Here is a 132,522-nt window from a genome sequence, read left to right as displayed (position 1 = left end):
ATCGCTCTATTACAATAATATTCAAATGTCTTTGCTTGGTCCTATGAAGATATGCCCGGTTTGGATATGAATATTGTTGGTACACAAGATACCGTTGGAAGAAGGTTGTAAGCCAGTTAAGCAAAGCTAAGGAGGGCCCACCCGATGTCTAGATCATGGTCAAGGCAGAACTCGAGAAGCAATGGGATGCTGGCTTTTTAGAAGTCGTTAGATATCACAAACTTTTTGGTCACACCTTGGGGGACCTACTGCTACAAGGTCATGCCATTTGGTTTAAGAATGCAGGAGCAATATCAAAGAGCAATGGTGACGGCTATTCCACGACATATGCACAAGGAAATTGAGGTGTATGTAGATGATATGATTGTCAAGTCTAAAAAGGGGACAAGATCATGTTGAAGTTTTGAGGAAGTTATTTGAGAGGTTGAGGAAGTATGACTAAGGCTTTAATCCTGCAAAATGTTCATTCAGAGTTAAATCGGGCAAGCTGTTAGGATTTGTGGTAATGATAGAGGAATAGAGGTGGATCCAGATAAATATAAGGGCCATTCAAGCTATGTCATCCCCTAGACGGAGAAAGAAGTAAGAGGATTCTTGGGAGGTTAAACTACATTGCTCGGTTTATAGCTTCAGCTTAACAATAACATGTTGGACCTATATTCCGACTATTAAGGAAAAGAATCCTGGAACTTGGAATGAGGAGTGTGAGGAGGCAATTCAATAAAATCAAACATTATTTGCAAAATCCACCATTACTGGTTTCTCCGGTATCAGGAAAACCTCTAGTACTATATCTACAGTAACTGAATCAACCATGGGGATGTGTATTAGGTCAGCATGATGAAACCGGAAGGAAGGAAAGAGCTATTTATTACTTAAGTAAGAAATTCACAGAATGTGAGTCTAGATACACTAAGTAGAAAAGGCTCTGTTGTGCTCTGGTGTGGGCGGCAAAGAGGTTGCGACATTATATGTTATACTATACGACTTGGTTGATTTTCAAAAGTGGATCCTCTGAGGTATATTTGTAACAAGCCCCTTTCTCTCAAGTCGAATTGCAAGGTGGTAGGTTTTAACTGGCAGAATATGACATAGGTGTATATGACGAGGAAAGCCGTAAAGGGAGTGCAATCGCGGACCATCTGGCCCGATAATGCTGTTGAAGATTACGAACCTTTGGATTTTTGATTTCCCCGATGAAGATATATTGTCAATAGAAAAAGAAGAAGAGAAGACAGATTGGTGACGTGTTTTTTTGAACAGGGCAGTAAATGTATATAGTAACGGGCCGGGTGCAGTAATAATCTCTCCTAATAAGAAACAATATCCAGTTTCGGTTAAACTGCATTTCGAATGCACCAACAATACAGCTGAGGTATAAAGCTTGTATCCTCGGTTTTAGAAGCGGCATTAGAGCTGAGGATAAAGAAGATGCTGTATATGAAGATTTCAATGTTGATTATCTGCCAGGTTAAAGGGAATGGCAGACAAAGAGGAAAATTTGAGGCCATACCAAGAATACCTATCCACGTTAGCAAAGGAATTTGAAGAAATTAGATTCACACCATCTAGGAAGAGAGGGGAACCATTTTGCGGATGCTTTGGCCACGCTAGCTTACTATGAATACAATGATCTTTCAAGTGTAAGGTACAACAGATACACATTGACATTAGAAATGACCAGCTCATTGTTGCTTTATGTTAGTTGAAGGAGAGATATACGACGGACAACCTTGGTATTATGATATCAAGAATCTTGTGCAAAATCATGAATATCCGGTGGGAGCTTCTAAAACGGATAAGAAACCTTGAGAAGGTTGGCTATAGACTTCTATTTAGATGGAGAGATTTTATATAAAAGGTCATTTGATGGAACCCTGCTAAGGTGTTTGAATGAGGCAGATGCTAGAAAGGCATTACGAGAGGTCCATGAGGGGATTGTTGCTCGACCCATGCTAGCGGGGCAATATGATAGCAAGGAAAATTTAAAGGGCTGGTTATTTTTGGATGACAACTGGAGAAAGATTCTGTATCGACTATGTTAGAAGTGTCACAAGTGTCAAGTTTTACAGTGATAAGGTCAATACACCCCAGCTCCTCTGTTTAATCTAATATCTCCATGGCCATTTGCCATGTGGGGAATTGACGTGATCGGTCTGTTAACCCAAAAGCTAGCAATGGTCATAGAGTTCATCCTCATAGCTATTGATTACTTCACTAAAATGGGTGGAGAGCTAATTCATATGCCCATGTAACACAGAAGGTAGTGAAGAAGTTTTGTAGAAAAGGATTTGATTTGCTGATATGGTCCTCTGGAAAAGATAGTGACAGATAATGCACATAATTTCTTTATCTCATCACTCAACTAAAAGATTTATCATCGGTGGAATGAATTTTTTTTAATATAAAACCCAGACTAGGATCGCAGGATGTTTCATGAAATTTTTTACGTGGTTGAAATTGGGACGGAAGCCCACAGTTTTGAAAACCAAGCTAAAAGCATTTGACAAAAGCAATGACAAAGAAGGCATAACAAGTCTTGCATTTTAAAAAAAAAAAAATAGCTACTCGTAAAAGTCAAAGACTTCTTCTTAAAGATATGATAGGTAAAAAAAAAAAGAGGCAACACGAGAAATGAATACAGCATACGACTTCAAAAGCAAGCTCATGGCAAGAGGGAGCTTTCATGAAATAGAAGAAGATGATGGGACCTATGTTTCAAAACCAGGTACAATGCATGCATGAAATCTAATCGTAAATTATTGCATGTATGTTTTTTTTGGATCGTTATAGGAGGAGTTCCTTAGGGTAATCCAACAAGATTGTGGACAAAGGAGAAAAATCATTGAGTTGATGATAGCAAGAATCACGGTTTTTGATTCTGGAAAACGAGAAGAACCTATTAGGAAAATTATCAAAACAAAAAAAAAGAAAAAGAAGAAAGAAGAAGAAGAAGAAGAGGAGGAGAAAATGAAGGGTTTTCAGACCCTGCCATCATTAGAACGACATCGATATCAGCTTTGGTAATAAGGAATTGCCAGATGGGATTGCCAGGTTGACCGATTTTACAAAAATAGATTTTTTTGGTTTTTGATCAAAGGAGGTCGCCAGAAGGGACCTCATTTTGTAGCTTTGGGTTGAAAGAAATCGCCAGATGGGATTCCAAGTTGATTGAGCTATAATTATAGGTTTTTTGGTTTAAAAGAGATCGCCAGAAAGGGATCTCGTATTTCTATATTGAGGAGGTCGCCAGAAGGGACCCTCATATTTTATTTTGGGTTAAAGGGAATCACCAGATGGGATTCCAAGTTGAGTAAGCTACAATTATAGACTTTTGGTTTAAGGAGGTTCGCTAGATGGTGATCTTAGGTTAACCCAACCGTAATATCGATGTTAGATTTGGCTAAGAGAAAATCGCCAGATGGGATTTCAAATTGTCAACTACAAATACAGATTTTTTAGAATGATCGCCAGTAGGGATTCGGATGGTATTCATGTTAATTAAAACCGAAGTTAGATGACTAAGTTTTGATCATAGTTTTTGGGCTGAGGAGGATTGTTGTAAAGATAAAGTTTCAGATCGGATCAAAGCTTCGACAAGATCAGTTTCGGAAGTTCAGTTTTGGGTTTTATCTTTATAAAACTTATTGCGCAATAACCCCTGCTGCGTAAGTATTTATAAATAAAGAGGGGGCATCTGTTGTAACCTAGTTTTGGGTCCCCACACAAAATAAAAAAAATAAAAAAATATAATAATAACAAAAATAATAATAATATAAATAAAATAATCAATAATAATAATAATAAATAATAAATAGCCGGACGAAATTAGAAAAATAATAGGAGGCGAGAGCGCCTTCGGAAATGGTCAGAAGATTTGATTCAGGAGAATAAAAAAAAAATATACAAAGATTAAAAATTTGACAGTATGATGAGAGCCCTGTTGGAAAGAAAAATTCAATTTGAAGAGAGAAAAGTCCAAAATTGGATGTTTAATGGACCTTAATTGGATTTTATTGCGAGTTTAATTGAATTTATAGAGCGTTTGATTGCAAGAAAAATTGATTTTAAGTCAATTTGGGCTTTAATTGGAAGAAATTAAAGTTCTAGGGTCAAAAATTATATTTTTTAAGAGTTGATTTGGTCAAATCAGGGGCTTAATTGCATAAATAATTGAAGTTTAAATGGCAATTGGGACTTATTGAGAATATCTGAAACCAGGGACCAAAATTGGAGAAAGACGCGTAAGTATAGGGGTTGTAATTAATAAAAATTTAGGGCTAAATTGAAGAAATTAGAAGTTTTATTGATCAATTGAGGGTCAAATTGCATAAATCATAGACCAAGGACTGAAGTGGAAAAGGCGGCCAACTATAAGGGTGGAGATTGAAGTTTTCGGGGATGCAATTGAAATACAATAGAAGATAATGGAGAGCTGATTTTGAAAATTGGCGCGTTCTGGGCGCCTGGTTTTATTTAAAATGAAACGGCGTGATTTTTCAAAAAACGACGCCGTTTCATGTTTTTTTTTTTTTTAAAAAAAAGAGGACCGGAACGGTGTTGTTTTGAACGACACTGGTCCTCTTTCTTCTCCCTGGACGTGCATGCAGGGGAGGCTATTTTTTCTTCTTTCTTCATTTAACTCCACACTGCCCACGCCCTGTCCACCTCCCGAAACCCCACGCATGCTCATGATGATGAACCGAGGGAGTCGCGCCTCAATCGCGCCACTCCCAACCAACCCGGTGCTGTGGCAGGCCAGCAAAGTTTCCCGACATACGCTGCCATAAAGGGTGGCAATAGGGACGCCCCCGCTCCCTTGCCCCCTATAAATTATCCCCTCCAACGCTAGCACGCGAAGGGGGAAAAAAAGAGGAGAAAGAAAGAAAAAAGAAGAGAGAAACAGAGAGAGAGAGAGAGAAAGACAAAAAAAAAAAAAAAAAGGAAAAGGGAAAGGAAACCGGGGAAAACACCCGAGAGAGACAGTGAGAAGTAAAGGAAAGGGGACCGTGAGAATTAGGAAAAACAAACATTGACACTGTAAGCATTCGGTTTGAAAGCCATTACCTAAGCGGAATCGAAGGGGAAAGGAAACGCAGCAGAAAAAAAGAGGGGGTAAAAGGGGGAGGAAAATGCAGGGGAAGGGAAAGAACAGGAAGCCGTTTCGCCCAAAGCAGTAACATCACCGTTTGGGAGCGCCGACCGTGAGCCACAAACACCGCCACCGGGCCTCCACCGCAGCACCGGCAGCGAACCGCAGCAAGACCAGCAACGCAACCAACCTCCTCCGCGCCAGGTGACCTTTCTCCCCCCTTTAATTGTTTGTATTTTTTGATGTTGTTTCCTTGCATGCAGAACAACCAACGTTATGCATGTAGGAGGGGAGGGGGGAAATAATTCCCCCCCGGTCAGTTAGGTGCTAGGCCAGCCTTGATGCTGGCCCAGCGTTATGGTTTTTTTTCCTTTCTCTGGGCCAGACAGGTTCTGGCCTAGAAAATTTGTGTTTCGGCCAATAATGGGTTCTGGCCCAGTCCCTGCTGTCTGGGCCGGGTCTAGCCCGGACTAAAAAGGAAGGTTTTGTTGGGCCAAGACCTGGCCCAACTCTTTTTGGGGGTGAACCCGGCCCAGTCCACCTAATATTTTATTATTTATTATATTGTTTTGTATATATATATATATATATATAGTATATATATATATATATATATATATATTCTAAAAAATCCTTGAAAAATATTGTTGATTTCTGCATAGTTTTTTATCAAAATTGCCTAATATTGGTTTGTATTTTTATACTGTAAAGATACAAATACAGTATTAAAATACCCGGTTTTCCGTCAAAAACATCAAAAAATTTTAAAAAAATAAAAAAATGTTTTGCTTTCAAAAAAATTCTGAAAAAAATTTCTTGAAAAGTACTTGTTGATTTTCCTGCATATTTTTATCAATATGAAACTTAATATTGGTTTGTATTTTTATATCGTAAAGATACAAATCCAGTATTAAAATACCCGATTTTCGTCAAGACATCAAGAAAATATTTTTGTTTTAATGCATACGGCCCAGTCTCTCTAAATAAAGAAAAATCATTGGCATCATATTTTCATACAACAAAGGAAATTTAAAAAAAATTATATGTACTAGCATGCATTTTGGCTTTAAACAACCAGTTTGTTAGAACCACGAGAACTAGGCCAATATTTCAAAAATTCTAAAAATCTTTTAGTTTCTTTAGTATTTGGGATTACGAATTTAATACGTAAAACGTATTCCTAATATTAAAAATAAAGTTTTTGTAAAGATGTTAGAACGATTAGGATTTTATCCAATAAGATAAAGACCTCTTTACCGGGGAGGATTTTTCTTGAATCCATGGACAGACCAACAACTAGAAATACGATAACACCGATTAGCTTTTTTATCAGACAATCAAACAATGCAGCTTACCTTAGGTAAGGGCGTATTTGGGGTGCTAATACCTTCCCTTACTCAAACCAGTCCCGTATCCAATCTCTGAGACTAGTTAGGATTCCTAGTGACCAAATACTAGGTGGCGACTCCCATTCCATTTTTCAACTAATAAAAGACAATAATTTATTGTCTCCCCATATTTGCCAAATAGATGTGGAATATTACATTTTAGATTTTAAAGTGGGAACATATATAGAATTTTCGCCGGCGATGCCGCACACGTGCGATAATAGTGATAATATTTACCATAGAGAAAGTATCGAGTTATCGTAACTTGAGATTAGACAATTCATTTGCTAAATTTAAAAAATCTAGTGTCGGCTGAGAAATTAAATGGAATTTGGCTGAATTTGATTGGTGATATTATTTGGAGGATGTTGGACGAGGTCATCCGAATTGTTTATGTCGGTGTGACCATTATTGATGACATGAGTTTTAATAGAATGGTTGGGTTAATCACCACAAATAAGTTGCAATGTTAAAGCTCTACTTGAATTATAAACATCTAAAGTAGAAAACTCTTTCAGTTTATAGTTAACACAAATTTTAGTCAAAAGACCTCAAAATCATCACATGCAACAGGTTCATTTAGGACAATTGATGATGCAATGAACCTAAACTCGGGTTAAGAAATGATGCCATATAGAATCTTGATTGAGTATTGTAAACAATTCTATATTGTTATGATGAACTTGAATCGAATGATGAGAAACATGATTGTTCATGTCGATGATGTAGTTTAAGAAGATGAGCAAGGTGAACTAATAAATCAAAACAATGAGACCCTTTGTTCCTGAATTTGAAGATGCTGGTGGGTCTGCTCATACGATGAGCTTTGATTGGGCTTTGAGTTGTAAGAATTCAAGCTTAATATCGAGTTGGAGGCTGGACCAAACATTTACTAGCTTTTATTGTGAATATGAAGTTTATGTTCATGGGAGCATCTTCACATCGGTCATCTTGATATTTGGAGAAACCAGATGCTCAACATGGTTACAAGAAGATGACTCTCAATTGGAGTTAGATAATAATAATAAAAATGAACACATTATTAAATTTAAGATTTCTATATAAAATTTTTTTGGCCTAACTCAACTATTTAACATATTAGTTGGGTTGGGGAGAGGTCTGGCATTTTACATAAAATCCTGTCCATGTTCAAAGAGTTCTATTTTGTGACATGCAGATGATTTTGACACACTTGATGACCTACATGTTGTTAACCATCAACATATAGAGAAAGATGATTGATCGATGATTCATTTATAATATGTTCAATCTATAACATGTGGAGAGAGATAACATATTTACAAAATGGTATTCACCTATTGAGTTGGATCTCTACATGTCTTGGTGTATGAACATAACAAAATGATTCACAACACCATTATAGGAGCATGCTACAAGAACATCCATGTGACACTCTATGCTAGCCAACACATAATCCAGATAATTATGGGTCTTGTGCATTAAGACATAATAAATTGGTATGGGCCGTGTATTAATTATTTTTTAAACATGGAATAAAATTCTTATTTATATCTTAATAAATGATAATATAATCTTTTCTAATGTATTAGGTGAATTTTTTAATATGCGAGGGTCAAAGCACTACAATCACAAATTGTGATGCTATCAACGATGCTATGCGCGAATGCTTTCAATACCTGCTTCTCATCATGTTGTTTTTCACTTGAAGAGGTTGAAGAGGCTCAGTGTTTGGACAATGCAATGGAAGAGGATGAAATTGTTTATCATGCATAATAAAAACATGCTCGTGGCTTTAATGGTGCAGGCCCATTGACTGGTTAATTTGTTAAATATTTAACTATGTAATTTAATTAATTTGATATTATTTATTGTAATTATAAATTCATCAGCTATGAAAATGAGGTGATAATGCTGGCTTGGGCTATATGTGTTGTTTTTGTGATTCTCTGAAATTGTGTTTTTGCTGGGGCAAAGAAGCTGAAATGATTGAGACTGGCAGTCGTGTAGTATTTTTAATGGGTCATGCATTAATTATATTAGTGACTAGTTGTGACGAATACATACATGTGCGACCTACATGTTATGCATTTAGTAACACGAGGGCAATTTCCGCTACTAATTTTATATTTTCACATTACATTCTTCTTTGCAGCAAAATCACCCCTTCAACAAAACCATGTCATTTCTTTGAGAATTGAGGTCAACTTTTATGGTATCAGTACACCTAGATCTCGCTGAAATTTGCATCCATATCAGTATTTGGACACTATAAAGCGTGTATTAATACTATCTTTTGTGCTTATATATATATATATACTAGCCTTGGTACCCGCGCTATGCCGCGGGTTCTTTTTTTTGTATAAAAATATATATAAAAAACCAAAAATTTCAAAAATCTTGGGTTTGGCTTATAACACCTGATCTAAAAGTAATATTTATAATATTAATAATAAAATTAAACTTGCATGACCGAAGTTTAAGTGAGCCTAATTGCAACACCGGACTCAAGAATTTTGGATGTGGGTCTGGCTATAAGGTCGTGTTATAAAAATGTAATAATTAAATAAACTAATTAAAAAAACAAAGAAAAAAATCAACAGAAAGGAAAAAACTAATGAAGAAAAAGAAAAAAAAATAAATTAATTGGGTTAACCCTTTAAACCAGGTTATCACGTAAAACCTGAGATTTACGTAATGAAAGTTTGATAACTAAATAGAAAAAAAATGACGGGTTTACCTAGAATTAATTGGGTTAACCCATCAAACCAAGTTAATCTGTCAAGCTCAGGATACGTACCATGAAAGTATGGAAGTCTGATAACTAAATAGAAAGAAAATTAACTTTAACAAACTAAACTAAATGAAAAAAATAACTCGTCAAATCAGGTCAACCCATCAAACTCGAGATCCGTATCATGAAAATCTGATAACTAAATAAAAAAAATTTAACATTAACAAACTAAATCAAACAAAAAAATTCATAAAAAAAAATTAAATTCTATTTAGTTATCAAACTTTCATGACGCAAATCCCAGGTTTTACGGGATAACTTGGTTTAAAGGGTTAACCCAATTAATTTAATTTCTTTTTCTTTTTCTTCATTAGTTTTTCTCTTTCAGTTGATTTTTTTTCTTTGTTTTTTTTAATTAATCTATTTAATTATCACACTTTTATGACACGACCTGCCAGACCTACATCCAATATTCCTGGGTCCGGTGTTACAGTGAGGCTCACTTAAACTTGGGTCATGCAAGTTTAATTTTATTATTAATATTATAAATATTACTCTTAGGTCAGGCGTTGCAGCAAAACCCAAGATTCTTGAGTTTGGCAGCAACTCCTGACCTAAAAATAATATTTATAATAACATTAAACTTGCATGACCCAAGTTTAAATGGGGGTGGCTGCAATATCAGATCCAATAGTATTGAATGTAGGTCTGGCTGCAAGGTCGTGTCATATAAGTGTGATAATTAAATAGATTGATTAAAAAGAAAAAAAAACTAACAGGAAAAAAAACTAATGAAGAAAAAGAAAAAAAATTAATTAACTGGATTAACCCGTCAAATCTGAAATTCGCATCATGAAAGTTTGATAACTAAATAAATGAAAAAATTAACGGGTTTATCTAAAGTTAACTGGGTCAACCTATCAAACCAAGTTAACTCGTCAAGCCAGATACATGTTATGAAAATCTGATAATTAAATAGAAAACATTTAATACCAACAAACTAAATCAAACAAAAAAAATTCATCAAAAAAACAAAAAAAATTAAAAACAAAAAAAAATAAGACAATTAAATAATATAATAATAATATATTAATAATGAGTAAAGTGAGGCGTCATTCACTGCTGCTTAGGAATAATATAATATAATAATAATAATAATAATAATACAAATAAATAACACAAAATACAAACACACCCATTCACTATTTTCATTTCTTTTTTCTTTTTTTTTACATCCACATTACGAATACAAATACAAATACAAATTCAAAATAAATAAATAAAAATACACCAGCACACACATCCCCTTTTTTATTATTATTTTCTTTTCTTTTTATTTTTTTTTCTCTTACATTCACATATTACAAATTTAAAATAAATAAACAAAAATTACGTTAAAGCTTTAAAATTTACAAAATGGTCCCTCAAAACTCCCGAATTTGCACGGAAGGACTTCTGGGTATGAATGAACAGTTCCGGCGTGTGGAACCACGCCCCACCGCCACTGGCGGCGCGTGTGTTCACGCGCCGTCGTGAAGAAACCTGGGAACAGCAGATCCCAAAGGGCTTCTTCTTCTCTGTCTTCGCCGGCATGACCTGCAACAATCAAAGACGCACATAACAGTTGATTTTACTATGTTTTTTTCTTTTAGATCAGTTTCGTTTTTTCTTTTTTAGATCTGCAATCAAATCCTTCTATTCCTGGTGGCTAGTCCTTCCTTCTTTAGATGGCGGCTCTGTCGGAGGCGGGAGCGTTGGAAGTCGGAGCCACGAGTGGCGGTGGCTGCCGATCTGTGGACGGCGCTGCTGTGGCTGGTCTGTCGGTACTGTTGAAGCTGGGTCGGCCGAGAGAGGGGAGGACGCTGGAGGTGGCTGAGAAAACAGAGGACGAAGGAGCGGCGCTGCTGTGGTGGACGGCGCTGCTTCGCCGTTGCTGTTGAGGGAGGAGAAGGCTGGTCTCCGTCCGGTTCGCCTTTTGCTCCTGCAACTGAGAAGGTAAAGGGGTTGTTGTGGTCCAAAGGCTAAAGGAAAATGGGGGAAAGAGGAGTGAAATTGAGGGCTGTGTTGATGAATGGTGGCGGCTTCTTCGTGGGCTGAGTTTGGCTGGCGAGAAGAAGGAGAACCGTGAGGAGCTCCAGTGAAGAAGAAGAAGAGAAAAGCTGAAGAGGGCGGTCCGGTGAGGAGAAACAATTAAAACCCCGGGGAGGCGGCTGTGTTTGGTTTTTTTGAAAGACAGGAGGGGGCTGCAGCTCCACAAGAAAATCCTTACGTTTAGGTTTTCTTCTTTTGTTTTTTTGTGATATTTCACTAATGAGTATAGTGAGGCGTTAAATAATAATAATAATTAAAAAAAAAAAAACAAAACTTTCATTCGGTGATGCACAGGAGGCGTGGGGAAGCTACAGTGTTTTCCCCACGCGTTTTAGAGTTCTTTAAGAGAGAGAGAGAGAGAGTAGAAATTCCTAGCTTAAAAAAGGAACTTTAAGCCAAGCTTGATTCCATACTGGCTGTCCAGTAAAGGTGACATGATGGTAATGGTGTGATTATAGCATATAATAATTCTCTTTCCGAAGATGTGATAGTAAATGACAATTAAAGGGGAGTTAGGTAGGGAGGCCAATCCCAAGAGATAGAATTAAGAAAGGAGAAATCTAGAGAAGGTGGGTGAGAGCTCCCCAAGGGTCAAAGTGAAGGTGGATGAGCATTGGTCAAATCACGTATCTCCGCATGAAAAACATAAAATAATATATATATATTCTATGAAATAGAGAAGAATAAGATTTCTTGGTAATGGGGTCCACAACCCGACAATTTCTTCCCATTTGCTTCCCACTTGTCCTAACGCCAGAGTCGGACCAGGTTTCTCTTGGCCCCAATTTCCCTGCTTCATTTTTTTTCCCTTTTTTGGTACAACGCTGCCTGACTTCTTATTTTTGGTGGGTGATTTACACATCTTGGACCTTAGGTCCATCAAATTCAACACCACTTTATAATTACTACACGAAAACCATTCTAAAAAAGGCAAAAGAAAATCACAGATAGAACACCAAGCCCAACGATGATAAGGAGTTTTTTTTTTTTTTGCATCCTGGGTTCAAGTTTTAGTATGTATATCTGTCATTCCCACGGTACTTTATATGTTCATTGAGTTTGTAGGATATTCAGTGAGTCGTGGTACACGCAAGCTGACCCGAACACCCATATAAATAAATAAATAAAAAATCACAAATAGAACATGAGCAGACCTGTTTTTCAGCTTCACATACTCTTGCAAACCTCTCATACGAAAATGACCTCTCTTCTCGTGCTTTCATTTTTACTCATCCTGTTACCTACATTAATATAATTAAGGTTTTACTCATAATGCAAGACTTTGGGGCTTCCTTATAAGAAAAAAAAATACTGTTTTTCTTTAGATATAGATCAAAAGAAACGAGTAAATCTGAGTAAAATTGCTTTGCTATCTTCATAAAAACCATCAACTCTTCTATAATATCCAGCAATGAAACTCTTCTCCAGTGACCTGACATATGATACCTGGACTATTCAGTACGTGAAGCTGAGAACGACTAGACATAGCCAGTTATGGTATTTACATTTTCCTCCCGTATGAAGCCACAAATACATTTATAAGTAAGATCCAAATATGGAAAAGAGGGAGCCCTCTTTAAAGCCACATGCTTCCTCCATGATACATTGCAATCCATGTTGGGCAACATAGTTGAATCGTGATGTTACATTTCTTACCATGTTTATGTCTGTAGTAGATTTCACAGGTTTTTTCCCACATTAGCACAATAGACAAATTTATTTCACAAACTAGAATTGTTAGGAAAATAAATTCTTAATCTAGCACAGAAAATAATAGTCATGCATATAACACATGTGTTGCATATAGGTAGCGCGTGTAGCAAATGCATGTTTTTACGCATGTACTACATATCTATACTTAGACTAGGAATTATTTTCTGAAATGTACTTGTTTGAAAAAATATGTTTGCACTAGAGTGGAAAAAAATCTAGGAAAAACTCTAGATTTCACTCCATATTTGATGGGGTGGCACGTGGCAGCTAGCTGCATCTCCTTATATCAGCAGCCTCGATCGAATAAAAGAATACTTTTATGTTAACTTTCTTTGTTGTCCATCTGACCATCTTTTCAATTTAGGCATCATCTTTGTTAGGTGCTACCCTTCCTATGAGTTGCTATCCTTCCTAGCTATAGCGCTTGATAATGACAACTATATATCGTACGTCTAGCCATATTTATCTTCACATGCAAGGTCATGTGAAAAGAGCCAGCTTTGTTTTAAGGAGACACTGCGATATTGGCTCTTCTTTTATCCATTAACGTTGGATGATATTCTGGACTTTTCAGTAGTGACACGTCCTCAGGGGTTAACAATTGAATGTGCTCGCCCACTTGCCAATCTTTGTAACATTTTCTTTTCAGATTGTATTATAAAAATACTAAAAAAAAAAAACTCTTTCATTGTTTCTTAGCAGATTTAGCTGCACTACAAATCCCCAGGGATTAACACTGGATGTGCAAGCCCACTTGCACACCTTTGCCACATTTTGTTTTCAGATTCTATTTACTTCTGTCAGAAAAGAGTTTAGAAAAAAGTGATCAAACAAACTCCGTTGAAGAAGTTGAAAGAGAAGTTCAACAGCAGATTATTGAGACCCTACAGTTGGGTATATACGTTGAATGCTTGATTTGATACGGCTATCATTGAGCTCGAACATCTAATGATATCCTTCTTCAACGATATCTTGTTCTACTTCGGGTATTTAACGATCATAACTTAATCAGTTCTTGCTCTTTTAGGGACACTGATTCACGAAATATTGCAATTACAAGAGTTGTTTTCCATCAGGGAAAAGGAAGATGACAAGAGAAGGGGTTCAAGTTTTAATTTATCTGGGTGTGAGAGGGTGGTGGGTTGTGCTATTAAAGCAATGAGAAAATTTGCTCAACTTCTGCAGATGGGTCATTGGCTTGTTTGGTCTGGGCTACCATTTGTATATATCTTAGTTTCATGAGCTTCTGCTGCCATCTAAGGCTTTTATGGATACATGGACCGAGCCTATGACCGGAGGTGAGAATGATCGGTAAAGTTGGGTTAGGCTTGATAAAGCTGGTCAAATGGCTAAACTTGGCGTTCTAACCTCCAAAACGCTCAAAGTTGAAAAATGTTATTCCAAGGGCTCCGCTGATTTTCATCCATGTTCACTGGATTGTTGTTTTTGGACCATACCGTGCTACAGTTTGCCCATACCTCATCGTGCACTTCAAACAGTGGTCTCTTATTCTTATATATACACAGGAGAGGGACCGATCCGAGTTCCGACACAGTCTTGTTATCAATATTTGTAGGAGAAAAGTAAAAATGATAACATGGTAAGCATGGTTAAAAATAAATTTTATTCATGTTACATTACTTTTTAAAAGTGAAAGTTACTATAGACCCGTACGTATGTAGATTGATAATACTCCGAACATATATTTATACTAGTATAGGATAATTTAAAAATTTTAAAAAATAAATATATTTTGAATAGTTATATGCATATAAGTATCTAGAAAAATTAAAAGTTACTTTGAATTAAAAATTTAAAATAAAAAATTAAACTTTGATATATAAAAACTAAAGAGATCTATAAAGCGATAGAGATGGGGGTCAAAGCAAATTTTTCAAATGAAATTTAAAGTCATCACCTATTTTACTTGATATTTTCAATTTAATCCTTTTATTTTTAATCCAACCTTTTATTAAAAAAAAATATATGTAATTGGGTTCTAATTTGAATACAAAAAGCTTAATTGTGAAAAAAAGTGTCAAAATTAAAATGAAAATATAAAAAAAATCATTCTTTTAATTTATTCAAAAAATACCAACGTGGTTTTCCCACACTGCATAGTTTCTTTTAATTTAATGTTTAACTTAATTGGGGTTTTCCCACCACGGCATTCATGGTGCCAGTTTACTCGGCTGTTATGTCTTTGTCAGTAAATCAGTGGTAAAAGAAGATTTCGTTACATGCAGTGTACGTTCTAAACTTAAAAGCCCATTTTGCTCAAATTGAGCTCATAACAAGAGATGGAGGGTGTCTGTTGCTTTCCGGAGCCAAAATGGACCCTAAATGGGTTAAAATGAAGTTGTTTTCAAGTACATCTCTCCCACACACGTGTGAACTAGGCGGGATTAAACGAATGCAGATGCTGCGAGTCAATTATTTGAGTTTGTTAGAGAATATATAAATAATTCTTTGAGATCTTGACAAGCAAGATGTGCACTTGAGATCGCTGGCAATGATCTACCATTAATCATGTCGTAAAGAGAAAAGCTCACCTGATGCGACATGTATGGTTGAAGAGACTACTTTTTTGAAAGATATCAACATCTTCTTTTTAATTAGCAGCTTCTATGTGATTGGTTTACTAAATCACCAGTTTGATTGGTCTCTTGATTTTATTTTTTAACCTGGGATAATCACTATGCCACTGATTTACATCATTCTCTATTTTCCTCTATTTTGTTGTTTTAATATTCCTTTATAATTTGTCTTATGGAAGCCACTTCTTTCAACTTTCTTCTAAATAGCTACATTAATTTTTGGTGAAATTGATGCTTAGCCTCCATGCATCAGGTATGGTGTTGTTATTGCATGAGATTTCCAAGTGATGGTTAATTGTGAGCATCTGATTTTGTCATTGCAGCTTGTTATTTATGTCACAAGTCTAGCTGCAGTTGAAGTGCTCCGAGCTCGTGATGGAGGCCAACAGATAATTGACTATGTTGATGTCACATGTGGTCTCAGCTTGGGAGAATATACTGCTTTAAGCCTTCAGGTGAGCATTTAACTCAAGAAAACAACTGTAGTATTTGAAAACTGAAGCAACATCATGTAATTTTCTCGCAATTGAATTGAACTGATATTGTGTTGATCAGCTTGCACAAATTAATGTCTGAGCTCCTTAGCCCCTCGCTCAGGCTCATATTCTCATTTATTCCTTAGTGAGCCAAGCATGGCTATTATGGAGAGATGCAAACCAAAATAGTGTTTCTTTTAAGATCTTGTTGACTACCTCATTTGGTGGGTTAAATGTGCTAAACAACTTGCAAATTGGAATAATCCAGTTACATTCAATTCTGATTAATGACTACCACAGTTGGGTGTTTATTTGCTTATTGTCATGCTCCCATCATATTTAATGTTTTAATTGGTTCATGCTTTTGTGTTTTTAGAATTATAAATTTTAATCCCTGAAGACAAATGATTCCTATCTTTCTTTTGTGTTACTTTTCTTTGTATTCATGTCCTTTTTCTTTAGATTCAATCTTATTATAGCTTTGAAGATGGACTCAAGCTGGTCAAATTAAAGGGTGAACCCATGAGGTGAACATTCATAGTTGGCCATGAGATGGCTTTGCTCTATGCACCTTAAATTGAGTGCTTCATGACATCTTCTAGTAATAATGTTTTCAATGAAACTGCCTCCAGGAAGCTGCCGATACTACTAAAAGTGCCATGGTCAATGTCATAGGACTGGACTCTGACAAAGTTCAACAGTTGTGTGATGCAGCCAATCAAGATGTTGACGAGGATAATAAAGTTCAGATTATGAATTACCTATGTCCTATAAGGTTCCTTTAGATATGTGTCTTTTAATATTGTTGCAATACTTTGTGTATTTATTAATTTAATGTGTACTAACTTCAATGCTGATGCATTTTGGTAGGGTAATTATGTTGTATCTGGAGGTGTTATGGGAGTGGAAGCAGTAGAGGCTAAAGCAAAGTCATTTAAAGCTCGAATGACAGTGATTTATTTCCTTATTTTATTTTTTCATATGGCCATCTTGCTTCTGCCAATGACCATAGCTCCCATTTTTCTCAGGTGCGTTTAGCAGTTGCTGGTGCTTTCCATACAAGTTTCATGGAACCAGCTGTTTCAAGATTGGAATCTGCATTGGCAGCCATTGAAATTAGACAACCAAGAATACCAGTTATATCCAATATTGATGCACAATCACATGCAGATCCTGCCACAATTAAGAAGATCTTGGCACGCCAAGTAAGCTACACGCAATTTGCTTCTCCATGATAAAGCAAGGGAAACCATAATTTGATCCTATAAATTCGAACTTGCAGGTGACTTCTCCTGTTCAATGGGAAACAACAGTGAAGACTCTCCTAGCTAAAGGGCTGAAGAAGAGTTACGAATTAGGACCTGGAAAGGTACAAATTAATCATTGCCTCTTAAATTACAGAACCAGAGCCATATAGCAGTAGTAACTCATTATAATCTATACTCTTAGAGCTTCTTATCTTGCTGAGTTTATTCGAGTCATTTTATCAGGTTATTACTGGCATTGTCAAGAGAATGGATAAGAAAGCATAAATAGAGAATATAGGCACCTGAGGCACTGAGAAGGCAGCCATAAGTGTGCCTCTAGTGGTTCTGATCAACATATGATAAACCACCAAGAAGGTCACTACGTGTTCCTATCAAGAATCCATGTTTGATGACATGAATCATGCAGGAGACATGCCTCGTGCAGGGAAAGGACGTGCCATAAGTAGAGAAGAATATGCCACATATAAGGGATGTGGAGAAAACACCAGTTGCTTGAGGATTTGCTAGCATCATTTCATTGGAAGGCTTAGTCTATGGTTGTTAGCTATTATTTTGTTTATTGTAGCCATTTGAATTCCTTGTTTTAAGTAGTTGAGGTTGTAAGTTTAGGAGAAGTTGCTTCTTCTTTATGTATTTAAACCTTTTCATTATGCAATAAAGAGATTATTCAAAGAGTCAATTATTATGGTTCATCTTCACCCTGAGAGGAACTTTATCTATTTAGCAATTGTAATAGCTTTGACTGGGACCTATCATTGGAATCAGAGCTCTATCTTACAATGGCAACTAACAAAGAAAGAATTGAAAATTTAGAAGTTGGGCTTGGAGGACTTCAAGATAGTATGAATTAGATGGAACTTGGTCTTAATGACAAGTTACATCACATGGAGGAAGTCATCAATAAGCTTTTTATGGCTTTACTCTCAACTAAAGACTACAGGAGTAACACCAATGCATATAGTGGTCTTCTTCGTCATAATAAGGAAGAGTTTACGGAGTTTGCAGAAGGGGGAAGACAAATGTTCTCATCCAAGTTAATAAAGCTTGAATTTCCAAGATACTCTGGTGATGATCCAATTGAATGGTTCAACTAAGTGGAACAATTTTTCAAATACCAAGGCACCATAGCAACACAAAAAGTGTCCTTGGCATCATTTCACCTCGCATGTGAAGCTAATCAATGGTGGCAATGACAACACCGTGCTTACATCAAGGAAGGGAGAGAAGTGACATGGGAGGTTTTTGAGGAAGAACTTTGGGCTCGTTTCAGACCAGTTGATTGTGAAGATTTTGATGAAGCGTTATCAAGAGTTACAAGGTTGGTTCTTTACGAGATTACCAAAAAGAGTTTGAAATGTTGGGAAATCAGGTGCAAGGATAGACGTATAAGGCACTGCTAGGAACATTTATGAGAGGCCTTAAATTAGAAATTGTTGAAGGAATCTGGATGTTTAAACCACAATCCTTAAATGAAGCTTTTAGCCTTGCATGAATGCATGATAACCAGATCACTCACCAACAAAAATTCACACAAACACCATAATTCATTCGCTCGCAACTTGACTTTCCAGCATAAACAAAAGCCACACCAACCTCACGAATGAAAAGACTCACTTGGGACAAAATACAACGGAGGTAAGCTGAAGGCCTTTACTTTAATTGTGATGAAAAATTCACTATAGGCCATAAATGCCGAGGCCCTCAGCTCTTATTGTTAGAAGGGAGCTATAATTCGAATGATGAAGAAGAGGCAAATAAGGAGACCATAATAGAGCCAAAGATATCAAGTCATGCTTTAACAGGATGGACAACGTCCAAAACAATGCGAGTACTAGCTAGGATTGGACCCTGTAAGGTGGCTATCCTTATTAATAGTGGTTCTACCCATAATTTTATTAGCGAGAAGATTGCTAATTTGTTACAATTAGCAGTGGTTCCAACCAGGCCATTCAACGTGAAAGTTGCCAATGGGAATCCATTAAAATGCGAAGGGAGGTTTGAGCTTGTGTCAATCTTGCTTCAAGGTATCCCATTTTCTCTACTCTCTATTCCTTGCCATTGATCAGGTTAGACTTGGTGCAAGGCATACAGTGGCTGGAGAAATTGGGAACTATGATTTACAACTGGAAATAATTAACAATGTAGTACTAGTGAAAAAACCAATCTCACAAGTTACAAGGGATTAACACACATCCCATTCAATCTGCATCTTTGGAGGTGATTTCCAAAGAGTCAAGGCAAGAACATTTTATGTTTGTTATTTTCTTACAGCTCTCAACGGAGGAACCACAACATGATGCACACCTAGATATACAACACTTGATAACAACTTTTGAGGAAATTTTTCAAGAGCCTAAGCAATTACCTTCAGCAAGAGAAATTGATCACCGCATCCCTCTAAAGGAAGGAATTAAACTCGTCAATGTGAGCCCCTACATGTATATCTATTTTAAAAAGATGAAATTGAAAAACAACTTCATGATACGTTAAAATTGGGGCTTATAAGATCCAACACTAGTCCCTTTTCCTCTCATGTTTTATTGGATAAAAAAAAATATTGTACATGGTGTTTTTGTACTAACTATAGAGTCCTTAATGCTGCAACCATCAAAGATCAATTTCCAATACCAATAGTCGATAATATGCTAGATGAATTTCATAGAGCTTCCTACTTTAATAAACCAAACCTTTGAGTTGGCTACCATCAAATACGGGTACATTTTACAAACATTCACAAAACTGATTTTCGTACTCATAATGATCACTATAAATATTTAGTCATGCTTTTTGGTCTTTGTAATGTGCCATCTATTTTTCAGGCCATTATAAAAGTCCATATTTCATTCTTATCTTTGTAAATTTGAGTTAATTTTTTTTATGACATTTTAATTTATAGCTCCAATTAGACCATACATCTTGAACATATTAAATAAGCTTTTGAAATTTTAATGCAACACCAATTTTTCATTAAACTCGACAAATATGTATTTGGCAAACAAGAGTTGGAATACTTAGGTCATATTGTTACTTCTCATGGAGTTAAAGTTGATCAAGGAAAAATTCAAGCCATGCTAAATTGGCCTAGGCCTATTAATATTTATGAAATGCATTGTTTTTTAAGTCTTACAGGTTACTACTGCAAGTTTGTTCATGACTATAGTATCTTGGTTCGACCACTTACAAACCTATTAAAAAAAGGGCAATTCAATTGGTCAGAAACGACTGAATCAGCCTTTCAAGCTCTCAAACAAACCATGACTTCAACTCTTACACTTATTATGCCTAACTTTAATGAGCCTTTTGTTATTGAATCTGATGCTTCAGGAGATGGAATTGGTGTTGTTCTCACTCAACAAGGCCAACCAAGTGCCTTTATGAGTCGTGCTTTGGGGTATCCAAATAGTCGTGGTTTACATATGCACGTGAGATGTCAGCCATTGTTCAAGCCATTAGAACTTGATGCCCTTATTTGTTGGGCTACGGGTTTTATATCCAGACAGATTAATGCAGTCTCAAATATTTATTGGAGTAACGCATTGGAGCGTCTGAACAACAAAAATGGGTGGCAAAACTGCTGGGTTATCATTATGAAATCAATTACAAATCAGGACGAGAGAATTCAACAGCTCATGCAATATCAAGAGTGGTAGACAGCCCTAGTCTTGACGCTTTGTTTATTCCATGAGCTCATATATGGAATGAGATTAAAACAACAGCAGTTGGTAATTTGTACATGGAAAAAATAGCCTAGTCAGCCACTGTGAAACTCGGTGTTCCTTACACATGGCAAAATGGACTGGTGTAGTTTAAAAATCAAGTAGTGGTCCCTCTAGGTTCTCTAATTATCCAACGACTCTTATATGAATTCCATGATTCTCCAATCAATGGACACTCTGGTGTATTATGAACATACAAATGCCTCGCTTAACAATTCTATTGGCCATTTATGTATCGGACAGTGCATGCTCACATCTCTTCTTGTGATACGTGTCAACGAGTTAAGATGGAAACCTTATCACCTGCTAGACTCTTGCAACCATTAACCATTCCCTGTCAAGTTTAGGATAACATCACAATGGACTTCATCGAAGGATTGCCATCCTCTAATGGCAAGAACACAATTCTTGTGGTTGTCGATCGACTTAGCAAATTAGCCCATTTTCTACCCTTGGCTCATCCCTTTACTACTAAAATGGTGGCAAAAAAATTCATCAAGGGCGTCGTCAAGTTGCATAGTATGCCCAAGTCCATCATCAGTGATCGAGATCCACTCTTTATTAGCAATTTCTGGCGTGAGTTTTTCAAGATATATGGTACACAATTGAAAATGAGTTCTGCTTACCACCCACAAACTGATTGACAATCTGAAGTTGTCAATAGATGCGTCGAACAATATCTTCGATGCTTTGTCCACCAACAACCATGGAAATGGAGCACTTTTCTTCCATGGGCTAAATTTTGGTATAATATTGTTTTATCATATGTCCACATGTATAACACCTTTTCAAGCTTTATATGAGCGTCTTCCACCAAGCATTTCACAATATCAGTTAGGCACATCTTTAGTCAATGAAGTTGATCAACACCTTGCTTCTTGGGGTGAACTATTACGCTAGCTCAAGGCGAATTTACATACTGTTAACAATTGCATGAAACAAGGCAGCTGATTTCAAATGGCATGACGTTGAGTTTTAAGTGGGAGATTTGTTTTTCCTTAAGCTATACCCTTATTGGCAACACTCACTATTTCGATGTCCATCTTAGAAATTGGCTAACAGATTTTATGGTCCTTTTCCGATTGAGCAACGGATCGGAAAAGTGGCATATAAATTACAGCTTCCCCCTGAGCTCTCGCATTCACCTAGTCTTTCATGTTTCGTTGCTAAAAAAGAAATATGGTGATTTCCCTGTGGCTGCTACGAACTTACCTATCGTTGATGATTCTGGTACACTTATCATCAAACCTGAAGCAATCTTAAATACCCGTTGGGTATAGAAAGGATCACGTTTTATTGAAGAATGCCTTGTCAAGTGGAAATGGTTGTCTGAGGATGACGCCACTTGGGAAAATACTCAGGATATGCATGAAAAGTTCGGTAACATGAACCTTAAGGACAAGGTTCCAATAATAGAAGAAGGTATTGATAAACCACCAAGAAAGTCACTACGTGTTCCTATCAAGAATCCACATTTTATGACATGAATCATGTAGGAGACATGTCTTATGCAAGGAAAGGACGTGCCATAAGCAGTGGCAAATGTAAGACATACAAGGGATATGGAAAAACCACCAGTTGCTTGAGGATTTGCTGCATCATTCCATTAGAAGGCTTGGTCTATAGTCGTTAGCTATTATTTTATTAAGTGTAGCCATTTGAATTCCTTGTTTTAAGTACCCTTTGAATTCCTTGTTTTAATTAGTTGAGGTCTTAAGTTTAGGAGAAATTGTTTATTCTTTATGTATTTAAACCTTTTTATTATGTAATAAGGAGATTATTCAGAGAGTCAATTATTGTTGGGAGATATATTAAAGTAATATTTTTTTATTTTTTAAAATTTATTTTGATATTAACATATTACATAATAATACTAAAAAAATAATTTAAAATAAAAAAATTAATTTTTATAAAAGCATTTTTCAAATGCAAAAAATTGGAATAAAAAGCACAGAAAGCAAAATCCCAAACATAGTAATTAAGTAACACGTGTCTAATTTTGCCTCAATCTCCTAAGTTGACCAATCTACTGCTCCACTAACCCGACCCGCCCAATCCCAAACCTCATGTCCGGGTATGGAGAACGAAAAGTGGAAAATTTCTAATAAGGCAAAGATGGATTTATGTACAAGTTATAACCATTACGCAGGCATGTCAAATGCCCAATCCTCTCTCTGAACTGATTATGCAAACAATTTGAAACGGGAAAAATAAAAATAAAAAACAATTTGCACCAGCCGGGAATCGAACCCGGGTCTGTACCGTGGCAGGGTACTATTCTACCACTAGACCACTGGTGCCTCTTATTCGAAGTTTCCTATAGAAATAATATGTTCAGAATTGACTTCATGCTATTGGTGGCTTCGAATAAAGTGCTAAGAACCACACACATTTGATTTGAACTCGCTCTGTAAATAAGGGTGTTGCATAGTTACTTGAGAGAGAGAGTTGAAGCGGGAAATGGCGATGGTTACCGTTTTCAGGGCTTCGATTTCTCGGTCTCTCCCAACCTCTTTTCCTAATCTATTATCATCGTCATCGAACAGAAACTCAATTCCTAAGAAACACAGGTTACTGTGTCATGCAGCTTCATCACAAACCAAAATAAATCGGTAAGCTGTTTCTCTCATGTTATCTTTTCCTTTGTTTGCCAACTGAACTCCCTTTCATAAATTATCAAACAAAAAAAAGCTGCAAATGAAAACACAACAGTGTAGTCAGTGAAGAAAGTTAGATAGGTCCTTTAAAGAGAAGTGCTAAATTTTGCCTGGAAAAGTTGGGATTCTGGTTTCTTTCTGCAGTCCATGTAAATTAAATGGAAAATAGCTTATAATTACTGTCATTTTATTTAATGATTTTAGTCGTTTTGTTCATTTCTTTGATATTGGTAAAGAGATTTCCTGTACTTTTGGTTTTTTGCTCCCAAAAATTATTTTTCTTATACAGTGATTATTTAGAAAAAGAAGTTCACGCTGATGACGGATTCAGTACCATATAAAAGTAAGCCTTGATATTTAGTTTTAATTGAACAAGTTTATTGATTTATTTATTTTTTTTCAAAATATTTCTAGGTCAGAGGTATCCTTTTGCATTGGAACTCACTTGATTCCACATCCTAAAAAGGTATGCCGATATTATCCATCTTTTATGCTTTCAAATGATTGGATGTTAGTACCATTTATTTATTTTGAACTTTGAAATCTTGGTCTTTCAAAATAGGTCGAAAGAGGTGGGGAAGATGCATTCTTTGTCAGCGACTACAATGGGGGCGTTATTGCTGTTGCTGACGGTGTCTCTGGGTATGAAACTTTACATAAGTATATATGTTGTTCCCTTTTACCATGCATTTTTGGAAGTGTGAAAACCATTGGCTTCCTTGTCACGTATGTGTGTGACTGATTTTGAGTTGCATCACATTGACAATCATAAAATAAGCCATGACTCAAACACTTGCAAATATTTTGGCTCTGCTCTCGAGAAACTTAAGAGATTTTTTTTTGTTTGGCATGCAAGCCTATAAGCATGTGTGAAGTTTGTATGAAAAGTTTTGTGACACAAGATATTTCTTGACGGTGTTTATGAACTATGACTCTTTTCATGCTGTTTAAATGCTCTTTTCAGTTGGGCTGAACAGAATGTCGATCCTTCGTTATTCCCACGGGAATTGATGGCCAATGCTTCATGTCTCGTGGGGGATGAGGAGGTAGTGCCATAGTAATACCCGTTAAAGACTATATATATATATATATATATATATATATATATATATATATATATATATATAATATATATTTCATTGTTATGTTCTGGTTAATTAGTTTTTCTTCAAACAATCTCTACAAGGACTGTATGCCACTGTAGTCTTTACATGCCAATTGAATGTTTTTGGTTGCTTACTTTGCTTTCAGCTAATACATCTAGTGATCTTTGCTATTTGGCAGGTTAACTATGATCCCCAAATTCTCATAAGGAAAAAGCACATGCTGCCACTTCTGCTGTCGGTTCAGCTACTGTGTAAGTTGATCCACTCCATATTTCCCAAGAGCATCATCCTTAGACCATATGTTTAGGGACCTCATTGTATCGTCTTTAAGCTCTACTTCCCTCTTGGTTGAGTAGAATTGTTGCCATGTTGGAGACGAATGGAACACTAAAGATTGCTAATGTTGGGGATTGTGGACTGAGAGCTATCCGTGGAGGTGCTGTGGCCTACTTTTCATTTGTTCTTGTTGCCGATCTATTTTTTTATGCTTTTTTTCTTTTAAAATTGAGGGAACTTTGATTATTTATTCAACTTTTCAGACCGAATAATTTTTTCCACATCTCCACAAGAACATTATTTTGATTGTCCCTACCAGCTGAGCTCGGAAAATGGTTGGCCAAACATACCTTGATGCGGTGGTATGGTGATTTTTATACCTCACATCTCAATACTAGAACGTGGGATTTTTTTATTTTTAATGTCTACTGGGTACTTTCAGCTGAGTATCTTATGCTGATAGTACAAATGAATTCATGTCAGAAATGGTAATGTTTTCTTAAATTCTCATGATCCATTGAGCTATTCATGTGTAAGATAATTAAATGCTTATCAACCTTAAGGCTCAGTTGATAACCATGCACCCCCCCTTGTTTCATCCTCCTCTGTAAAGATTAGCTAAATGATTGTGCAGACAAAAATTATGTCTCGTGGTCAGGAAAGAATTCATGCACTCTCACCACTTCGCTGTTTTTTATTTTGAATGAAAAATGGTCTGTGTAGTCTAGCAAGCTTCGTATCATCTGAATTGCTTGTATCATCATCTCTTTAAAAAGGTCAGCAGGGTGGAAGTAATGGAAGGAGACACCATTGTGATGGGCTCAGATGGGCTTTTTGACAACGTTTTTGATCATGAGATTGTTTCGACAGTTGCTGGACATAGTGATGTTGCTGCGGCTGGTATGTCTTCAAAGATCAAAAGAACTTGTATTTGGCAATCAACTTCATATTTTTCTAATTGAGATTTGATTTCAATGCTAGCAAAGGCATTAGCTAACCTAGCGAGCATTCATTCTACGAATTCAGAATTTGAATCCCCCTATTCATTGGAAGCCAGATCAAAGGTAACATTATTTGGAATGATAACTGTACTGCTGAATACTAAATCATATTTCCAATAAGTCTGACGGTTTTTTTCCTTGTGAATGCTCCTGATAGGGCTTTGATGTTCCTTTCTGGAAGAAAGTTCTTGGCATGAAGCTTACTGGTAAAACTTACAAAGATGGGTTCTTTTTCCTCAATACCACAAGTGACCAAGTTCTTTGTTTGGCAGGTGGGAAACTTGATGATGTCACTGTGATTGTTGGTCAGGTTGTGAGGTCACAACATATCTCCCTGTTGGCTGAGGATCAGGCAGTTGAAGCTCATACAGAACAAGAAAATAAACTCGAATCATAGTTATAAAACTCTCTGTTTGTTTCTTGATTGTCTTGTAAAGTTCAGGATGCTGTAATGACTGCCAAGCAAGTTGAAACTGTCCACATTTTATTACAATTTTAGAATGACTCAGACATGATAGCAGAATTCCATCAACTCAATAGCTGCAAGCTATCACAAGGACAACTAACTCTTGAATATTCAGATTACAGGTCAAAAATTTTGTTGTAATAAAAGAATCTTGTACGGTCATGAAAACTAAGATTACGAGGGGAAAAATTGCAAGGACAGTAGGATTATTAAAGGAGCAGCTACATGTACAACAGCACATTCTATCTGAATATTCCATTTGACTCGTAATACCGATTAAATAGACAGCTAGCAACAAGGCCTGAGAAATGGTACAAGTGCATGCTTGTGATCCTTCGTGTGATGCATCCCATTACTTGTACATGCTGATGCAACTGCAGAATAATGAATGCCTATTGGTCCTTAGTTATTCAAGTGACATTGTCACTGTTACTGTTACTATTGAGTTTATGGAAGAAAGATTTTGAGGCTTCGTAGGTAGACCAAGAGATTGCTGCAGCTGGTGAATGGAAAAGCATCCTTGGGATCCAACCTCTCATGAGGCCTCTGTAGCCATCCTTTTGAAGTATTGCTCTAATCACATCTCCAATCGAACCACTTTTAAATCTGTCACACCCACAAACACCCTGCAAATCCAATCAGAGTTAGCTGTTATCAAATTATAAAGAGAAATTTAACGCCTGTAATAGATGATACACAAATTTATACATCCTGCAGTCTTTATGTGACAATGAGGGAAAGTGAACTTGAGGTCCCACCCCATCTCCCCTAGCATGCAATGGTGAGTCCATCGTACCACACACCAATAAGTTACATGATGCATCTAGTAGTAACTAGTAGCCTTGGTAGGTTCTCATAAACTATGCTTTTTTATCCAACATTTCATTTCATTTTTTTTTGGGGGGGTTGAATAATATATACAAATTGGAGTAGAACAATGAAATTCTTCGAGAGATCAACACAAAGATCACTGACTAGACATCACAAAACACACACAGAAAGGCATGGTAAGTAAAATTGACAAGTGTCCCAAATTAGTTCAGGAGTAGGTGATTACATATCTTCAGTTCTAATCTTATTGTTCTTCTTAAGCATTTTAGATGGTTTAATTTAATACTTTCTAAATTGATTAGGTAGTTCAATTGATCAGGACTCAATGGATGAACCAACAGCCTTCTGATGGACGAGCTGTATGAAATTCAATGACAAACAAAACACACAGGCTGACGCATGATATCAACTGCAGGAGAACACCGATTTAACATTCAACCAACTCTTGTAAAATTGATTTCATGCGAGACTGATATGAAATAGTCAGATGTCGAAAGTTAAACCAAAACCCATTAAAGTATAAACAATGAATAGATGGCAAATTCCTTCCTTTACAGCCATAATACTTATAAAACACCAAATCTTCAGGTTGTGTGATTGCTACAAGTTTATATTGGGTTCGACCAGAAAATGAATACTGTTGTTATGGTATGTGAGAAATTTAGAATATATTGGTCAGAGTGGGGCAGTACAAAAGATAAAGAGATTGTATAAATATTGGATCTGATGCTGGAAGAGTGTGATTATTAATTCATCATGAAGCATTTAGCAACCCATCCTTGTAAATCTTCAATAAATGAAGCATTTAGTAAGGGAATTCCTAATGACGATTCAGTTTTCCTTGTAAAAACATCTTCGTATTGTGTGTGCCTATACACCAAGATCAGAGATAGTATGATTTCTACCATCTGGAGGTCTACCAAACATTAGCTTAGCTTGGTCACTCAAAAATCAGCCCTTTAGGATCATTAAAACCTCTTCTAAAAATTTGATTTCAATTGCATTACAACTTTTAAAAGCTAGGCATTCTCTCTCTATTAGCCTAAATTATTTTCTTCAAATTGGCAAAGTAGTTCATTGTGAATTAAAAACAGAGTAAGAAGAACAATACCTGACACTGCAATTGAGTTTTTAACAACATCAAGTGGTGTGGTAACCGCAGCGGCCAAAGCTCCAGCAGCAGCACCAGCAGTAGCATGAACAACCCACCTCTCATCATTCACACTATCCGGCGAAATCTCCATCAAACCCTTCTTCGCAGCTTCATAAATCGTAAAAAATAAACCGCAGTAAATGGTGCATTCATCAAAAACAGTAGTCCTATACGAAGCATAAAATGCACCAAAACCCCTCTTCTCTCACCACCCTCTTAACACAATCCCAAACACCCTTATAGACACTATCACTCCCTAATTGCAATCTCTGCTTTACCATGTCCCATCGGTGTGAAAACCGCATCGCTAGCAACCGTTGCACAAAACACCAGAGAAACCGCATGCGCAATTGAACTATTTGGGTTATCTCGCGACAAATGTTTCTTACAGACTTCATAAAATGAAAAATGGACAGCATGGGCGGGACCAGCGCCGAGAGCCATCGCGGCAATGCCACGGTAAAGGGCAGCAGGGCCCTCGGATTTAAGAAGGGAATTGAGGACATGAGTTACGCTTACGGATTTAATCGGGCAAGACCCAATTGCTTGCATATGAGTCTTGACTGTGTCAAACAGGGAACATAGCCATGTGTTCTACAAGACCGGCTATTGAACCGGAAATCATGTATTGCCAAAAATGGAGGCCATCGTAGGAGGTTTGTGGAGGATATTTTTCTTCCGGGTGGAAATCGGGGCGGAAATCGGCGGGGTTTTGGAATTTGGTGGCGGCGGCGTCGGTGGCCATGGTGGTGGAGAATTGTTTCAGGGTTTTACGGAGTGGAATTGGTGGTGTGAAAAAAAGTGAGATTTTGATGGTTACTGTTTAGGGATAGATTTTGGTGTTGAGTGGTAAGGGTTATAGCCATACACACTGACTTTACATGTGTTGAGCTTTCTGTTTGGAGTTTTCAGAGAGAAAGAAAGAAAGAAAAGATTTTGTCCTTTATGGTTTTGCAAGTTTTGGCCGACAATTGAAACAGGTTAGGGGTTTCCAAGATTTTGGGTCCTCTTTTTTTTTTTTTTCTCCCCTCAGTCTTTACAAAAATTGCGTGTCATTGTAAAAAAAAGTCTAGTAGGTGGTGAGATTGAGAGAAATGGAGTTTTAGGTGCCAAGGAGTGAATAGTTAATACAAGCTAGTCCCTGAATGCTTAACTAATTTGTATTTAGGTCCCTAAAAAGAATTCTTGATGTGATTTGATGCACACATTATAAATCACACACAAACAGCCAAGAAAAACTACATTGTGAGATTTATCGTACAAGCAAGCAAAACTTAGAAAATACTAATAATATTAATAATAATAGGTAAATTTTAAAAAGTGTGGGAAATTCAATGTATAAAATACACTATAAATCCCCTCGCAAACATTGTGAATGCAATGTTTTATAGTGTTTATTTATTTATTTTTTTAACTTTAACTTTTTATTGGATCAGTTAAGAAAAACTATATTATGAGATTTATTCTACAAGCAAGCAAACTTAGATAATTATTGTTATTATTATTATAAGTAAATTTAAAAGGTGTGGGAAATTTACTATATAAAAACATATTATGAATTCCTTCTCAAAACATTATGAACACCAATACTCATAGTGTTTTTTATTTATTATTTTAATTTAGTTTTTATTGGATCAGACCAATTTTAGGCTAATTAATTGAGGGGAGAGTGAGTTTGAAATATAGGAGGCCAAAGTAAAATACCTATTTTGCCCTTTAAAAACCAAAAAAATCAATTTTTATTAAGATTAATTTAGTAATTTCACAATGTTCATAATGACATTCCAAAATTTAAAAATGGCAATTACATCATTTTTTTTTTTTTTACAATGCATAGTGAAGACCCTTGTACCTTTAGATTCAATTTTTTAAAAGCTTATGTATAGAACCGAACTTTTCACGTTGGTAATCTAACCATCTTTAGATAGTTTGAGTTCATTGTTATTGTTACTTGCAGAAGAAATGGTCTCCACGTCTCAGGTCAGGCATGGCAGGGCCACTGGTATATTGGGATTTAGGAATCCAAGCTATCTAAATTGACTCGATGGCTATCTGATTTCAAAGACTCGATGGCTTGAGATTCAAGCTCGTAAATTGACGAAAAGCAAGAGGTATTGGGATTTAGGAATCCAAGAAATATGATCTAAGATTCGGTTGAAAATATGCAGTGGTTGCTTTGCAAAAATGAATGACGGGAGATCCAGTAGCCGTAATGGAGAAACTCCAGGGATGTAATCCACTATTTCATTACCCTTTTCTGTACCCAAACAGAAAAGTAGGCAAAGAGAAAGCAAGTTATCAGTATTTTGCATTTCTTCTGCACATACTTTTACATATACAAATCTTTGAACAAAAAATGAAGCCACCGGAATGCTCCTTCGATTCGCAACACAATCACCCAAAACAAGAAAGGATCGGTCAATATAAGAGGAGGCCTCAAGGAATGATCAAACCCATCAAGCAGCTTCTCAAATGGAGCCTCCATCTTTAGTCAAGGTAGCTTCAATGAACCCAATTGGATCAGCGTTGCGGACCAGCTCTGATGGAATGACGTTAGGTATGGAACCCAATTCCTGCATTATCCCTGCAATTTCCTGAAGCTCTCTTGCTTTTCCCCTCAGTTTCTTTCTCTGCATTGCTTTCCAAATTTATAAATTCCTGCAATTTTCTGTCTTGTAACCAAACTTTCTGCTCCCTGTTTTTCCAGCACCTTTTAACCAGTCTTCCAGTCCTCTACAATTAGCTTCTTGCTACATTATAATTTTGATACACAACAATAAGGAGAGTAAGAAAAGGAGCTTCCAACACAAATGCTTTCTAGAAACAGACTTTCCACCCACACTATGACCAATCCTTCTATAGAATGATGGCACAAAAACCCTCAAGAGCTAAAGTTGCAGACGACACACAATTTACCGCAGCACCATAAGCATTTTGACCTCTACCCTTTCCTGAACAATCTTCTCACTGTGATGTTAACAGAGGAGGTGAAGCAACCGAAATGCAAGCATACAATTGCTCAGAAATTACATAAAAAGCAAACGACTGTACAAGAACAGACATTGTGTTCCCGTTGAACAAAACGATCAAAATGCTGCAACACTGGAAACATCGCTGCTGACTTGAGAAAAAAGGACGCCCCTAGAATGCTCCTTTCGATTCCCAACAAAGAGCACAAAAAGAGAGTTATTTCCAAATGTTTTGAAATTTTTATTTGTTATTTTCGGATTACTTTTATAGGTTTGTAATAGTTATTTTAATTCACATTTTATTAGTTAGGTGATATAGCTTATTTTTTAAAATAATTGTGTACACTATTCACATTCAGTTATTGACAAAATAGAATTTCTTTCTACAGTTTAACTGTAATTTCGTTATATTCTGCGAATGCATGGCAATCAAATTGCCAATATTCATAAACATATTTCGGAATCGAATGCATGTAAGTACCTCGTTTGTCTCAAAAGATCAACTGTTTGAAGGAAAAGGAATTGAAATTAGACTTGGATGATCCCTTCTATGAAACTGCATCTTGGACATGTCTCCTGAAGCTCTTTCTCTCTTTTCCCACGTTTTTTTTCCTTTATTGCTCTCAGAATAAAACAAACTTCTGACAAAATCCAGCAATTTCCTCTCTTATCACCATTTTTTTCACTCTAGACTCTGCCTCTCCAGTTCTCCACATTCAAAGTTTTTAAAATTGATTTTATCACATGTTTGAGGGTGCTTATTCATGGTTCTAAGAAAACGACAAATTTCCAGAGGCAGAGGCTATTGACGAAGGTTTTGATTGTTGGTTTCAGATTATACACCTTTTGAGATTGCTTATTCACGTATCTCTCCTAAAATTCTTTCACTCTGCTCCTTGATTCTCTTCCTTCACTGCTATCCAAACCCATAAACTTCTGCACAAGACCCCTAGTTTCCTCTCTTGTCACCAAACTTTCCATCCTAAACTCCTTCTCCAATCTCCAGCCAACCTTCCACTACTAACTTGCTGTTTGGGCGTTTGATCTGCAGCTATTGGGAGGGCAAGGAAAGGCACACCTGCAAAAACACCTTCTTGAATGGATTCCACCCGCTCTTGGGCCACAATCCTCCTAATGATGGGTGGCACAATACTCTCACTGCCAAAAACATGTTCTAATCAAAACAGCGTCTTTTGTTATTTCATGTTATTATATTTTTTTAAGTATTATTAAAATTTATATAATTATACATCAATCACATAGACTATTACATAAATTAAAATTATCTACTCATATTAGTAATCTTCATTTGGACAATGATTAGAAACGAGCATTTACTATGAGCATAAAAAGCATATATTCATGTAGAGCATGAGTATGAAACATATTCCGTACAAGTTCATAGTACAAGCCTATCAGGTCTGCCTAATACTTTTGTTCCACGGTTGCAGATTGACATCGATCAGATGATATATTTGCTGGTATTGTCAAAATAAGTAATTTTTAATAAATTTTCAATTTATGTTTAATTTAATTATAATTAAATGTTATATTTTCAATAATTATAGTTTAAATTATTATGCAGGATTGATACCACTATTTATTATTATACACATGGACAAATGTGACTACATGAATGAGTTCAGCCATTTGTTATCTAGGTTGATTTTTTGTATGTTAGTTTTCTTAACCACATCAAATTTGATCACAACTTAATCTATGTACTAGTTGAGAGATGGAGACCTGCAACATACATGCTCCATATTAATTTTGGTGACATGACATCGACACTACATAACGTGTCGGTTTTGCTTGGTTTGTCTATTGAAGAACATGTAGTCACATCTACTGATATTTGTAATAAGATTGTGTTATGCAAGCAGTTATTTAGATTATCACCCTCTCCTTCTAAATTAAAAGAGTAGAATACATTTTAAGTGGACTGGAGAGATATTTTTGACATCACCAAACGATGGTGATGAGGAGGTCTTGCAAGGGTACAAAATCAATTATGATTTAAATGTTATGAATCACATTAATTATTATAATATGTTTTTAATTTTATTTGTTGGTATGCCAGAGCATATATATTTCATATGTTTGGCAATGTATTAGTCATTGACCTTTTAGGGAGATATGTTCCTTTGCATTATTTGATGCTCCTAGAAAATTTTGATGATATTCCCATGTATAATTGTAGATCTACTATATTGGCATCCTTGTACAAATATTTATGTCTGCATGTTATAAAAAGAGTCATACAGGTATGGGGATATATTCGCTACTTTTACAAGTATGAATAACAAATATATATAAATAACTATTTAGATTTGAATGCTTTACATTTCCATATGGGAAGGGCCCAAATACCAAGATTGCCTGAATATAACAATCCAAACTATAAAAGGTTACATTTCATCTCCCTACTAGGATGTAGGTATTGTGATGTTATTTTTGTAATTATATATATTTATATTGTGTTCTTGAAACTTTGAAAAATACAATTAAACTCACATGTTTTTAACTCGAGGTGGTGCGCTGGATGAGTTTTTGAAAACAATTTAGCATATATGCTATCATTTTATTGGAGCGATAAGCAATATGTTATTCAAATTATTTTTTTTAATTATTTGTTAAATAAAATAATTAACTGCACTGAATTATTATTGTTTGATATTTATTTAACTTATAATCTACAGATCATGTGGATGCTTACTCGAAAGAAAGATTGGTCATTACTCTAATTATCTGCACTAGTAAGATGAATATATGAACAACAGTAGTCTAGCTAATATGTTTTGAGATGGTTGAGTTATATTACTCTGATAAGGTATTGTGACAATTCAGCTACAGACAACACATTCTAGTTGATATCAATACGAAATATAATCCAAAATCTTATAATAGCTAAAAACAGTCCTGTTTTGGCTATTGTCTCCAATTATTTTATTAAATATCCAATTATTTTACAAAATGATCTTTTTGATAATGTTGTGGTTCTGAACCATGATACTAAATCAAATATCACGGTTTAGAAACATAATATTTTAATAATATCATGTTTTAATAACATAAAATTTGATTAAATATCGCGTTTTGTGAATTGTGACAGGTGATATTGCAGTTCATAATTACGACATCCTTAGATTGTGCTACTTTATTAAAGAAAAAATTTCATCTTGTGTTATTTTATATTTTGGGTGTTAATCGCCAGTTTTATTAGAGAGAGAGAGAGAGCGAGAGAGAGAGAGAGAGAGAGCGAGGTTACAACTCTCCTTAGAATTCACCATCGCTGTTCTCATTGTCCATTCATATCACGCCACATCAATTTCCAAGCTTACTCCGTTGCAGATCACACGTTTTTTTCTTTGGTCTAACGCTCTCCGCCCTCTATTTTTCAAATTTCAAGTGGAGCTTTTAAAATTCCCCAAGATATCTCCAATGGAATAAAAAAAAAAAAAAAAGCAATTTAGTTTTTCTCTCGTAATTTTACAGCTTCAATAAAATAATTAAATGAAAAACTAAAATCTTTTTTTTTTTCAATGAAAAGTAATTATTTTGTACATATTAAAAGAGCCAAAAACATTAAATAAATTATTATTTTTTTTTCATCTCTATCATTTTTTTAAAATAAATATATATTAAAAACTACATGCACCGCAAAAACTCTATCGTCATTAATTTCACCTTATCCTATTAAATATTCGTTTGAAGAAGTAGTGTAGTTGAAACTATATTTTACTCTAAATTTACGAAGGAAAGTTCAAGCGGTTTAAATGTTAATTATCATTTAATTTCCTTGATCTAAAATTAAACACAGCCTTATCTTCGTGATAGTACTGCTAATGAAACAAAAACATTCATGAGAGAATACTAATAGTTTTTATTTTTACTTTTCACGAAAGTAGAAGGCACAGCTTCTTCTTCTTTTTCCTCATTTGAACTCATCAGTTAATTGAATGCTACAAACAAGTAGTTAACACTTGATTCCTTACCTTAATCATGTTTCAGAGAACATAACTCCATTGAACTCTGACAACATGACAAGCATTTTTTTCCTGTAGTGAATAAACTCGATCACCGGAAAATGATTACAGCATTCAAAAACTGTTCAGTGCCTGATGCCCAGTGAAATATCCCTAATAAATGCATCAAGGTTGGTCGTAGATGATCCGCCTTCAGCAATACCTTGTTGACAAATATTTCCAAGTTCTCTTGCTCTTCTCCTCATTTCTTTCCCTTCATTGCTTTCCAAATCCATAAACTTCTGCACAAGTTCTGCAATTTCCTCTCTGGTTAAGAATTTTTCTTCTTTCAAACCTCTCTTAACCTTCCAACCAATCCCCCAAACTTCTAAAATTTGCTTACTATTTGCTTCTTGGTCCAAAAATAGAGGGAAAGTAAGCATTGGAACACCAGCAAAAACTGCTTCTAGAGTAGAGTTCCATCCACAATGTGTCCAAAAACCCCCTATGGAAGAATGGCACAGCACTTTCAACTGGTCACACCAAGGCAGCACTAGCCCCATATCATCACTACATATGTCCTTTAACCGAGAAGCTTCTCCGCGTGCCACCCACAAATATCGGACACCACTATCTTGAAGCCCGGCAATAATTTCATCCATTTGGGTGCTTGAAACAGAAAGGAAACTTCCCAAAGAGATGTATAAGACAGAGTCTTTAGGTTGAGAATCTAGCCATTGTAAGTAGTCTGGGGCCATATGACTGTAATTAGTTCCTGACAAATTACCTTCAAGCTCTAAGTAAGGTATGGCAGGTCCAATAGGATAGACAGGAAATTGAAAAGTATCTTTCATAGTGTCCATGACTTGGGGCTCAAGCTCATAGATAGAAGTGAACAGAAGATATTGTGCTTGCGGCACTTTTGAAATGCATTCTAGGGCTAGCTGCAATACTCTTTGATCATTCTTTTGGAAGACCTTTTGGAGTTCTGCTAAATGTGATGAAGAAATTCCAGGATGTAAATCCACTTGTCCTGTATATGCAAGAAAAATACCCAGTTGCTACTATCACTTTCTGTTTTGAAATATCAACTAGCATGGGAATTCAGAAAGCGTCAATCAGGAAGACATGAACCATTTATTTGTGATTTCTACGAATTCTTCAAGTATTTGGCTTAAATGTCCAAGCAGCTAATATCTGATCTCATCCAAGATCATGCATTCTGCCATTTGTTTAAATCTTTTTACATTAGCTTAATCTATTTATCATACAAAGGACAACGCAAAAAGTTCCTTTCTGAATGTTATTGCCGTAATAAAAAAACCTAGCTTCACCATTTTCTGTAAGGAAAATACCAGTTCAAAACCCTAGCCTCACCGTACTCTGTGCTGAAAATTCCACTTCAATCTTCCAAGTTCCTCTTTCACATTGAACAGTAAAAAAACTGAACATATTTTTTATCTTACAATATTTTCTTGTTCTCTTTTTTATCTTGTCAGAGTGCTTAATTGATTTCAAGCTCGGACAGAACCTACTAAGCCTATACCAAACACTAATATATACAATCACGCATGATGCTAATAAGCATTGAAATTAAGTTCAAAGTAAGATAATAAGGATAGCTGCAGTTTACATACCTGACAAATTAGGTGGTGATTTCTGGTTCTGTTTGAAGAGATCAAAATGATACAACATTGAAAGAAATGTTGCCGACATCGTCCAAAAAGCAGCCACTGGAATATTCCTTCTGTTTCCCCACGCTGATAGCCCACCGTACCTCAATATCCCCAATTATAGCAGTCACAGGAATCTCAAACTGATCAAGCAGCTGCTCAAAGGGAGCTTCCATCTTGGTCATAACAGCTTCATAAAATCCAGGAAAATCTACTGCTTTTAGACGCTCTGGTGGGATGACATTAGGTATCGTGACCAAGCGTACAGATTCTGGCCTTGGCTCAGAGCTGATGTAGCCAAGCCACTCTTCTGTGACAACAAAAGTAATCAAAATATCATGTTTTCTTGAAGCTATTAGCTTGCAGAAATTCATCATGGGGTTGATGTGGCCTCTGCCGGGAAAAGGCATCGCCACCACATGGCATACTGCTGTTGATTCCAGGCCAACAGAATTCATGTCTGATGAAAGTAGAAAGATTGTTAAGTTATTGTGCTCCTGATGCACTTTTTAGTTCTCTGGAGAAAAGTTGCAAGGTCAACAAGAACTTACTTCCAAAAATTGCTGAGATAAGATTTGAAGAATTAAAAAGCTATTAGCTATAGAAAATATAGCTACTTGTGTGGAAATCTGGAATCATGAGTTGGAAAATTTTGTTCTTATCCTTCTTTTTCTGGCTGCTAAAGGGTTAAAAAAAATGGTACCCTAATCTTTTTTAAAAGCAATCCTTCCCCCGTCTTCATTCTTCTTTATTTTTTTTTCCTTTCTTTTTAACTTCTTGCTACTTTTTCAAAAAGATGACCACAATCGGGAAAAGTGCTTCTCTCAGATGTTATCGTGTCAGTTTCTTGGGTCTTCGAGGTCTTCACCATATTTGTTTTGGCAGTTTACAGGCCACAATACAGAGAGATTTTGCAAGCATTGATTTTAAATTAACACAAGAATTTGGTCTGAAGTTTCGCTTATACGTGAGAAACCAAGATTGCTGTAATTTTCTCTCCTTTAACCAAATGTTTAGGCCCTTCATATTTCTTCATTTGCCAACGAATTATCCAGTTTTCAACTATCTGCATACTATTGGGATCCTGATTGAAAAATAAAGGAAAAGCAACCATTGGTGTCGCTGAAAAAACAGCCTCAAGAGTCGAATTCCACCCACAATGTGTCCAGAATCCCCCTACAGAAGAATGGCACAAGACCTTCAATTGGTTACACCATGACACTACTATCTCCTTTTCTCCGCAACTCCCTTTTAGCCGAAAGCTTCTCTACAAGCTACCCTCATTGATGCACCTGCTGGGGCTGAACCAGAATATTCTTTGGCTAACAGCTGGACGACACGACTTGTGGCTTCACTTAGACGGGCTCGGCGTGGCTTAAATATGGTGCGCGTGTGGCTCAGTCATCTTCTTTCTTTGGGCGCGTCATATGCATGGGCTACAATGTTGTGCATACTGGATCGAAAGCAAACACAAAATAAAACACAAACAACAGATTTACGTGGTTCCTCAAAACCGGGTACGTCCACGGAGGCAACAGATTGTATATTATTGGAGGAATAATACAAACACTCAACTCAACCCCAATACAATCCCACAAAACCCAGTGTTTCACTCTACACTCGATGTTTCTCTCAAATCTGTATTTTTCACTCACTCTCACTTTCACAGTTGCATTATTTTCTTCTCTGCACTTGACACACTTCCTCTCTTCTTCCCTTCTCTGCACTCTCTCGTCTCTGTCTTTATAGGAGAGCCTTGGCAGCTAGGTGGGAAGTGATGGTGGTCAAAAAAGCAAGGAGAGAGTGGTTGATAGTGGTTGAGTAAAGGAGAGGGTGGTTGAGAAAAATGTTGAACAATTGCAAATGTTGACAATTTTGCTACAAATCTCCACCTTGGCAAGATTTTTCCATCCAATCCTCGTGATTAATCAATGCCGCCTCCATTGCGCCATATGGCGCTGCACCCTGAAGGTGCTCAACACCGAGAGATGTTGACCAAGTCCAAACAATGTTGGAACTTGATCCCTGAGACACATTTTGTGAGCATGTCAGCTGGATATTCTGGGTACCAATCTTCTGTAGCAGAATATCCCCTTCATCCACAATTTTCTCCGAACAAAATGAAATCGAACATCGATGTGCTTTGGTGCGGGAATGATGATTAACCTGATTCTTTGCAAGACAAATAGCACTTTGACTATCACAATGGACATCCACGTGCTCTTGAAACAATTCCCAAATCTTCAATCAACCCATGTAACCAAATAGCTTCCTTGAAAGCTTTCTGTTATTGCCATGTACTCTGCCTCAGTTGTTGACAAGCTACTGTTGATTGTAAAGTTGACCTCCAACTTACAGGCCCTTTAGCAAGTGTAAACACACATAGCCTGTTGTGGAACGAACGCTTGTTCTAAGTCACCAGCATAATCGAATCCACATAACAACTAAATTTTGTTCGAGTCTATCATCCCTCTCAAACTTCAAACCAATATCAGTTGTGCCCATGAATGTACGTAGAATCCACTTAACTGCCTGCCAGTGACCCTTTCCCGGATCATGGCAATATACCTGCTCACCATACTGACAGCATGTGAAATATCTGGTCTCGTCAAACATTGCATACATTAATGCACCAACTGCATTTGCATACGGGAATTTGAGCCATATGTTTTGCGCTCTTTCCTCTGTGCGTGGAGACATTGAAGCACTTAGCTTAAAATGAGGAGCTAAAGGTGTGCTTACCGGCTTGGTCTTACCATCTATCCCCAAATCTCTGTAGAATTTTCTTCAAGTATTGGGTCTGTGTCAAACAGACTGTGCCTTTTCTTCTGTCTCTCTGAATCTCCATGCCAAGAATCTTCTTAGCTTCTCCAAGGTCCTTCATTTCAAACTCAGTTCTCAATTGAGCTTTCAGTCTATCAATCTCCACCTTGCTCTTTGATGCAATCAACATATCATCCACATATAAGAGCAAATAGATGAAAGAACCATCAAGAAGTCTGCGAAAATATACACAGTTGTCAAACTGACTCCGTGTGTATCCATGTTCTGTCATGAACTTATCAAATCGCTTATACCACTGGCGAGGAGATTGTTTCAAGCCATACAATGACTTCTTCAGTTTACAAGCCCAATTCTCTTTCCCAGTGACTTTAAAACCATCTGGCTGAGACATGTAAATTTCCTCTTCCAAATCTCCATGTAGGAAGGCAGTTTTCACATCAAGTTGGGCTAACTCCAGATCAAATTGTGCAACTAAGGCTAGCAAAATACGAATTGATGAATGCTTAACAACTGGAGAGAATACCTCATTATAATCGATCCCCTCCTTCTGAGCATAGCCTTTTGCTACCAATCTTGCTTTGAATCGGATGTTGTCTTTTCCAGGATTACCTTCCTTCTTGGCATATACCACTTGCAACCAATTGTCTTCTTTTCCTTAGGTAGTTGTACCAAATCCCAAGTCTGATTTCTTGTGGAGAGATTTCATCTCTTCATCCATTGCCTCTTTCCATTTTGCACTTTCTTACACTCTGTACTGCTTTTTTTGTAGGTGTAGGGGATTCCATCATCAATCACTGGAAGTGCATAAGCCACCATGTCACAATACCGAGCAGGTTTCTTGATAACTCTTTTTGGTTTACTCATTGCAATGGATTCTTGTTGTGTGGTTGCTGGAGTTGTTGCATCCTCTTCATCTGAACTTTCATCTGAATCTCCTTCAGTAGGGATTGTCTGAACAGTCTTTATAGGGATGATTGAAGTCTCCAACTCCACCTGTTGTGTGCATCACCAGACTGTTTTTCCTTCTCCTGTGATTTCTCCTGCTGTAACATGCTAGACTCATCAAAAGTGACATCTCTACTCAAAATCACTTTCTTTGATTCAGAACACCAGAGTCTGTAACCTTTTACTCCTCCACTAAAGCCAAAAATATAGCTTTCTTGGCTCTAGGATCTAGCTTGGACTCAGTAATATGATAATATGCTGAGCAACCAAATATACGCATAGAGTCATAATCATTTGCAGGAGAGCCTGACCATACCTCCAAGGGGGTTTCTTCCATTTAATGCTGCTGAAGGTAACCGATTTACAATATGCCCGAGCATAGCTTAAATGCCTCACCCCAGAACACTTTGCTTAGTCCGAATGTGATAGCATACATCGGACTTTCTCCACCAGTGTGCGGTTCATGCGTTCTGCTACTCCATTTTGTTGTGGTGTTTTGCGCACAGTAAAATGTCGCTTGATCCCTTCATCCTGGCAAACTTCAAAGAAAGGATCTGAAGTGTAACTCACCACCATTATCTGACCGAAGAGTCTTAACTCTCTTTCCCGTTTGAGTCTCCACCATTTTCTTCCATTTCAGAAAGATACCAAGGACCTCATCCTTGTGTTTCATCATGTACACCCATACTCGTCTTGAGAAATCATCAAATAAAAGTAACAAACCAACGATTACCTCCAATAGATTCATTCTTTGAAGGTCCCCATACATCTGTGTGAACATAATCTAGAATCCCTTTTGTGTTTTGTGTACTGCAGTGCCAAACTTGACCCTTGTCTGTTTTCCAAGAACACAATGCTCACAGAACCCATGCTTCCCAGTCTTGGCGCCTTTTAATAGACCTTGCTTGACTAGTCCTTGCAAAGCCTTTTCACCAGCATGCCCTAAAGCGCATGTGCCAAAGTCTGGAAATTATCTGCTTCAGCATCTTCTAAGCTTTTTGGAAACAGCTGCTATATCCAGTAACAGTAGATCCATCTAGGAAATATATGTTTCCTATCCTCGTGCCTCTTAAGACAACTAATGCACCACGGATTGCTTTTAGGATTCCACCATGCCATGATAATCTTATAACCACTGGATTCAAGGACTCCAAGTGAGAAGAGATTTTTCTTCAAGTCAGGTACATACCGTACCTCTGTTAGTGTCTTGACTACCCCATTATGCATCTTCAGATGGATAGTCCCAATCCTTTGACCTCAGAAACATTATTATTGCCCATAAACACAACTCCTCCATCGAACTCCTCAAGTCTCGAGAATAAGTGCTTGTTAGGGGACATGTGATAAGAACATGCAGAATTAAGAATCCATTCACCATAATGTTTTTTCTGGTGATGAGACCATGAATGCAGAGTCTCGTTCATCTTCTTCTCGTGCAACGTTCACAGTTGGTTCATCTTTTTCCTTATTGCCCTTGATTGGACAATCTTTCTTCCAGTGCCCTTTTTTGTGACAAAAGGCACACTCATCTTTTGCAAGATATCGGCCTGTTTGATGATTCTCCTCTAGATTTTGAGCGAGATCTCCCTCGCCCTCGAAATCTTCTAGGGTTTGTTCTGCCTCTAACTGTCAATGCTTCTGACGTTGACTCCTTGTGAACAATCTGGTCCTTCTTCCGGTACTCATTATTCACCAAAGCATTGGACACAATCAATGAATTTAATCTTTTTCTTTACCATACAGTAAAAAGTGGTGACGAGATGTTCATATGTGTCAGACAGTGAATTTAATAACAGCAGAGCTTTATCTTCATCATCAATTTCCACATCTAAATTCTTCAAATCAGCTATCATTTTATTGAAATCATTCAGATGCTCATTCATGGAAGTACTTTCTTATGCTGAAAACGGAAGATCCTTTTCTTCAAGTAGAGACGATTCTCTATACTCTTCTTCATAAACTTGTCCTTCAGTGCTTACCATAATTCCTTTGCAGAGTTTTGTTCTGAAAAGGCGTACTTCTGATCCTTAACAAGACAAAGTCGGATAGAACTGCAAGCTAACCGATTTATCCTCTCCAGCTTTTCTCATCCAAATCCTTCGGTTTATCTTCTAGAGTGAAAATCCAAATTCATTTGGACAAGCATATCCATAACTTCACATTTCCACATGCCAAAATTACCTTTCCGTCAAACTTCTCCACCTCAAAATTTGGTATTCAGATATCGGGATGTATTGTGGAGGTATACTAGCATTCCCCGCTGATTTTTCTTCTGGAACATCAGCCATTATGACGCCTTTGGATTACAAATGGACTCCCGAAATTGTTAAAACACGCACTTTTATGCTCAAAAGAGCCAAAACAGTAACTTTCGTGTGCTGTTTCACAAAACGGACACCACGGTTGCGTCCGGAACGGTTGAAAATGCTAGGAACAAGCTTGACTCGGCCAAAAACAGGCTACAAAATCACTGAGTTGGCCAAAAAACCAATCTGACCAAGTTGACTCAGGAAAGGAATCTTCTATCTCTGATAAAGAATATTCTGTCAAAGCCAAGGGAATATTCTGTCACTGCCAAGAGAATATTCTGTCTTTGTTAAAGGAATATGCTCATTCTGTCAAGAGAATATTCTGTCACTGCCAAAGGAATATTCTGTCTCTGTTAGCGGAATATTCTCATTCTATCAAGAGAATATTCTGTCACTGTTTGGTGACGTGGCGGATGACGTGGCAGTCTTCTCAGGCAAGAATTCCGGCAGTCTGGTTTTTCCGGCAGATTTCCGGCGAAACTTCGGCGAGCTTTACAGGGCTCGTTTTAACTCCGATTTCGATGATATTTATATTGCCAGATTCGTATCGACGAGAGGAATCTCCGCAGCTGGTCAAAATCAAGATCTGAGAACTTTGAAAATTCTGCAACTTCGAACCGAGAGCTGAAAAACGTGTTTTTTTCAGTGTTCTAGCTTCCCAAACGCTCTGATACCAATTTGTTGTGCATACTGGATCGAAAGCAAACACAAAATAAAACACAAACAACAGATTTACGTGGTTCCCCAAAACCGGGTACGTCCACGGAGGCAACAGATTGTATATTATTGGAGGAATAATACAAACACTCAACTCAACCCCAATACAATCCCACAAAACCCAGTGTTTCACTCTACACTCGATGTTTCTCTCAAATCTGTATTTTTCACTCACTCTCACTTTCACAGTTGCATTATTTTCTTCTCTGCACTTGACACACTTCCTCTCTTCTTCCCTTCTCTGCACTCTCTCGTCTCTGTCTTTATAGGAGAGCCTTGGCAGCTAGGTGGGAAGTGATGGTGGTCAAAAAAGCAAGGAGAGAGTGGTTGATAGTGGTTGAGTAAAGGAGAGGGTGGTTGAGAAAATGTTGACAATTGCAAATGTTGACAATTTGCTACATACAATACCAGACTTTCAGGCGACACGTGTGGGCAATATTTTGCTCCGATCAAGCTGATTTTTGCATTGTTGAGTTTGTATTGATGAACTCTACATTTGTTTTATACTAAGTGTTGGCGGGAGAGGCCACTGGTGGTGGCTTTGAAACACTCAGATGGGATAAAACACATTGTTTTATTTTATAAGCAAAAAGCTTACATCTACTATTAAACTCTCAAACACCTTTTTTTTTTTCTAGTGTTTCTCTCTTATATTTCTCACTTACAGTAGCATAAACTTAGTTACCTATTTATATACAAATTGAAAATATAAAAAATCAGATTTCAAGTGTGAACACAAATGGTTAGTGGTAGTGTGAAGGCAGTTGACGACTACAGTTGGTGGTTGCCTTCCTTGACCTTCTAGATTGAGTTTACTACAATAAATCTCTCCTTTAAACTCAATCGAGAGATTTCATGCCAAGCTAGCATAAACTTCAATATGATAAATGTCTCTATCTTTAATGACTTTGTAAAGATATCTTCAACTTGATTATTTGTTTTGCAAGATATCAGTTCAACTTCTTTGTTCTTCACATGCTATCGGATAAAGTGATGACGTGTATTGATGTGTTTACTTCTTTCATGATACACTGGGTTCTTTGCTAATACTATCGCTGATCAATTATCAACGTAAATCTTTGTAGGATTTTCTTGAGGAAATCCCAAATGCTTCAGCATATTCCTTAATCATATTAAATGGCATACAACTGAGTTAGCAACAACATACTCAGCTTCACAACTTGATAATGTCACTATCGATTGCTTCTTGGATGACCATGTGAAAGATGTATCTCCTATAAAAAAAGAAAATCATGTTATACTTTTCATTTCATCTAGATCTCTACCCTAATCACTATTTGAGTAGCCAACAAGATTGAAGTTTTTACTTGAAGTATAGAACATACCTTCATTTATTGTTCCTTTGATGTAGCGAAGTATTCTCTTAGTTGATAAGTCCTACTCCATAAAGTATATCTAGTCTAGTACATATCAAGTACCTCAAGCTTCATACTAAGCTTTTAAAGTAGGTTGGATCAACATTTCCTACTTTACTCTTCCTCAATTCCACTCCATTTTCAACTAGAGTTGATACATGATTGCAGCTTTCCATCTTGAACTTTTCAAGAATATATTTGGCGTAACTACTTTGGGATACAAAAATCCCTTTCTTCTTTTTGCGTCATTTATAAGCCAAGAAAATGTTACCATTAAACCAATATCTGTTATCTCATATTCTTATACCATGCTTTTCTTGAAGTTTTCAAACATGGTAGGATTGTTGTTGGTAAATATCAAGTCATCAACATGTAGGCATGCAAATAGTGTGCTTCCATCAACTTCTTTTCTCACATACATTGCATGTTCATATGGACATTTTTCAAATTCATTTTCTTGAAAATACCTGTCAATTCTGGTATTCCAAGCACGTAGAGCTTGCTTCAAACCTTAGAGGGCTTTCTTTAACTTGTATACTTTGCCTTTATTATCGACTTTAACATATCCAAATGGTTATTCAATAAAGATCTCTTCTTCTAGAAAGCCATTCAGAAATGTTGACTTCACATCGAGTTGATAGATCTTCTATCTATGTTGTGCAACTAGTGAGATCATTAGTCTGATTGTCTCTAGCCGGGTTACAAGAGCAAATACTTCTCCATAGTCAATGCCTTCTCTCTATTTGTAGTCTTTTGTCACTAATCTTGCTTTATATCTTTAGACTACACCTTTTGTATTCTTCTTTGTTTTATAGACCCATTTGACACCTATTGCTTTCTTGTTTTCTGATAGATTAGTTAGCTTCCATGTATCATTTTTCTCAATTGCATGTATTTCTCCATCCATTGTTTTTATCCATTTTTCTTGTGTGACAGCTTCATTGAAGGCAATCATAGCTACTTCGCAAATGCTTACTATATTCTAGCCATAAAGCACAACATACCGAGTGTATGTCAACTTCTAGAGAAATGTTATATTCTTTTCATGAAGAATTATTATCTAAACAGTCAAGGACTACAATAAGAGATTAATTGCTTTTGTGAAGATGTCCAAAAATAGGATGTTTCCTCTAAATATGCAACATGATGTAGCAAATTGTTTGAGTGTCATCACTTACAATGAAGAGTGTCTTTAGCACCTAAGGCTTGGACATTTGAATTTTATAAGTCATGGAAGATACAACTTGTTTCTTTGAAGATAGTGACCCATTTAGCTTCAATGAAGCTGTCACATAAGAAATATGGATAGAATCAATGGATGAAGAAATACATGCAATTGAGAAGAATGATACATAGAAGCTAACTAATTTATCAGAAAGCAAGAAAGCAATAGGTGTCAAATGAGTCTATAAGACGAAAAAGAATGCAAAAGGTGAAATATAAGGATTTAAAGCAAGATTAGTGACAAAAGGCTACAAATAGAGAGAAGGCATTAACTATGGAGAAGTATTTGCTCATGTAGCCCGACTAGAGACAATCAAACTAATGATCTCACTAGTTGCACAACATAAATGGAAGATCTATCAACTCGATGTGAAGTCAATATTTCTGAATGGCTTTCTAGAAGAAGACATCTATATTGAACAACCACTTAGATACGTTGAAGTCGATAATAAAGGTAAAATATACAAGTTAAAGAGAGCCTTATATGGTTTGAAGTAAGTTCTATGTGCTTAGAATACCAGAATTGATAGGTATTTTCAATAAAATAAATTTGAAAAATATCCATATGAACATGCAATGCATGTGGGAAAAAAAAACAAAGCTGATGGAAGTATACTATTTGGATGCCTATATGTTGATGACTTGATATTCACTGGATACAATCCTATCATGTTTGGAGACATCAATAAAAACATGGTACAAGTGTTCGAGATGACAGATATTGGTTTAATAACACATTTTCTTGGCTTAGAAGTGATGCAAAAAGAAGAAGGGATTTTTGTACCCCAAAGCAGTCACGACATAAATATTCTTGAAACGTTCAAGATGAAAAGCTACAATCCGGTATCAACTCCAGTTGAAAATATAAAGGAATTGAGGAAGAGTAAAGTAAAAAATATTGATCCAACCTACTTTAAAACTTAGTAGGAAGCTTGAGGTACTTGACATGTACTAGACCGAATATACTCTATAGAATAGAACTTATCAGCAGATATATAGAGACACCATATCAATTTCACTTTAATACAGCCAAAAGAATACTCCACTACATCAAAGGAACAATAAATGAAGGTATGCTATATACTTCAAGTAAAAACTTCAATTTTATTGGTTACTCAGATAGTGATTAAGGTAGAGATCTGGATGAAAGGAAAAGCACAACATGATTTTTCTTTTTTAAAGGAGATACATATTTCACACAGTCATCCAAAAAGCAATTGATAGTAACATTATCAAGTTGTAAAGCTGAGTATGTTGCTGCCAACTTAGTTGTATGGCATGTAATATGGTTAAAGAATATGCTGAAGCATTTGGGATTTCCTCAAGAAAGTTCTATAGAGATTTATGTTAATAATCGATCAGTTATTGCATTAGCAAAGAACTCAGTGTATCATGAAAGAAGTAAACACATCGATACACGTCATCACTTTATCCAAGAGCATGTGAAGAACAAAGTAGTTGAACTGATATTTTGCAAAGCAAATAATCAAGTTATAGATATCTTTACAAAGCCTTTAAAGAGAGAGACATTTATCAGATTGAAGGTCATGCTTGGCATGACATCTCTCGATTGAGTTTAAATAGGAGATTTGTTGTGGTAAACTCAATCTAGAAGATCAATGAAGGCAACCACCAACCATAGCTGCCAACCGCCTTCATACTATCACCAATTATTTGTGTTCATAATTAAAATTTGATTTTTTATATTTTTAATTTGTGTATAAATAAACAACTAAATTTATGCTATTGTAAGTGGGAAATATAAGAGAGACACTGAAAAAAAAAAAAGAAAAAAAAAAGGATGTTTTTTGAGAGCTTAACAATATAAATAAACTTATTGTTTATGAAATAAAACAATGTATTTTATCCTATCTATCTAGAGTTTCAAAGCCATCATCAGGGGGCTCTCCTACCAACACCTTTTAGCCGTAAGCTTCTCTACGAGCTACCCACAAATATCAAACACCACTATTTCTCAACTCAGCTGCAATTTCATCCATTTGCTTGCTGGAAATTGAAAGGAAACGTCTTAATAACTCATAGAAAACAGTGTGTGTGTGTGTGTAAGTTGGGAATCTAGCCATTGGAAATAGTATAGGTGATATCAGAACCTGTAGTGACGGGATAGTTGTCCTTAAGTTCGAACAAGGTATGGCAGGACCAACAGAATAGATTGGTAAATCTAATTTTTCTTTTAGTGTGTCGAAGACTTGGGATTCAAGCCCATAGACAGAGTTGATTAGAAGAAACTGTGCTCTTGACACCCATGAAATGCTTTCCAACGCGAGCTGCATATATAACTCTTGTCTCACCTCCACGGAAGATTGTTCGAAGGTCAGCTACATGCTTTGAAGAAATTCCCTGGATGTGGTAAACAATCTATTCTCCATCATCAAAACATAGGCAAGCATATAAAACATATACTAATTGCCATCCGTTATTTCTATTCGTCCAGTCCCAAAGGAATAAAAAATCAAATGACAGAGTCAGAAAGAATATATGGATGCCATTCATTTCAGCCTAATGAGAGAAAAATCAGTACGAGAAGAGGCAACAAGGAAGCAATTTATGCTAAGAAACCAGATTAATAATACCTAAAAATTTGGCTAGTGTCGGCAGGTTTTTTATGCGAGCAAACTGTTGGAGCATTGAAAATACAGTTGCTGATCGGGTAGCTGTTCCAACGGACCTTCCATCTTCTTCATCACAGCCTCGTAGAATCCGCACCTCGGACTAGTTCAGATGGGATAACATCCGTTATCGAGGCTAGGGTACAGCCATCACATGACAGCTGGTTGTTGATCGCTGGTCGACGGCGTCCATGTTGGAGTCCTACTGTGTATCTCGAATGATTTGTACGAAACGTGTCAAATCAAGCAAGACCAGGACTTGCATATGGTGTGCTTTTTAAAGAGATTTAGAAGACGAAAGCATCACGACGCTAGTTGATTATGACAATTCTGTTTTATCTGTATGTTCCCAGCATAGTTGAGGAGATGGGACCCGTGAATGCTGCCAGCCAGCCTTTGCATCCATGCTCTTTCCAGATAAAAATACGCGAATTACTTGCACTAGTCTTTGATAGGGTTACTGTGAGGCTAGAACAAAGCTGTTGCATACTCTTGTCCTTGTCTTTTGGATACATGCACCAAGAAACGAGCATCTCCAGATTCATGCTATGGATTTATGTACAAAGAGAGAAGAGATTTGGATTATGAAAAATGTAACCAGTCACCACTTGGCACTTTCGTAAATACAAGTGGTCACAAATTCAACTTGAATTTGTGAATATATTGTCATCGTCCATCAATGATGTTGCCAAGGACGGGGCTAATTTTGTATTTATCAACAACCACTCTAGAAATCACTGTATATACTGATAAAAAAAAACTGATCAGTAAAATTATGATTTTAAATAAGTTGAAGTAATTTCACTCTTTTTTTCATTGGTCAGTAGTCATTACCTTCAAGTTAAAAAAAAAATAGAATTATTGATCAAATATATTTTTATATATCTTTTTTTTATTTTAAATAATAAAAAGGCTCCCCCCCTCCCAATAAATTCAAGAGAAAATAAGTCATAAGTCTAAGGATTTTTAACATCTTTTCACTTTTTTTTTTTTAATTCCAGGATATTATTTGATCTTTTTACTTTTTAGTTTGATTAATTAATAAAAATATTCAAAAAGATATTGGTGCATGCTCTCCATGCACCAACGAATGAGAGGTACCCGTGCTTTTTGTGTGACTTGTTTAGCATCTCCTGGTGACCAAACATGCTTTTCCACAGTGTCACTAAAAATATTGTCACATTCTCTTTCTCATAATATAGTGAGTGTTGGTGAAGGTAGAGCGGTTTATTACTGGTAAGTTTTTTTTCCCCTTCTTTTCTTTTCTTTTTTTTTTTCTAAAAAATACAACTCAGTTTTTTATGTTTTAATTTCATTCGTTATTCTTTTAGTTTCTAATTTTATGTAAAAAAATATCAGAAAAACATGTATATTCAGTCACAGTGGAGCACAAGTAAAATAAGTAGAAGAGTCTACTCAAAGACTGTTATTATGCAAATTTCGTTAAGAAAGCTACAAATTCACATCCATTTTCAAAAATGCATTTCACATTCATTTCCAAAAATGCATGGTCGTAGGCCTCAAATTAGCTAGAAATTTAATGCATTATTCAAGGATGAAGATTGAAGACTACTTCAATTCATAATCAACCAGCTCACTTGGCCTGGCCTTGTGAAATATCCCTTATGAAAGATTCAATATTAGTGTCAGATGATCCACCCTTCGCAATAGCTCCACGGCAAGTCTCTTGAAGTTCTTTAGCTCTCTTCCGCATTGCTTTCACCTCAATGTTCTCTGCATCCATAAAACTTTTCACAATCTTTGAAATTTCTTCTCGTGTCACCAAGATTTCACTTCCCTCCTCCCTCTTCACTCTCCATCCTATCTGCCAGTCTTCCACAATTAATTTGCTGTCTGTAATTTGATCCCAAAATAAAGGATAAGTAAGCATTGGAACTCCAGCAAAAACAGCTTCAAGAGAGGAATTCCACCCGCAATGTGTCCAAAAACCTCCGACAGCAGAATGGCACAACACCCTTAATTGGTCGCACCATGGCACAACTAGCCCCATATCACCACCACCATCTTTAAAAGGAGTTGTTTCCCCTCGGGACACCCACAAGAATCGAACACCGCTATTATGAACCCCGGCAACAATTTCATCCAATTGGGAACTTGATACTGAAAGGAAACTTCCCATTGAAACATATAGCACGGAGCCTTCAGGTTGGGAATTTAGCCATTCAATGTAGCCAGGCACATTGTGATTATTACTGCCAAGAACTGAGGAGTGGTCTTTGATTTTGAAATAGGGTATGCTAGGGCCAATAGGGTATACAGGAAAAGGAAACTTGGGTTTTAAAGCGCTGATTACTTGGGCTTCAAGATCGTAGAAAGAAGTGAACAGAAGATACTGAGCTTTCGACACCAGTGAAACAGCCTCTCGAGTTCGGGGCAAGAGTTGTCGACCATTTCCATGAAATATATTTGGAAAATCAACTAAACGCGTTGGAGGAATTCCAGGAATGTAGTCCACACGTTCTTCACCTCGTTCTGAAAAACACAAGAAGATTTGCAAATGAAGTGAATTTGCAATGATGAATTTTGTGGATATTATAACCTTAGACTTTCTTTCTGCAGCAATATTATTTCCAAACTGTCAGATCAGAATAAGATGACATGCTCAACAACAAGAACCAGAGACGCAGACCACGTAATTCCGTGTATTGTTTATAACTTTGCTATTTCGTTTTTATGAATTTTGCCATGTACATTAGTGCTTGCAGCCTAGCATCTTGTTTAACATTGCAGTGTAATTATATTTTTTAAAAAAAATAATATTTAAAAAACATTTTTTATCACACTAAATAGCATTCCTGATAAAGCTAGGAATGATGCAAAGCAATATTAATGTATGGAAGCTACCTAATGCATCTCAAATTATGAATATTTTACGAAATGAAGGAGCTATCATATTTGAGGAAGGCTCTGCTGGAAGCGTGTCAAAAGACTTGACAGAGAGCAAAGGCATCTTTGCTGCAATAGACAAAACAAGAGGCTACAGCAGTTAAAACCCTCAGGCCTAACTTATCATTAGTCCTTAATGGCAGCCCATATTCCTGTGCGCAACGTGAAAAGACGACCTTAAATTTGGCCCTTCTGCAGTCTAATGAGTCAATGACTTTTATCTTTTTCGTTCTAACCAAAATGCAGACATCGGCTGGTGGGCAGTGAAAGACAACAAGGTACCATGCGTGTGATTCTATCTCGATATTCCCGAAAGCATCAGCAACGTGTTTGTGAAAAAAATTGATTTTGGTCAAATATCGAGACAACACTGGAGTAAATTGTCTTTTGTCAATTGAGACTGTAATATTAAAAACACTTTAAAAAATTTATTTATATTCAAGCACTAAGAGTGTGTTTGGTATTGTGGTAGCTTTTGTGGTTGTGGTTTAAAAAAAACTGTTTTATAAAAAGTACTTTTAGTTTGAGGTTGGTTTGAAAAAATAGGTGTTTGGTTAAAACTGTGGTTGAAATTGAGGTTGAAGAAAAAGTAGTTTAATGTGTTTGGTTAAAAAAATGCTTTTTAAATTGAGGTTATAAAATAATTTTAAAAATATATATTAATATTGATGATTTTAAATTTAAATATTGTAGAATTAATTACTCCTATTACATCATGAAATAAATAATATTTTATATAAAATATTATTTATTATTCCATTACGTACAAAATTCATCCGATAAGGACTATAAGTTCCATGGTTTTTTTGAGCGTGCAATAAAATCAGGTAAAATATCATCAAAAATAAAAATTAGAATTGTGATCAAATTCCACAAATACTACGTCATCATGCGATATTCTTTTAATTTATGTAGTGTTATTAAATAATATTAAATATTATTTTTTTGAGTAAAACATAATTTTAAAAAAATTAAATTTTTTTTTACCGTCCAATGAATTATGCTTGCGTTAATAGTGAAAAAAATTCAAGTGACAAGTTAATGCTTCTCGCACTACAGGTGAATTAAATTCACTTGGGCACAACAGTGCCAAGGTGAATTTAATTCACCTGTCATTACCTGCAATAGGCACTGTTACAAACAGTGCACAGATAAATAAAGAGAAGCAGCGGGAGAGAAGCAACTCTCAGCTGCTTTTGCAAAACCCTGGTTTGATGGGAAAAAATATGGGACCCACCAAATAAAAAACAGCTTTTTTTACGTTACCAAACGCTTGATTTACGCGGTTAGCTTTAAAAGCAGAAGCTACCGCGTAAACAAACACCCACTAAATAAGCATAGATATTCCTGAAAGCAATGAAGGCAAAGGCATTTAACTTAGCATCAATTTTATCCAAACAAATATTTGCATCAATTTCTTAAGCATTTTTCTATTGTGAGCTTTCATTGAATTTTTTTTATAAATAACATTAAATGTCCTATAAAATAACATCAATTTAAAAAAAAAAAACTGAGATGGTACATTTTAAATGTATAAAATTCTTGATTTAATAAGAATGAAAAGATTTTATTGAGAAATTTTAAGACTTAATAAAAAGAAAAGCAAAAGAGAAAAGGAGTCAAAAGCTTCTCTCTTACATACCCGATAGCTCGACCGGAAAATGGCCATTTTGCTCGAGTAGCTCGACATGACGGGACAGTGAAAAAACATAGGCTGACATGGTCCAAAGAGAAGCAACAGGAATATTCCTCCGATTCCCAACATGCACCACCCAGTCCAGGTAAGTATCAGCTATAATAACATCCACCGGCAGCTCAAGCCGATCAAGGAGCTGCTCAAAAGGAGCTTCCATTTTTGTGGCAACAGCCGCCAAGAATCCCAGGAAGTCTTTGGCACGGCCTACCTCAGACGGTATGCAGTTGGGGATAGTGGCAAAGTGGATGTTGGCTGGCTTCTTCGCATCTGAGTGGATGAGGTCATACCATTCCTCTGTTACAACAAAGGTGAAGAGGATGTCTGGTTTTCTGGAAGACATGAGTTCGCAAAGATTCATCATGGGATTTACGTGGCCTCTTCCGGGATAAGGCATCGCCACCACGTGAAGGGTGGTGGTTGGTTCCGTTCTGAGGGTACCCATCTTTGGGCTGTGGTTGGTGCTTGTAATTGCGGAGGTAATTGATGTTGGATTTTATTTCTTCTTCATATAATGATGGACGGGGAAAGGTGCGGGGCTGCTTTTATAATGATATTTTTAAAATATATTTTATTTAAATTTAATTTTTTATATTTTTAAATAACTTTAATATATTAATATTACAAAAAATTTTAAAAAAATAAAAATATATATTATTTTAATCCATTTTTAAAAATAAATATAATCATACTCTATAAAAACAATCCAGAATTATTGGCGCCGGCCAAAAGTGGTCCCAACCATTTCCTCTGCATTAGGTTTGCTAGATCTGATGCTTGTATTGCTACTAGGCACCCTAAGGCTGGTCGAATGCCGAGTTTTGTCCCCGCATGATGACTGATCTCGAAAACTGTAAAATTTTAGGCCCGTCTCCTTCATAATTCTGTGGAGATCAAAAGGCCATTAATTTGAGAACAAATGGTTCTTTAACCAGAACGATTTTTATTGATTGGTGATCATAGGCCTTAATCAACACCCTTGAATATTTCAAGGATGATTTCTCAAAAAAAAAAAAAAAAAAAAAATTACACCGCTCCAGCTTATTGACACAACCATGAAGGGAAGAACTGATACTAGTTTAGTCAAAACAAAAAAAATATTTGCGTTCTCCTGAAACTCCTTGCAAACCAGATATTATAACTTACAAGCTTCAAGTAGCCTTAGGACACGGAGAAATCTCAGTGATCTGCTTGTTTTTCTAATGGAAAGATCAAGTTTTTATTGTAATCACGAAACGTCAGATACAAGAGCACTGAGTACAAAAGCTGGGGCATCAAGGCAAGAACATGGACAATAGCAGAAATATCATTGATCAGTTATCAGCTTAATTCTTGTGGTGTTGCAGGATGTCATCAATAAAGGCATCGATACTGGTATCAGATGATCCACCTTTCCGAATGGCTCGTCGACAAATCTCACTAATTTCTCTCGCTCTTCTCCTCATTCCTTTCACCTCATCGCTTTCCGAATCCATAAACCTTTTTACGAGCCCTGCAATTTCATCTCTTTTTATCAACTTGTCCACATCCAATCCACTCTTCACTCTCCAACCAATCTTCCAATCATCAACAATTATCTTACTATTCGGGGCTTGATCCCAGTATAAAGGGAAGGTAAGCAATGGAACACCAGCAAAAGCAGCTTCTGAGGTAGAACCCCATCCACAATGTGACCAGAACCCCCCGAGAGAAGGATGACACAATACTCTTAATTGGTCACACCATGGCACTACCAAACCCATGCCACCACAACCCTCTTTGTACAGAGAAGCTTCTGCCCTCGCCACCCACAAGTACCTAACACCACTATCGCGCAAGCCAGCAGCGATCTCATCCAATTGGGCACTCGGAGCTGAATGAGTACTGCCCTGAGAAACATACAAGACAGATCCTCTCGGTTGCATGTCGAGCCACCGGAAATAGTTAGTCGTCTCACCTGGACCTGTAACAATCTCTTCTTGCTCTAGTTTGAAGTAAGGTATGGTAGGACCAATGTGGTAGATAGGTAATGACATGCTTGCTTTTAAAGCATCGATCGCCTGAGATTCAAGCTCGTAGACTGAGCAGAATAGAAGAAACTGTGCCTTGGACACACTTGCAATGGCTTCGAATCCTCGATGCAAGATATCTCGTCCATGCCCATTCACACACGTTGGAAGGTCCACGACACGCGTTGAAGAAATCCCTGGTATATATTCCACTAGTTCCTCTCCTCTTTCTGTGAAATGCCAAGGGCAGGCAAGAATTACTTAATTAGGCATTAATATACAGTGTGGGTGTGCTAATTACTAGCTTGAGTGATAGATAGATTTATTGGTCAGGACCGAAACCCCTCGAAGTGTGTGCGGAATTAACTAATTAATTAAATGAAGATTAAGCAGTAACATTGGTCACGGAAACACGCGAGTAAAATAATTAAACAAAATTTGAATAACGCAAGGTACTAGCTAAATAAATTTTTAAAAATAGTAAAATGAAATGAATGACGGAAACACGCGAGTAAAATAAGGGATTTTGCCTGGTATGGTTTTGAAATATCTGTTCTCCAAGGTGCAAAGTCTAGGCAGATATAAGCGATGACATGTACTCCACGACAGGGAATTTTTATCATTATTTTAATATATTGATATTAAAAATTAAAAAATATTTAATTTATTTAAAAATATATTAAAATAATATTTTTAAAATTTTTAAAATTACTTTTAATATTAACATATCAAACAATATAAAAAGAATATTTGTTATCTTCTTGAGGCTCCTCAGCCGCAGCAATTAGTCCATTCTCATGAATTTCAGGTATTAAACTTGAGAACTAGAAAGAAAAATGCAGTTTTTTTTTCGGTGAAGGGAAGTTGGAGAGGTATCTGGATTATAATAATAATTATTTTATATTTGAAAATATATTAAAATAAAAAAATTTATTTTTAAAAATTTATTTTTGATATTAACACATTAAAAAATTTTAAAAAATCAAAAAATTAATAATTTAAAATAAATAAAAAATAAAATAAAAAAATAATGTTTTTTTAAAATACAAAAATAAACAGTAACGAATACTGGCTTTCCTTCTAAAGCAGTACTGTTTAGATATCTTTTCCGCTAAGTCACATGCGTGTTAGAAATGTAATCAGAGATTATTAAATTGGAGATTCGCAGCTAGATCTTGAATAAAGTAGCGCATGCATGCATTATTACCTACTTTTATGAGAGGACCCCGACTCACGTTTTAGGTCAGTGAAAAGGTGGAGTTCCTGGCATATCAAGTTCAATGTATTGGAGCAATTTTGTACTGGAGCAATTTTAAATGATTAACTTAAAGTATGGAGCGGAGGTGTCTTGCTCAAACACGTAATTGGGGAACTCTATTGGTTTTTTAAAGAAGAGAAAAAGGGAACCCAAGAATACCAAAACCAGAATTTACTTCACATACCTTTCAACTCAACTGGGAAATGTCCATTTTGGACAAGGAGATCGAAATGCTGAAACACGGAATATACCGGCACCGACATGGTCCACAGCGAGGCCACCGGAATATTGTTGCGATTCGCCATCTCAAAAGCCCACATCAAATACGTGTCCGCTACGATGGCGCTCACTGGTGGCTTAAGCTGACCAAGGAGCCTCTCAACCGGCGCTTCCATCTTGGTCAAAACTTCTTGTAAGAAGGCAGGAAATTTCCCGGCTCGAGCTCTCTCAGAAGTGAGCACGTTGGGAATGGTGCCAAAGCTTATGTTGTCAGGTTTCGGCTCCGAGCCTATCAAGCCCAGCCACTCTTCAGTGACCACAAATGTTATAAGAATATCAGGTCTTTTTGAAGCTAGTGACCTGCAAAGGTTCATCATGGGATTTATATGGCCACGACCTGGAAATGATAAGGCCATAACATGGCCAATGGTGGTTGGCTCAAGGTTTCCTGGATGATCCATCTCGAGCAAGCAAGAAATAGATTATATGAAGCCTTGAAGCTAAGCAAGAAAGGGGCTATATACTAAATGGAAAGAAAAAAACTGAAAAATATTTCTTCTTTGCAAGACGATATTGAGGAGAAATTGCCCTTTGTAAAGGTTCTCAGGAGAGAGCTCCTCCTCCCCTGACTAGATAAAAATTGAATGAACTTTTGCAGGTCACTAGCTTTGCAGGTTCTCAGGAAAATCTAAGGCTTATGTTAGCAAGAAAGGGGCTATATACTGTTGATAATAGGTATATAAAGAACTGAATCTTGATGATAATTAGAAAAGTAAAATACAAAAAACTTGCAGAAAAAAACAAAGAGCAGGATGTTTTTTGTAAGTTACTATTATCTCTTAGTTTTTATTTATAAATGAAATTAATCACAATAAAATTAAAAAACATAACTAACATAAACTCTTTTATTTAAAGAATTATATACCTTATTTTAAATAAATTTCAAATCTAAAAAGTAAAATCTGACTAAAGAACATCAAAATAATAATATTATTAATAGATAGATATTAATGAAAGATAACCTACTACAGATACATTAATTTCAATTTTGGTACCATAACTTCAACATAAAATAAATGAAAAGAAAAAAATGAAAAATATCTCTTCTTTCCAAGACGATATTGAGGAGAAATTGCCCTTTGTAAAGCTTCTCAGGAGAGAGCTCCTCCTCCCCTGACTCGATAAAAATTAATTCAATCACAAAGAGGCACTAATGACTAAACTGAAGACGAGGATGTAAAAGAGGCTGACAAGTGATGGGCCAATTTGCGGGCAGTCATGGCCCATGAATGTAATATTTTATGAATAATTAATTATATTACACGAGCACAATAATTTCTTAGCTTAATAGAAAAGGTTTTTAATTTTTATATTGAATCGAAATCAACAGAGCCACATAACCTATTTATGTAATAATTATATTACTTTCTCATAAAAATTCATTTATCTCTTCATTCGCCTAGGAATACTACAACATTTGCTCAATAAATAATTTGACGTAAGGGTCAAAGCTTGGCCGTTAGTATTAACGTTCAAACTTGATGTTAGGCCTTAATTTATTTAACAAGTATTAATTTAGAATACAGTAGATTAAATTGTTAATTTGGGTCATTTTTTTTTCTTCTAAATCCCAATAATTTGGGAATAGAATATGCCATTAAATCACAATTAATCATGAAAGAATAAATTTCTATTCGTAATTTTGTTGATAATAACATTTTATTAGATGCTAAATTTCTTATTGTTTTTCTAGTCTAATATTAAATTTTTTATAAAGAGAAATATTTGTAACTAAATTCTCGCTTTTTAACTCATTTTTTTTCACTTTTTACATATATAATTCTATTTTACAGGGGACGATCTTATAAATTTATGCACATATTTGTTACACATGTCATATGATTTAATGGAATTAAATAGAAGGGTGAAAATCCTTTTTTTTTTTTTTGATTAACGTTGGTGTTCGGGCTAACTTGTATGCACCCTGACTAATTTTACGGATTTTAAAGTTAATAACTATATAAATTTTTAGTGGTCATTATATTAACAACTATAAAACTCAAACATGAGATCAAATATAAAGTAAATTTTTTAATCCTAGATTCTTACTACTCAACAATTAAAGGTAGAATCTGTAAAACTTTTTGTACAGGGTAGAATTCATTAAAAAAAAAAAAAAAAGGGATCGATCCCGATACTGTTGAGTAGCGGTGTTCACAGTTCGGTTCGGTTCGGTTTAGACTCAAAAAACCAATCGAACCGAATTACAGTATTGTTGCAAAAAATGAACCGAACCGGACCGAAAACCAGTTCAAACCGAACCGGTCTGGTTCGGTTAAATTCGGTTTTTTAAGGAAAAAATCGGGAAACCTAATCTCATGGGTTTTTTTGGTTTTTGATTTAAAATTGGCTTACGGTTTAGGAAGATTTAGCATGGCTAAGCTTTAAAATTGGCTTACAGTTTCGGTTAAATTAAGCTTCAAAATTTAAAGCAAGTTCAGCTTTTAAAATAAATGTTAAACTAATTCACATGGCTAAGATCAGACTGAATGTGTGAAGGATATGGTTCTAGTTCTCTTCTGTCCCGTTCCTTCAATCAAAGAAGATCATGACATGCCCAAGGCTAGTGCCAGTGCATAGTCAAAGTCTTCCCTGCGTAAGTGGCACTAAAGTCATCAAATGAAAGATCAAGATTAGCACGCTATGTGAATCACACGAGAATGAACACATTGATAAACAGTAAAAATTACCTTTGACTCTTTCTGTTGTAGGTGAAGAGAGACGCAAAGGGGTTTTGTTCGGGTCTTTTTCCACTGCAAGTCTACTAGATGGATGCGAAGATGTGGGTTATTTACTGGTTGATCAGCTAGAGAAGAGAGTCAAGATTCACTCAAGAGACACATGCAAGGGGTAAGAGGCAGGGAAGATGAAAATTAAAGGGGAAAGGAAGAAGGCTGGTTTGGTGTGGGTGGCGGCTGCAGAAGTGAATTGTAATATCATTTAGGTTTAGGTTTACACTTTATTGTACCATTTAGTATTTATACTAGGTCGTTTTGCCTTTCTGCTTTATTTTTATGGGTAGCCGGTTTGGTTCACCGGTTTTGGTGGTGAAACCGGAACCGAACCAAACCGGAAAGATTTTTTGTTTTAATAATCGGTTTAATCGGTTTTTCATATCGGTTCGGTTTTCTCAGTTAATTTTCCATCTGTTTTCTTGGTTTTTTTGGTTATTTGATTTTTTTGAACACCCCTACTGTTGAGAGCCCTACTGTGGACTCCTTTGTCATCCATGATTTTCATTTAGGGCCCAGGTATAGGTTCAAGCCAACCAGTGACAATGGCTACTGTTACTGCCGTAGCCATTTCTCTTGGCATCGCAGGACCACCTTACATTGAAAGAGACAATTGAAGGAAAAACACCAAAAGACGATTAAAGAATTAATAAGAAAATCTCCTGGCAAATTATCAGGACTTTAGAGAAACCCAACAGCTGATTTCTTCCCCTTTTTAATGGGAAGAATTAGGATAATGAGAAAATTACAGCATCTCTGAATTATTCACAAGTGCATGCTTATTTTTCGGTCTCAACAATCAAGTATTTTCAATGGGCGAATCAGAAACTCAAACTGCTGGGCAAAAAGGGAAAAAAAAAAAAATCACTGGGCGTAACTATATTTCTGTCTTAATCTCGATTAAAATTAAAATTTTTATTTTTTCGCATTATAACATTCTCTGCGAGAGGAAATAGAGGTAAGATTACACTGCAAGGTTGATATTATCATCATCATTCCATGTGCTAATGTTCAAAGGATTAGGACAGCCAGCAAGATGATGCCAGCCCTGTCTTTTTTACGTGGGGCAGTTATATTCGATTCCTGTTGAAGATTTCCCGAGCTGAAACTCCTTCTAGCACTCCAGAAAACAACTCCTGGCATAAACAGGTCCCATAATAGTTGGAAAACCCCGAGCATTAAAACGAGAATTACTAATGAAAACGAACACGGAGAAGGACCACTACAATTTGCGCTGCCCAGCCTGCTGATTCGCTATCAATTTACTGTTTGATTGCTGGATCTGATAAAAGTCCATCACTAAAAGCCAGATGGGGACCAAACCATGGTATGAACAGTAGGTCAATCACGCATGATGGGATTTACAAAAGAAAGTGCCCGGAAAGTCTTTAGAAAGATTACTTCAGAGATATTTTTGAACTACGGGATTTACAGATATTTTCATTTGAGACAAGCAGAGAGCATGAGCAACAAAGGGCCCAAGAATTAAGATGTTTCTTCAGATATCTCAAACCCGTTTCGAGTTTATCTTATCATGCAACTCTCTTCACAAATCGACCCTGCAAACAAAAATAGAATATGTAAAGAAAAATAATGGGTCTCTCTAAAGACGATATGCTTTTCAATTTTATTTTATTTTTTAAAAGAAAAGAAGAGAAGAAGAAGGGTACAAACCTTGAGTCTAGGCCTTTTATCTGCATTGAGCTTGCGAACTTGATATCTTATCTTCTTAGAGAACAATCTGGTCTGGCGCTTCTCTCTGTATCTAAGGACACTTGCTTCCCTTCTTGTCCTATCTTCTTCCATCACTGGCACCTCTCCCATCTGATCAGTATTTAAACTAATTCTTCAGCATTAATTTCACAGCTAAATTAAACACAAGTCAAATTTTAAGAATCCTAATACGTTTATGTAGTACTGGCTTGGGCACAAAAAAGGAAAAAAGAAGAAACTTAAATGCTCACAACAGAAAATAAAAGTTCCACTCAAGAAATGCATCAGTCTACCCTTTCTTTCTCTTCCCTTAAACTAGCAGCCATTCACAAACAACAGTTTCTAAGCTTGAAATCATAGCGATTGAATATGCAGGTGATGAGAGATTTTCCATTTTCAAGATACAATTCAAAAGGAAGAGCGCAAAGAAAAAGGGAAAGGAATAAAAAGTTTGTTGAGTACTGACATAATGGCCATTGCTTGCCGTGGAAAGAGAGTGATCGTCGGCCAGAAGTGGCCCACGATCAGACCATGCCTCCAAGACCTCTTGATAGTTCAAGTTCAAATTCAAAGACACTCCTTTCTCATCTCCATCTCCATCCCCAAACCCAAAACTCTCTTCCTTTTTAACCTTACCAATACTGTAATGGCTTTCTTCAAACTCAAAGAAACTGCTTCTGCTGTCACCAAACTTAAACATTTCTGATCCTTCTTCATCTTCAGCAGTTGGATACTCCTCCAAGTCCATAAAATCCCAACCGAGTTGGCCGTACATGTTATCATTTGACAACATCTCATCATGTCCAATTCCAAAAATCCCTTCCAATTCATCCACAACATCAATCTCTCCATTGCCATAGGATTCTTCTTTGATGTTGGAGAGTTGAGGAACGACGGTATCTGGGACCTCTTGCTCTTCCTTCTTTGGGCTTTTTAAGAAAGAATTGTACTTCATCCTATCTCTCTTTCGTCTGAGTGTCTTTCTCTTTTTACTCGTGTACTACGTCTGCACTGCAGTTTTGAATACTATAAGATATCTGAGAAGAGTAGGCAATGTGGATATTCATGACCATTTCTTTCTTTATAAGAACTTTTTCCGACGTGGAATCTTATCTCCTTTCTATTGGTTGCTTCACTGCGTTCTTTGTTTTGATTGGCCCATAGGCTCCAGCCTGGAGGAGTGCGGGGCCCATTATTACCTTTTCGCTGCCTGTGAGCTGGGACCCGGGGACATGATGAAATGTTTTCTTTACATCAAGAAGAATGTGACTTATTGGTTGATTAATCAACTCAGGATCTCACTATTTCCTTCTCAAGAATCGTTGCAAACTTGCAGGTTGGGTAAATTAATGTACGTTGACGTGACTTGTGTATGAAAATTATAAAAATACTTTATATTAAAAGTTTTGTTTGACAAAATAACTTCAACTAATTTCCTTGAAAAACATGAAATAGATTAAGGGTATGTTTGTTTTTTGAAAAATAGTTTTTAAAAAATTATTTTTTAAATTTTTCAGTGTTTGTTTGTCATTAAAAAAGTTGGTTAGTGGAAAATATTTTCCGGTCAATAAAAAACACTTTTCAGTCAAAGAAAAATTTGACATAGTTTTTATGAAAGTGTTTTCCTTTCATTTTAGGTGAAAAACACTTTTCAAAAGTTGTGAAAAATTTAGAAATATCATATTATTTGCTGATTATATCAAATTTGATCATCAAACTTTTAATTACTATGTATATATTTTTTGTTTTGAATATTTATTTTTCAATTTCATCCGTTACAATTTAATTTTTATATTAATTTTGGTCCTTATTTTTATAATTGTTATTTGCTTTCCCTTATCATTGTTTAATTGAAATTTTTTTATCTATCAAATTTGGTTCTTATTCTTTTAATTGTTACTTATTTTATTTGAAATAATTTATGAAATGTTAATTATTATTATTTTAATTTCTTCATCTTTCAATTTTTTTTATTTTTTAAATTTGATCTCTATTATTTTGATGATTATTTATTTTATTTGAGATAATTTATGAAATTATATTTTTTTTTCAATTTCATTATCATTCAACTTTTTAATTTGTAAGATTTGTTTCTCATTATTTTAATAAATTTAAAAAAAAAATATTAATAAGTTATTTTACAGTTTATTTTCCATTACATAACCAAACATTGGAAAATATATTTCAATTTATTTTCTATTATATTACCAAACATCGAAGAATAATTTATTTAAAAATAAAAAATTATTTTTCAACAAACAAACAGCACCTAATTAATAAATTAGATACATAAACTTGATTTACTATTTGTATATTCAATATTTTTTCTTTTTCATGAAGTAAAGTTTGAGTTTCAGAAATTCTAGATAAAGATTCAAGATTCTAAGACTTCTTAATAAGTTGGAAGAAAAAATGAGTAATTTCTTATTAAAACAAACAATAAGTTCTTAGCTAACTAATATTATTAATCTTGGCCAGCATCTGCAATAATTTGAATTAATTAGTGGTTGTGATTTTGTAACTTGATGGATGATTTTCTATTTGTCTTTTCAATATCTCAACCCACCACGTTCTTCCATTAAAAAAAAAAACAAACAAGAAGAAGAAGAAGAAGAAAAAGAAGACATTTCACTTTCAACAAGTAAACATGGTAAAGTTCAAATTAATGCAATATCAATAACACACGCTAATTGGTCCAGTTTATTTTTTATATTTAAAAAAAAAAATTTAAAAAAATTTAAAAAAATTTAATTTTTATATTTTTTTTACTTTAAATTAATATATATTTTTATGTTTTTAAATATTTTAATGCACTGATTTTAAAAATAATTTTTAAAATATAAAAAAATTATTTTAATATAAAATAAAAAAAAAAGCTTTAAAAAACAACCGCAACCACACTTCCAAACAGATTGTTAAAGCTTGGACATGTAAAACACTTTAGCTATTTTTATTTTTCATCTTCTATTAATTCACTATGAAATGTAATAGTAATAAATCAATTTAATTCTTTTATATATATATATATATATATATATATATATATAATTGAGCTATTTTAAATTTAAATTAGAGCTAAAATACATATTTTTTTTTAAGGTGAAGGTTGGATTTACTAACAATTTCTCTTTTTCTTAACATTTACAAATTATTCGTCTTTTTTTTTTTTTTGGCATATTTTACTAAAGCGACCCAAAACAATTATATATAAAAAAAAAAAACCAAACTTACCCGTCATAATAAGACCAGTCACGGGGATCATGGTCCAGTAATTCGTCTTATTCTTTAAGTTTAACTTGTATTTTTTTTAATTATTTAATGGCATTGATTATAGTTGAAAGCATGTTTGGCCCTGTCTTTCTAGCTTGTATTGATCTGCTTTTAAGCAAATCACTGAAAAAAAAAAACTATTAGGATTTTAAATATTAATTGCCTTGTATTTTAGAATGAAATGTGATTTTTACATAAAAGTAGTTTAAACATATATTAGTCTCTACTTCAAAAAAGCATAAATGATTTATTTTTGAGATGGAAGGCTGTTTACTTTATATAAAAAATAAAAATAAAATCTTAAATATCTTGAAATTAATTAGCTTTAATCATTTTTTATACCTAGTAATTAAATAATATTTAATTACATAGTTAATAGCCTTAAATATTTTAAAATCAATTTACCTCAATTATTTTATTTAAAGTATATTAATATCCATTTTAATTAAGTTAATATTTAATAGTTATATTTGCTAAAAATAGTTAATTATATTATAGTATTTGTATTTTATCAAAATTAATTAATTAATCATTGTAGTATTAGAAATTAAATAGTCTTTTTTTATCATTGTTTACCAGGCTTAATTTAATAGCATTTTATTCCATAAGAAAATGTGTTCTTTTTCTCATCAAACTTTCCATCGTATCTACTTATTTGTTTGCCCTCATTATTCCTTAAAATAAAGAATTAAAATAAAATGAAAAATATTATAAAATGGAAGAAAATTGATTTTATAGATTGATATAAAAACATAAGGATTAAATAATAACTTTTAAAATTATGAGAACTAATTGATTATTTTTGCTAAACTATAGGGACTATGTTACAATGACTCTAAAAACTATGTAGTTTTTTTTTGTTATTATTATTGTATTTTTCATATTATGTTCTCGTGTTCTTCGAATAAATAATTCTTTTTTCAAGCATTTCATTTGTTTTTTAAACAAAATATTTGATTTCTTAAAAACGTTATTTAAGAAATGAAGAATTATGAAATATTTGATTTCATTTGTTTTTCTTAAAAACGTTTTTTTTATTATTGTATTTCTTTTATTATGTTCTTGTGTTCTTCAAATGAAGAATTTGTTTTTCAAGCATTTCAATTTTTTTTAAAAGATATTTGATTTCTTAAAAACGTTATTTAATTTAAGCGATGTCTTTAGTGATAACTTAGATTTAGATTATTTTTAATAGTAGCATATCACAATAATTATTTTTCCTTGGAAAATAATCATAAGCATGTTTGTCCTCATATTTTCTTTTATAGCTTTTACTGCTTTACTTTAAAGCAAAACACACACAAATAAAAAAAAAACTTTTGGTTATGAATTTCAAAGATAGTTGCTTAATTTTTAAGAGTAGAATGTGATTTTTATAAGAGTATTTTAGAGATATATTATATTTTAAGATGAAACACTTCTTATTTCATTTAAAAGACAAAAGTAAAATTAGATATTTTAAAGTTAATCAACTTCAATCATTTTTATTTTATACATGATAATAAGATAATATTTGATTATTTCGTTAATAACCTTAAATATTTTCAAATTAAATAACTTAAATTATTTTATTTTGAGTATATTAGCTTCCAGTTTATATGGATCTTAATTAAATTATTTTTATTTTTTACTTGTGTTTTTTATGGTATTTGTTTTACTTTTCAAATAAATAATTTATTTTTAATCATTGAGTTTTTTTTCAAATAGTTTATTACAGAAAAATAACTAATTAAATTTATATTTCTAATAATAATAATTTAAGTGCCTTCACCAGCAACACACCACAATAATTTATAATTAAATAGTTTGATGTATTCAATTTTATAACACAACATAGCATAATAAACATATGAATAGATACTATCAAGATGAGAGACGAGTTATGGAGTTTGAATCTCTTCTTTTCCAATCCATCGCTAAAATTTCTTTTTTTCTTCTTCTTTTTCTGGGTGGCTGCCGGCTGGAGTGGAAATGCACAAATTAAGCCAAACTGGGCTAGAGGTCAATGAAAGATGGACTTTAACCCGATCACAGTTCTGCAACCAGCCCAAAGTTGGCCTAGATTGAACCAGAAGATTCCAGGCCAGGGCTGGAAGCAGGCTCGCTTAACACATATTAAATTCTAATATTCTTTGTTTTTATATTTTAAAAATACTTTTTTAAAAAAATTTAATATATTTTTATATAAAAAATAATTATAATCACATTTTCAAACATGCTAATATGCCCGTGACACAGATCAAGGTAAGAACAAAGGTGTTATTCTTTTTTAGAGGTAAAAGGAAAGGCAGAGAAAAAGAAATTAAATGTAAAAACAACAACAATGATGGTGAACCTGTCCCCGACATGCCTCCTAAAAGAGCGATCGAAGTCTATTACCAGGCTTTATCATTGAGCTCCAGTTCAATCAGTCACTCTGCTCCAGTATTAGATTTTTAAAATTACAGTAGTAATTGTTTTTTTTAAAAAATTTATTAAAATAATATATTTTTTAAAAAATTATTTTAAATATTATTACAATTAAAATAATTCAACAACATAAAAAATAAAATTTTAAAATTTAATTTTTTTTAGTAACACAATTCCAAACAAAGACTGGGCAAAGAGTCTGAGATTTGAGGTTAATTTTAAATGGAAATTTATGATCACTGATGACTCTAACAGTTAAACAACAATATATCGATGCAGCAGCTTCCGGTCAACTTCTTCATAGATGACAAGCCCTCAACCCATCTTTTGGAAGCTCTTCCATTCTGGGGGCTTTCGTCTCATCGCCAACCCCTGAATCCATCTCATCTCAGCAAACTAACCCTAGAACTACTACCAGCAGACTATGAAACCAAAAAAATGAAAAATAACAGTTAAATCAAGAAGCCAGTGTTCGTTTATTTTCCCCAGAATGCACGCAGACATGATTTAGCAATATTCCAACTAACCCCAATGGCCATAAACAGGATTATATCACTGCAAATAATGGCAAATGATGCGAAAGAACTTGTTCAAACAACGTACCCATGCAAACTGGCCAGAAACGTCAAGTTCCCAAAAGGAAAATCAATGGGCATTTTCCAAAGGGGAACATGTTGAACTGATAGCTTCTAAATCTGACTTTGAAAAATCCTGGAGATAAAAGATTAGGATATGCCGTAGCCTTGATTATTTAATCTGTTTGGAGTTCTAAACCTTCTTAGCTTAGATATATATAAACGTAGGAGAAAAATTACAGCAGGTAGAATAATTAAAAACTGATTCTTTTTCTTTTTCTTTTATCAAAATGTAATATGAAAATGGGTTTTTCAAGATTCTTCTCACAAGAACTGTGTAGTTCGTAATTACTACTCTGTAATCCCTCACGAAATAAAATTGAAAGCACTATCAGAAAATAGCAAAACACCGACAAAATTTTATAAGTATTTAAAGCATAATTCTGTCAAAAGCACAATAATTGATGGAATAACTTATGGAAAAATATCATCAAAAAAATATATCTTTGGTAATTTTTATTTTATCAGGAATATAATCATTGATAGATTTACCGATAGAATTATCACACCAAACAAAAAAATATAACGAAAATAATTCTATCGGTAAATTGATTGGTGATTATAACATATTGCCAACGGAATTAATTCGTCAAAGAATTATAGTAATATGTTTGTTACTGACATAATATATTGATGGTAAATTTTCCAGTGATTATATGCATATTACCAATAGAATTAATCCATGGAAGAATTACATCTATTCTATGTTAATGATGGAATAAACTTATGGTAATTCCATCAGTATTATTTATAATTATTTTAATAAATCAAAACAAACATTACAATTAAAAAAGGAATTAAAATAAAATAAAAAAGAAAATTTAAACAAAATTAAAATAAAATAAAAGGCAAATTTTTATTATTATTTAAAAAAATATTATTAAATATAATTTATTTACCTAGATAATAGAAGCTGGAGGAGGTAAGTAAAAAAGGCAAATCTTCACCGGAATCAGGACGACGACAGGTTGGAGCAAAGGTACTAGTAAGAGTGACCAACAACTACTTGATGACATTCAATATATATCTCGGTTCGGCCATCTCAGCCTTAAGTTTGGTCATCTCGGCTTGAACATATTCTCGTATAATCTCCTAGATGACCAATGATTGTTGGCTCAATCTAGATTTGGGGTCCAAATGGTCGAGACACTATAACTCGCCCATATATCCTTGATTATAGTGTTCGAGATATTGTAAACCTAATTTCTATTGGATCCACTAGTAAATCCAACCTCCAGCTACAAATCTAGATCAAATTTCAGATAGGTTGAAGGATTGTCCATATACCTCTTATGCAATCAGGTATTATATGTTTCATGGAAAATAAGTCATCAAATATAAAGAAAATAACTAAAAAAAAATGTTCAAATTTTACTTACTATAAACTTCTTGATTCGGCTATTTACGAGTTATTGCATCATTTTATGTTTGTCCTCCTTCCACATGTGGTTTTCAAAAAAGAGTTTCATCGGTCTTGAATTGCGCCCAAGCACCGTAACCTATAAAGAAAGCTATTGCTAGTTAAATGTTTTCATATAGTCAAACAATAAAAAAATTATCATATAAAGCAAAATGTTACCACTTGTTTTGCGTGTGAAATGAATGAAATGGATCCGCCGGTGTACATGCTCATAAAACCATGAATCTCCTTGGTCCAATTCTTCAAACCTGATTGTGACTGCCTTATGAAACGCTCCGACATCACATACTGGAGATAAACATCCCAAATACCCTTTATGATGTGTGAATGTTTGAAATACCTCCACATAGTCACGTCTTCCCAACGTAGAAGATATTTATCTTTTGCATATGTATTTGCTTTTTTCAGGCTTCTTCAAACCTGATTGTGACTGCCTTATGAAACGCTCCGACATCACATACTGGAGATAAACATCCCAAATACCCTTTATGATGTGTGAATGTTTGAAATACCTCCACATAGTCACGTCTTCCCAACGTAGAAGATATTTATCTTTTGCATATGTATTTGCTTTTTTCAGGCTTCATACCACAAATCATGCAATCTGATTCATAAAAAAAAAAATCAAATAAGATAAATAAAATAAAATCTTAATATTTTTTTAAGAAAAATATCACAATTTAAATTGAATCTTACGTAATGGCATTGTGATTCTCTCACACTCTCATGGTCACGTCGTTGTCAACCTCCTCCCAATAAAAATTCTCCTTACATCTTAATTTCATAAAATAATTAGTTTATTAAAATTAAAAAACTAACTGAATCAAATATTAAAAAAAATAATTGTTTATGTAAATATTAAACTTGAACTTTCCTAACTAGGCATCAATCATAAGCTTCCATTCAAGAATTTTAAAAACCTGACTCCATTCAAACGAAAACACTCTGATCGATGATTTCATCGCCAATGATACCGTGCGAGTAACCTCAACATTTATAAACCTGAATTTCAATTCATTCATTAAAATTAATTATTCAAACTTTATTCATTGTTGTTTAATTATTATTATTTTTTTAATGTAGCAAAGGAAAACAAACTTACATATTGTAATCATGTTTCCACCTAGCAATATACTTCCCAGTGTAAACATCTCACTTGAAAGGAACACCAGCTTTGTGAGTTGTACTCACACTCAACGAGCCTACATCGAGAAAGGGTGTTTGAGATGTCTCATCATAGTTGGCACTTAATACCATTGCTGCTCATGTTCATTAGAAGCGTTGTCAGAAGAACCAACAGTGCTTTATCCATCTTTGTCTCTAATAATCTTCTCTTCCTCATCTAAACTAATTTGATAAAATAATAATAATAATAATAATATCATTATATCCTATTTAAAAAAAAAATTAGCAGAAGCTCTTCTATATGGAAATCTATCTAAAATTTTAGAACGTACAAATACACATCAGTAACTCATGCCACAAACAAGTTAATTTTATTTAGACAACCCATTAGCTACACCTTCAAGCTGATAGATTATGAAAATATTACATCACATACTCAATTACCACCTTTCTAAACTAACTTTTCATCCAATTTAAATGAACTCATGATTAGTCATAATTTCCATAATTTATTTCTTAAACATACTAATTTCCATACCAAAACAATTCACACAATCTATTTCAACATTTTTTTTATACATCTTGGATAAGTTTCTTAACTTAACTTCTATAATTCATACACAAAAAAAAAAATCATAATTTCAATTCGATCCATTACATAATTGCACATTTAAGGTTTTTCAATGTTTCATGTTTACATTTTCCCTACACATATTTATAACATGAAATCTACATAAGTAACCACAAACCTAATCCTAAAACACAATTTATATTCCACTCCTCTTTCTTCCCATACCATAACACAATACATAACCCCATCATTAACAATTGTACATACTTCTCTTTCTTTCAATACCACAACACATTACATAACCCTTTCATTAACAATTGTACATACCATTACAATATTTTTCCCTATTTTCATAATATTAAAACCATGTCCCCTACATATACCTATAGAATAAACTTACACACTCAGCCCAGACATTTATTCCACCTCATATTTCTTAAACATACATATCAAATTAACATACAATTTCACAAGATTGTTACCCAATTCTTTTATTCCCTTAATTTCCTTTTTGTCTGATCTTAGATAAACTAATTATCCAATGATTTTTTTTTCAATTTTTCTTCTTGGATTATCATTCCTACCATTATCATAATCAAATTTAAACATAACAACATCCTTAAAACACTCATATTACTCAATTTTACAATTTTTTCTCCATATTTTTCTCTTACTAACTTTTTGTAATTCCACATTTCAACACTCATACACAAACTCAAGCATTTAAAACATTAAAATGAACTCAATTTAATCAAATCTCCAATTCTTCTAAAACACCTAAAATGGTTGGCCACTTACAAGTCCAAATTTTATAGTTTTTAATCCGATTTATATTTAAATATGTTATCATTCATATCATTCTCATATCAAGCAACTAACAATTCATCAAAACAATCATTCCCCTAAAAAGTTACATAAACCCTAGAATTGAATTTTTAGGATTTTCTTCCTTCCTTCACCTAAAACTACTAAAACAAAGAAAAATATTATGGGAAAAGTCTTACCAACCAAATTTGCACCCAATTTATTGATTTATTTGCAATCTTTTCCTCTTGATCTTCTTTGTCCTTCTCAAATGGTGTCTCTTTCCCTCTAACAATCTATTCTCTCCTATTCTTTCCATCTTAAATCATATTTTATACAAGTTTTTCCTTTAAAAACCTCACTTCCTACCTTCCTAACTCATCTATATGCATTTATAGTTAAAAAGAAGAAGAAGAAAGAAAGAAGGTAAGAAAGAAAGAATGAGAAAAATGTGTTTTTCTCTCTCTCTCTTTTTGTTTCTAGTTGCATTGTGGGCTTCAAAAAATTTAATAATTTTTATAGTCCATTAGTAATTCCATTTGTAATTAACATTGAAATTTTTTTAGAACTCCCCAAAATTTTCCAACCCCCACCAATTTTTTTTTCCCGATGATATTTTGTTTCGTCTATGATTCTAATGTTTAGTGGCAAAGTTTTGTAATGTTTTTTTCTCTAGAATTATTTAAAGGACTAAGTCCATTGGTAATCTTATTGGTATTTCACATGTCATTGGTATTATCATCAGTATAAAATAATGGCAAAGTCCTGTAATTTTTTTAACTCTCTGGAACTCTCCAATAGACTAAGTCAATTGGTAATTATGTTGGTGTATCACATGCCATTGGTATTTCTGTCAGTGTAAAATAGTTTTTTTCCCTAATATTTTTGTACGTATTCCATATCTATTAAACCTGCAAATAAAGTCAAATCATAATATAATAACACCAATTTTATTTAATAACAAACACTACAATCACAACAATAAATGTTCCAATTGTGTTAACAATAGTTCATTATAAAGCAACAACACATATGAAAAAATTACATTAATGTCAATTTCATTACACGTTGATGTAAACTTATTGGCATTGCTTGAAAAATATGAAGACAACATCAATGTTGTGAAGTCTAGCCTTTGTATTAATTTTAATCAAATCATGATGGAGATCTACTTTAATTCCTTTATTAGTGATATCATACTGATAGCATTTGAATTAAAAAAAAGTATTCTACTCACCATGATATTGTAATTTGATCATCTCTTTTAACTTTCTATAATAATTAACTTCAATCTCATTAAAAATTAATCCCTTAACATAAACTCTACTATTTTAAGTTTTTATACCATAATCATACTTTTCAGTATGAAAGATACATTCATTTATGAAATATCTATTATAATACTTGATATTTTTTTCAAGACCCAAACACATAGTAAATTTAAACTACCACCAGCATTGCTTCTCATTTGATAAACATGGTACAAGATTACAACCATAGCATTTAAAGAGAAGGGTGTAATAAAATTTAAGTATTATGAGAATTAAAAATTGTTAAGTACTGCTTACATGTATTTAAACCACGTGGTAAATTATTTATCATGTAATTGAAAAACTTGAGATTCAGTCAAAATGTTAATTTTTGGATAATAAAAAATTCATTATGTTACCTATGATGAGTTATTCAATTTATTAGTTTATATAAAAGTATAAGATAAATTTATTTTAAAATAACAACATATTAATATTGTTCTTACAAAATAAAATATCTCAATTCTTTACTCCTGAAGAGTAGAGGCTACACACACACACAAAAACTCTTACATTCACACATGGATGTGTCCAGTAGCCTCCATGCACTTGCATCATATATATGGTTTTCCAGGTGTTGCCTACCGAGCTCTCTAATTAATTACAATTGAAACACAACGACCATAATTGTATGCATGTTATTAACATGTTTTCTCTGTCATTGATTGAAGGTACTACGTACGCGGTTCTTATTTGGACTTTGAGTAATTGCACAGGCCAGTGATGTGTCATGAGCTAGACAGAAATGATCAAGGTTAATTTACAGGTTCAATTTTGAAATCATATATGTTGAGAGAAAACAAGCTAGGGGACAGCATACCCCAGAATAAGCAACGTCTTAATGAAGAAAAGAGAATCTATGTAAACCCTACTGTGCTCCTATCTCACATGCAGGCCGGCGCCTAATGTTGACCCCTTATTTCAATATCCCACATGAAGTTTTTTTTTTTGTCTCGCCTACTCCTAGAAGGCAAGAGCTAAATATTTATTCATCTCTCTCTTTCACATGGACACACACACGCAAACTGTTTATACGCAATCATGCATTTGTTTCCATGAGAAATACATTGCTAGCACCAGAAAGCTAGGCCAATATTCAACACGAAATTAATTAGCTAGAGAGAACCTTGAAACGATAGGGTACTTCATTAACAAGAAGCATGATTGAGTGCCTAGGTCCAAAGAGACTCTCTCTTAAGAGGGTCTTGGATTACATTGCTTGAAGAGGCAAAGTTAAAATACTGAGGAATGCTGTTGAAGTTATTACAGCTGGCTAAAAGAAGCGACTTGTCATCTTGATCAAGCTGGGCTGGTAAGTTAGGCTCTTGTTGCATCTGGATGCATAGTATCTCTGTTTGAGCTACTGCAAGTTGCATTTGTAACTGTGATACTTGATTTTGTAAGTAAGATATTGCACCAACACATCCATAGACCGGGTCTCGCACTCTTGCATTCGCTTCATAAACTAGACTGCCCACAGCATCTGCTCTTTGATGAAGTGGAATCTCCTGCAAGATCATAATATTCTCATCACTTAAAGCATCGTCATCACTGTTAAAAATTGCAAATAACAACATTCTTTTCCGTAGTAACATACACAAGACAGAATCGATAGATCATTTAAGTTAATAAGGGATCGAGGGAGGAAAAAAGTACCTGCAACATTTTGCTGACATTACTTGCACCAAAAATCTTGTGAACAATGGCAAACTTATGGGGATCATCAGAAGGGAAGTAAGGGGCAAAGATGCAGTCTTTGGCGCACCGGCGCCTTAGTAGTTTGCAGGATGCACATGGTGAAGAACCCGCCATATTAATTTCTGTCTTAAAATAACTCAAAGAAAATTCCCTCTTGACGCAGATAGGTACAAAGAAAGACTAAAGGAAATACAAACGGAAGCTCAATGTGGAACAAGATGAGCTTCAAAAAATGTGTATTTATAATAAGTTGAGGAAGTGGCACCCCTGGTGTAGATTGGATGGACGCTATAATTAAAAAAACAATAAGAATTATATATTAAATGCATGGAGAGGGCTAGCTAGGATTCCTGAGTTTGGAGGAACCCGTAATCTGTCATGCACATAGTGTTTTACAGTTTTGGGCTTTAACAATTAGTCAATAGTGCTGAATAGAGCATGGAGGTCAATATTCTGTAGTGTAGAGATTGGTATCAAGATCAAATGGAGGAGGTTGACCACCGTCAGGCGCGTGATGGGTTGGCAACGCATTGGTGTAGCAGTAATCCTATCCACGTTCTTGTTTGACTATTCGTATATTTTTTTATGTTCTAATTGTATTACGTATGTACACTGATCATGTGAGTATTTAAAACAAATTAATATATAGTATGATCGATGATTATGTTACTTTACTGTTAGGTTTCAAATGTCTAAACCTCTGTCATATAGAAATGAAAGTCTAAACCTCAGAAAGTGTGAGTCATTAATTAATGTTGAGCTGGTTTAGGGTTTACCAAGCTAACCAGGATCAAGACACCAAGAAAAATGGGATCGACGTGAATGTTTGTTTGCGAAATTAAATTCACATGGAAATTTCACTCTAAATTCTCTCCTCCTCTCCCGGTCCGCCGTCTACTGCTGTTGCCAATCAAAAGGCGTCCCTTTTCCTTTCCTTGAATAAATTAAAGAAGGCGAAGAAAATAGCATAAGAATACATCGCTTACCAACTCCAATGTCTAGTGTTTGTGATCAATCGAAAAAACATATAGCGTACCAACTCTGGATTTTTCTCCTTCCAATAACACCAAAAAATTTCAACAAAAGTGATTATTGTGTTCAGAGATTAATGACAACCCTACAATGATGGAGGTAGAGGCACTTGACATCATAAATAGGACCTTCTAATAAATTTCTGTACAACTTTTTTCTTGAAAATGAAATGTAGTTTGGCTCAGAGGAGGTGTAATTAATTTTTTTAAAAGGTACAACTTTTTAAAAGTATAAATCATGTCTCATAAAAGTAAAAAATACATGTTTTTTTTATGTGGATCCTATATAAAAAAAAGCTACCTACACCTCCAAATCCCTGCAATAGTCGGTCATTTAAACACGAAATATATAGGTCAGTAGCTAATCATAATGACCAATGCAATTTAAATTAACGTATGTTTTGCTCTTTTTTTTTTGGTTTTTTTTTTTATATAGAAATACATTGAAATAATATTTTTTTTACTTTTTAATTTTTTTTTATATTAGCATATAAAAACAATTTTAAAATACAAAAAAAACAATCAATTTTAAAAATATAAAAAAATTCTAAATTATTTTAAAATTATTTTTTTTAACATAAAAATAAACAGGCTAATAGCTATCATTTCTAGCCCTGTTTTCATTCAATCATAGTTAAGAGTGTGTTTCGTATTGCGATAGCTATTGTGGTTGTGGTTTGAAAAAAATTAAAAAAAGTTATTTTATAAAAAATATTTTTATTTGAGATTGGTTTGAAAAAATAGGTGTTTGGTTAAAACTGTGATTCAAATTGATATTGAAGAAAAAGTAATTTAATATTTTTGTTTAAGAATGCTTTTGAAATTGAGGTTATAAAATAATTAAAAAAAACATATATTAATATTGATGGCTTTTAATTTAAATATCATGGATTTAATTATTGCTATTACATCATGACATAAATCATACTTTATATATATATAAAAATTATTGTTCCATTAAACTATCTATAATTTTATTACGTACAAAATTTATCCAAACTATAAAATTAGGTAAAATATTATCAAGAATAAAATTGAGATTACAGTACGAGTAAATTTAAAACACCTTAAACTAATTTTAAAAAAAAAAACAAAAAAAATTATTGTTCATATTCATGTGAACAATATGAGTGAAATTAATTAACTGCACTGATTTTTTATAAAAAAAAAAAACTATTCACGTGAACAGTGGAGGCATGCTCCTAGCTACTTCCTTTTTTCTTGTATTTCAAACGCAACAGATCATGGAACCCATGAATAATAACAAGCATTTTTTAAATAACCAAACAGGTTGCATCTATATTTTCAACAAAACGTAAATATAACTTCTTAAACAAACACTGTCTAAATTTAACTAAGCTCAGAAATGCGGTTAACATTTAGCCCCGAGAGGGGTTGACGTGCATAATCAACCGTAAGAGGTTCACATTTGTCATTAATATTTTGCTGTTTTAATTAATTCTTTACTAACTCTTTATTATTTGACATGGTTTGAATGCCTTACAAACATTGCATTCCACATGAATGTCATTGAACAATGTCTGGTTACGGTCCACGGTAAAAAACATATAACTCATTTTGACTATAGTTGCATTATTCTAGACCATCAAATCATCCAAAGACTGTCTCTTATGATAAACAGACATCAATTGAGCTCCTAATTTACTCCATAAAATAACACGACGATGACAGAGATAACCCACCAAGTAATTAATGCGAACCACTAAATGAGATCCGACATAGAGCTAAGGTCGAGCTTCTAAGGCATTAAAAAACACACAATTCCAGAGACACTGAAACGGAAAACATAAGAGTTGTGGAACCCTAAGACCTATTCTTTTTATCTTCCAGAGACACAATGCTCACCACATGATTCCAATTCCAGTCTAAGCTTCTCTTCCGAGAAAAACAAACTCTCGTTCCCTAGCTAGTTCCTAGTTGTCGTCAAATTTATATGTTTCTATATGTTTCTGTATTTTAAAAATATTTATAAAAAATTTTATATTTTTTTATTAATTTTAAATTAATATATTTTTAGTGTTTTTAAATTATTTTAATGTACTAATATTAAAAATAATTTTAAAACAATAAAAAAAACTATTAATATATATTTAATAAAAAAATATTATTTAAAAAATAACTATAACTAAACTCTCCAGCAACTTATTCATGGCAAACCTATTAACTTTTTTTCCCCTTTATATCGATACATTTCCATGGGGCCACCTGTTGACAATTCTTTTTAACTAAGTATATCGATACATGTTATTTAACTAAGTATATATGTTATTTTAGACTCGCATCTAAACCATGGGGCCACCTGTTGACAATTCTTTTTATTGAACTGCATCGAAAAACGCGTTTCACTTCCAAGTTTCAAACCCCTAGGCTCTAGGAAGAAGAAAAAGGAGGCATACTTTAGAAAGTGAGAACCTTGTATTCTGTTTTACTGAGGTATTTTTAAACACATGAATAAAATAGAGGAAAAACAGACATCTTTCCCCCCTTGGAGAGAAATAAAACATGCGAGCTCCAATGCAAGCATTTAATGTGCCTGGTGCTAGGGAAGATTCGATTCTTGAAATTCGCATATGGTTTATATTCAAATCTAAAGAGGTGAGGATTAGAGGCATTGTTTGACTTAAGCAACATGGACTTGAAATTCAGTGGCTTGAACAGGGTCCTTGTTGGGTTTCCAAGGCCTAGGCGACCAATTCTATTCAAGCGGCAAGGTCTGCATTATAAATTCGGTGTAAAATTAAGAAAAATATAGGCCTGAACAAGAGGTAAGCACGTGAACATGCACACGAACATGGGCCATGTTAATTTGTTACTGCAGAGCTACGTTTTGCCCTCAAAATGAAGTCATTTATGGTTTAATACTTCAAAAATGGAGAGCACGTCATGCAGACCACTATCCTACCAGCCTGTCCTTTACTCAGATCCAGCACAGTAGTATCAGCCTCTATAGAACATGAATAAATAAATAAATACTCCTAACCCATCATATTATTTCATGTGAAAAGACCCAGAATGATCAGATAATCAGAGCATACCTTGATGTTCTTTTGATTGAATGGAATAGCGAAGCGTTCTCTGTCTTCAGTATCGTTACAATTGAGGGGGGACTGATTGTAATTAGCAAGGGGAGACTTCATACGACTTTCCAGCCATGTGAATGAACTCGGTGAGGGCGAATAAAATTGGCAACAAAGTTAAAATTCAATATTCTGCTGCATACTTTGGTGTTTGCGCAATTCACGCGCATGCCGCTTCTTGATTCCATTCCTAAACAGGGTGCTAGCAGCACTCTTTGTTTCTGTACGAAATGAAGAACATGTTCTGCTCTTCTCGACGACTTTCCTTTTCAAATACTCTGCCGCCTGTGCCTGGACTGGAATGAGCAAACAGAATATGCAACCAAAATGAAAAGGAATGTTTGAAAGAGTTCAGCATGAATCTTATTTACGAATCCTTAGTCACTTGGAGAAACGAGAACCACATATAAACATTCAACAAAATAGTTGCACTAAATCCAAAGTAGCTAGTTCTGAGGTCCAACATTAATTAGCCTATATGCCAAAGATGATGAGGTTATCATATACAATTAGCTTCTATTTACAGAATGGAAGATGTACAGTTCTTCAATATTTCCTCACGACTATTTATGGGTTAAAGCAAACATAAGGTAAATAAAGTGATGGCTAACCCTCTTACAATCCAAACAAGGTCAGATTCGGATCTGGCATAAAATTTTATATCATTAAGTTTTACGTTATTGAACATAACTCCAAATCAAACCATTGGATAAAGCTAAAACTATATCAGAAGATTCCATAGGTATTTTTCTATGTTGAGATAAAATTTCAAGTGAATTGGAGTTTGGAAAGGCCTTGTGATATAAATCAGAACAGACTATATAGATTTTGTTATTTACTTCTTTTTTACTTAGAGACTTCCTATTTGACAAAGATCCTTTTTCTACAAAGATATGGCAGCTTATTTTGAAAATTTTCTAGGTCTACAAGAATCTTTAATAGACCACAACTTAATTTCCAAGTGTGACAAGGATTCATTAATATTTCAAAATCTTTTTCTTACAATGATTTCTTATTCATCTTAGCTTCACAAAAAAAAAAGGGCTAGTGATATTTAATAACAGATTGGTTTCTATGATCATTAGGCAACATTGTAGGTTATAAATAAACCTTATATCAAACTTGTATTGTTTTCTTTCCTTTTCTTCTCATAGCAACATAAAGAGTTAACTTGTGGGTTTTATTTTTATTATTTTAGCTGTAGCTCAAGACTTGTTTGAGCTTCATTAATATTTTATTTTTAGCTAGGATCCAAAGCTTGTTTGGATCAGGGCTTAGGCTTACTAGAATAGGTATTGGGTCAGTTTTGTAAGTAGATTAATTTAGCCTACAAAGATAAATCCACTAAAGTTAATTTCTCAGAAGTACTTCAATTCTTGGAAGCCTAAGGCAACCTTTTGATCAATAATAATTCTGAAGTTTTCTCAACTTAACATGTAAGAGTGATTCTTGCATCCTTTGATTCTTAAAAAAACTAAAACTGATTTATTAAAGATTAATTGGCTTCATGGTATCATTCGATTCAGTTTCAATAATGTTAGTACTTTGGGATATGTTTACATTGTGTCACAATTCCAAGAAATGCTGCATGCCACGCTCTACTTATTATCTATCTTAAAGCAATCTCGTAGCTTATGTTAAGTACCCTTCATTCACTGAATGATGAAACTCCACGAAAAACCCTTAAACAAGGACATAACGATATATAAAGAGTTGTTCTGGATACTCCTATAAAAAGCTATGTTAAAGCCAACAAAGACATCTTGAAAGAACTCCTTCAGATGGTTGCAGCCTATCGTCCTAAGTCATGCTTAAACTCTGTGGCGCAGCACAAATTGTCATAAAGTTTCACCAATATATGCATAAAAAACTGGCAAGTGTGGCTTACCGGGAGAAAGATAAAGACAAAAGGCAGATCAACTTGCAATCTCATCATTGGCGTCAAAATAAATTTTATCAATCTATTACATCCACGACCTCTACAAGCTTGATTTTCATTTCACTGCAGCTCATGAATTTCGAACATCTATTTTGACGAACGAAAAGGGCCGATGTGCTTTCTTCCATGTAACAACGATTAAAGTGTCCATCAGAACACTTCATGCTTTGCTTTCTTTTTCTTTTTCTTTTTCTTTTTCTTTTTCTTGTTAATAATGGGTATTTAGACTAATTTATGCACATTTCAACTAATTACTCGAGGACTTAAAATTCACGATTATGTAAGTTTCAAGTTACCCTATATTTGTAGCACGTTACTTGTTACTTCTGAAAAACAAACCCTGAATAGTTAAGCGATATTATTATAGTTTTCATGCTTTGCTTTCTTGTTTACATCATTTCGTGCACAAATTCATATCCCCACTCTGTTGTTTTTAGCAATAAAGTATAGCCATTTGAGATTATATCCATCGTGAAAGCTAAAATATAAGTCGTACAACACAGCACACGATAAATCACCGAAGTTTGCATTAGCTGATCAGATACTGTACATGCATATTAAAGGATTACAAACATACCAGAGCCTGAAGCAGCAGACCTCATGGCACGGTCCTTAAGCCTCTTTATATCTTCAATAACGCGCGCATTTTCGAAGAAGTCGCCTGTTTTGGCATCTGCGACATCCTTCTTTTGAAAGCATGCTAGGGCTTTTTCACTTGCCTGCATGAGCAAAAAACAATGAAAGTGAAGGCTTGGACTAGAGATGATGATGGTGATGAAGAAAAAAAAAACTTAACCTGTGTAGCAATAGAATAGAAGCCCTGATCGAGCGAATGGTGAGCAAAATTTAGCCATTCCAAATGCGAAACATGTAGTGATTGGTCACTGCTAGACTTGACATCACGAAAAAGCAATGCCTCGTATTTCAGCGCCAAACAACTCTGCACGTATAGAAGACACAATAAGAAGGCACAGATTGCTAGTTTAAATTTAATTGATTGAAGTAGAAGATTTTGGGGCTGCCTCGGTGTCGCCTATGAGAGCGAAAGCGCGAACGAAGAATTGGAGAATGAAAAGCTTCTGATAAACTGTTTTATATTTGATTTCGTGGAAAATAGAGAGAGATTCGAATCTCAAGAACTGTTTCAAGTCCGATCGAGTCTCGATCTGCGACTTCACGTCTTTGAAGACCAGAAGTGATTCGAGAATTCGCAGCGATTCGTCGTTGAATCTGCAAGAGAAAGAAAGAGAAAAGAGATTGAGTGAGTGAGTGATTATTCTCATTAGAATATATGTGAGGGCTGAACATTGGAACCTTCTGGCTGTTATTTGAGAGCGGAAGAGGAAGATCTGGTGAGGAGCTCCTGTGTCTCCTGCCATTTTGGGAGGGAAATCGCCGTGGGCGGGAGGGAGGTTATGAGGGTGAGTCTGGGCTTGGGTTTTCCTTTGGTTTAAAAGATTTCTATAGGTTGGATGTTAGACCCGGTCCAATAGTGACCACATCCACATATGTGAATTCCTACTAGGACTGTACGAGCTAGGCCTTGTTTTAATTTTTTGTTTTGTTTTACTTTTTCTTATGTTTTGATAAACTTTTTAACCCTTGCCGTTAAAATGGTCACACGGGTTTCTGCGAGGCTCCCCTGCCCGCGACTTGGCTGGAAACTTTGCTACCGGGGCCAACCAACCTCCCCTTGATGCTCAGCCCTTGAAATCTTTCCAGTCGCACCTCCATCTGACAAATAATTAAAAAAAAAAAAAACGCCTATCGGGCGGAACCAAAAGAAAAGGAACAATGGCAGGACGCAACCATCTCCAGCTCCGAGAAATCCCTTTATCTCGAGCCTCCCTCCTTCCACACCCAACCACCGACCCGCACCGCCTCCATGCCCGCCCTCACCACCTCGTCCTCGAAGACCGTATATCAATCCAACACCGTGAGATCCAATCCCTTCTTTTAGAAAATGAACAACTCGCAGCCACACACTTTGCATTAAAACAAGAACTCTCTTTATCACAACAAGACCTTCATCACTTATCAACACTTGCTGCTGATGTCAAAGCTGAGAGAGACAATCAAGTTCGTGAAGTCTATGAAAGATCGTTGAAATCGGACGCTGAGTTACGGTCTATTGATGCTATGAGTGCTGAGCTTGTTCAGGTGAGGACGAATGTACAGAAACTTACTGCGCAACGCCAGGATATGACTGCACAATTGAAGGGGATGAATAATGAAATTGTTAAAGCTAAAACGGAAACGCAGCAGGTGGGTGTTCTTAAAGCGGAGATTGAGACTGTACAGCAAGAGATTCAAAGAGGAAGGTAAGACAAACAAAAAAAAGGAGCTTTATAATTAAGGGACAATTCGAGGTTAGAATTTAAAAAGTGAAGAAAAATGCGATGTTGATTTTTTTTCTTGGGTGTGATTAGGGCTGCTATTGCATATGAGAAGAAGACACGGGCGATTAATCTTGAGCAAGAAAAGGTATTGGAGAAAAATATGAATCTTGTGAATCGAGAAATTGAGAAACTTCGCAGTGAGTTTGCTAATGCAGAGAAAAGAGCAAGGGCAGCAGCTGCAGCAGCAAACCCAAGTAACTTACTATTGTGCCTGCCAAATGCAACATATTCTTGAAGTTTTGTGAATTTTAGATATTGACCTTTTGACCCGTGTATTTAGGTCCTGGATATGGTGGAAACTATGGCAGTGCTGAACTGGGATGTGGAGGAAGTTCATATCCTGATCCTTATGGCTTGCAGCAGGTGTGTGCTCCCTATCCTTGTGTCTTTTTAATATGTTGAACTTCAGTGTGCCGTTTCTGACAGATGTTGATCCAATAACAATATGTTGGCTGTATCAATAGGTGCCTTAGCACATATGTTTGCAGAATCGTGATTGTTTTAAAACACAGAAAAAATCGTGAATTAATAGCAGAAAGTTGCGTTGGTTAACAAGTTACAAAATTCTCCATAAAGAATGTGAATTTTTTATCGATTAGTTCTAAGTAACCAAAACATCATAGCTCAAGTGGGTAGGGGGTGGGGGACAGAGAGAACCCATGTTCAAACCCTGGTGCTCTTCAGAAATATGACTCATCACTTATAGTTGAAAACCAGTTTTATACAGTGTCACGATGTATTCATGGAAAGGCATCGGTGCTCAGTACCATCGCTGAACCCAAGCAAATGCTGATTGATCCATGTAGAGACTATATATAAAACTTGCTGTTTTTGTAATGCAATTGATATTAGAATGTTACTTCTGAGCTCCGTTTTGAAGACATTTTGAATTTGATATTAATCAAAAATTAATACTGTATGGATTGCCCTTGAACTCATTACAGGGTGAACCTCGAAATTTGAGAGGAACAACCCATCTTCTCTATGCATAAAAAACCATACAAGTCAATTTTATACTGAGCACTCGCCATTGGAAACAGAGCTCTCACTGAACTGCCTGCTTGTATATGAAATGACACATGCTTGGACCTCATACAATTTGTGATCTTTGACCTCTAAGAAAAGATGGGCACACGAATAACTTCTAAATATGCTTTATGTTTCAGGTTCAGGTTGGTAGTGATTCTGGTCCTACCTTTGCATCTGGAGTAATGTCTAATGGTCCCTATGACACTGCACATGGATGAGGTTCTCTCACCATGATCGATCATCCAAAATGTTGAAATCATAATGTAGTTTCACTGTGTGAAGCGTTATAAATTCTGTAGGAAATTTTCTGCTGTCAAGGATACAGGTGTTTTGCCTTCATTTATGAATCTGGTATTCTGTTCACTTCGTGGTAGTTTTTCTCCGAGGAATGCCTCATCATGCAATGAACGATGAGTGAACAGGATCGCTTTACCAGGCCAGAGGAAACTGTGAACGATTTCTCTTTCAATTGCCCCCCCAACAGCATCTTACATGTGCCTGTTGTGAATTTCTGCGTAAACAGGTGAAGAAAAGTAGCTTGTATGATACAAGTACGTAGCTCTTTTATACATCGACGAAGAAAACAAAAGGAACAAAGAAGGTTAGCTTATTCATCTCCTTTGGTTATCTTTGATCCTGCTTCAAAGTCGGGGCTGGTGATGGGCTGTGAACAGTGAAGTGATTCTTAATTTTGAGTTAACAGTGTGCACTTATTTTCACTTGTTATTGGAACAACAATTTATGAAGGCACTGGCCAGGGACTCAATCGGGATATGCGTCCCCGTTCCCGCGGTCTATGCCCCGAATGTGAAGAGAGAGTATGGGTTTTTATAGTGTTTTAAAAGATTGTGTTTTTTTAAAATATATTTTGTTTGAAAATATATTAAAATAATATTTTTATTTTTATTTTTTTAAAATTATTTATAATATCAGAGCATCAAAATAATTTAAAATAAAAAAAAAATAAAAATTTTCAGAAATATAATTTAATTGCACTCCTAAATTTACCCTAACTAAAATACACTTAAAAGGAAATAAAAAGAAAATTTTAAAGCTTAGTGGTTTGCTCCGGTGAATGGCATAAATTTGGCTCTTGATGTGATGTGTTATATTGTCAAGTAAGAAAAATAAATTGGACTAAATAAATTTATTTTTCTAGTATTTATATAAATTTAAATTTATTTTATGGTATATAATAAAACATGGATTAGTAGTTCACGCGAAATAAATTAGATTGGTATATCTTTGGATGAAATATCCAATAATATAATAGTGATCTAAGGTCTTAACAAAAAAAAAAAAAAAAAAACATGTTATTGGAAAGATTTGTATCAAGATTTAGACTAGAGACATGAACTTTTAAGATATATATATATATATATATATATATATATTATATATATATATATATATATATATATATATATATAACACTCCTAACACACAAGAGTATAAATTGTGAATATAAAAAAAAATAAATCATTTTGAAGTACATCATAAATTGATCCTTTATTTATAGAGATATGTAGACAACTTAAGATTCATTCTAAGTTCAATTACAAAAAAAAAAAAAAAAAATCAAAATCAAACCAAGAACTATTTGTGTTCTATTGTACTAATATTGGTCTGCAACAGTATAAATTATAAATGACTAAATAAAAAAAAAAATTATCATATTTTATTTCACATCTTTGATATTAAAATGTTTTCAAGTCTAATTCAAGATACAAAAAAAATAAATGAAAAGAAACATTCATTTAGGTGCTTATAAACATTTTTTTTTCTATAAAAATTTCTTAAAAAAATAGAGAAAACTAAATACTTTATCAAGCAAAATGTAAAGTGAATAAAAGAACAAAATTAATACTAAATCAAAGGTAACTACACAATCTTTGTCAAACTTGTTATTGTCATTCCAAGCAAAGTTTTCTCTAAGTGCTTCCTGGTTTGGTTTATATTTTCTATATTATTGGCGGATGCTTCTAACTTTAAAAGTTCTTCCTCTTTAAACTTAATTTCATCATCTATCTTCCATCACTAATCATAAATCAAGTTAATCAGGATGCCAACACTATTTTATGTTGTTGCAATCTTAAAATTTGCTTCTTTATGAATCTCATTTGATTGGTGGTCTCATGTAATTTAAGTTGTAATGGGTCACTTTTACCTTTAAATAAAGATATATGATCTTTAAAAGTAATGATTTTATCTTCTTCTTCTTTTTTTGCATCATTTATACATTAGCTAATTTCATGATGATATGACAAATAAGAGTCCACATCTTTTAAAAAATCTTCATTATGTCCATCAAAGGTGCAGGATCAACATAAAAGCATTTCAAGTTTTCAATAAATTTGGATGACTTAGAGGTCCAACAACCTCTAACAGATGAGAACCTACTCAATAAAACATGTTTGAATTCTTTCTCTGAAAACTTTGATAGTCCAGCTAACATGATAGATCTTATAATATCATTAGGGGGGAAAAAAGGATAGAGGTTAACCAAACATTGAAGAAACAATAGGCATTGACTTGGGTTCAGAAACATATGTAGACCTTTGAGATAAAATATCATGTGTATAAAGCTCAAAAGTCACCTCTTCTTCACCATCATCTTTGTTATAACCCAATTTTAGGTGAAAGAAAAAATAGGCATTGACTTAGGTTAAACATATGTAGACCATTAAGACACAATATCAGGTGTATGAAGCTTAGAAATCACCTTTTCTTCACTATTATCTTTGTTATAACCCAATTTTGGATCTCCTAAAATTATCATTTTTTTTTATAAAAAATAATAATATAAAAGAAAGAAGGTTGAAAAATAAAAAAATAAATAAATTTAAGAGGACAAGTGGCTTGGTTAGCAAGAACAAGTTGAAGAGAGATCTAAATGCATAAATAGAAGATAGAGGTACCAAACTAAATCTTTGACAATTTTAGAAACTCAATTGCACCTTTGAATTACCTACATATGAAAGACAATGCAAATTCAAGATTTATTTAAGTGAATATTTAATGCATTTGCATTAAAATTAAGTCTCGAGACTTAATTAAAATTTTAATAAGCTGGTTTGATTTAATAATAAGCTTAATTAAATATGTAACTAAGTTTTAAAAAATTAATTTAGGTCAAAATTAAAAGAATAAATTAAGTGCAAGGATTTAATTAGACATTTAATAGGTCAAATTTATTTTATTAAGAAATTAATTGGTGAAAAATCAAGTTTGAAAGCCTAATTTGGTCTAAATTGAGAAGAATAACATTTTAGAAAACCAAATTTGATTTTTACAAGCTTAATCGGATAAAATCAGGGATGAAATTGCAATAAAATCAAAGTTCATAGGTCAATTAAGGGTCAAAATTAAAGAAACTCGGGACCAAGGATCTTTCTTCAAAATGCGAGCAACATTGGAGGTTGTGCCAAACATTTTTAGGGATTAAATTGAAAAAAATCAAAAATTAAAATTTAATTAGGGGCTAAATTAAACAAATTAAAAACTAAGGACTACTTTGAAAAATTTCTTAGATTTGAAGGGTCTCATTTGATGTTTGATAAGGGCTTAATTACATAAAATTAATCAATTTTGCCTCAATTAAAGACATTTGAGCTTAAATCAAAAGATTAGGGACTAAATTAGAGATTGCCTAATCTCAATTACTAAAACCCTAATTCTTAGGATTTAAGAAAAATGACATCGTTTTGGTAAGGGTTCACCCATTTTAGTTGATAATGAACCACTTTCTTGGGCAATAATTGTGGCAACTTTGGCAACCACTGAACGAACAGCAACCATCATTCAATAGATGAGCATCCTCTTTACAGGGCTATATCCCTTCTTTTTTTATGTTTGTGTTCTACTTGCCACGTGTAAGCCCTTAACATATTGTCACGAGGCAACCTTGTCTAGTTCAGCAAGATTTGATAATGTTACATCTAAATTTGGATAAATGGTGGGAAGGCTACAAGCCACTAAATCAAACATGGTTTAATCCTAGTTAAAGACTAGCATCCCCTCTACAAGATTTATGGCTTGGTTGGCTTCAATAACCTCATATTTGCCACGATTAATTCATGAAAGGTGCACTCTCAATTAACCATTTTCGGCCAAGTTCCAGCTATAAAGTCCCCAACTTGTTTTAGAAGTTCCAAGAGTTTGTTAGACATCTAGAAAGAAGAAACAAAAGAAAAGGAGGGAGAGTCCCCTAATATATCAAAGGCAAAATGGGAAGGAATCCCTTATGATCTAGTTTTAGAAAACTACCTTGAAACCCATAAATGGTTTTACAACCAGCTTTCTTTTTAAGCTATAAAAGAGGTGTCTTTTGAAGTTTTAAAGGGAGATCAAAGAGGATAAAAAGCCATGAAAAAAAGAAAAGAAAAGAAAAGAAGGGGGGAAAGAAGAAGATATTGTGAAAAAGGAGATCAAAAGTTGTTTAGAATGGACTACTAGTATCTGTTTAAATCAAGAAAAAGAGGCAAAAACTAGTTACAATCGTCTCTTGAAATTATATTACTCAACTTGATAGAGGGGTAGAACATTGAGAATATCCCTTCCCTCTGCATTTTAAGCTTTGATTTATTCATTCAAGTGTTGTTCATGATTTTTTTGAATTGATTCGACAATGTTTTAAGTTGTTTTTGCATATATGTTCAAGTTGCTTTGAATGCAAGTTATAATATTATTTATTTTTCTTGTTGTTAATTTAGTGTTTTATGATGTTTAATATATGGTTAAAGATATGTTTTTTATGTTTGAATACTTGTTCTTGATGCATGGAAAGCATAACTTATGGTTTGATGATTATATGAAAAAATATGATATTATTTGGCCATTCCAGTGTTTTCATTCAATTTTGAAAGTCCATATTGGTCATTTTAATATCATTTTTTATGTTGAATGAGCTTTTGGGTTGATAAAAATAATACACACACACGTTCATGCTTGTATATTGATATAGCTTTGAATCCTATACATTTTAAGGTTTAAGTATGTGTACATGAATGTATGTGACTTGTCTGAATAGGCCTTAGGGCCTTAGGCTTTTATTCTGGGTTTGGTGCAATTTTCTATATCAACATATTCTAGGTTTTTAAGTTTAACATTTATTGGAAGAATATTGTTTTGAGTCTATGATTTTCGTGTCAATTTGATGAATTGGTAATTCTTCCACTTGTATATAAGCTTGTTGATCATTAATTTAAGGTTTTAAGTTCTCAAGGATCCTCCAAAAAGATTCATTAAAATTTCAAGTCTTCAAGGCATTACCTTTTAAAAGGTTTATTAAATCTTTAAGTTTACAAGGATTCCTTTTAAAAAGGTTTATTGAATCTCCAAGTCTTTAGGGTCCTCTTGAAAATGTTTGCCTCAAGTTCATTGGCCGTGAAGTGTCACAAAATACTTTCAAATCTTTGAATCCTATAAAATACATAAATCTAAAAGTAAAAAATCAAGAGAAAATTAAGAGAGAAAAAGGATTTTAAAAAAAATGAGAAAAAGCTTTAAAGAGAAAGGAGTGAAATAATAATTCTCCCTGAAAAAACAAACTAAACTTTTCTTCTATCAGTCATCGTATCATTTACACTTTGTTTGTGTCCATGTACTAACAGGGAGACAAGAAAGTGAAGCACTAAAACAGTGGGAATTCAAATTAGTCTATCTAATTTGGTACGTGATGCTAGTAAGCATGAATGGCGAATGGATATAGTAAGTAGTTGCTAAATGGCTATCTGGTCTCTCCATACCTGGCTTTCATCAAAGTCCAATACTCCCACAAACTAAGAATCATGGTACCAAATCAAACCCAGCTACTGTCAAACTTTCAGTGCGTGGAGATGCTTATATTTGCAACAAAAAAAGAGAGAAAAGTTCCCTTCCAACCCTTGGCAAAAATAAAAACGGAGAGAGATTAAGTTAGGCCAAAATAAATATGTAAATAAGTTTTAAAAAATTAAGTTAGGCCAAAAATTAAAAGAATTAATTATGTGCAAGGATTTAATTAGACGTTTAATAAGTTAAATTAATTTTATTAAGAAATTAATTGGTGAAAAATTAAGTTTGAAAGCCTAATTTGGACTAAATTAAGAAGAATACAATTTTAGAAAACAAAATTTGATTTTTAAAGCTTAATCGGATGAAGTCAGGGATGAAATTGCAATAAAATCAAAATTTTATGGGTCAATTAAGGGTCAAATTCAAGAAACTCAAGACCAAGGATCTTTCTTTCAAAATGCGAGCAACATTGGAGGTTGTACCAAACATTTTCAAAGACTAAATTAAAAAAAATCAAAAATTAAGATTTAATTAGGGGCTAAATTAAACAAATTAAAAACCAAGGACTACTTTGAAAAAGGTGTTGGATTTGAAAGGTCTCAATTGATGTTCCGATAATGGCCTAATTACATTAAAATTCAAATCAATTTTGTCTCAATTAAAGACATTTGAAGCTTAAATCAAAAGATTATGGACTTAAATTGGAGATTGCTTAATCCCAATTACTAAAACCCTAATTTCTTAGGGTTTAAGAAAAAAATGATGTCATTTTGGTAAGGGGTTCTCCCATTGTAGTTGATTGTGAACCACTTTCTTAGGCAATAATCGTGGCAACTTTTGGCCACCAATTGAACGAACATCAACCATCATTCAATAGATGAGGCATGCCCCCCTCCTTACAGGGCTATATCCCTTTTTTTTTAATGTGTGTGCTCTACTTACCACGTATAAGCCCTTAACATCTTGTCACAAGACAACCTTGTCTAGTTTTGTAAGATTTGATAATGGTACATCTAAATTTGGATCAATGGTGGGAAGGCTACAAGCCACTAAATCAATACATGGTTTTAATCTAGATGAAGACTAGCATCCCTCTTACAAGACGTTTAATGGATTGGTTGGGCTTCAATGACCTCATATTTACCACCGATTAATTCATGAAAGGTTTCACCCTCAATCAGCCATTTTCAGCCAAGTTTCAGCTATAAAGTCCCCAACTTGCTTTAGAAGTTCCAAGAGTTTGTTAGACATCCAGAAAGAAGAAACAAAAGAAAAGGAGGGAGAGTGATCCCCTAATATATCAAAGGCAAAAGTAGAAGGAATCCTTATGATCTAGTTTTAGAAAAACTACCTTAAACCCATAAATGGTTTACAACCACCTTTCTTTTTTAGGCTATAAAAGAGATGTCTTTTGAAGTTTTTAAAGGAGATCAAAAATGAAAAAAAAAGCCATTGAAAAAAAGAGAAGAAAAGAAAAGAGGGTGGAAAGGAGAAGATATTGTTTAAACAAAAAAAAAAGATCAAAAGTTGTTTGGAATGGGCTCCTAGTATTCCTGTTTAAATCAAGAAAAAGAGGCAAAAACTAGTTTACAAATCATCTCTTGAAATTAATATTACTCAACTTGATAGGAGGGTAGAACATTGAGAATATCCCTTCACCTCTGCATTTTTAAGCTTTGATTTATTCATTCAAGTGTTGTTGATGATTTTTTTTTGAATTGATTTGACTATGTTTTAAGTTGTTTTTGCATATATGTTCAAGTTGCTTTTGAATGCAGGTTATGAATATTATTGTTTTTTCTTGTTGTTAATTTGGTGTTTTATAATGTTTAATATATGGTTAAAGATATGTTTTTTATGTTTGAATACTTGTTCTTGATGCATGGAAAGCATTTCTTATGGTTTGATGATTATATGAAAAAAATAACATTGTTTGGTCATTTCAGTGTTTTTCATTCAATTTTTGAAAGTCCATATTGGTCATTTTAATTGTGTTTTTATGTTGAATAAGCTTTTGGAGGTTGGATTATAAGATATAATACATATACACATTCATATTGTATGTTGATATATGCTTTTGAATCCTATACATTTTAAGGTGGATTTAAAGCATGTTATATGAATGTATGTGACTTGTGAATAGGCCTTAGGTCTTAGGCCTTTATTCTGGGTTTGGTGCAATTTTCTATATTAACATATTCTAGGTTTTTGAGTTTAACATTCGGAAAGAATATTGTTTCTGAGGTCTATGATTTCCGTGTCAATTTGATTAATTGGTTAATTCTTCCACTTGTATATAAGCTAGCTTGTTGATCATTAATTTAAGGTTTTAAGTTCTCAAGGATCCCTCCAACAAGATTCACCAAATTTCAAGTCTTCAAGGCATTCCCTTTTTAAAAAGGTTTATTAAATCTTTTAAGTTTACAAGGATTCCTTTTCAAAAGGATTCACCGAATCTCTCCAAACTTTCGATGGTCCCTTGAAAATGTTTTGCCTCAAGTTCATTGGCCGTCGAAGTGTCACAAAACACTTTCAAATCCTTGAATCCTATAAAATACATAAATCTAAAAGTAAAAAATCAAGAGAAAATTAAGAGAGAAAAAGATTTTTAAAAAAATGAGAAAAGGCTTTAAAGAGAAAGGAGTGAAATAATAATTCTTCCTGAAAAAACAAACTAAACTTTTTTTCTATCAGTCATCGTATCATTTACTCACTTTGTTTTTGTCCATCTATTAACAGGGAGACAAGAAAGTGAAGCACTAGAACATTGGGAGTTCAAAGTCTATCTAATTTGGTACGTGATGCTAGCGTGAGCATGAATGGCGACATGGATATAGTAAGTAGTTGCTAAATGGCTATCTGGGTCTCTCCATATAGGTGGCTTTCATCAAAGTCCAGTGTACTCCCACAAACTAAGAATCGTGGTACCAGGATCAAACCCTTTCAGAATTAGCTCGAAACCCAGCTACTGTCAAACTTTCAGTGCGTGGAGATGCTTATATTTGCAACAAAAAAAGAGAGAAAAGTTCCCTTTCAACCCTTGGCAAAAATAAAAACTGAGAGAGATTATACCTGATTATCTTCTTAAAGCTACGGCTGTTGTTGCTACGATCTCTCCAAGTTAATAAAACAAGAGTGTTTTCAGCACTCTTTAGACACATTGATGAGATATATATAAAGGAAGTGTCCTGGGAAATAAACTTCTTTTTGGAAGTAATTATATGAATTGGACACACTTTTAATCTCATCACAACTCCAAATCCAAAAGGATAATTATTGGATGGAATTTTCTGCACTATAGAAGTTCAAGTCTATGCAAATCACGTTCATTATTGCATAATTTAAGCTTCAAACAAGAACCGATCGTCGTGAGTCTTGAAAAGACTCGAGACATATAGACACTGATGGTATAGTCCAGCTAAAGCGAAGAGCAATCTGCTTAATAGACACAGGAGATGAATTCCTTGTTACAGAACTAATGTTCAATGGTTCTTTTAACAATCTTGATCATCAGCAAGTTGGTGTCCAAGCTGTGGGTGAAGTCAATTTAGAGAGTAAATTTGCAACTGCTGGTGAAAGCCTTCGTCGAGATCCACTGTAGACAAGATTGGGCATGAAAAAATAAATCCAGAGTTAAAGATTTTTGTCTGGGTTGGACGTAGAATTAGCTACGGAAGAAATAGAATTAGCTTCTGCTCAGAAACCAAGGATATAACAGAGAGGTTGCGTCCATGCTAAAGTTCAAACTTAAAAGTTATTCCAGCTCTTCTGAAAGCCTTCAGAGAGCTATCGATGCATTTAGCAGTTTGTTGCGTATATAAAATTTAACAGTTCTGGTGTTCTTGTTGATGACACCATTGAACCATGGTAGGTTTCACGTGCTAACATTGAAAGATAAAAAATATGAGAATTTGCTTCCATGTATGGTGAGGCTGCAGGTTGGTCCATACAAAATCCACGTGAACTATTGCTCATTTTCATTAACAAAAATTCAATATAAATTTAATTACTGCACTGAAATTGTAAGAGTAAATTAATCTTGAGGAGCATTTGTAAATTCTAAAATTTCTACAACTCATTACTCAAGTTTTCTATACCCAAATAAAATAAATTTATTGAAGTTTGGATTTAAATTAAATTTGTTGGTTTCGGCTCAAATTAAATTTAAAAAAAAAAATTAGTTTAAAAACATTTTATCATTCTTACTTTAATATCCTTCTAACTAAAGATATTTTAAGTAATTTTTCACATTATTTTTTTCTAAAATATCCTTTAGATAAATAATATTTAAAGTACATTACATCTCAACTGAATATAGATAAATAACAAAACCACCAAATTAAAGAAACAAGAAAACAAGCATTAAGCATACAAGCAAAGAAGACAAAAGACACACAAGAGAAGACAAGAAAAACAAAAACACATACGACAGAAGAAAAGAGAAGAAGAAGAAGAGACAAAAGACCAAGCATATATATTTTGAAGTTTTCTTCACAGTAATTCAAGTCTATCAAGGAAGCAAATTATCAAAGTTTTTTCTTTCATCAAATCAAACAAAGAAAATAAAGGATTCGTGATCCTTTCCTTCATTAAATTAAATCAAGTCGAAATTCTATACAATTAAAGTTTCTAGACTCATGTTAATACTTTCATTTTCATCAAATAAAATTAAATTAAGATCTCACATGGTTAAAGATTTTGAGCTCATATGATTGAAATTTTCAAGTTCATGTAAATACATCTAAGCATTACCTGCTTGTATAATTAAAGCTTTCAAGTTCATGTAAATATATTCTCATCTAAAGTAAGATCTAGATCTAACCATTACCTGCTCGTATGATTAAAGCTTTTAAGTTCATGTAAATATATTTTCATCCAAAGTAAGATCTAGTAAGATCTAGATCTAACCATTAATTAGATAATTGATGCACATAAAAAGATCTCAAGAGCTTCCATATTTTTTAATCAAATTCATTATTTTAATTCTAACACTATTTTTAATGTTTTAATATATGAGATTTTATGTGTACAATTAACTTCAAAATTTAAATGTTATATTGTTTTTTGAAATAAATAAAAAAAACAATATTAGATTATTTGAAAATAATCTAATGGTAATCAATGACAAACTAAAACCACGAAAAAACCCATTTTTTACATGTTTAGAAATATAATTATTTTTAAAAAAAAAAAATTCAATTAAAAATACATGAAAATAATATATTTTTAAAATAAAAATCTAAAAGAAAATTCAAAATTTATCAAATGCAAAATTATAGGTGAAACAAAAAGGGCCTTTTCAAAAACACAATTGGGTGAAACAAACAGGGCCTTGTCCATTGAAAACGTGCAACTACGGTTTCTATTCCTAGAGTACCACTACATCCAACGGTTTACAACCAGTTGATCAAGTATATTTGCAGTGTTATAATTTATTGTCATTTTGAACTTCGCAACCATTCGATTACGACTCGAGAATCCACTTCGCATAACAAAAGCAACAAATAAATTAACTCACCCAAAATCGATACAACATGATTTGGAACCACATTAGTTTACATGAATAACAATTTGTCAATCAAACAGAACTCTAAACCAATCAATCGACTTGCAATGCAATAAAAAATGTCTAATAGCGCCTAAAATTTGGCTTTGTGAAACCCCGAAATGGAAGAAGACTAATGCCAGGAACAGCAAAGATATCCGATTGCCAAAGGTCGCGTGGGAACACTAACGAAGCAGTCAATTTTGTCTCAGATAAACAATGGCAATTGTCTCAGTAACAAGCCACCAGCGGCCCCACACACCAAAAACAGTGAGTTTCTTTGCAGAATTCGAGCGGCTTCCATGTTACTGCAGGTTTAACAATTTGGAAGCCGAGACACTAGAGATGAACAGTTTCAAGATGCAGGACGACACCCTTTGATGGCATGTGGTCAGTCGAACTGATTTGCTCTCTCGAACACTGGCGGACCCAAGAGACCCAGAAATTATTCAATGATCTCTCGTGTTATAGAAACAACATACAAAGTGCATCTAACCAGCATTCCTATACAATTACTACAACCAACTTACAAGAAAAATTCCATAGATTATAGCCCTTTGAGATCTTGAAATCAACATGTTCATGGTTTGCTTGAGGTGAAATTGTGCTCATACTAACCGCTAATATATATCCCTATGAAATACAATATATGGAGAGAGAAAAGACAGATGCGAAACAATAATGCAAGTAATTTCTAAATACACGTGAGCATATTCTTTCAAGCATAAAAAGATTTAGGTGAAAAACTAGGGTAGGTATATCATATAAACCTAGTTTAACTCTGGTAGCAAAAATACATTAATAGAAATGGGATTCTCCTTCATGGCACTACCGCCCCGACCAGATTTTGAACATTGCCTGATTCTATTTTCTCTGTAAAGTATAAACTACCAACAACAAACTAGTGCAGATAAAGGGGGAAAGGCTACAAAACAGAATGTTGTGGAATTGCTATCTACCAACCGGTATGACAAACCAGGCTTGAAATGCTCTTCAATGATCAATCATTCTTTAACTTATTTGCCATGTTAGCTAGGGCGGATGCATGCACCAAATCCAAATTCCCATGCCACATTAAAAAGGTAGTTCTATAATGCACCACGATGTGCATCCTAAAACAAGTATGAAGCGTGATTTTGAAAGAGGTGCGACTCACCTGAAAATATCAACCTACCTTAGCAGCAAGCAATTTGGAGATTATCCACTTGCCTCTATAAAAACATTCACACAATTAAATCAATCCGATGCCTAAAGCAGAAACCCCTCCAGGTACCAACAGATAAACAAGTAAAGGAGAAAAAGGGGCATTGCTCAGTGCAAGTGAACAACCTACCTCTTAGTCTCCAGTTCAAGAACAACCCCAGGAAAAGGAATATAATTAAATCCCTCAGATCATAATTCTTAGTACATAAACAGCTCAGATGACACTCTCAGTAAGGACGTGATCGATTTCCACCATGTTGATGCCTGTCAGGACCAGAATTCCCACCATCTCGGAAATTATCCCTGCGTCGACCTCCACCACCATAGCCACCTCTACCACCACTGTTACACGGTGAATAATTAAAAATTGCAGCCTCTACATAACCACTACTACATGCCACATTACATTTAACAAAATGAGATGTCATAATTAAAAATTCGTTCCAGCATTGGGGAAAGTACTCATGAAAAGCTAAAATAGATACAAATTCAATAAAAGAAAAGCTAATATAAACCACTTCCAAAAAAACAAGCTTTCAAACTCTCAACCTATTTGAAAATAAACTGTCAACAAACATGACAAACTTTGCAGTTCACAGCCATAATAAGAGCTAAAAGATTTATTTGATTAAAAATTTAATCCTATATGTGCCGAATATGAAAAGCATCAAAGAGTCAATACAGAAATACATTATGCATACAAATAAAGCACCAAGTGCAAATGAATACTTAAATATATATATATATATATATATGTGGGTTTTAATGACCTGGGGGCATTGTTGTTGCAATAAAAAATGTGTCAAACGGAAGTCCCCTCAACCAAAAAATACGAAGAAGAAAAGATGGTCACTTTTTTAAGGTTTACAACGTTAGAGTTTCAAAGAGTTATAGCTGAGATCACAGAAATGCAAATCTAAAAGATAACAGAGAAGTAACTACCAAACAAGTTGTTTCTAACTTTGATGGGCCGAAGCTAGTTTCACTACTATTATTTCAGCTTTGTTTTGTTTCATAATCCCATTTAAAAAAGCTCAAAAAAGGGAGCACTGAATATTTAACCAGGAAAAGAAAGGAGAAAACTTCTAAAGAAGAGTAAATAATTGACAGAAACTAGTTGATATGTACAAGCTGACAATAAGGCCTATTAAAATATGTCAACTCAATAGATTCCACCTAGATTGCTATTCTTAATTGTAGTTAACGGTTCAACAAACACAATATAAACTTCGAAGTATCGCAAGGCATTAAACCTTCCTATCCATGTGGTGAGCATGTTGAACAATATCAGTTTTGTTTTATTACTATTTACAGGGAAATGACGAGTTAAAAGAGCTAGATAAACCCTGGGAATGTATAGAAACCCCAATAAGAAATAAAAATGCATGTGCAATTTCAAAGTACCACCACTCGGGTTAGAAATAATAGGGACAGGCCTCAGAACCTCCACAAATCACAGCTGAAAAGAACTTTTGCTAGTCAAAACAGAGGCAGTATAGTTAGTGGAGATACCCATGGTCATGTGCAGGTTGCCTCGGAGCTGACTTTTCTGCCATTGCAACATTGATTTTATAGCCCCTGAAATCATAATCTGGAAAACCAACACAAAAATACAAAGTAAAACAAAAGTTTTCCACAGCATTTACCAGGTAACTTATTTAAGAATAGAGTACTAAATAGAAAAACTGAGAAACAGTTGCATGATCAATACTGTTGTAAAAACCGCCAGCAGAGTGAGCAGCAGATGGGTCTTCATATGCCAAACAGGCATCACCTTTGTTGTTTCCATTCTCATCAGTGTATATCTTTATATTCCAGGGCCATTGATCTTTATAGCCCCGCTTCTGCTTAATCCTTCCAACCTGCAATAACAGAGTTTTCACATTAATTTGAGCACTTTAAGCACAACAAAGGCATAACACATGAGCAATTTAGGGCATCTCCAGATTTTGTCCTTTATGAAATCCTTCAACACTATATCAAGGGAATGAGCTTCAAGGATTTTTCGCATAGGTACAAGAGGTGGAGTTTTATATAATTAAGTTTGGTAAGCACTATGAGCATAGCACATGAGTTCTAGGAGCATAATTCCCCACACCAAAAGAAAAGCTATTACAAAAGCAACACTAAATTGAAATTCTTTCCCAGAAACAATGGCAATCAATAATTTGTTTTCATTCAATTTGGGTAAAAATCAGAATGCACACCCTTTGAAAGATAAAACTCATAAAATTTAACGGTAATTAGATAAAGAAGAAAATAACTAACTCAATCACAGCAGTTAAATGTCATTTACAGCAAAGACAGGCAATTATGTCGTAGATACAAAATCAAAATTTTCTGCCAAACAACATGCATCTTCAGCACAATTCCCCAATCCGAAATTCATAAATATAAATCAAAAGAAAAGGTATGGAATTACTTGTCCAATGCCGCCAAAAAGTTCCCTCAGTTCTTCAATGGTCACATCAGGTGGCAAATTAGATATATATATTCTTGCATTGTCACAAGTATCATCACAATTATCATCGCACTGCTTAATTTTAGCAGGGGCATCAGCAGGAGCAGCCCCATAACCACTACCTCCCTGATTTCGAGAACCACCACCACCACGTCCACCTTCATACCCACCAGGTTGACCACCTCGTCCACCACTCCTCACCTCACCTGTAGCATCACCCCCATAACCACTAGCAGGACCACCATAAGATGGAGGGTATGATGTGGGTCCACCAGTATAGCTTGTAGGTGGAGGAACTGCTTCCATTCCGTAATTAGCATTCCCACCATACGAGTTCGGAGCCGGTGGATAATTACCTCCACCACCACCATATGAAGGGAGAGATGGTGGTGGAGCTTGATTGTATCCACTATCATCTCTTCCTTGATTACCACTGTAAGACCCACCTCTATTCCCACTTCTATTATCATAACCACCTCCTCTGCTTCCGTCGTTATAATTACTACTTCTATTACCATCATAACTATCACCACCCCTTCCTCCTCTGTTACCACCATATCCTCCACCACTTCCTCCTCTATAACCACCATCACCATCACTGCGATCATTTTGGCCAGCAGCAGGAGCAGGAGTACCGCATTTATTACAAGCAACTCTTCTTGCAAAGTTCAAATTCCCACAACTACATCCACACATATACCAGTTTCCATTACAAAATCTCACACATGCTATAACACAGCAATTGAATTTTAAATATAATGATTTTCAATTATTAGTCATAAAAAAAGCACTAAAGCCTAACTAAATCACAGATCAGAGAGATTACCCTGGTTTAGGGCAAGGCCAATCACCTTCCCTGCCGCTTCCACCTCGGCCACCACCTCTTCCGCCGCCTCCTCTGCCTCCCCGATCTCCTCCTTGGTATCCACCTCCTACAGATCAGATCCAATAACAATTAAACACTCAAAATCACAAGAACGGATCTCAAGACCCTGACAATTATCGGTTAAAACTAATAAAAAAAACATTTAATTACTTAATTACCTCGACTTTGCGAATGACCACCATACCCTCCTCCTCCTCCGCCTCTTCCCCCGCCTCCACCACCACCTCGACCACCATATCCACCACGTCCGCCACCATCGCCTCCGTAACCTCCGTATCCACCTCCGCCGCCGTAAGACGGAGGACCAGAATCACCGTCTTGACCATACATACCAGACATGACCTAGTTCCCGTATAGCTCCTTTTTCTTGTATTTTCGTTTCTCTCGGTTCTTGCTTTGTTTCTCACCGAGACGCGGTGTAGACAGAGAGATTAGGGCAATGATATTATCTTTTGTGTTTCTGTGAGTGTAACTTGATTATATAGGGTCTGGCCTTGACTTGACTCTTGAGACGCAGATATTTACCTCGACTACGTGCTAAGGATTTACCTTATTTACACATTAGTACTTAAACAATTAGATTCCTCAATTTAGTGCCTATTATTTAAACTCTCCAACGACTTGCCGATACGAAACGTCAAATTATATTAAAAAATGGGTTCTTTTATTTCATAAAATAAAAAAATAGAAATATTTATAGGAATGGATGGAAGTGATCGGTTTAGGAATACCTAAAACTTTAGAGATTCAATTGAAACGGTTTTAGTTTAGGAGTCCAATTGAGAATTGGTGGATATGCTGAGGACTAATTTAATGTTTTCACTTTTTGTATTCACCGACTGGGAGATGTGCAGGTGGCAAGTGCTGATTCGAATGATTAGTTTGATTTAACTGCTACAGAAAATGTTACCGCTTGGTCGTTGGATGGGCGGATTGGTCTGATTAATCGGATTTGATTGATTAAACCAAAAAAATTTACAAAAACTAAAGCTTGTTATTGGATATTACTTGTTAAGGAAAGGGTACGGAATTACTTGTCTAATGCCACAAAAAAGTTCTCTCAGTTCTTCAATGGTCACATCAGGGGGCAAATTAGATATATATATTCTTTTAAATGTTAATATATTTTTTTAATTCATGTACTCATAAGTTTTGTGTCGTAGCTGCATAATTAATGCATGAAAGGTCAAGGGTTTGAAGTCCAGGAGTGCATATTTTTTTCTCTAACTAAAAAAGTGATTAATATATTATTTTAAACGTTTTAGAATAAAGTGATATCTTATCTCTTTTGATTGAAGAACCTACAAGATTCCGGATTTTAGTCACGCTCGGCGTGATATTATTCTATTAGTATTTTACTGTTTAATTTATTTTTTTGTTGAAGACATATATTATTATGAATTAGAGTAGTATAATGATATAATTATTATCATAAAAAAAAACTTGTTAATCATGCCATTGGGATGAGATTATCTTTTTCATTGCTTGCATTTGATATTGAAAGAATGATTGGAACAAAATTGTCCGTTTGGGTTTTTTTAAGCTACAGTATAAATACTAATTAGTCCTTCAGGGTACAAAATTTTAACATTTGGGTTGGAAGCTTCACTTGTCTTTTCAAGAAAAATAAATAATAAAGATACAATCATACCTTAAAGGGAGGAAACATATATATTTGTGTTGAGGGGCTTCACTATCCTTTTTATTTTATTGAAATAGTTCAAATACAAAATTACCCTTGAATTTTAACAAAAGTAAGGTTGCATGTATGGGTGTTTTCATCGTTTTTATTTAGCTGTCGCGCCCAAACACCTTAGGTCAAGAACAGGCACGGGTGCACGACAAGGTTGCTAGACCCCAAACGTTAGGGCATGGCATAGCTATCAGACACTTGACACTGGAGTCAAGCATGTCTGCCAGACCCAGGGTGCTTAGGCAAGCATGGTTGCTAGACCCCCAACATCTTGGGTCTAGAAAGGCTAACAGACCCAAGCATCTTGGGTCTAACAGGGGCGTCAAACCCATATTAATTAGGTATGGCCAAGGAATTTGGGTCTGATACCAATAGATCCAAGTAGCTTAAGTCTGGATGGTAATGCACACCCAAGAAACTTGGGTCTCGCTCGACCAGACCCTAGGAACTTAGGTGTGGCATGACCAAACCCCATGAGCTAGGGTCTTAGGTGTGGCATGACCAAACCCTATGAGCTAGGGTCTGGCAGGGGTGTTATACCCAAGTTATTTAGGTATGAAAAGGGATGTCATACCTAAGAAACTTGGATTTTATTATTGTTGTTGTTGTTATTAAATTTGAAAAAAAAATTATTATTATTGAAGAAAAATCATATATTTGATTTAAAGGGTAAAAATACCATGGCTGCCAGACATTTAGCACTAGGGTTAGGCATGTTTGTTAGACCCCAGGCACTCGAATTTGACAAGGCAGCCAAACCCTGGGTGCTTGGGTCAGGCATAACTGCCAGACTCCAGCACCTTGAGTTTGGAAAAACTATCAGACCCAAGTATCATGGGTTTGGTAGGGACACCAGACCCATGTTAACTGGGTCTCACAATGGATGTCATGCCCATTAAATTTGGATTTGGTCGTAACTTGAGCCTAACAGGAGCGTCAGATCCCAGGAATTTGGGTGTGGCACAACCAAATCCCAGGAGCTAGGGTTTAGTATATGCGTCAAACTCAAGTTACTTAGGTCTAGAAGGGGATGTCATACTCAATGAAACGTGAGTATTATTATTGTTGTTGTTGTTAATCTTATTATTAGTAGTATTATTCTTATTCATAATATTATTATTATTAAATTTGAAAAAAAATAATTATTACTATCAAAGAAAAATCATATATTTGATTTAAAAAGTAAAAGTAAAATTAAAAATTATTATTATTAGAAATTATTGTTGTTGCTATTGTTAATTTTATTATTGTTAATATTATTAATAAAATTATATATATATATATATATATATATATATATATATATATATATATTACTATTGGAAACAAAATAGTAATAAGGTCACACCTAGGGTTAACACGACCACAGCCCTAGGAACTAGGGGTAGGCAAAGGTTCCAGACTTAAGGAACTTGGGTCTTACAGAGCATGTCATATCCAAGTAACTTGGGTTTGGCAGATGATGCGAGACCCGGGTTTGACAAAGGATGTCATACCTAGAGAATATGGATCTAACACCAACAAACCCAAGTAACTTAGGTTTGCAAGGTAATGTCAGACCCTAGGAGCTTGAGTGTGGCACGATCAAACCTTATGAGCTAGGTTCTGGCAGAGGCATCAGACCCAAGTTGCTTGGATCCGAAAAGAGATGTCATACCTAAGGAACATAGGTTTAGTTATTTTATTTTATTATACAAAAAAAATATAAAAAGTGAGTTACCATTAATCTAATTGTGAAATATAAAATTAAATAAAAATCTCAATCTAAATGATGAACTTTAAGAAAAAAAACAAACGACCCGTTTTAAATATTGACCCGCAACAGGTCAATATAATTTTATATATATATATATATATGGCTAGTTCCATTATTTAGTATTGAATTTTTATTGAATTATATCTTTTAGTATATATATATGATAAATTAATTTTTGTATTTCTTTTATGTAATAAAATAAAAGAAATTAATTCGAGCCAATAGAGTCATACCTCCATGTCACGAGGATTGTAGGCTAACTAAATCTTAATTAAAGAGTTTGGTATAAAGTTTTAAGTTTAAACCGTTATAACGAGTTTAATGAAATTGTCAAAAAAAAATTAATAAAGTAAATGTATTTTTATATGTTTCAAACAATTTCTGTCCACCTTACAGTGAAAGCATGAGCTGATAAACTAGTTCTACACTAATTTGATTTTGATCTTTGCATGCTTTTTTATTTTATTAATCATTTTAATCTAAAAAAGTTCTCATTAATGCACTAGAATTATTTTGAATACAAGTCAAGCTTATGTAGTTCTTGAAGTATATTTTCTACAAAGATATGGTAAACGTGACTTAATAATTTGCTTGTAATGCCTAGACTTGGGCCTGAAAAACAGGCTGAAAATCTAGTTTTGCTGTATAAAATGAAGTTTTCCATATAATAATTGTGGTTGAGCCGTAAAGTCCAACCATCATAATATATATATTCTCATATAATATTAACAACTTTTGTTTTTGCATTTTAAAAATATTTTTTAAAAAAATTAATTTTTTAATTTAAATTAATATTTTTTTTAGTATTTTTATATCATTGTTATATTGATATAATTAAACAACAAACTTTTAAACAATATAAATGGTGGTTGTTGGTTTTTAAAAAATAAGTTTTTTTTTAAAATATAATTAGATGTGGTAGTTGGATTTAGATATATATTTGATAAAAATTATGGTTGAAAATTATATATAGCAAAAAACATGTATAGAATGTTTGGTGGAAGTGTGGTTCTGATTGATTTTTAAATTGTTTTTTATTTGGAAATGTATTAAAATAATATTTTTTTTTTATTTTTTAAAAATTATTTTTGATATCAGTGCATTAAAATGATCTGAAAAAACTAAAAATATATCAATTTGAAGTAAAGAAAAAAATAAAAAAATTTTAATTTTTTTTTAAAGTGCTTTTAAAACGCAAAAACAAACAGAGTTTTATGAAATTCAATTAAAAAAACATGTAAAAACTGTTGCATAAAAACTACGTTTCAAACTTAATTTTTTAGTGGGTTCTGTAGTATAAAATGCAGTTTGGCTTGTTATCAAATATCTTACTGTATTTGTTTTACCACAAATACAAAAGCTGATGACAAACAAATACAACCTAAAAAGTAAATAGTGTATGGTATAAAACCGCTCCATATTAGCATGATACAAAATTCAATATTTGTATGTTGTGTAATAATCATTTCATGTTAGTATTCTTTTCTCTACGGTTTATGAAGTAGATGGTTGTTGGTAAAGTGTATAACACTTGTAAAACAGTTTTTTTTTTTATAAGGTTTAATGATTTTTTTAGTTATAAAATCAATGACTTTTAATAATAAATTGTGATAAATGAGATAATAAACTTTAAATTCTAAAATTAAAAGTATTTGCTTTTATTTTTTTTATAATAAATTTTGTAATAATTAAAGTAAAAATCCTTGAAGAATAAAAAATTATAAACCCTTTACATTAAAGGTTTAGGGTGTATATATAGCTCATAAATTCTATCATGTTATTTGAATTGAAAGGTTGGGATGTTATTTATTTACAATAGTATTAATAAGCGATAAATATTTTTGACACAATATTAGCGATGAGACATCACTTACATAATATTAATATTGATGAAAATATAATAGATCTTTATAAGACTTTTATACATATATAGGCGTGGAGAGATAATTATTCTTAACGTTTAACCTTTTTATATAAGGAGCCGGAAGAATGAACAAACAAAACCTCGTAGGCAAACATTGGGCCTATAATGATCTCGAGACTCATACCTATTTAGTTTTGGAAAGCTGCCAAGCTCAAATGTGATGAGTCTGGTGGATGATCAGACTTGTGTCTATTTGGGTTTAATGCGTAACTAGACCAAAGATGTTGGATTTGGAAATTTGGCAGATATATGTCTGTTTGAGTTCAACGCGTAGCTAAATCTAATAATATTAGGTCTGGCCACTAGCCAAACCTATACGTACCTAAGTTTAGCATGTAGTTGACCTCAAGAATGTTAGATATCGTGGCTTGCTAGATTTATATATGTCTGGGCCTAGTACACAACTGATTCCAAGAATATCGGGTATAATAGCTTGCCAGACCTATATATACCCACACTCAATGTATAGCTAAACCAAAAAATATTAAATCTAAAAGCAAGTCAGACCTTTATTAGACTAACATTTTGTCAAGCTTAAATATAGTAGCTTATCACCTTGTTTTTGTCTTTATCCAATATGTAATTAGGCTAAAAATAAAAATTTAAAAATACGTTGATCCATCCATCAGGTAAATAGGTTAATTAATTAATAGTTAATATTACCTTAATATAAGTAGGATTGGTCCATGGTTTTAATATTTATTTAAAAAATTTGGGGTTGTGGCCCATTGGCAAGCATAATTATAACTTTAATTGGTCTGACAGGTTGATCTGGTGATTAGATTGATTCGGATAAGATACAAGATTAGGATGAGCAAAAATCTGACAAAACTTGGTTGACATGTGACCTGTGCGACCCAACAAAACCAGGTTAAGATCTTTTTTTTTTTTTCAAATATGTTTTTTTCTCTTAGTTAGAGACCATTTTTTTAATATTTTTTAGTTGGTTATTAAATATTTTTAAAGTTCACCGTATAAATACTAAAAGTATGTTTTATTTTTTTTAACGTGATATTTAAAACCTTTTAGTATATACTTTATGTTTACAAAAAAAATTGTGTTTTTTTAATATGGGATAAAAAACCTTTTTGGTTTAAATATTTCAATTTAAAAGGATAATATACTAATATAGTATTCAATGTAAGATAAAAAATCTTTTAAACTTTATTATTTATAACATGTATACTTTTTATATTCACATGGATTGTTTCTTAATTTTTTCATATGAAATATTAAAATTTTGAATATATTTTTAAAACTTTTCTAGATTGATTTGGGTTAATCCAAATCAATGCAAGTAATACAAGACTCAGCTTCTTAGCGGATAACTATGTTTTTTTAGATCTTTTGTTTTTTTTACAATGAAAGAGAAAATTGCAATAAAAAGTTATTTTGTTAAAGCACACTTGACGGTGAGGCAATATTTGATATTGCATTTTGAAAATATTTTTGAAAAAATTTAATTTATTTTTTTATTTTAAATTAATATATTTTTGATGTTTTTAAATTATTTTAATATAATGATATTAAAAAATAATTTTAAAAAATAAAAAAAATATTATTTTAATATATTTAAAAATAAACAGCACTTTGAAACAATTGTTACAGCACTTTCTCGAGAATACACGTAAGCAACTCCTTGCAGCCACCGAATAAACCTCGGAACCTTCCTCTTCCTGTGGCTTCCCTAAAACCTCAGCTGAACCCCAACACCGTTCATTAAATGGCCGCTAAGCCCCAAACCCATTTTAACCTCCATGATATATAAATTTTAATTATTTTTTAGCCTTTAATTTTATTTTTTTTTCCACTTTGGTGGGTTCTTGTTTGTATGATTTTTATCCATGGCTAGCAATGAGAATCAAGGAAGTGAATCCAATAATAATGGCGGTGCTGCTTCTTCTTCTTCGACTTCAAAAGATGGAGAAACACCCACGCAAATTCAACCTTTTAGAATGCCTACAATAGAAGAGGTTCGTGCCCAAGACGTTTGGAATAACTGTGCTGTTCGCAGTGTTGCTAGTGGAGTCATGGGTGAGGATTGATTGATTAAATTACCTTCCTTCTTGTTTTTTCAAGACATTGAAATTAATGGGTTTTGTTTAGTTCGTGCTTTCGATAATCAGCTCTTATATAGTTATAGTGGTAATAGATGAATTGAATCTCTAACAATTCTAGCCTCTGAATGAGAAATTTTAAATTTTTTGGGTGGCTTTATGATTGATTGGGTCGAGATACTTTCGGTAGTACAGCAATTATTAGGAAATAATCGAGTTTGCACCGTAGCTTTGAATTCAACAGTGGTGATTGACACAGGAGCTCCCCCAAGTTTTCCAGTCGGCGGGGCGACTCTAGGATGATGAATTTTCAAGGTGCTTGGAGACCTATTATTCTGTTACAAAAATTCATTTTTTCGCTAATGATCCAATCAAGGAACAACTGAAACTGTTATATCTGGTTTACCCGTAGTACTATCCATTACAAATGAATTTTTTATCATTTGACTCCATCCCACCAAAAGGTTTAGTTGTACATTTGAGCTTGAAAGATAGCCTAATAAGGGGAAGGAATCATCCTTTTAGAAACTTCACCTTCAATAAAAGTAGAGTTTTTTCAAATCTGTGGTTTCAAGTAATATGATAATGTGTTTTGTGTAATGGAAATGTTTATTTGTAGGAGGTGGGCTGGGGTTGTTCATGGGACTGTTTCTAGGTGCATTGGATAATCCCATCATGCAAGATGAGATGACAGGAAGGCAGCAATTTATTTATACTGCGAAGCAAATGGGGCGGAGGAGTTGGAGTTCTTGTAAAGCGTTTGCAATTATGGGCTTGGTTTTCTCAGCTGCTGAGTGTGTCACTGAGAAGGTAGTATACCAAGGAGACTTTATTAATAAAAACGTTGATTTTTATGTACCTTTGAAATTTAAAAATCCATAGGAGTTTAATTTGTTGATTGTTTTTAGGCTCGGGCAAAACATGACACCACTAATACGGTTGTTGCTGGGTGTGTCACTGGAGGTACAATGTCAGCAAAAGGTGATCTCTTACTTTGCTGCTGTTCAATGCTTTTTTCATATTAACTGCACTCAGTTTGAGATTAGTAGTCAAGATGTGGGGTTAATTTATACAACTCAGCACTTGCTTGTTGTAGAGCTTTCAAATATGTCAGCTCATGGTTCCTGATACCATCCTATCAATCCACTTCCTCCTCACAGCTTATAAAAGATATTCCTTAAATCTCCTTTGTGCTGACTTTTTTGAATCCATGTGCTTTATCATAGCTTGCAATTCATGTGGCCAAAAGGATAAAATCACATGTCATATTAAAGTTTGATGAAATTAACCTATTTTGCGTATGAAAATCCTGACTATATCTGCCTAAAGTTTCTTGTTAGTGAAACTGAACAACATCTGCGGTAAACATGCATGCACTTTCAAACCAATTTCAAAGGAACAAAGGAAATTTATCTGTTAGGAAACCAGAGGGACAAGTTCAGGAAAATGTGGAAAATTTTATACCAATGCAATAGTAGTGATGACATATTCTAGGTATTTTGACCATTCACCATGTTCATTAGGGTGGAAATGGAGGAGAGTGGATGGGGTGTATACTGTTAAGGGAGGGAAGAGGTGCTCACCTTGTATGGTAGGATAGATGCATTCTTGAGAAAGCAACAGAAGAATACCTTCCTTCCATCAATCTTCAGTTTTCCAACCCTTCCAAATAGGAAACATTGAAAAAGAGACATGAGTGAGATGAAATTTTTTCCTGATTTTACATCATTTGGATCTTTTTGATTACCTATTTCCCGCATTTAAACTACTAGAAGGATGGATTAGTTTTCGTTCTTCACCTATCCAATTTTTCCTTATGCACTGTAGTGTCCCTATACTCCTGACTAGGTAGTGTTTTAATATGGAGGTAGAAGGGCATAACCTCATGATGCGGACAACAAAAGAAGCAAGATTGATGACTTTTTATAGACAAGGGTATTTCTGTAATTTCTCTATTTGCTGGAAATTCTGGGAAAACTACGAAGATGCAGGAAAAAAGAAAAAGATTTATGTGGTCTATTTCAACTATAGAATACATGGGTGTTTTAGTAATTTTCAGATGTGGAAAATCTGAAAATTATAGTTATTTATATCTATTCATTGTTTCAAAATATGTTCCAAATATCTAAGAAAACAAAAAATTAAAAAAATTTGTTTTCGATGCATTTCATCTATTCACACGTCCTTTTTGTAGTTCTCAATTATTTTGTCTTGTTGATGTCTTATTAAAAAAAATCAAATTCAAAGAAATATGTTTTTGACGCATTCGTGTTCATTTCGTATTCTTGATTACTTTTCTTATTAAATTAACATTAATGTTGTTTTTTTAAAAAAAAAAACTAAAATGAGAAAATCAAAATCAAAATATGGAGCAAAATGCACGAGGGACTAAAGTGCAAAAAAAATGAGGCATCAAGATATAATGGATGAGTGAATTCTAGACAAATGGGGGACCAAGTAATTAAAAAAGCTATAAAACAAGAGAAATGAAAGACCAAAACAAAATAAATTGCGTTATGTGGAGACTAGTGGAGACCAAGTAACTAAATAGAAGATGATAAAATTTGTGGGCTATAAATAGATGAGTGAATTCTAGACAAAAAAAAGCCACAACACAAAAAAACCTAACTTTATCTCTCCTATATAAAATCCCTAGCCTTATCTCTTCCACCTCAAACCCTAGTCACTAAGAGATAAAGAGAGAAAGAGCGAAAAAAGAAGAGAAGGTGTACTGAAATTTGAAAGAAAAACTCTAGTCACAAAAAATAAAGAGGAAGAAAAAACAACAAACTCTTCACTTCTTACCAAGGTGAAAACCCATCTCCAAGGTTGTTAAAATAGCAAGTTGACTCGAAAAATTTACGAGTCAACATATGCTTATCGTGTAAAATCACATAAAAATTAAAAAAAATGATAAAATCAGATTGAATTCGTGTAAAATCATTTAAAATTGGTAAAATCAATTAAAATTGTGATTTCACTACCAATTTTACGATTTTACAATAATTCTAAATTTTCAAGTTTTATCTTTCTCATTGCATACACTAATGCATGAGCCTCATAAGCACATCTATTCATGAATTTTTTTTTTCAATCAATAGTGTAAGGATGAAGGAAACATAGTCTTGCTTAACCCTTCCTAACAAATAAAAAATTATCTATTATGGGACAAAACTTTGCAAATTGTTATTTTATAGAGATATTTTTACGAACAAGAGTGACAGATCATACTCTGGAGTTTGATCCACCATGTGTTTATGTCTAAATACCATAGTCTTTTAAATAAATTTACTACATTATGATTTCTCTATAGAAAATCCTATAACTTGTCTAAGATATGATCTAACAAGGATCCAAACTTCAAGATTAAAAAAAATGTGCTATTTTGAATTGTTTGATTCATTTGTTTTGGTTCATACAAAGCTTATAATTCTTTATCGATTCATTTGTTGAGATTCATGGTGTGTAACAAACAATATCTGAAACTTATAAAAAGATAGCAATATCTAAAAGAAAGCATAACAATATTTAAAAGTGTTGTATTATTCATCAAGACAAAATATATTAGATATGCTAAAACACTACACATGGTCATGCATTTGGAGGGAGCATTGGTACTGGTGCTAGCTAATAAGGGAGCATAGTTCTGAAGACAACTATTTTCAATGTTTTTTCTTGGACGCAGAGTCTTACCAACCACTTACAACTTACAACTTTTTTCTTTGGATCTTGCGTGTTGATTTTATCATGTAAGAACAAGCACACAACATTTTTATTGATGAAATTACTTTTAATTTTATGATCTGAGTTTATATTGTATTTTTCGTGTTGTGTAAAAAAAAAAAAGGTTTTTGACAGCCTTTCCCATCTCCCTCTTCATCATTTTCCAGCACCACTTCCTCCATTTTCCAGCCCTGAAACCAGCCCCCAAACCTCACCATACAACCTAGAAAACTATAGCTGTAACCCCCACGTAACAGCCTTGAAAACTCCATCCAAATCATGGCTTGGTTTCTGGATTATAATTGGAGCTACACTCCTTGATTTTAGATGTTTTTTTGGCTTGATGGAAAGATAAGACATATGCCTAAACTCTTATGATGAGTCTAAGACTCAATCCTGCCTTTTTGAAGCTCAAAACATAGACGAAACAGAAAAGTCAGAATCTGTCAAGAAGTTCATTTCAGCTTAGACTTTTTTTTGGTTTTTGGCTTCTATCTAGATTATGGAAGTCAGAAAAAAGCAAACTTAGATGTGTTGAAAAGCTTAGAAGAAGATCTAAAATTTTTGTGAGGTGTACAACTCCAAATTGTGTAGTTTTGATGCTCTAAATCCAGCTAAATATTGCGGAAGAAACAACAATAGTACTTCGTAGGAACAACACAACAACAACACTATCTAGCACTGCCCCTGACTATTCTAGCAGCTTTTCAAACCTCATCCCATTCCTTGAAGATCAATTTCAAACTCCAAAGATCTTTTGAATGACTGTTTTGGTTTATGTTGATTTTGATGTGTATCAATGAGGTTTTTCATTGAATAATTTTTACTATCGGATTGATATTTTTGTTTGCATTTCAGTTGAATCCCTCAAGTTGTATCTTGCTAGTTTATGTGTATTGGTCATATCATAGTCATCTCAAACATTCTAGTAACATTTTCTTTATGTGTGAGAAGCATATTCACATTGTTATTCGATTCAAATAACATAAACTTTTTTTTCTTATTCATGCATGTATATTCATATCTGATGGGTTTTGTATCTTGGTTACAAAATTCATTAAAGGTTTCAGCTTACATTAAAAGGCTGACATTCCAATATTTTCATAAATACTTCTTTTCCAAAATCATTTGTTTAATCTTCAATAAAAAATTTCAATGTTATTCACCTACAATGTTTAAGGCCAATGAACTTATAATAAGTCATACTTTGAATGTTGATTGGGAGTAGCACTTTCAACTTATAATTTAATTTTCAAAAATTAAAATCTTTTTTTAAAATGCATTAAACTTTTTAGATCAGTCATCCATCAACGATTCCTAATATAATGAACTCTTAAAGGTTGTTACTCTCAGGTGTTAATTGGAGATGACAAGGTGATTCATTAATGCGTGATGTGAATATCTTGGTTTTGAATAAATTGTCAACTTGTTGTGGTTGTACATACACGAGTCATAGCACCGATGTGTACTGACATTGATGAGGGGCAACCAATAAAAAACTGAAAATAACACATCACATGTAAAATAAACCCCAAAAGGGTTATTGTCAAAACAATTTAGTTCACAAAGGACCTTCATATCAGTAGATCCTATTCCAAATAAATATACCCATGATAGTTGCTGCTTTGGTAGAATTGGGGCATACAATCTTCATTTATTTAACAAATATTGCGAATGAATCTTGTGTACTATTGTATAAATGAATCTTAACAAAGCATTATCCATGGATCATTTTTAAGATTTGGGTTGGGTTCAATGGGCCTAACATAAGCCTATTGGTTATTCATTGGCACAAATTGATAGATTATTGGTCATAGGTCATGATTAAAAGTCACCAACCGTAGACATGTCAATTCACCAAGTTTTATCAAAATATTATAAATGAGAATGAAAAAGATGAATCGGGCTTGTGAATGATTAGGCTTAAACCAACCACTCACACACACACACACACCACTGGTAGATTAGGCATAACAGACTGTTAGGAATAAAAAAACAGGAGTAACAACGCAACTTATCTTAGGTGGAATGTTTAGGATGATAGCATCTTCCCTATAGCATATATAATCCTTTACCTTAGAACTTTGTAGACCAGTTGAGGTTTTCTAATAATTATAATACCAGGTGATGTTTCTTTTTTAACATAAAATCATTTTCCCCTCTACAACAAAAAATCCTTCCCCATCCTTGAGAAAGAAGGTCATGGTTGCTGCAATATTGGGCGCGGCAAGTGTTTTATTTTATTAGTCCTAAAGTTATTAGGTTTTCCTACTCTAAATAGGAATACTCATTTTAGGGGCTTAGAAATCCATGTCCTTCATGGAACTGGCTGCTCTCTTTAAATAAGCAGCAATTTTGCTTTGATTGCGGGACTGAATCAGAACCTTAGGCGTGACTCTTAAGAACCTTAGGTGCAACTCCTAGCATCTGTCAAAATCCTTCTTCATATTCCATCACAAATCAACATTAGTATAGTTGTAACAGCCCTAAAACAGCGTTTAAAAGTCAGATTTAGAACATCCCCTAGGCTGTCCTGCATCACCTCACTGGCTTTTTTTGTTGTTACATGGCTAATGAAAGGAGCTGCTTCACCTTTTGCTGTTCCTGCTAGGAGCTTTCCTCTTTTATTCATTGATTTTAAACTTCTGTTAATTTGTTATGTTTTGATGGCTTCAGTTAATTACCCATGTAAGAGCCTGGTTGTTTTGGTCTTTGTTAGTCTCTTAGAGTGTGAATGGACTAATTAGAGTGGCCATCCAGTTTTAATTTCATCATCAATTATTATCATAGTTTTGGTTTATGTTGAGCCATGCGCATTAATCAACTTAATCCTGGCAGTGTGAATACCTGCATCCTGATTGAATGACTATCTTTAACAAACATGTTTTAGGTTCAGAATTAGATGATAGAACCTTTCAAATCATCTGCTTTTCATTCTCTTCAACTATTTTATGATATCCAGTGCCAGTTCCTTTCGGTTTTCTGGGATGGAGTTGGAGTATCAATAAATAAAAGCTTCTGTTTTGGCATCATCGGACTATCCAACTATGCTATCCTTGAATAAATTGAAGGCATGGATAATTAAACTGTGGAAGTTTCTGCTTTTGGATTTTGAGTTTTATTAGCTTTGGCAATGACATTCGGTGATGTTGAGAAATTATCAATCTTGCTCCAACACTGTTTGGTTGTGCCCTCTACTGTTCCAGTTGCGGTTTGGTGTTGAATTATTTAGGGAAACGGTGTGAGTTTTGAGTTTTCAAGCTGCTAATTTTGCAACAATCTCTAAAATGGTCTGCCAATGGCTACTTGGCTTTAAGCTATCCACTTCTGCTCTTAAAACCAATAATGTGATTTCGCTGTGTTCTTGCCCTTTTCTGTTTAATTCCTGTAGAGACTGTCGTTCCTTACCTGATGTAATGGCAGTTTGCCTTGCTCAACCTGACCTATCTTACCCTTCTGCCATGTTTTTTAGGTGGCCCGAAAGCGGCATGTGTTGGTTGTGCTGGGTTTGCTGCTTTCTCAGTTTTGATAGAGAAGTTCCTAGACAGACATACATGAGTGGACAAGCACCCGGCTCCAGTTTTGCAGACCCTAGATCATCTGGATTTGGATTAGAGAACTAGCAGTCTAGCAGCTTGCAGTGAAATTGTAGTTTTTCCTTGCATTCCTTTTCAATCGATTTTAATTTGCCCCCGCTATGAAGCGGAACGACATTGAATTCACATACATGTCTCGTATAATCTTTTCATTTATCCATTTAGCCAGTGCATCACATATAGAATATCCAGTGTGATCGTATAAATTCCATATCTGTTACAGTTTCTAATAACGAGTGACTAGTGCTCTCTTGTCTTCAAGAGCATGTGTTCAACTCTGTCAGTGTGTAGACTTTTGCTGGTTCAAGCATGGGTGCTGTTATCTTTATAGCTCTGATTTGAATTGCTAAAATTACCCTTAAAAGAAAATGTAGCAGAGGACTTGGCTTCTCTCCCTTTCAAACTTTTAAGCTTTTCATTTCGGTGAGAAATCACAATGTTTCAAAGCGGCCACCAATATTCACGCCAACATGCATCAAGCATCAACATCAGTTCGAAGACACATTTTCTTTCATTGATTTAGAACTGAACAGAGCAATCTTTAAGCAAAATGTGAAATCGGGAAAAAAAAAAGAGATGTTGATTCAAATTAGTAGTGCATGCTTGATTGGTCTCTGGTGTTTTCTTGTCTTATGAGTGCACAAGCAGCTCCTTTCAAATCTCTGTGCTCTGTGTTGTCATGTCGAGTTATTATGCTCTTTTTTCTTAACAAAACCAAGTTATTACTGCAAACTCTTTCTTTAATCCGATGGGATTTTGATATATATATATATAAAAACCTTTTTCTTTCATTGATTTAGAACTGAACAGAGCAATCTTTAAGCAAGGAATTACAATATTACTGCTTTGTTCAATATAAAAGAAAAAACAAATCAAGGAATTTACTAGTGATGACATTAAAAATATATATTTTTATATTTGAGTGGGGAATTTGGGAGTACCCCCTGTTCATACTTTGCAATATATTGACTTCTCCAATAAACTAGATTATAAAAGTGTAAATTAGATTTTACAAACAAACAATCAAGAAAAACACATGCATCAATCACAAAAGTACAATTACAAAAAATACTAATTCTTAAATAATCCATTATATCAAGAAAATAATATTGGTAAATACATTTTACTCAAGTTTAACAATAATTTGATAAATAAAATATATATTGGTAGTGATATAAGTTATGCATATTACTAAACATGTTTTATCATCATAATCCAAGAATTTCCAAAATCTCCATGTATATGCAAAGTGATGAGGCCTTAAAGAGTCTAGAATTTCCAAAATCTCCATGTATATGCAAAGTGATGAGGCTTTAAAGAGTCTAAGTAGCTTAGAAGTAAAATTTATATATTAGATAATCGATTAATTTCTTAGTTCTTGTAATTTGATTTTTTTTTTCTAGTCAAGGTGACTAATAGCTTATACCTGATAACTGATATATCAAGATGGCTGGTACCTGTAAAAGGGTTTTTTTTTTTTTTTTTTTTGTAAATTTTAGAACTCTTAAATGCTTTAATAAATATTTTTTTAAAGAGAAACAATACAATAATATTTTAGAGAGATAGACTCTAAAAATATATATGCTAAAAATATCAAGAATGAAGAGATTATAAACCTTGAGTTTAAATGATTCATGGTGTATTTATAACTCATGAGTCTTGGTATTTTGTGGAGGAAAGAGGCTGTAATGTAATTTTATTATTGTAATATCTCGAGTTGTATTTGAATTAAAATAATATGTATTGAATCAATATAATCTACTAAGGGATTAATGTGAGGTCTTAGAAAAATTCTCAATAAAATGTTTGGCTCGGACAAAGTGTTTGAGTTCATTAAAGGTGAAAAATAGATTTAAACGTGTTGTCTGGACCCAAATATATTTGGCTTGGATGTGGTAACTTGAGCCCATGTGGATGTTAGGGTGTTAGGCAGCATAAACATTCCATGCCTTCTTTCTTGAGCATGCCCATGTTAGTGTTGGGTGTGCGCCTAGCATGGTAGTGGGCCACCATGTCCAAGCTCATGTATATTGAGCCCAAAAGTTTTTATGTTTTTGGGCATTTTAAGTGTGTTTTTAGGTATATTAAAGGGTTTTGTGGGCATTTTAAATTTGAATTTATCAAAAGTATATTATAATTGTGAGATTTTACATTAAATGTCACTTTTTGGTAATAATGATAATACCCAAGAGAACATTGACGTCCACTAACCTTGCTTTCTTTCTTTTACTACTTAAGAATACAACAGCAGAATTGAACCAAGAAAGAATTTCCCCTTTTCTTTCTTTCTTTCTCCCATCACGCTATCGGGGTGATCAACACATGAAAGACCATCTCTTGCTAACAGTAACCATTTTCATGAAGGGAATATTTGATAATACAATAAAGGTTGTTTTTATTTAAAAATATATTAATTTTTTTTTAATTTTTAAAATTTAATTTTAATATTAACCCATCAAAACAATTCAAAACTATAAAAAATTTAATTTTAAACAAAACATAATAAATTTTTGCTCAACTCTATTTATGCCGCACAACCAAATCGAAGCGAATACTTCACACCATTGCCTCATGAATTTAATCATGGGCTAATGTTCATGTTATAGGTTAGACCTACCCAACAACTTTATATCAAACGCCACCTAAAAAGTGAATCAAGCATGGATGTTTAACCCATATAGAAGGTGTGGATCATTCCATGCATTAGATCGGAGGTCAGTATGAGGATGAGGTGTGTGTTTAGTAATACATTATATAATATTTTTTTAAAATATTTTTAAATTAAAAATATATTAAAATAACATTTTATTTTATTTTTAACGTTAATATATCATAATTATAAAAAAACACTTTCAAATATTAATTTAATATTTTTTAAAATAATTTTTTGAAAAAAAACCAATTAAACCATATTATCTAAGAAATACTAGATTAACTTAAATCTAGTAAGGCTATGTTTTAATATTTTTAAAAAATAATATATATTTTTTTATTTTAATTTTAATTTTAATATTTTAAAATCATTTTAATATATGAATCTCTATGTCCATAGTCCATACAGCTCTAATTCCATAGTGAGTTACTTTAACAAGCTCGTTGAAGATGACGAGCTTCTCTCAATCGTTGATCCTTACCTCTCTCCTTGGGGTAATGCCAAAATCAGAGGAAACGACACCTTTGCTTGCCAGGTTCTTAATAAAAAAAATACTTTTGAGCTTTTACTTCATTGACTATTATTATCCTATTGAAAAACCAAATCTTTTTATCGGTAAGGAATTGCTAAGCTAATAAAGTTTGTTTCTTTCATGTTTAAATCGCAGCATGGTCCATATGAAATTATGAATGCTTATTGAATACAGTGGAAGCTTGTGCAATTCATGCCTGGCCTAAATTGGTTAGACTCGTTAGCTTCTTCAAGTGTGTTTTCATTTGGTTAGTATTTGTAATTGTGTGTTTCGCTAGTCTTTGTCTTAAAACTGTGATGTTTATGATGCAGGAAGACCATTTTCCTTTTGTTTATTGTGTCGAGAGATTGGTTTATGAGAGGAAGTACCCAGAACGGGAGTCTTGCTTCGAGGAATTGGATTTGGATCCAAGGGCTGTTTCTGAGTGCTATACTGGTGGATATGGCGATGAGGTTAGTTTACTGTTAGATTTACTTTGCTTTTGTAGTCGGTTAATTCAAGTCGTGGGAGGTGATTTTCTGAAACCGTTCTCTCTATGAACTAACAAATGAAGTTACCAAGAACAGATCTATAAATGTGGTGATTACTCTTAGGTTACAGTAACCAACAGCTGGTTTTTTTAATAGATCATTGAAATGTACTGACTTCGTATCTGGTTGATGAAGCTGATATTGTATATTGCGTATTAACTGAAGGTGTTTTATATAGACACAATGAAGTTAAGGCTTTGATTTCATGACTGTTAGATGTTAGGAAGCTCCGATAAAGTGTTGACTGTGATTTGTTATAGATGCTGATGAGGATTAAGCTTTGTTACTGATTATCTGTCTAAACTTCCTATTTTCCGGGGCACTATTAGGGAAAGACCTTTGATTGAAGCAAATGTATTAAGAAGGTAGATTTAATCTTGTGATTCTTGCTACTGTGAGTTTATCTCCTGAATTGATTTTATTTGGGTAAGGAAATCGTTTCTGTTTTCTTTACCCTGCTATGAAATAGATTATAGGCCCACTAAACCTGGAAGCTTGGATAAGAGAAGTTTAAATCATGCTCATTAGATATCAGAAGAACAATTATACTGTTTAAAAGAAGGGATAATTAGGCTAGACAGGAAACAGACAGCGAGGCGAAAGTGAACTGGAACAGAAGTACTGAAAATGCTGTGGTGACTTTAATTGCTTTAGAACTCTTTAAAGTTTGTCTGGCAACAGCGAGGAAAGCCTGAAGCAATGCTTACTTGAATCAAATGGTCTTGAGAGAAAAGATCATGCAACTAGAAGCCTATAGCTCAGGTTCTGAAATTAAAGTGTATGGTGATGATGCCATCTTTGGTGTGTTTCTCCCACTTGTTGCGTGGTTATCTGTATTTCAGTTTGGCCCTCCACCTAAATGTTCGTTGTCTTATGTTCTGCTGACTTTAACTGTAACCTTAAGAAATGGTTATTGATTGTAGACTTCGTATTTTTGCCACCAGGACTTTCTGCGATTTTACATGCAATTTTGCTATTTGTGATGATCTCAACTTATGAACAATTGATGGTTGTTCACAAGTTATTGATTTCTTTCCTTTTCTTTTTCTACTTTTAAAAGATTACTCGGTGGAATTCAGGAATTACTCTGTTTTTTTCAGGATTATGAAGACTTCATAATGTACATCTGCAAGGCCTCCAAAGGCACTGCCACACCCAAAGCTTGCAGCAAACCATCTGGTTATTCCATCCAAAGGCCAAAAGCAAAATCAATCCCTCCAGTTTGCTACAGGGATACGATTATATCAACGCTATTGGAACAAATTAAATCAGCAATATCATTGTGGATGCAGTAGAAGGAGATCAGAGCTGCTTCAGCATGGATGCATCTCAGTTCCAAATACTTTCTAGTTTGATTGCTTTGCTGCTGGCACGCTATATATGTTGTCAAGTCACCAGTACTCAGCTAAGTGCATGTCTGAAGTTGCCACCCCCTTTTCTCGACTGAAAGCAACTACTGCTGTCATTTACTACCAGATAACGTTGTTTTGTGGTTGGGGGATTGGGGTGCTGTTAGATAATATGTTGTCTGTATATATATATCAACTGAGCAACAGGTATGTGTCTCGATGAATACCTGTATCCTGTATTGTGCTTGATAACAGGCGGTCCTGTGGTTTGTTGCAGTGATCTAATATGACACCTTGATAGAGATGCACCCACCTGAGCACAACAGTGGATAGCTGATGCTAAGAATGGTGCTGATAGACTAGATGACCTGCACGGCATCCATCAGGGGGAGATGTGTCCACCTGAGTGGGATGGTCCAGCGGTTTAGTTTTCTTCCTCAGGATCCTATCCTCCGCTAGCAAGACTTGGTTGTCACACCTCAATCATGCTAGAGCTAAATTTTACCTGAAGCAATTATCAACTAAACTATTTAATCTCCTAGAATATTATCTAGGTTTAAAAATAAGGGAAGCAATAACAGCGTTTTCAAGAATACATGTGGTCAAATGTCTAAAAAGGGATGGACAATTGGAATCACAAAGGCTGCCGTGTACTAAAATCAATGTTCTGAGTAATTTAAGGGACGCAATTCTTTCCTCGTCATGTAAGTCCTCTCTTAGAGGGGCCGCATTTTTAGGTGGGCCCCGTTATTTTTTTTCATCAATATATATTTTATTTGGTGACACGGTAAGGGCTAGTCGATATGTCCGAGTGGTTAAGGAGACAGACTCGAAATCTGTTGGGCTTTGCCTGCGCAGGTTCGAATCCTGCTGTCGACGATGTTTTTAACGTTTCATTAATTATTTTTTTTGTTAGTATTTGATATTGTAACGAAGGTTGTTTTTTTTTTTTTTTTAAAAAAAAATAATATATTTTTTTTATATTAGCATATAAAAAAAATAAAAAAATAATATAAAGCAAATTTTTTTTTTTTAAAAAATCATGGTGTGATAGTGTAAACAAAACACCCTAAATTGTTTAATTTGCAAATGACAAAGTTGTCCCTCTTTTTTTATATATCTGAAATGTAAATATTATCTTTTATAGATAAATAAATATTTTATATTATTTGTTTTAACCAACCCTTAACCTTAAAAAACAGCGATATTAAGTGCATGATAATTGACATGTTTTAAATTTGACAAAGTAGGAATAAAAAATTTAATAATCTTGGAACAACAATAATTGACTTTCAATTAAGAAAAAAATAATCATATTCTGATTATAATTACCACGTCTATTTTTTACTGGGGTATACAAATAAAGCATTGTTTTTTTTTTTTTAAAAAAACTGGATTATAAGAAAAGATATTATCATTGATAATTATATAATTTAATATATAATTTTTGAATATAATTACATTTTATATATATTCTTATATTCTTACTATAATTAATATTCTTATATTACATTTAATATATAAATAAAGCATTGAGATCAATAATAGGGTACATCAATTGTTATTTTATTTTTAAAAATAATATATTTTTAAATTTTTTATATTTTCAAATATTTTATGTTAAAAATAATTTTTTTAAAATATAATTTTATATTTTAATATATTTCTAAACAAAATTTATTTTAAACCACCACTACCATCCTAATATCAAATGCACCCGAAATAGTGCCCGTTTGGCACTGCGATTGAACTTGTTTTTTGAAAATTTTCAAAATTTTTTGTTTTTGTTAAAATTGAGTGCGGTTTGTACTTTTTGGATCGTTTTGATGTGCTGATATCAAAAATAATTTTTAAAAAATAAAAAAATATTATTGACATGTTTTTTAGCATGAAAAATTATTTAAAAAACAATCGCTATCACACTCCCAAACAAATACCATATAGAGCCACTCCAATAAAAGTTCGACAGTCCTTTCCCGGCAAGGCAGACCGCTCAAAGGGTACTCTCATATGGACATGGTCCCACCCAAGCCTATCCATACAGAGATTTTCATGTCCCCTAGTGGATTCACATTTGGATCTTACTCTCTCAAGTCTCTAGCACGAGCCAGAAGAGGTGAAGGCAATTTCGAAGTTGGAAAATGATAGGTGGCGGTGGCGGTGGCGGTGGCGGTGGGCTAATATTCTTTCGGAGGAAGGGTTTCGATACGAAAGTGAGAGGAGAAGAAGACCACCAGGCACCGTTTGTCAGTAAATTTTACCATCCAGATATCATGTCGGCGATCAAAACTACAGATTGTCAAACTAGACAGGACCCACCATATAGCGACATATGAAGGAGAGAAAAAACAGTGATGTCCAGGCATTGTTCTTCTCCCTCGGCCCTCTGTTTTTACCAAAACCACCTTGTCTCTCCACTTCTGGGGGCCACCGACTGTTTCTTACTCTCTACTCTCTAGCCAGTGAAAAACCCTAGCCAATCGATTTCTGAGATTTAAAGAGTTCATGGCAAAAAGAAAAACAATTCGAACAGGTAGCACTGCTCGGAGCTAAACAATTCAAATAGCTAGGTTGCACTGCTCGCAGCTTGTACGTAAGAGTTCCATACCGCTTGCTTTTCCTTTGAGATTTTATAGCATAGAAATACGCCATGGACACCGAGTCTTAACGATCAGCTAGCCCTTTCATCTCTTTACTGTATAAAAAATCATATCAAGAGAAGCAATTTTAATTGAAATCATTTAAATATCAGAGTTATTGTGTGTGATATGTGGATTGCATTGACTAGTTTTAATTTTATATTATTAACATGATTAAATCTTATAAAAAAATAAATAAAAGTATCGTAAATTAATGAAGAGCGCAAAAAAAGAAGAAGTTAATAAATATAAATTCAACAAATCCAAAAAAAGAAGAAGAAATAAATATATTAATGGTTAAAAAATTGGGTTTTTTCCCTACATTGCATGCGGACTATATATTTGAGTAAGGATATAACATATACGGTCATCATAATTAAATCTTACCAAAAAGAGATGAAAATACCATCAGGAAAAAGAGCACACAAAAACATGAAATAATATATTTGAATTTAAAAAATTTTAAAAATATTAACTGTCAAAAATTTGTGGGTTGCGAGATCAATAAAATAAAATATTATTAATTTTTCAGCATATATTATTTCCTTATTATTTGACAAGCGTTGTATTATTTTCAAAATATTGTTTGTTGTATTTTAAGAAAATATAATTTTCTAAAACAATAAAAAATATATATAACACAAGCCCCGCGTAACAGCAGGACATCGGCTAGTTAATTGTGTAAATTAAATGCATAAATTGTAAAATTACGAAGCTATATCGCATTATGTTTCAACTTGTGCTTTAAAAATGTCTTTATCATTAAATTATTGGACATTTATATTTGTGATTTTTTTTTGGTTTTTTGTTTGATTTATCTTGAATACAAGATAACAAGTTAATTATAATTAACTCAGTTTTTTTGTAATATTTCTTTATTTAAATTTAGTGAGCATTTTACGATATTATCTTGTTAGCTGTAAACCTTTAATATATATATATATATATATAAGTTATGGTGATATTTGGTATTATGGTTAAACTGTATTTTATAAAAAAATTAAGTTTTTTTTAACTTTAAATTATTATTATTTTTCTATTTAATATAGTTTTGATATGCTAATATAAAAATAAATTTAAAATAATTATATTTTAATATATTTCTACATAAAAAAAACTCAAAAAAATCTCTACCCACAGTTATTCACCATCGATTTATTTATTTTAAATGCAGGAAACAAGCAGAGAAATTAAATCGACATTGTCGTTGTTTTTGTTTATAAACATAAACTGCTTTTTGTCTATTTGGTATCTTCGCATTATACTGGTTGTTTGGGATTTTTCATTTTCTACGTTTAGATTATAATATTTATATTTATTTTATTTTTTTATTAATTAGTAGTTGTCACTGTGGATAAGTTTTGAGAGGTTAAATAAATTAAATAAAAAAAATAAGGAGATAACTCTGAGGGGTGTAAATTAACTAGTCAGACCCTGAATTTGTTTCAGAGAGATTAATAGTTCAAGAGTCCCACAAATTTCAGGGTCACTGAAAACTTTAATGGTCGTTAACTTCAGAGCTTGTAGAATTAGTCGAAATATACACAAACTGACCCGGATACCTATATTAATCTAAAAAAAATAAAAAGCTGAATTTGCTCTCTAGAGATCAATAGTTAAATAGTCCTACAAATTAAACCTCAAGGTCACCGGAGACTTTCATGGTTGTTAACTTTAGAGCTTGTAGAATTAGTCGAAATACACACAAATTGATCCAGATACCCATATTAATCTAAAAAAAATAAAAAGTTAAATTTGCTCTCTAGAGATTAATAGTTCAAGAGTCTCACAAACCTCAAGGTCGCTGGAGGCTTTCATAACCATTAACTTCAGAGCTTGTAAAATTACTCGAAATATACACAAACTAATCCGAATATCTATATTAATCTAAATCAATAAGAAGATAAACTAAAAGTGCGGTAGCGATACAAATATAATACCATGTGTTTAATTAAAAAAAAAAGTTATCAATAAAACATTGTCGCTATATATACTTTTTACTAAGAGGGAAATGACATATACGCTCCTAGATAAAAAAAAAAAAAAAGCTTAAGAAACTTGTATTTGGGGTAATACTGTTTTTTTTTAAATTTATTAGTCATTATAAAATTTATTAGGACAAATTAATTATGATATATTTTTTATCAAAGTAAAATAACTATTTTATCCTTAAAACGAAAAACAAATTGTTAAGCATCTGGATATGAACTCTTTTGTCTTTTCAAAGTAAATATGTACAAATAAAATTATGTCTTTTTTATTTTTTAAATAATTAAATTACAAAATTATCCATGAAGTAAAAAAATAGTTGGTTTCAAGGGCGTTTTAGTCTTTTGATTCTAATTTGTTTTCATTTTTTGACATTTGGTTAGAGGCTATTTGGTAGTTTTAAGTAATTAAATATTATTTTTTAAAAAATTATTGACAGGTCAATGTGTGACAACCCCCCATTTGGGCGGCTTGTACGGTCATACAATTACCAAAATCCTTTATTTGTAACGACCAATCATGCTTTTTTTGACATTCGGCTTGTGCTCACGGTGGAAGTCCAATTGAGCTACAAAGAAGTTATTTTTTCTTTCCTCTTTCTTTTCTCTTTAATGCCTTTGAAATTCATGTCAACCCTTTTAAAAAACAATTGTATCCTTCAATTTATATTTTTATCGATTTTGATCCTTATTCTCTTAATCACTATTTATTTTGCTTTTGAAGCTTTTTAAAGTTTAGTTATTTTTTTAATTTTATTTTTGAATATTTTATTCCATTTGATTTTTATTTTCACTTGGTCCTCATTATTTTTATTGCTCTTTTATGTTATATATATTTTTCTTGATTATTTGTTTTTAAATTTTTCCCTTGTTATTTTATTGCATTTATTTTTTCAATCCAATTTTTGTTCTCATTCTTTTAATTGATATTTTCTTATCATTTTCTTGATTTATCTTTTTTCTATTTGTTCCCTTGATATTTTATTTCATTTTGTTTTTTTATCCAATTTTGGTTCTCATTCTTTCAATTATATATATATTTTTATTTTCTTAACTTATTTTGTTTTTCAATTTAGCCCCTAATTATTTTCTTTCACTTTGTTTTTATACCATATTTGATCCATATTATTTGATTTTTAAATTTTTTTACGGTTAGATATTATACTTTGTTATTTTTTTATGATTATCTTCCTATAGGGTAATACTTGTTTCATGGCCTGGGTCCAATTAAGTTTGACTTTTTTTGCAGGTTGTTTATTAAAAATTATTTTTGAAAAAAAATTCATCATTTGACATCTGGTTATTAGGCCTTTGACTTCATTGTTTGTTTTACTTTTCTTTAATTAAGTTATTTTGATCTCATATCTCAATTAACATGTTAATCAAGTTAACCTAAGTTGACTTGGATTCTTTTTCCTAGGTTTTTTATGAGGTTGATTTTTTTTTTAATTTCATCATTTGGTTTTCTTTCAGGTTAGTTAAGTTAGTTAGGGTAGCTCGACCTTTTTTTTTTCATAATTTTTTAATTAAATTTGGTTTTTTTTTCTAGGATCTTATTTTGGAAGTTTCTTATTTTATTTTGATCTCATGTTGTGAGTGGCAAGTTAGTTGAGTTAAGTTGAGTTGACCTAAGTTTTTTTTCTTTAATCTTTTTTTATGAAACTGACCTTTTTTTTTTTTTTAATTTTTACGTTTGGCATTAAATTATTGTTCCTTGATTTTTTTTGTTTTTTGCATTTTTTGTTTTTTTTTATTAGGTTATCTTGGTAAGGAAAGTTAACTTGAATTAGCTTAAGTTTTTTTTGTTTTTTGAATTTGGTTTTTTTTACTTGGCTCTTCTTTTAATTTTTTTTTTAATGTCAATCTTATGAAGCATGGGTTAGTCAAGTGACTCTGGTTGGCTCAACTTTTTTTTTATAATTATTTTTTTTAAAAAAATTTAGCATTTAATTATTATTCCTTGAACTTTATAATATATTTTTATATAATTATTTTAATTTTATATCTCAAATCGCATATCGGTAAAATTAACTTGAATTTGCTTGCCATCGGGCCACATATCTAATTTTATCTTCGAGAATGAGACTTCACCAAATAACAGATAAAATATTAAGCTAACAGCCAGTCCCCTTCTTGAGCTGGGGCCACATTGTTTGGTTTTTATGTCTCCATTTCTTTTATTCTCTAATATAAATGCCTAATTGGAACATGCAAGTTCCAAACTATTATTATTATTATTATTATTAAATGATAGTCTATTTTTAAAGTTGCAATATTTTGTTTAGCTGATACAGATTTTTTATCACTTGTAAATTTCATAGTTTTTTTTCATTGAAAACTAACCACCGGCTATAGAGTGAAAGGTAAAACAGTCCCACTTGTACTTTCTTATTATTGATTCAATTAAGCAACATTTCGCATTGAACTTTTATATAAATTTAGTGAATAAATCAGCACATCACAAAATTTTGAATTTTTATTTCAAAAATTTAATTTATTTGTATAAAGGGTTTGATGTTTGTACCAATTTGAAATCTGGATTCATCAGTATAGAAGGTTTTTTCTCCAGGCTCAACCTAAGACCTGACTCTCTCTACTTCCCCACTTTAAGCAAGGAAGAGAGGAAGAGAGGGAGATGATTAGACCTTACTCCAGCGTAGGTCCACATCGGAGCCTGAAGGATTGGAGATGATAGAGACTTTGGACAAGCTTCTCACATTTTCTTTTGACATGAAAGCGATAACTGATCCAAGCTATTAGCGTTATATGCTCATTACTGTGCACATGACATTCCAAGTATGAAAAACCTCAAGTCTTTTGTTTTTTTCCACTGTATTGTGTATTTTTAAGGATACGAAGTTCACTAGGAGAGTCCGACAAGATACTAGATTTAATATAATTAAATTTAATTATGAGTTGAACCCAAATTATTATAGATCTTAGACCTATAATCTTAGCAGTAAATTTTAATTTCTTTTTAAAAACATGATTGCAAACATTATTTTTTATATAAAAAGGTGGACACCAAGCCTAATTGCAACACTACTTGGAAAGAGCACGTTGGTGCCACGATGGGCCACCAGGGCTGCAGTTCGAAAATGGTTGATTCCTTTTTAGGATTGTCCAGCTATCTATTTCCGACCAAATTTCCAAGGTGGATCCGGCACACTACTCAATCGATGCCTTCGTTGCTCGATATATTTCTCTCAGCATCCCATCATGTCGTTTGCACTCTCTATATATGGAACTAGACAGGCTTTAAACTAGAACGGAAATTGTAAATGTTGTTTTTAAACAGTCTGTGACTGTACGTATCACAGACATTGCTAAAAAAGCAATCCCAATCTCACCATATGACCATCGCGTTTATGATCATCTATCATGTTAGAAGGGCAGGAAAGATGGTCCGGACCCTTGGAAAATTGGGCTCCGAGCATCCACACGTGTGACCTGTATATTACTCTCAAACCAGAATCAACCACAACTGTAAATACATGGTGCATCGCCTCAAGGGCGACTGCTTTGTCCATTATTTTTGTGCCTCTGAGTAGAGGGCATGTGGTGCCTCCTTTGGATGCAAATATTAAGTAATAATATATTCCTCACAGCAAATCCACCCCCTCCCAAGCCCGCACCTCCCCTGCTCCTCTATTACTCCTTAAATGAGGTTCTCCTTTGGAAGATACATTTTCTATACGAGGAGAACGGCATTGATGAATTACACTTACTTTGAACTTTGTCCCCAGGAATCCACAGCAGGGATGAAATATACAGAGTACTGTCCTATTTTTTTTGTAGTTATTTGTCTTGGCAGGAATAATGGATCAAACTAGAAGAAGAAGCGATGTGTTAAAGCAGGGACAGATCTATCTTTTGACTTCTTACGGACTCGATTCGGTTGAAGTTACAGAGCAACAGAAGGAAAAAAATAAAGTATTGTAATCAAAATGATTTGATTCTACAAAAAAGACAGAAAGAGGAGGAGGAAAAGTTCTGCTGCTATAGTAATAGTATCAATAAAAGAAAATGAAAACCAGGAAAGGAAGAATAATACAGAAAAAAAAACAGTACACTATACTATATTTTATCGGATAGGGGAAGAAATGGGGTTTGTTTGCGGGTCCGTGGCAATAATTAACAAAATATATAGAATACCATATGGTATATACAGTAAGATATGCATTAATCAATGATATAACAATGGAATGGTGGAAACTAAAGGTTGGCTCCTGGTCATTTTCACACTGAGGTAGTGGTTACCAAAATAAAATAAGAGCAGCAATCACAAGGACTACTCTTATTCCATTTCATTGATAAATGCTTGAAGCTTTAGCCTATTATCTCTTTTTTTTTTGGTGTAGCTGTGGTGATCATCGGAAGAGATGTTGTTTACATCGGGATCCGGAGAAGGATAGAAACGAGTACTCCCTTAAAAGCCCGGAACCAGAGACCTTAAAAATCTCTGGAAAAAAATCTAAGATCAAGATGGCATAGTGAAGAAAGCACCTGAAACTGTGAGTACAAAATGGGGTGCAAATTAGTAGTGCACGTGCGCATCACCATGGAAACATTACCCCATGGTGGGGAGCCCGAGCCGGGACCATGAAGCCACAGTGGTTGCTTGGGAATTAAAAGATTGGGTAAAAACTGATGTTGCCCTTCTTGCCAACATGCCCACAACCTCCCGAAATTCGAGTAGTTTGATGCTAGCTAGAAACAAATCACAAAACACAGTGCAGCTATACAAAACAAAGAAAATAAGATAGGAACGAAGAATCTATACCAGGTAATAATATTAATATTAACCAATAGTAATCAGTAGAGTAATCAAATTGTTTAAGCAGACTAGTTTAATTAAGATATAATGGTCAATCTTATCAACAAGTGGGGAAGGAGGGAGAGATAATTATGATCTTAAAAAGCAATAAGATACCATGGAATTCTCTCTCTTGCATTTTCTTCCTCGCAATAAATTTCTTATTAACAGGTCAAAACAAGAAAGAACCTCGAACTGAAATAGAAACTGAAACTGAATAACGCGGTCGTAATTAAGACATATTGGTCTGTTTCCTAAAGAGTAGATAGTCCAAGTGAGTTAGACTAGCTAGCTAGGTAGGTACTTTTCTTCAAATATGGCTACCTTTCTTTCTTTCTTCAAATATGGCCAAGAAGGAGAATAGAAACATGGTCACACTAAGGATTTATAATTCTCAACTAACCTCATTCTCTATGTTGTAGCAAATTTTCAAATAATTGAATTATTGATCAGTCACTATAATAATCTCTCAAGTAAATACTACAATGCTGAGATAGTTTATTCCTAGCTATAGCTACCATTGAATAAGCAGCATAGGAAGAAGATCCGATTTTTTTAAACTAGATTTCTAGCTATATTGTGCTTAATGGCTCGACAGTCGACCCGTTTATAAAATCGTCAGAGATCATAAATATCTCTTAATAATCACAATTAAGATAGGACATTGAAATTAGAAGAGAAAAAAAAATTACACTATACGGTAGTTGTAGCAGCGGCCGCAGCAGCACTTGTAGCGGTGGCAGTACTACTATCACCACCACCACCACCACTTCCTTCTCCACCGCCACTATTAGAGCCACCAGCAGCTGCCTCCACCGACACACTCGCTACGGCAACAGCAACATTAGGCCTTTTTCGCTTCTTCTTCTCATAAGGAATCCCTCTGGCTTTAGCTTGACCTTCTCGAACTTCCCTCAAATAAATCCTAACAGCTCTGGCCCCAAAAGGGTTTGATTCTGGCAGTCCACCGTTTTCTTCATAAGCAGCTCTAAGCCGTCCGATTAGCGCATCAAGACTACCCCAAGCCTGTTTTAGTGGACAAGAACAAGGTACTGGCGGGTTCGGGTGCCCAAAATAAGGACAACCCGTTATGTGGACTTTAGTCTTACCAAATTGATCCAAGTATTTCAAGAACTCAATCACATGTGCACCACTGCAACGAGCTAGGGTTAAAGGTGGCTTGTGGTTCTTTAAGTACTGTAAGAAAGTGTTCCAGTCTCTCCTCTTCTGTGACTCGTATCTACTTGGTGGTGCTGGCGGCGATGATCCCTCCGGTTTCTGTTGTGGCTGCGACGCTGAAGACGATCCTGCTGTTGCTGCTGATGGACGAGGTTCTCCACTATTCGGGTCGGGTGCAGTGGCTCCTCCAGATGTCGAGTCCATGAGAGTGATGATTGGTAGTATTTTTGCCAATTATTTGACCTAGTAATCAGAAGGGTTCTTACCTTGAAAACTTCCTACGGAACAGTTTTTTATTGGGCTGATAAGAGTGTAGTAGCGATAGTAGTACAAGTTGGTGTTACGTTTCTTGTCAAAAAGAGAGGCCGGAGGGTTGCTGAGTTATTGTTATTGTATGAGTTAGTGAATATCTTTTCACGGGAAATAGATTGCGTGCTGAGTTTCTTTATTCGTGAGAATGAGAGGGTTTTCAGGAGGAAGAAGGGACAGAGAAGAGAGAGAGTTTGTGTTTGTGTTTGATGATGGGACGTAAAACGAGATGAACAAATGAACGAGACTCTTCTTACTTGGGGAGATATAGGGTGGAAATAGATAGAGAGAGAGAATAAAAATAAAAATAAAAATAAGTTAAAAAAAGAAAGAAAGGAAATACTGTAAGAGAAAAATAAAAAAGAGAATAAATAAGTATAGAGAGAGTTATGGAGCTATGGTGGTGGTCTTTTGAGGATTTTATTCACAATTTCACATGGTGGCCCCAATAGACAAGACATGTTTACTATTCACCACGGCGGCCCCGCCACCCTCCCTCCTTCCTCTCTCTCTCCTAGCAGCATTTCAATTCTTTTAAACTAAATATATACCACGACTCACGTGCTAATCAGGTGCGTGGAGCTTAAATGTACACCGACGGACCCACAAAGCAACGTGACTGAAGGGGACTAAACTAGAAGAGAGAGCGTGGTGGCCACTGTAGCTGTAAGGAGCGTTGATTCGGTTGTTGTAAGGTAGTGGTGGATCGGATGGGGCAATTAATGAGGTCTCATGAAGGTCAGGCGAATATTTGTGGAGGCCAAGGCAGTGTTATAGCACTGGTCACGGTGGAATGTAGACGACTGCTGCATTGGATTTTGTATACTTTTTTGTTTCCTCCACCTCAAAATGGAAATCTTGCTCCGATATCCAGAAATCCTTGTCATTAATTAATGATTAATTTACCCTTTCAATATATTGAATAGTGTGCTTTTCACTGATTATGATAAAAGTGAGTGTTAATACCCTCCTAGAACACTGTCCGTGTCTTGCTTTTCTCGCATCCCAACAGAATTACCAGGATTTTAATATATATATATATATTATATATATATGTAAGTGTGTTCTTCTAAATCCATGTAGACGGCATTTCAAGTGATTGCTTTTATTATACATACGGTGACGTTTATTTCAAAATTGAGGAATCCATATATTAATTTTAATACCAGTGACTGATTGAGAATATAATAGAAATTATTTTTTAAATTATTTTTATTTAGAAATATATATTAAAATAATATTTTTTTTATTTTTTAATATTAATATATCAAAATGATCCAAAAATATAAAAATAAAATTAATTTGAAATGAAAAAATTTAATGCCAAACAAGACCTTGTATTATGATTGATATTTATTAATTTATTAATATTATACTCAACCAACTCAAGCTCCTCATAAAAAAAAAAAAATAACAACAGCATCAAGCTACATTTCACTGGATTTTAATGGAACTTAACATGAA

At 34.0% G+C, this 132,522-nt stretch overlaps 9 protein-coding genes, 1 long non-coding RNA gene, 3 other non-coding genes and 4 pseudogenes across 20 annotated transcripts; 6 read left to right on the top strand and 11 right to left on the bottom strand.

Annotated features, from left to right (window-relative positions):
• Positions 1-10,920: 10,920 nt before the first annotated feature.
• LOC118055600 (uncharacterized) lies at positions 10,921-17,623 on the top strand (annotated as a pseudogene).
• A 5,660-nt stretch (positions 17,624-23,283) lies between these two features.
• TRNAG-GCC (transfer RNA glycine (anticodon GCC)) lies at positions 23,284-23,354 on the bottom strand. The gene has a single exon. It is a non-coding gene; the product is annotated as a tRNA-Gly (tRNA).
• An 82-nt stretch (positions 23,355-23,436) lies between these two features.
• Positions 23,437-26,587, top strand: LOC118055586 (probable protein phosphatase 2C 26). The gene is given in 13 exon segments (XM_035067547.2): positions 23,437-23,666; positions 24,126-24,177; positions 24,274-24,353; positions 24,676-24,757; positions 24,996-25,022; positions 25,025-25,068; positions 25,174-25,253; positions 25,357-25,430; positions 25,432-25,455; positions 25,870-25,993; positions 26,075-26,157; positions 26,252-26,300; positions 26,367-26,587. Coding segments are annotated over 13 exon segments (996 nt in total). The 5' UTR covers positions 23,437-23,514; the 3' UTR covers positions 26,492-26,587.
• Positions 26,588-26,734: 147 nt separating this feature from the next.
• LOC118055585 (uncharacterized) lies at positions 26,735-29,309 on the bottom strand (annotated as a pseudogene).
• Positions 29,310-35,376: 6,067 nt separating this feature from the next.
• Positions 35,377-37,734, bottom strand: LOC118055584 (UDP-glycosyltransferase 87A1-like; annotated as a pseudogene).
• Positions 37,735-48,607: 10,873 nt separating this feature from the next.
• On the bottom strand, positions 48,608-49,513 carry LOC118055583 (uncharacterized). Its single transcript, XR_004688676.2, has 2 exons — positions 49,101-49,513; positions 48,608-48,867 (listed from the first exon to the last, which is right to left on the bottom strand). It is a non-coding gene; the product is annotated as an uncharacterized lncRNA (long non-coding RNA).
• Positions 49,514-50,530: 1,017 nt separating this feature from the next.
• LOC118055582 (UDP-glycosyltransferase 87A1) lies at positions 50,531-54,268 on the bottom strand. Its single transcript, XM_035067546.2, has 2 exons — positions 53,686-54,268; positions 50,531-51,629 (listed from the first exon to the last, which is right to left on the bottom strand). The coding sequence occupies exons 1-2, from the start codon at positions 54,179-54,181 to the stop codon at positions 50,731-50,733; spliced, it is 1,395 nt and encodes a 464-aa protein (XP_034923437.1). The 5' UTR covers positions 54,182-54,268; the 3' UTR covers positions 50,531-50,730.
• Positions 54,269-54,794: 526 nt separating this feature from the next.
• Positions 54,795-57,955, bottom strand: LOC118055581 (UDP-glycosyltransferase 87A1). The gene is made up of 2 exons (XM_035067544.2): positions 57,167-57,955; positions 54,795-55,954 (listed from the first exon to the last, which is right to left on the bottom strand). Exons 1-2 carry the CDS (start codon positions 57,660-57,662, stop codon positions 55,062-55,064), a joined length of 1,389 nt encoding a protein of 462 aa, XP_034923435.1. The 5' UTR covers positions 57,663-57,955; the 3' UTR covers positions 54,795-55,061.
• Positions 57,956-60,850: 2,895 nt separating this feature from the next.
• Positions 60,851-62,755, bottom strand: LOC118055580 (uncharacterized). Its single transcript, XM_035067543.2, has 3 exons — positions 62,173-62,755; positions 61,668-61,817; positions 60,851-61,552 (listed from the first exon to the last, which is right to left on the bottom strand). Exons 1-3 carry the CDS (start codon positions 62,659-62,661, stop codon positions 61,526-61,528), a joined length of 666 nt encoding a protein of 221 aa, XP_034923434.1. The 5' UTR covers positions 62,662-62,755; the 3' UTR covers positions 60,851-61,525.
• Positions 62,756-74,377: 11,622 nt separating this feature from the next.
• LOC118055579 (uncharacterized) lies at positions 74,378-75,692 on the bottom strand. Its single transcript, XR_012169408.1, has 2 exons — positions 74,907-75,692; positions 74,378-74,758 (listed from the first exon to the last, which is right to left on the bottom strand). It is a non-coding gene; the product is annotated as an uncharacterized protein (transcript).
• Positions 75,693-78,262: 2,570 nt separating this feature from the next.
• LOC118055577 (protein DOUBLE-STRAND BREAK FORMATION) lies at positions 78,263-82,496 on the bottom strand. Of its 3 annotated transcripts, XR_012170281.1 has the most exons (6): positions 82,331-82,479; positions 82,039-82,246; positions 81,813-81,956; positions 81,594-81,735; positions 79,036-79,373; positions 78,263-78,944 (listed from the first exon to the last, which is right to left on the bottom strand). XR_012170281.1 is itself a non-coding variant. In XM_073410354.1 (5 exons), exons 1-5 carry the CDS (start codon positions 82,393-82,395, stop codon positions 79,280-79,282), a joined length of 648 nt encoding a protein of 215 aa, XP_073266455.1. In that variant the 5' UTR covers positions 82,396-82,496; the 3' UTR covers positions 79,017-79,279. The 3 variants fall into 3 exon arrangements, 2 of the variants coding, with proteins under 2 accessions (XP_073266455.1, XP_034923432.1); XM_073410354.1 differs by lacking the exon at positions 78,263-78,944 and having other exon boundaries at positions 79,017-79,368; positions 82,331-82,496; XM_035067541.2 differs by lacking the exon at positions 78,263-78,944 and having other exon boundaries at positions 79,017-79,373.
• A 121-nt stretch (positions 82,497-82,617) lies between these two features.
• On the top strand, positions 82,618-85,163 carry LOC118055576 (protein FLC EXPRESSOR). Its single transcript, XM_035067540.2, has 4 exons — positions 82,618-83,337; positions 83,446-83,609; positions 83,696-83,778; positions 84,582-85,163. The coding sequence occupies exons 1-4, from the start codon at positions 82,811-82,813 to the stop codon at positions 84,660-84,662; spliced, it is 855 nt and encodes a 284-aa protein (XP_034923431.1). The 5' UTR covers positions 82,618-82,810; the 3' UTR covers positions 84,663-85,163.
• A 10,539-nt stretch (positions 85,164-95,702) lies between these two features.
• LOC118055575 (transcription initiation factor TFIID subunit 15b) lies at positions 95,703-100,779 on the bottom strand. 6 transcript variants are annotated; one of them, XR_004688674.2, is made up of 8 exons: positions 100,473-100,779; positions 100,255-100,360; positions 99,390-100,110; positions 98,679-98,829; positions 98,480-98,558; positions 97,098-97,309; positions 96,921-96,975; positions 95,703-96,184 (listed from the first exon to the last, which is right to left on the bottom strand). XR_004688674.2 is itself a non-coding variant. In XM_035067539.2 (6 exons), the coding sequence occupies exons 1-6, from the start codon at positions 100,651-100,653 to the stop codon at positions 97,195-97,197; spliced, it is 1,353 nt and encodes a 450-aa protein (XP_034923430.1). In that variant the 5' UTR covers positions 100,654-100,779; the 3' UTR covers positions 96,917-97,194. The 6 variants fall into 6 exon arrangements, 1 of the variants encoding a protein (XP_034923430.1); XR_004688675.2 differs by having other exon boundaries at positions 96,939-96,975; XR_012167702.1 differs by having other exon boundaries at positions 96,921-97,309.
• A 6,530-nt stretch (positions 100,780-107,309) lies between these two features.
• LOC118055574 (mitochondrial import inner membrane translocase subunit TIM22-4) lies at positions 107,310-115,391 on the top strand. The gene is made up of 4 exons (XM_035067538.2): positions 107,310-107,721; positions 108,364-108,554; positions 108,653-108,725; positions 114,940-115,391. Exons 1-4 carry the CDS (start codon positions 107,532-107,534, stop codon positions 115,023-115,025), a joined length of 540 nt encoding a protein of 179 aa, XP_034923429.1. The 5' UTR covers positions 107,310-107,531; the 3' UTR covers positions 115,026-115,391.
• Positions 115,392-118,095: 2,704 nt separating this feature from the next.
• On the top strand, positions 118,096-120,435 carry LOC118055599 (gamma-interferon-responsive lysosomal thiol protein-like; annotated as a pseudogene).
• Positions 120,436-120,924: 489 nt separating this feature from the next.
• TRNAS-CGA (transfer RNA serine (anticodon CGA)) lies at positions 120,925-121,006 on the top strand. Its single transcript has one exon. It is a non-coding gene; the product is annotated as a tRNA-Ser (tRNA).
• Positions 121,007-129,996: 8,990 nt separating this feature from the next.
• On the bottom strand, positions 129,997-131,404 carry LOC118055573 (protein LIGHT-DEPENDENT SHORT HYPOCOTYLS 6). Its single transcript, XM_035067537.2, has one exon. It carries the CDS (start codon positions 130,951-130,953, stop codon positions 130,264-130,266), a length of 690 nt encoding a protein of 229 aa, XP_034923428.1. The 5' UTR covers positions 130,954-131,404; the 3' UTR covers positions 129,997-130,263.
• Positions 131,405-132,522: the final 1,118 nt, after the last annotated feature.

Source organism: Populus alba, chromosome 1 (genome assembly GCF_005239225.2).
Source record: "Populus alba chromosome 1, ASM523922v2, whole genome shotgun sequence".
Classification (NCBI taxonomy): Eukaryota; Viridiplantae; Streptophyta; class Magnoliopsida; order Malpighiales; family Salicaceae; genus Populus; species Populus alba.
This window is presented reverse-complemented; position numbering and strand designations above follow the sequence as displayed.

What these genes read in the sequence shown, in the direction of transcription:
- LOC118055582 (XM_035067546.2), bottom strand. Translation starts at nt 54,181, where the DNA reads ATGGGTACCCTCAGAACGGAACCAACCACCACCCTTCACGTGGTGGCG. An exon ending in TTTTCCGGTCGAGCTATCGG is followed by an intron (nt 51,630 to 53,685) that starts GTATGTAAGAGA and finishes TGTGTTTTTCAG; the next exon opens with AACGAGGTGAAGAACGTGTG.
- LOC118055581 (XM_035067544.2), bottom strand. Translation starts at nt 57,662, where the DNA reads ATGGATCATCCAGGAAACCTTGAGCCAACCACCATTGGCCATGTTATG. An exon ending in TTTCCCAGTTGAGTTGAAAG is followed by an intron (nt 55,955 to 57,166) that starts GTATGTGAAGTA and finishes GGCATTTCACAG; the next exon opens with AAAGAGGAGAGGAACTAGTG.
- LOC118055580 (XM_035067543.2), bottom strand. Translation starts at nt 62,661, where the DNA reads ATGAAGTACAATTCTTTCTTAAAAAGCCCAAAGAAGGAAGAGCAAGAG. An exon ending in CGGCAAGCAATGGCCATTAT is followed by an intron (nt 61,818 to 62,172) that starts GTCAGTACTCAA and finishes AATACTGATCAG; the next exon opens with ATGGGAGAGGTGCCAGTGAT. An exon ending in ATAAAAGGCCTAGACTCAAG is followed by an intron (nt 61,553 to 61,667) that starts GTTTGTACCCTT and finishes TTTTGTTTGCAG; the next exon opens with GGTCGATTTGTGAAGAGAGT.
- LOC118055577 (XM_035067541.2), bottom strand. Translation starts at nt 82,395, where the DNA reads ATGGCAGGAGACACAGGAGCTCCTCACCAGATCTTCCTCTTCCGCTCT. An exon ending in TCTCAAATAACAGCCAGAAG is followed by an intron (nt 82,247 to 82,330) that starts GTTCCAATGTTC and finishes TTTCTCTTGCAG; the next exon opens with ATTCAACGACGAATCGCTGC. An exon ending in TCTATTCTATTGCTACACAG is followed by an intron (nt 81,736 to 81,812) that starts GTTAAGTTTTTT and finishes TTGCTCATGCAG; the next exon opens with GCAAGTGAAAAAGCCCTAGC.
- LOC118055576 (XM_035067540.2), top strand. Translation starts at nt 82,811, where the DNA reads ATGGCAGGACGCAACCATCTCCAGCTCCGAGAAATCCCTTTATCTCGA. An exon ending in CAAGAGATTCAAAGAGGAAG is followed by an intron (nt 83,338 to 83,445) that starts GTAAGACAAACA and finishes GGGTGTGATTAG; the next exon opens with GGCTGCTATTGCATATGAGA. An exon ending in AGCTGCAGCAGCAAACCCAA is followed by an intron (nt 83,610 to 83,695) that starts GTAACTTACTAT and finishes CCGTGTATTTAG; the next exon opens with GTCCTGGATATGGTGGAAAC.
- LOC118055575 (XM_035067539.2), bottom strand. Translation starts at nt 100,653, where the DNA reads ATGTCTGGTATGTATGGTCAAGACGGTGATTCTGGTCCTCCGTCTTAC. An exon ending in TGCTGGCGGTTTTTACAACA is followed by an intron (nt 98,559 to 98,678) that starts GTATTGATCATG and finishes TTGGTTTTCCAG; the next exon opens with ATTATGATTTCAGGGGCTAT. An exon ending in CAACCTGCACATGACCATGG is followed by an intron (nt 97,310 to 98,479) that starts GTATCTCCACTA and finishes ACCGTGTAACAG; the next exon opens with TGGTGGTAGAGGTGGCTATG.
- LOC118055574 (XM_035067538.2), top strand. Translation starts at nt 107,532, where the DNA reads ATGGCTAGCAATGAGAATCAAGGAAGTGAATCCAATAATAATGGCGGT. An exon ending in TGTTGCTAGTGGAGTCATGG is followed by an intron (nt 107,722 to 108,363) that starts GTGAGGATTGAT and finishes GTTTATTTGTAG; the next exon opens with GAGGTGGGCTGGGGTTGTTC. An exon ending in AGGTACAATGTCAGCAAAAG is followed by an intron (nt 108,726 to 114,939) that starts GTGATCTCTTAC and finishes CATGTTTTTTAG; the next exon opens with GTGGCCCGAAAGCGGCATGT.
- LOC118055573 (XM_035067537.2), bottom strand. Translation starts at nt 130,953, where the DNA reads ATGGACTCGACATCTGGAGGAGCCACTGCACCCGACCCGAATAGTGGA.